Here is a 120,825-nt window from a genome sequence, read left to right on the forward strand (position 1 = left end):
TTTTCCTTAGGAGGGGTTGCACAGCCTCAGGAAAGCGAGAGTTAGGGAAGATAGGCATTCCACAGTTGGAACTAAATAGAAAGGAGGCATTTCACATGCTGTAACAGATCTACTGTTTTTAAAGTCTCTTCGGTGATTATCTGACACTAAGGCTACTTGTATACTACATTATAGATTGTCATTTCAGTGTCTGGGCCATGAAATCTGTTACTGGTGTGAAAATGAAAAAGGGGAGCCTGAGGCTCCTTCAGACAGTGAAACCACTTTGAGCGGGTTGAGTCAGATCTGCCTGTAGGGAACCCTGCTACCTAAAAGGGAGCTCTAGTGAGGGTCCCGGCTCACACTGCCCTATTTCTCCCAGAAAAGCAGTAAACCCAGGGGGCACTAGGGTCAATCTGCCACCTTTCCAACTTCCTCAGAATTACAACTCCACTCCTTGTGAACAACCAAACGTCTGGAGAGTTATTTCCCAAGTTAATTAAAGATACTAACGCGATTAAGGTTGAGAGAGCAGGTGATCATTTCTCAAACTCGGTAACTACACTTGGGCACACAGCGCAGAGACTTATTCCTTTCTCCACCGGGGACAGTGGCTTCTGCTCCCTCCTCCCTCCCAGATGCACCCGACTTCCAGTTCCTGACCAGCCTGCCCACTTTCCCTCTGCCGCCACCCCGGCCAGGGCACTGGTCCCACCTCGGGATGACTGGTCCCCCCGGGACGAGGACGGGACCTCTTTGAGGTGACCAGACCCCAGGGATTAGGGCTCCTCAGGGCACAGGGATGGAAAGGGGCTTCCTCTGACCGGTCCTTGGGGACGAGACAGGGCCTCCTCGGAATGACTGGACCCGGGGACTAAGATGGGGCTTCCTTAGGGTGACCAACGACGGGATGGGGCCTTCTCGGGGTGACCGGCTTCCGGGATGAGGCCTCTTCAGGGTGACCAGATCCCGAGGACCGAACGCGGACTCCTCGGGGTGACCGGCTCCGAGCGGGTACGGGGAGAGGGCTGCCTGACCGGCTTCCGGGGATAAGGCCGTCTCGGGGTGACCAGATCCTGGAGCCGGGGATGTGGCCTCCTCGGGTGACCAGCTCTGGGAGACCAGGAAGGGAATGAGATGAGGGCACCGCTCTGGGACCTCCCGGGAGCTCGCGCAGGCCCAGCGGCGCCGCTTGGGCTCGGCGCCCCCTTCCCTGGACTGGACCTCGCGGACTCTCCCCGGTCTGTCCTCCTCGGTCTGGGACTGGGGCTCAGGGTCGGAGTCCTGGCCCTCAGTGTACCGACCGCTCAGCCCGGAGTACCGGCAGCTCAGCCGCGGCACCGCCTCTTCCGCCCCTTCCGCCGGCCCACGTAAGTCAGCTGGCATCGCCCCGCCCCTCCGCCGCCGCCCGCCCGCCCGCGCGAGGCCGCCTCAGCCTGGCCTGGGCCTGGAGCGGCGCACGGCGCAGGTCCCTCCCCGCCATGGCCCTGGGAGGCGGCAGCACATGGCGGCAGCAGCGGCCATGAGCGCGCCCGCGGCCCGGCCCGGCCCCCCCTAGAGCCCGCCGCCCCGGCCCCGGCCAGCGCCACGGCCCCGCCGCCCCCGGCCCCGCCGCCCCGCCGCCCCGCGCCCGCCGCCGCCGCCGCCGCCATGGGCGTGCAGGGCTTCCAGGACTACATCGAGAAGCACTGCCCGAGCGCCGTGGTGCCGGTGGAGCTGCAGAAGCTGGCCCGGGGCAGCCTGGTGGGCGGCGGGCGGCAGCGGCCCCCGCACACGCCGCTGCGCCTGCTGGTGGACGCCGACAACTGCCTGCATCGCCTCTACGGCGGCTTCTACACCGACTGGGTGAGCGGCGGCCAGTGGAACCACATGCTCGGCTACCTGGCCGCGCTAGCCAAGGCCTGCTTCGGCGGCAACATCGAGCTCTTCGTCTTCTTCAACGGCGCGCTCGAGAAGGCGCGGCTGCACGAGTGGGTCAAGCGGCAGGGCAACGAGCGCCAGACGGCGCAGCAGATCGTCAGCCATGTCCAGAACAAGGGCACCCCGCCGCCCAAGGTCTGGTTCCTGCCACCCGTCTGCATGGCGCACTGCATCCGCCTGGCGCTCATCCGCTTCCACGTCAAGGTGCGGCCCGCCGGGCGGGCAGGCTGGCCGGGGTCCGCGTGGGCCTGGGGGACGGGGGCGGGGTTGGAGGCCGGGGCTGGGCTGGGGTCTGCGTGGGCGTGGGGGCCCGAGTCGTTCGAATTCAGAGTCAGGGTGGGTCGGGATCTGGAGTCCGTGGTCGGGGTTGGACTGGAGTTTGGGGTACCAGAGAAGGAGCGGGCCAGAGGTCTGGGCCTGAGTCGGGGTCTGGGGTCCGGGCTTGGGCCGGGGTTGGGGTCTGGGGTCCGAGCGGGTCGGGGTCTGGGCTCGGGGCGGGCCGGGGTCTGAAGTTGGAGCTGGGCCGGGTTCGGGGTCTGGGTCCGGGGGACCGCAGGCGCCTCTCCCCTCCCGGTCTGAACTGCTGCAAAATGGACGCGCGGCCTGGAGCCCGGCCGGCGGCTGCGAGTGCCCGGGGTCTGGGGACTTCGGCTGCTCCAGGCCGTCCGAGAACCTTAGGACCAGCGGATAGCTGCAGGCTTGGAGGGTGCAGTGCCACCATCGCTGAGACCCGGAGTATTCCTCCACTCTTTGAAGCAGGTAGATTACTTAACCTGAACTTTTGAGACGCTGGTTTTCCTTTAGCAGGGCTTGAACAGCAACAGGTTTTTGGGGGGAGCAAGTGGGCTAGATGGCGACAGAAAGGGGTCTCCAGCCACTGAAGGTGGATGGAAGGTCTGCCTACTGCTGTCACCCCGGCTCAGCTGGGGGCAGTGACCTGGGCAAGGCCTGTGGAGTTAGCTTCCTCTTGAGAACGCAGGGCTGGGTCCAGGTTCCCTGGAAGATGACAGTTTTTAGAGAAATTGTCAGATTTTCGTGTGTGTTAGATTTCAAAGAATCATAAAGTTTGACATGCTGAAATTTTGTCAGTTCTGTGCCTTAGAGTCTACGTGAAAAAGTCTTTGGTTCTGTGTATCTGAAGTGAAGAGAGTAGTTCAGAGTCAGGGCAAAGAGAATGTGAATCAGAGTTTCCAGGATTTATTTCTGTCTGCACAGTGAGGACTCCACCACTTTGGGCTGTGCACTCAGGTAATCAGAGCTTTGACTGTCCGGCATTCTGCTGTCCTTTTGGCAGAGGTCTCCTCCCTGAACCCAGGCCAAGGAGTGCTTGAGGACCTAGCAGCCACGGCAGAGATAACATGCAAATCAATGACCCTTGACTTGAGTTTTGATTGCTTCCTTCTTCATTGTTCTTTGTTTAAAATTTTTAGAGGGGCCGTTTTGGTTTGCTGACTTTTGCCACTCTGCCTTCCAACGTGTTTGTCATTCCTTTATTTCTGCTTGAAACTGTGCTTGTTCCCAAAGTTTGTGAAATTCAAACTTCCTGATTGCTCTTGCCTGTGCTGAGATGGTGGTGGTTAAGCCTAAAGTGATAGCGGAAGTCCCACCCCGATCCTGTTGCAATTGGTGACAGGGTTTCTAAGTCTGCGGGTCGAGGCTGCTGGAAGAGCGGCGATTGGTCTGTGAGTATGGCAGAGACCTAGCCTGCGTCCCTGGGGAAGTTCGGCTGAGAGCCAGGGACTGCTGCTGGCATTTTCTGCCCTGGAGCCTGGGCTCTCAGAGAAGTAAGACAGTGCCGACTCCCAGGTGTGATCCACCTCCAGAAGATGCCCTGAGTGTTAACAGTTTTATCTTGCTCAGAGATGGAAACTACTACTGGAAAGACAAGGAGCTTTCTAGTCAAGTGGCTTTCAAAGGAACCCCGTGAATTTTACTTAGGATTAGAGTCAGTGTTTGTACACAGTCGCTGTATCTTTTGAAAGAACTGCTAAATTCTTTTTTAATTGTAAAATTTCTTGGTATTTATCTTTGTGCCCCTGTAAATGTCTCACTTACCTGCTGGGTGCCCAGAATTTTGACCAATGTGTGAGTAAGTTAGAAAGAAACTAGATTTAAGATCATTTCTTCCACTTAGGTTTCTGCACTCAAGATATAATTGAGTCTATAATTATTTTGCTTTAGATAAGCTTTTAACTTCTGATATAGAACCACAGTATAGTGTTAATTGTACAGTTTAATATAGTAATGACTCTATTCCTTGGTGGACACTTAACTGGCAGCCTCACCTTTTGGAAAATGCCTAAGAAATCTAGCTACTAAAAATTTCTCAGCAGCCAAATGAGAGGTCAGGAAGCTTTGGTATAGTGACCCAAAAAGGAAAAAAAAAAAGCTTTCTGTTTCCTCCTTGAAGGATCAACTTCTCTCCCTTGTAGACTGCCCTCTCCTTTTCAGATGTAATTCTGATAAGCTTAGTTATCTATTTCTAAACTTAGCTTGAGAAAAGGGTGCAGAGGAAAGTCTGCCAGGCAGGCGCACCATTAATAGAAGGAAGTGACACTTCACAAGGGAGAAGACAGAAAAAGCTATAAAAAACACACATAATTCTGGGGCTTCCTTCGAAAAAAGAAAACAACCCTATGTACTTCAGTAGCCCCTGAGGGCAGTATGGTTTACTCTATGAGGATGATTTTGAGCCAGAAAAATTTATGTTCAGCATTCTCTAAGGGAGTGAAGGGAGTGTACTGTTTTTTAAAAATGCCCATTAAATGGTTAAGTGAATTAAAACCATGATGGCATATCACTACATACTTGTTAGAATGGCTAAAATAAATAATTCTGGCAATGCCAAGTGCTGGCAGGAATGCTGAGCAATTGGAATCGTCCCACATGGCTGGTGGGAATGCAAGATGGCACGCCACCCTGAAAAACAGCTCCCTTAGTTCCTTATAAAATGCATTTACCATGTGGCCCAGCAATTGTACTCCTAGGTATTTTCCTAATGAAACTATTATTCACACAAAAACTGAACTTGAATGTTCATAGCAGTTTTATTCATAATAGCCAAAACTGGAAACAACCAAAATATCCTTTAATAGGTGAAAAGTTAAGCTATGGTACCGTGCAATACTACTTAGCAATAAAAAGGGAGAAACTACTGATACATATAACTTGGATGAGTCTTTATAGCTTCATGTTGAGTGAAAGAAGCCAGGCTCAAAAGGTATGGTTCTATTTATATGACATTCTCTGGAAGATAAGGCTGTAGTGATGGGGACCCGATGAGTGGTTGCCTGAGGGTGTGAATCTAAAGGCACAGCAGGAGGGAGCTTTTTGGGGTGATGGAACTGCTCTGTAACCTGATGGTAGTGGTGGTAGCATGTTTTAAAATCATAGAACTATACATCAAAAGTAAATAAAAGTTGGGCTTCCCTGGTGGCGCAGTGGTTGAGAGTCCGCCTGCCGATGCAGGGGACACAGGTTCGTGCCCCGGTCCGGGAAGATCCCACATGCCGCGGAGCGGCTGGGCCCGTGAGCCATGGCCAGTGAGCCTGCGCGTCCAGAGCCTGTGCTCCGCAACGGGAGATGCCACAACAGTGGCGTACCGCAAAAAAAAAAAAAAAAAAAAAAGAAAAAAGTAAATAAAAGTTAATTTTACTGTATGATATTTGTATTTTTTTAAGGTTAAATAAAAATTGGCAAAGGAATTGATGCAAACATCTCACTATATATAATGTTGGGCATATGAGGCATTTTTCTTATAAAAATCTACCATCGTATTGGCCGTCTCCAGGGTTCTGTAAACTGGCAGAAAGTCTTAATTTCCTGTCAGCTTTGCTTAGAGAAATCTTTTTTGGCTTAGAAGAATATGTCTTTGCTAAAGTAATAATGGCATTTCTTTAACCATTAGAAGTTGGCCCACACATCAGCTAATTTTGTTCAGGTCATTAAACTGCCCGGCCTGAATTTGGCTTCTGTTAGTAACTAGGAGCATTTCCTCTTGTGTGCCTTGAGTCATCATAACCTTTGAAACGTGGTGAGGACTGATGTTGATTTAGAAATCTTGGTGGCATTACATGCCTGGAGCTTTACTAAATGTTTCTGCCTCAAGACTTGTGGTGTTGGTGTGCAGGTTTATAATGAAGTCCTTGAAATCTTATCCTGAATCGGTCCTCTGGGGTATTTACTCAGATCTTACATAAAGCAGAGCTCATGTTTTAAGTCACTGGAAGAATGTGAGGTTAGGCTGTGGCCTGAGATCTTGGGATGATGATCTCTTTCTTTGTATACTTTGTAGGGTGCCAGTCCCATGCCAGGTCATCTCTCACAGCGCTGTCTTGTTTAGCCCTCAGTGTTCTGTTAATGTGGGAAGAAACGGGATTGCTGATTGAGCAACGTCTGGGGACAAGTAACCAGTAACCTCTTCAAGAGGGAAGTGGTGTGCTGAAGTCAAAGTTCAGTTTCATTGTGTAAGAATGCTGTGGGGTGTGCCTACCTGCAGTTCACTCTCAGGTCAGATCTGATAGCAAAACACCTCTGCTGCTTTTTCCAGGCAGCACAGTTTCTGTCCAAGAGACACTGAAAACTAGCAATATACTGTTATTCTTGAAGATCTCTAATTGATCAGGGAATACTTACAATTCAGAATTGACCACATTATAACTCAAACCAGCCATACATTTAAAATACTTATTTAAAAATATTTATTTTCGTCAAGTGTACCAGTTTTGTGACTGGCTTATTTCACTTAGCCATAATGTCTTCAGGGTTCATCCATATTGTAATGTTGTGTCAGAATTTCCTTCCCTTATAAGGCTGAAAAATACTCTATCCTGTGGATGGACCACATTTAATTTATGGATTCTTGGGTTGCTTCCCCCTTTGGCTGTTGTGACTAATGAATAGTGCTGCTGTGAATATGGGTGTACAAAAATCTGTTGGGAGTCCCCGCTTTCAGTTCTTTGGGGTATGTACTCAGGAGTGGAATTGCTGGATCATTTGGTAATTCTATATTTAATTTCTCGAGGAATCACCATACTACTTTCCACAGCAGCTGCCTATGTATATTTTATATTATATATCATATGTTATCAAAATAGTTTTAGTTTTTAACATTAATGCGATCACTGCACATTATTCAGCAATTTGTTTTTTTGTAAGTATGTAAAAAATCTTTTCATGTCTATACTTACAGTTCTGATTCTTTTTAATGCCTGCATAGCGTATAATTTATCTATCCCCTACAAATGGTATGCACACACAAACTTGATAGATTGAAGAGTGTGCACATTTTAAAAGCCTTACAAGACTATAGAGCCAACATTGCCAGACCTTCAGATTTTTCAGGAAAGTCAGAAATCCAGATTTTTATTTGAAATTATCCCATTTAAAAAACACCTTTAAGCCAAGGAAAATGGACTCCGGGCTAGATTCAGATCTTGAGCCACCAGTTTGTGACTTCAGCACTGATACTTATCAACAATTATCGCCCATTTTTTAGGTTTAAAGTTAGACTTACCAAAGCCCATTGCCTCTTCCCTTCAACATTGCATTGTTGAAGCCTTTTTGATTATCAAAGCACTTCCATTTCCTGGAGTTACTGAAATATGACTTTCCATAAATGCCATAATTCTGTGGACCTTCTCTGTTATACACTCTTCTCATTATTCCCCATATTACCTCTTTTGAGGTTAATACTATGCACATATTCTTTCAACATCTGACAGTTTCCAGTGCACCCTTTTACTGTTCTCAGAGACTTGAGCAGCTGGTTTTATGTACTTAGAGATTACTTCTCCCATATCTCATTCAACACACAAACTGACTATTCTCCTCTCTAATCTGACCTCAGATTACTCACCTCTAGTGACTATTGTAATTTCACTTTAGCTACCCTAGGGTTTGTTCCCTATAATTAGCAGGAAGAATGATACCACCTTTAAGACTTCAAACTGCATGTCCCACCTAGAGCTTGACTTCTACTGATATACCCTTCATTCTCCTTTCACTTTCCACAATTGTCTCTTCTCCCAGTCTGTTCTGATTTCACTTTTAGCCTTAACTGGTTTGAGCCTGATGGTCACCGATTTCAAAGTTACACTTACCACCCTGGAGTCATCTTTGGCATTTTTATCATTCAGTCCCGCCACTCCCTGCAATATGACACCTCAGTTCTAGCCCAGCAGTCTCTTACTTACACTTCTGTTCCTTATTTCTAGTATTCCCAACATGTGAACTCACCAAGTTTACCGAAAAGGTCTGGTGGGTTGTGAAACCAAATTATTGGGTGTTTATCAGCATTTAGAAAAATTCACACAGAATAAAATAGAATGAAAAGTAGAATGCAAGACATGTATTAAGGGTAAATACCATTATGTTAAACTGTGTCTTACTGTGGATAGTAGTCAGAATTGCCTCTGGATCTGACCAGGCCCCCATGCCTAGTGTCAACAGTGGAACTCATCTTGCACACAATGTCAGAGCAGCCTGCAGGGTCCTCAGGTGAGTCATTCTCCTGGCAACGACTGTCAACAAAACCATTAATCCAAACTCCTTATTCAGGCTTTTAGACCCTCCTGCAATCTGAATCCATTCTACCTTCCTTCAGTTTCAGAATTCTTCCATTACACTTTTAAAATGCTCCCAACCAGACTGTTCACTGTTTCCCCAAGAAATGTCCATTTCCCAACTCTACTGATGTCTCCCTCTGTCTACCCCACTTTCGCTTGCCAGAATTTTGGTTCTACCTCAAAGCCCATCTCAAAAGCTTTATTGTAGCTACCTTCATATGTATCTCCCGCACTAACTCTAAGCTACTTGAGGCCAGGGACTAATTTTACTCCTCCTGTATTTCCTATGTTTAGTATAGGCATTCAACTTTTTAATCATATATTTACTTTGTTCTATTTATATAGGCAGTTTAATTATTTTCTTTCAACACCTGGATCAATGGCCATTAAGTAAGATTTATTTTCTTACTTTAAATTTCTTATTCTCTCTTCTCTGGTTTCCAGTGATGATTCATTCTCCCTTTAGCAAACATTGAGTGCCTGCTATTGGCCAGGTGTGGAGGAGTGAATATAACAGAAAAGAATGGAATCCTTTAAGGAGTTTACTCTAGTGGAAGCGAGGGGCTCGTTTACATCATTTTCCCATGTCAACGTTTGGAACTTTCTTTAATGCCATAGGACAATCTGTTTAGTCAGTGAAGAGCAGTAAGTGATTCTCAACAGGGGCTAGAGGGCTGGTGATTTTGGCAAGGCCTAGAGACATTTTTGATTGTCACAGATGAGGGCATACTGGCTGCAGGCATCTAGGGGCAGGGGGCAGGGATGCTGCTAAACATTCTACAATGCACAGGACAGCCCCACAGTAAAGAATTATCCATTCCCAAATATCACCAGTGCCAAGGCTAGGAAATCCTGGTGTGAACAAGTCAAAGAATTCTAAGCTTTGCGCCTTAGTAAAGCCATATAAATGTTTGAAATAGAGATTTCTAAGTATACCAGGGAGAGAAGTAAAAAAAAAGAATATAGCTTAGTTTTCTAAATAAGGTACGTACATACACACACCTTCTCTCATATATTTCTAGACCCACGTTGCTCTTCATTTTGTTTTATACAATTAGAATTTATACAATGGAAAGAAATTAATTAAAACATACTACACATTCCAGCCTTAGTAAGAAATTGACCATAGGAATAAATATCATGTAATATGAAGAGGAGTTCCTTTTTTTTTTAATTGGGATATAGTGGACACACAGCATTATATTAGCTTCAGCTGTACAGCATAATGATTCAATATATGTATATATTGTGAAATGATCACCACATTAAGTCTGGTTAACATCCATCACCATACATAGTTATATTTTTTTCCTTATGAGAATTTTTAAGCTCTCAGCAACTTTCAAATATACAATACAGTGTTAACTACACTCTCCATGCTGTACATTACATCCACATGACTTATTTATTTTATACAAATGACCCTTGAACAACACGTGTTTGAGCAGTGTGGGTCCACTTATATGTGGATTTTTTTTCAATAGTAAATATTACAGTCTGTGGTTGGTTGAGTCCATGGATGCAGAACCGTGGACGGAGGACTAACTATAAAGTTATACACAGATTTTTGACTGCGTGGAGGGTTGGTTTGCCTAAACACCTCCCTCCCCATTGTTCAGGGGTCAACTGTAACTGGAAGTTTGTACATTTAGACTTCCTTCACCCATTTTCTCCACCCCCACCCTAAAGAAGCAATACTTTAGAATTTGAAAAATCAGATTTATTTTCCAGTGGATTTATAGACAATGTTTTTTATAAATAGAACAATTAGATGTAAGTGAATCAGAGTTCAGATAGAGGTATTCTAAAATTCTCCAAATGTCTCTATATAGCTGGAATTGTTTATTTTTTACTTATGTTTATGTTTTCTCTAGCAAATAAGTCCTATGATGGATGACCACCTCTTAGAACATTATGTTATCCATCTCTTAGAACATTGGCATGTAGTAGGTGTTCAAAATATATTTGAGAAATGGACAAATAAATCAATTCCAGACTCTCCAGTTAGTCACCTTGTGCAAGGCAGTGACGGCAGAAAGATGGTAGAAAGTTTGTGTTCAAACCCAGAGTCTAGTCAATTCCACAGATAAGTAGTCTCTGCTTGGCCACCTGGCACAGAGGCTTTATCTTTGAGTAAGCCCTTTATGCTTCTTAATTTAGGAGCTGTGTTGAAGACATCAAAGGGGTGACTGCTTAGGGAAATTGGCTTCATTTAGCCATCTTTTTTTTTCTCCCTTGTTACACCTGGCTCTATCAAACATTGTTTCTAGGCATTTTAGGGCCAGTATAGAGTTGAACTCGGCACACTGATTTATCTGCAAAGGTGATGGTAAATCTACAGTAATTAAGGATCTGTGATCTAGAAATGTGATTCTTTTGTACCCCGGTTACTTGGTATTTCCTGCTTGTCTCTAGAATAAATTTATTTCTTTGGAAAAACTGAAACTACCCTGTTGGTATTTTGCCAATTAGTGTAGGAAAATATACTGGAAGGAGTATTACTGGAGGGTTGAGTTTTCATAGGTCTGGAGTGTATTGTTCATCTTCATGAGCAGGAGTGCCAGCCTGTCCAGACTGGGAGGGCCTCCCTGGACTGCTTGGATGAGCACAGGCACCATGGTTTTTCAATCTCTTGTACCTATGTGAGCCCTTAAGTATTTCAATAAAGAGTTTGCACGTGTCACCATTTTGAAATAAATTGCATCAATCTGAGATTCATTTTTCTAAATTCCAAAAGTTAAATTTTGATGTATTTTGGAATTGGATTTTTATTTATTTTATTTTTTTTAAATTTATTTTTATTTTTTGCCGTATGCGGACCTCTCACTGTTGTGGCCTCTCCCGTTGCGGAGCACAGGCTCCGGACATGCAGGCTCAGCGGCCTATGGCTCACGAGCCCAGCCGCTCCGCGGCATGTGGGATCTTCCCAGACCGGGGCGTGAACCCGCGTCCCCTGCATCGGCAGGCGGACTCCCAACCACTGCGCCACCAGGGAAGCCCGGAACTGGATTTTTAAAAAGAATACTATTGCTTGGAGTTAGCTGAATCATTAGGAGATTAATATAGTAGGGTGAATAGACACTGAATACAAATAATGTTGGTGTTTCAACACTCTTTTTTTAAAATTTTTATTGGCGTATGGTTGCTTTACAATGTTGTGTTAGCCTCCACTGCACAACAAAATGAATCAGCCAAACACATACAGATATCCCCTCCCTTTTGGACTTCCCTCCCATATAGGTTACCACTGTGCACTAGGTGAGTTCCCTGTGCTATATAGCATGTTCCTATCAGTTGTCCATTTTATCCATAGTATCAATAATGTATGTGTCAGTCCCAGTCTCCCAATTCCTCCCACCCCACCCCTTCCCCCCTTGGTTCAACATTCCTTTTTTTTTTTTTTTTTTTTTTGCGGTACGCGGGCCTCTCACTGTTGTGGCCTCTCCCGTTGCAGAGCACAGGCTCCGGACACGCAGGCTCAGCGGCCGTGGCTCACAGGCCGAGCCGCTCCACGGCATGTGGGATCTTCCCGGACCGGGGCACGAACCCGTGTCCCCTGCATTGGTAGGTGGACTCTCCACCACTGCGCCACCAGGGAAGCCCTCAACATTCCTTTTATTATTTTACTTTTTTTATTTTAAAAATGTATGAAGTTTAACTTGCATTTCTTTTAGGACATTCACTCTCTTATTTAATTTTTTAACAGAGAAAGAAAACAGTTTTATTATTGAATAAGCATTGAAACAGATTGCAGTTGCATCACAGGCAACCTGCTAAAGAGATTGCAAAGAAGAAATCTCACCCTTTTATGTAGGCTGGCAGATATAATACATTACGTATATGCTAATGTCATTATCCAAAGGAAAAATAAAACTTCTGTTTTGACAAGGAGGAAGTTATATCTTGGAGCTAAGTGCCTAGGATTTCTGAGAAAACAGGGAGACGGGGTGCCACCCTCTTATTATTATAATTTTTATCTTTATTTTTTTAATTGTAATAAACTATAACAAAAGTTTTACCATTTTAGCCATTTCTTTTTTTTTTTTATTAATTTATTTTATTTTTGGCTGCGTTGGGTCTTCATTGCTGCGTGTGGGCTTTCTCTAGTTGCGGCTAGCGGGGGCTGCTCTTCGTTGCATTGTGCAGGCTTCTCACTGTGGTGGCTTCTCTTGTTGCAGAGCATGGGCTCTAGGTGTGCAGGCTTCAGTAGTTGGGGTGGGCAGGCATAGCAGTTGTGGCTTGCGGGCTCTAGAGCACAAGCTTCGTAGTTGTGGTGCACGGGCTTAGTTGCTCCGCAGCTAAGCATGTGGGATCTTCCCAGACCAGGGCTCGAACCCGTGTCCCCTGCATTGGCAGGCAGATTCTTGACCACTGCGCCACCAGGGAAGCCCGCCCATTTTAACCATTTTTAAGTGGAATTAAGTTCAGTGGAATTAAGTACGATCTTCCCTCAGGTATATGCAGGGGACTGATCCCAGGAGCCCCCTCAGATACCAAAATCCAAGGATGCTCAAGTCCCTGATGTAAAATGGTGTAATACAGTGAGTACAGTCGACCCTCCATATCAGCGGATGCGAAACCACATTCACACTGCTATGCAGCCATCACTACCATCAATCTCCAGAAATTTCTCCTCTTCCCAAAGTGAAACTGTCCTCACTGAGCACTAACTCCCCATTCCTCTCTGCCAGCCTGTGGCAGCCACCATTTTACTTTCTTGTCTCTATGAATCTGACTACTTAAGGCACCTCATATGAATGGAAGCACACAGAATTTATCTTTTTGTAACTGGTTTATTTTACTGAGCATAATGTCCTCGAGGTTCATCCGTGTTGTAGCATGTATCAGAATTTCCTTCCTTTTCGAGGTTGCATAATAATTTCTTGTGTGGATAGACCACATTTTGCTTATCTGTTCTTCTGTCAGTGGACTCTTGGGTTGCTTCTACCTTTTGGCTATCGTGAATAATATTGCTATGAAAATGGGGGTGCAAATATCTGTTTGAATCCTTGCGTTCAGTTCTTTTGAGTATATGCCCAGAAATGGAATTGCAGGATCATATGGTGATTTTATATTTTGAGAACTGTTATACCATTTTCCACAGCAACTACACCATTTTACATTCCCACCAGCAATGTGTGACGGTTCCAGTTTTTCCACATCCTCGCCAACACTTGCTTATTTCTGTTTTTTTTTTAGTAGCCATCTTAATTGGTGTGAAATGGTATCTCGTGGTTTTGATTTACATTTCCCTATGATTAATGAAGTTGAGAATCTTTTCATGTGCCACTCCTTTATTTTAAAAGAAATTGTTTTTCCTTGCTTTTAAGACCACTGCAACCGATTCTTATAGAATAACCAAGAGCTATATAAGGTAAGACGTTTATTCAGCCATGATTACAGATTTCCTGAGGAGGAGAGATGTACTTTTAGAGACATTGCTAATGTATGTCATGACACTAAAATTGCTCTTTTAAAGTAAACAACAACAATAAAAATCTTCTACCAAGTTAACATTGACTTTCATGTTCTCACTCTTCAGCTCGACTTGAGTAGAGAGTAAGCAGCCTGAGTAAGTTTTACCCACCTCTTACATAGTGTCTAGAATTCTGCTGGATAAAGGTCAGAGCCTGATTTTTTTTTTTTTTAACAAAACAATTTAGGTTGACTTATCCTCTTACGTTCAGGTTAACTTATATCTTTTAAGGCTGGTAGCTGGTTGGAGGACGTGTCATGTTATTCCCTGAGCCTCTGTAAAATTATTCTAAAGAAAAACCACATATGATATTTTTTTCTGTGTGTCAGAAAATCTCTTTATGACAACTCATAGTGTTTCAGGTCCTGCATGAAAAGTATGAAGAAGGAGATCCTTTCTCACATAGCTTACTTAAAAATAAATAGTATCTGGCATTTATCAAGTGCTTATTATTTATGAATGATTCTGAGCTGTTTACATGTAGTAACTCATTTAATCATCACAGCTACCCTATGAGGTAGGAGAGTACTATTATTTTTGCAGATGAAGAAATGGAAGTACAGAAAGTATTAAAGTAGGCAGTGGAGTTCACCTGGTGCCAGAGACACAAAACCTCACTGTACAAGTGCTTCTTCACTGGAGATTAGGAGTAAGTAACGGTGTTACATTTTCATTCTGATAGGACTTTCCCCAGAGCTGCTTTTAGCATTAATAAATAATTACATTCACAAAGTAAGCTTGAGAATTTTTTAGTCATTATTCTTTGTAAAAAATACTGAATTTTGATGTATCTGCCTTTTTAATGATGAAACTTAAAACTATTGAGATAAAAAGATTTACCTAGGATTCTGTGGCAAATATATAGTTACATAAAATTATCCCTAGCTAAATACAAAATACTTCGTTGGGACCAAAAATGGGGCGTTTTGCCAGCTACTGAAGATCTTCAACACTGATTGCATACACCATGTTTCTTGGTGACGGATGGGTGGAGAGGTGAGGCGAGGTGTTTGGTGGTTCCCAGCCTGGTTGTGGCTACCAAAGCACGTATCAAGTGGGCTTCCCTGGTGGTGCAGTGGTTAAGAATCTGCCTGCGAATGCAAGGGGACACAGGTTCGAGCCCTGGCCCGGGAAGATCCCACATGCTGCGGAGCAACTAAGCCCGGGCACCACAACTACTGAGGCTGAGCTCTAGAGCCTGCAAACCACAACTACTGAGCCCACGAGCCACAACTACCGAAGCCTGCGCGCCTAGAGCCTGTGCTCCGCAAAAAGAGAAGCCACAGCAGTGAGAAGCCCGCGCACCGCAACAAAGAGTAACCCCTGCTCACCGCAACTAGAGAAAGCCCGCACACAGCAACGAAGACCCAACACAGCCAAACATAAAATAAATAAATAAATAAATGTATATATTAAAAAAAATAGTAAACATTGACTGCTTTGTGCACTGTCCAGAGGAGCTCTACGGTCTCACTCCCTTGATCTGAAGTCGCATTTTGATGCAGCGGTGATGGCAGCCATGGCAGAAATCCGTCAAGGCCTAGTGCCCTTAAGGTGGTCGGTGGTCTCTGGGTACTAGCCTGGGGTTCTCTGTGAGGAGGCTGTGCGTAATTCCAAGTCTGGCTCACTCTCACAGGAGGCCTCAACCCTTTCTTTATCACCTGTGAGTAGGTAGGTCTCGGCTTAATTTTTCAGCTGGCTTTATACTCTTTGGGAATTCAAATTGAAATAATCTTCCCAACATTGTATTTCATAGTTTTTACTCATTTTTAAAATAAGAATTAAGAACTAGACGTACCGTTTTCATTAAGCATAATGTGCCCCGTCTGAGCCAGGAGCCGGAAGGCCAGGGAATTGGGAGAGACAGAACACGGGGAATAGGGTGAGTAGAAGAGATGGGAAACAGGAGTGAAAGGCATTCAGACCAGAAGAAAGACACAGTGAAAGGAGAAAGAACAGCCATACCCTGTTAGACCCCGATTCCTAGAAGCTTAACCTCTGGAATTTAATTTTTTTTAAAAAATTAAATAACTACCTCTCAGGTTCTGTTGTGATGCAATCCAGGCGTTTCCCTGTCCCCACCCAAACCTTGCATCGAGTCTCCTCTGCACTGCATCCAATTCTCTGCCCCTGACTCTTTACCAGGCTCTTTGACATAAGTCTTGAGGAATTGTTCAGTGGGCCTCTTACAAGTATTCTTGGTTGTTGGACTTTATTCTTTCATTCATAGGTTTATGCTGCCTGTGGTGGGCTTTCCTACTTCCCTTAGTTGGACTGTCTGGGGAGAGTTGTGTTTTCACATGATAGACCCTCGGAGACTTTGCCTGTCAGGCCTTTCAGTGCTTTGGTCACATGATGAAACAGCTTCAAACAGTCTCTCAGTTAGTGTCTTGTAGACCAGGGCTCCCCCACCCCTGGGCTACGGACTGGTACTGGTCCATGGCCTGTTAGGAACCAGGCCGCACAGCAGGAGGTGAGCAGCGGATGAGTGAGAAGCTTCCTCTGTATTTACAACTGCTTTCCATGGCTCGCATCACTGCCTGAGCTCCGCCTCCTGTCAGATCACCTGCGGCATTAGATTCTTACAGGAGTGCGAACCCTACTGTGAACTGCACCTGTGAGGGATGTAGGTTGTGCACGCCTTATGAGAATCTAAAGCCTGACGATCTGAGGTGGAGCTGAGGCGGTGGTGCCAGCACTGGGGAGCAGCTGCAGATACAGATCATCATTAGCAGAGAGGTTTGACTGCACAGAGACCATAATAAATCAGTTGCTTGAAGACTCATCAAAACCCTTTATCAGTGAGTGGCAAGTGAAAGGAAGCCCAGGGCTCCCACTGATTCCGCATTATGGTGAGTTGTATAATTATTTCATTATATATTACAATGTAATAATAATAGAAATCAAGTGCACAATAAATGTAATGCACTTAAAGTCATCCCCAAACCATTCCTTCCCCGCCGCCGCCTCCAATCTGTCTTCCAAGAAACCGGTCCCTGGTGCCAAAAAGGTTGGGGACCGCTGTCGTAGACTATTGTGTTTTGGTTTTTTTTTTTTTTCTTTTTAAAATAAACTTCTTACTTGGGAATAATTTGGGGTTTATAGAAAAGTTGCAAAAATGGTACAGAGTTCCTGAATATCCTTCACTCAGCTTTCATGCGTCTTAGCATCCTATGAGCTAGTACAACTGTTACAACTAAGAAATTAGCATTGCTACAGTACCATTAACTGCATTATGTATTTCATTCAGATTTCTTCCATTTTCTACCTGTATCCTTTTTGGATTCCCTGTTGCCTTTAGGCGTCTTGTCTACTTACTGATCTGTGATCTGGGACAGCTTCTCAGCCTCTGCTTGTCTCTGTGGTGACCTTGACACTTTTGGAGAACTGATCAGGCATTTTGTAGGTTGGCCTCCAATTTGGGCTGTCTGATATTTTCTTGTGATTTGGGGAGAATGCTCCAGAGGTGCAGTGCCCTCCTTCCGTATATCTACTGGGCATCTGCTCAGTGTCATGCCTTTTAGTGGAGAATGGTATTTAGAAACCAGGTTGGGGTAGAGATGTTCTTTCTCCTGGGGTGTTGCTGCTTCTAGGTTCTCTGCTGACACCTGGGAGATGTATGTGTGCGTTTATAGACTAATCCACGTGCACACACTTACCTCTAATGATTTCTGTGCCTGTCTGTCTATGTTGTCATCTACTTGTGGGTTCTTACGGACATCTCCATGGCTAACCCAACACTACAGGGTCATGCTAGCCTCCTCCCTTTGCACATTTGTAAGCCCGTTCTCTGATAGGGAGACACTGAGGTCATCTACCATCCATTTACCCCAACCTTAACACATGTGAAAGTGATTTCAGAGTTGTTCATTGGCACCCCTGTGACAGACAGTTTATAATACAATTCGATACATTTGTCAGTTTGCATTCTGGCCTAGCATCCCTGACTGCTGGCTGATTTTTTTTTAAGTTGTGTATATTAAAGTTTATTCTTTGTATGATATGTACAATGATGTGAGCTTGTACAAATGCATAGAGTCATGTATCCATCACACAGACTCTTTCATTTAGGTGTTTTGTGGGGGTTTTATTTCCCTAATTGAGTAACTGCTACACCACACTTCCATTGTTCACTTGTTGGAAAGGACTGCATCTCTGTTACCTTGTGGTTTTTATTTATTTTTTATTTATTTATTTATTTTTTTGCGGTACGTGGGCCTCTCACCGCTGTGGCCTCTCCCGTTGCGGAGCACAGGCTCCGGACGCGCAGGCCCAGCGGCCATGGCTCACGGGCCCAGCCGCTCTGCGGCATGCAGGATCCTCCCAGACCGGGGCACAAAACCCGTGTCCCCTACATTGGCAGGCGGACTCCCAACCACTGCACCACCAGGGAAGCCCTACTTTGTGGTTTTTAATGCCATGTAGCCTTCCTCAGATAAAGGCAAAATGGATTTTAACCAGTGAGGCAGAATACTAGAATTTCAGAAGTTGAAAGAATCTTAAAGATTCATTAATTTTACATTCCTAGCTAGGCAGGTTGGACATCAAGCCAGAAGTGGAACCTGGACATTTTGGTTCTCCTCGCCATCCATGTCACTCAGGGTACCTGAGATAGGAAAGATGAGCACGACAAGGGGCACAGATTGCTCCACCTTGCTTTATTATTATTATTATTTTTTATTGAAGTATAGTTGATTGAACTAACACAATGTGTTAGTTTCTGGTGTACAGCAAAGTGATTCAGTTATACACCTTGCTTTAGATTTGAAGTCTGTGCTTACTTAAGGGCAGGGTTCCTTTATCTTTTGTTTTAGGAGATTAATTCTAGCAGACAACTATTTGTTTAATGTTAGGTGTGCTTTGGGGGAGGATTAAGATATCGTTAACATTTGCAAATTACTCTTGTAGTGAATTATTAATAGTTCATTCACTGTGCTTATTAATGCCAGGCTGAAACCAAGTGTTCTGAATGAACGAGGAATTGTGTTTGGGGAAGGGTCAGTGGAAGGAGGTGACTGTGGAAAGCGCTACATTCCACTCCCCAGAGATAGATGAAACTGCTCTGTAAGGCTCTACTGGCTGTTGGTTTCTACTGTTTAGAGTTTATAGTAATCTTTATAGATAATTTAAAGACTGTTTGGGGCCCCTGAACTGGGACCCCCAGAGTTTTTCATTTCATAGTCTTTACTGGGTGCCAGGCACCAAGCTAGACCCTTGATATGTAGATGAGCAAATTGCGTGCCTTTTCTGGCAGGAGATGGATGTGAAAGGAGGAGTATTTGCTCCCAGTGCGGTGGCATAGAGGTGGCCAGTGTGGGTGTGGCATATATGAGGGCTGTTTCAACTTTTTATTAGACTTTTTTCCTTTAAAAAAGTTTTTTTCTACCATAATTCAAAAAGTGTCATGTACCACAATGTTCATTGCAGCTCTATTTACAATAGCCAGGACATGGAAGCAACCTAAGTGTCCATCGACAGATGACTGGATAAAGAAGATGTGGCACATATATACAATGGAATATTACTCAGCCATAAAAAGAAATGAAATTGAGTTATTTGTAGTGAGGTGGATGGACCTAGAGACTGTCATACAGAGTGAAGTAAGTCAGAAAGAGAAAAGCAAATACCGTATGCTAACACATATATATGGAATCTAAATTAAAAAAATGGTTCTGAAGAACCTAATGACAGGACAGGAATAAAGATGCAGAAGTAGAGAATGGACTTGAGGACACGGGGAGGGGGAAGGGTAAGCTGGGACAAAGTGAGAGAGTGGCATGGACATATATACACTACTAAATGTAAAATAGATAGCTAGTGGGAAGCAGCCGCATAGCACAGGGAGATCAGCTCAGTGCTTTGTGACCGACTGGAGGGGTGGGATAGGGAGGGTGGGAGGGAGGGAGACGCAAGAGGGAGGGGATATGGGGATATATGTATATGTATAGCTGATTCACTTTGTTATAAAGCAGAAACTAACACACCATTGTAAAGCACTCCAGTAAAGATGTTAAAAAATAACAAAATAAAATAAAGTGTTTTTTTTCTTTCCTTTTTTTTTTAAGCATAATTGTGCCACACTGCACAACTGTGTTAATTTTTGCTTACTCCCTTTCAGTCTTTTTCCACAGGTGCAGTTTTATGTGGTTGTATGTAGCGGATATCGTATTCTGAAATGGTTTTGTTTAATATTTTGTTCTAAGCTTTTCTCAAGTTTCTCCACAGCATTGTGTAGTTGCTGTGTTTACCCAGCTCCTTAATGTTAACTTATTTTTCCCACAGAAGGCCACCCTCACCCTTTTTATGCTCCCAACGTTTTTTGTCAGATAACGTTGGTTTCTTAGGCTCTATTTCCTGGCATAAGATTGCTCCAGAGTCAAAGAGTATGAGTGTTTACAGCTCTGGAAATATATTGTCTGTTGTTCTACAATGCTAACAGCCTTCCTTGAAAACCTGCCAGATGACATCTGTCCCTGCCTGTTCCGACTCCATCACCTACTGCTTTCCCCTGGGTCTCTGGGATGAGGATGCAGACACCACACTCAGCTCTGAGTCAGTATACCTGCTGTTCCCCTGCTTGAACACCCCACTGAGTGACCACGCAGGGCTACCTCCTTCCTTCCCCTCCAAGGGTTATTGTGAGGGTAATGAGGTAATGTGTTGTGAGGCATGCAGAGAGTGGGTGCTCAGGGAGGAGGAGTCTCTGGACCGCTCTTGTCCTGGAGCCGGGCGGAACTAGGTTCTGAACTGCTGGCAGCCTCAGTTTCCTGGAAGAACAGGTTAACAGACTCTCTTGCAAAATATAGCTTGTACAGTACTCAGCTCATACATTTAATTTTGCCCCGTCTCCTCTACAGGCTATCTGGCTCTATGAAGCAAGCAGCCATGCTGCGTTTTCTAGAACTCCTCTGAGGGGACTGGAGCAAGGGGGTGGTAACTCACAATCTCCCTTCATTTCAGGGCCTCTTAGGAAGATTGTGCAGACTTAATATGAAAGATGTCTGGAAAACAGGAATTGCTGGTGATTTTTAAATGCCTTAAGACATTGCTGTAAATATTAAGTTTTATGTAATAAAGTGATTTGAGGTAGAGAGCATGGACTTGGAGATTATCATTTCTAGATGAAGCTGGGCTAATTAAAAAAAATTTTAACTGTAGTTTTCTATTTTAGTGAAAGTACTCTATTTTTAGATTGAGATAAAACAGCATCATCCTATTCTAAGACAGAACAGTAATTGATTAATTGTATGTTATTGTTTTTTTTGTAAAGCAAAATATTTTTATCAAAATACTTATTAAGCGAATGCAAAAAATCATTTTTCCTTTAAATATGCATCTTTAAAAGGACTGCTTTGCCGCTGAGATTTCATTATAACTAACTTTTTAACAAAATTTGGTGAAAGTCAGTGAGAAATGAGAGTAAGTCTACAATGATATCCATCTAGTAGGTGACCATTGAACACTTGAACTTAATTTTTAATGTATTTTAAATTTTAATTCAATATAGCCACAAATTGGGCAGTGTAGTTCTAGAAATTTATGTTTAAGGGCACTTGTTTTTTACCTTTAGGGCTCTATGGAGAGTTAATTTTCCACAGCTGAATCACCCAATTAAGTTTAAAATTCTGTTTTCTAAAATACCTTTATCCATTGTAGGGGGACAAAACAAACCTGCCAAATTTTAGTTGGTTAAATGAGTGTGGGTAACAGCAGGAGAGGAATTGTCTTTGACTTTATATATATAATTTTAGGAAAATGTTTTTCAATGCCCTTTGGTATGTTTTTTGGAATAGAGAAATTCTGGGGGGCTTTTTGCTTTTCTGTGGGCGTTGCTTCTCTGCCCTCTTTAGTATGTGACGGACACCTGAGATAGATGGGGTTGACCTGTCACAATGGGAGAGCCAGTAGAAGTAAAGAAGCTTCAGCTTGTAGTTTTCATCACTAAAAAGGCAGTACATTTAGACCTAGCCTTCACAGTTGTCCTGAACCTGGTGCCATACCACCAGGCCTGGTCCTTTGCACAGAATAAACACGTGACAATTATTTGGGGGTAAACATGTTCATTCTTATTATTACCCATATGCTGAATGCTTCAGGGTCTATAGTAACTAGTAGGTAGGTGATGGATAATCCTTGGCTTTTTTGTTTTCTTTTTAATCCTTCTGGTTATTTCACCTATTTGCTTTGATTTACTTTGAAGAAATTATTTTGTTTTCACTGAGAGTGGCTGGCTTCTCTCTGTCTCCGTCCTTTACACTTGTTTATTTTCCTCTTCCGTCTCTTTTTTTCCCATCTGTCTCTTTTTCTTCAAAATACTGTCACAGAGGCCACCTGGCATTGTGTATTTTTAAACGGGGTGATCTTTGAACTTGATAAGAAATTGAAAGTTAATTTGCAGTCCGGATGGGATCATAAGTTACTGACCAGGAGATTATTTCCCACTGAAATTTCTTATTTGAGCAATGTGCCGCATACTTTATTATTGTTAGTTTTGACTGTTTGGCTCTCTTGCACATCTTCCATATCTGGAATTTACAGATTCTGTACAGATATGTCTGTGTATTGAGCACGTGCTGAAGTGGTGCCTGGCCTCTGACGAAGTGGTCTTCTCACTTGCACAGGTTGCGCAGAGCATCGAGGATCATCATCAAGAAGTGATCGGTTTCTGCAGAGAAAACGGCTTCCACGGCTTAGTTGCATACGACTCTGATTATGCCCTGTGCAACATCCCCTACTATTTCAGTGCCCATGCCCTAAAACTGAGCCGGAATGGGAAAAGTCTCACCACAAGCCAATATCTGATGCACGAGGTTGCCAAGCAGCTGGACCTGAACCCAAACCGCTTCCCTATCTTTGCTGCTCTGTTAGGTAGGTGGGCAGTGTGAAAATTCATTTTATAAAGGAGTTCTATACTTGGGACATACTGTTGTTGTTTTTTTTTAAATTTCAATGCTACAACGTTTTGGATTGTATCTTACTTAAAAGAACCAGGGAATGGGCTGGGCTTCTCCTCAGTAACATTCTTTACTCATTATTTTTTGGTGTCGCTGAAAATGTGCTTCATTTGTTCTTAAGTGTTTGTTTATGTATTGTTCCATCTAGGCCGATAAACTAATTTTGTGAAAAAAATGCCCTTAAAGTTTGGGGAAAATAACATTTAAAAATCACAAATGTTAACACAGTCTCACTTATGAAAATTAAACATTTAAACCTTTGGCACAAATTATGTTTGTTATAGAAGAAAATATGCTGTGAAGTTAGCACTGTCATGTTTTCCCCTCATTTTCAGGATTCTCATTACTTTAAAAGGAAAACAAAAATAAACTACGTTACCTTGTTTCCAGTGCCTGCATCTTAAGTAAATATATAAATGTCTTTAAAAACTCCCTTGGAGGGGGCTTCCCTGGTGGCGCAGGGGGCTTCCCTGGTGGCGCAGTGGTTGAGAGTCCGTCTGCCGATGCAGGGGACGCAGGTTCGTGCCCCGGTCCGGGAAGATCCCACATGCCACGGAGCGGCTGGGCCCGTGAACCATGGCCGCTGAGCCTGCACGTCCGGAGCCTGTGCTCCGCAAAGGGAGAGGCCACAACAGTGAGAGGCCCGCGTACCGCAAAAAAAAAAACACACAAAAAACTCCCTTGGATGAATTCCTTATGCTGAATACCTAGAAAGGATGAAATCTGGTTTCAACTAAGATTTTATATATTAATTTCTTTCTCTTAAAAATAACTTGGCAATATGTAATACATTTATTTATCACTTTATGTCTGTAGTTTTTAGTTATTTCTTTCTTTTCTGTCCACTTCCCTTTTTTGTGCTTGGAATGTACATGTTTCTAGCTACTTGAATTCTGGCTCTAGTTTGCTCAGAGTTTGCAAAAATTATGTCCACAGTATAAGTAAATGTGTTCTGAGCAAAGCCCTCCTGTGAGTAAAATCCATGAATTTCAGTGATGGGATTGAGGGCTGTTTGTTTGGGACACACAGGCCCTTTTTGAAAGATATGTGGTCTCCAGAAAAGTGCGATCTTACTGTACTCTCTCAATTTCTATTCTGCAGTGCTTAGCAGCCTGATCTGGTCATGTTTAAGAGGGGGATTATATTGTGGGTTATTTTTAGAAATTCCTAATTATCAGATTTTTTATAAACAGTCCAAAAAAGTTTTATACAACTAGAAATTATAGTGAGACAGCCATAATTTTTCATATATTATTTGGTGTTAACATTTCAAATTGTATAACTACAAATCAATCAAAAAATTTCTGATTTTACAAGTTGTCTTTATTTGGATCTAATCTCAAATACATGTCTTTAAGTTAGTACTTGGCTATTTTCTGCCCATTTTCTTAGTGAACTCTTGTGACTTGGGATTTGGAGGATTAAAACCTAATTTCTAAATATATGTAGTACTTTCATATTTTCAGACATTAAAATATAAAACGATATTTCCTCAAATGTTACAAAGTGATGGAGTAGATGGACACATTATGAAAAGTTTCATATTTACTTAAATGTTACCACAATTGACTTTAAATGAATGGGAAAATTGTATGCTTTTAGAATATGGATGCCTTAACTAATTTGGCAAGGGTATTTGTTTATCTTATTTAGGGAAACATTGAATAAATTTCTTGGGAGATAATGCCAACTAATACTTTTCTAGCTAACTTATTTTGTGAAATAGTAAAAGAAATGGAAAACAAGAGTAACATTGTGAATAATTTAATAATAAATTAAGGCTTGGAATTTCTTCAGAAAATTTAGGCAAGTTATAGATAAACGCTTAATTGGGTGAACATTTTTAGTTTAGATTTTGTGTAAAAGTTTCAACGTCCTCAAATAAGAAAGATTATTTTTCCTTTTTTTTTAATAGAAAGTATAATTTCTCCTTTTTGTAGTAGAAAGTATAGCTATATAAGATGTTCTATTTTAGAAAAGTTGAGTGAAATACTCATTAAAGTATTTGACCCAAGTTTTAACAGACTATTCTTTTTTTTTTTTTACATCTTTATTGGAGTATAATCGCTTTACAATGTTGTGTTAGTTTCTGCTTTATAACAAAGTGAATCAGCTATACATATACATATATCCCCATATCCCCTCCCTCTTGCGTCTCCCTCCCTCCCACCCTCCCTATCCCACCCCTCTAGGTGGTCATAAAGCACCGAGCTGATCTCGCTGTGCTATGTGGCTGCTTCCCGCTAGCTATCTATTTTACATTTGGTAGTGTATATATGTCCATGCCACTCTCTCACTTCGTCCCAGCTTACCCTTCCCCCTCCCCATGTCCTCAAGTCTATTCTCTACATCTGTGTCTTTATTCCTGTCCTGCCCCTAGGTTCTTCATAACCTTTCTTTTTTTAGTTTCCATATATATGTGTTAGCATATGGTATTTAACAGACTATTCTTTTTTTTTTTTTTTTTTTTTTTTTGCGGTACGCGGTCCTCTCACTGCTGTGGCCTCTCCCGTTTGTGGAGCACAGGCTCCGGACGCGCAGGCCCAGCGGCCATGGCTCACGGGCCCAGCCGCTCCGCGGCATGTGGGATCCTCCCGGACCGGGGCACGAACCCGTGTCCCGTGCATCGGCAGGCGGACTCTCAACCACTGCGCCACCAGGGAAGCCCTAACAGACTATTCTTGATGTTGGAGTTGGCTTAATATCTTTTCAGATAGAAGCTTCAAAAAGAAATCTCAGATACTTAATACTTACTTCACAGTAAAGTTCTATACATTCCACGAGCCGAGGAAAGCAGTACAAAACTCGGTAACTGGACAATTAGGACTTAACTTTGCTCTTCTGGACATAATGAGTTTGGTGCATCTGTGTCATGTATTTGTGTGTTTAGAGTATTATGATTAGCAATATTGCAAATGAACTCACCTTGTTTTGTTTTCTGTTAGCAGCTGATTAATGAATCTGTGTAGTGTGGAGGTGACTAAATCATAATATAAAAATTACAGAATTATTTAGGAAATTACTGCTTTTAACTTGTATCAAGACCACTAACAAACCAAAGATGTTGGTATATCAGGCATCTAAGCACTACACTGAAGGGAGAATGTTCCCTGCAAAATGTAGTTTCTCAGCTGAATACAGTTCTTATTTGTGACACAGCCCTGGTGATAGTGCATAGAGCTGATTGGCACTTCTTGATGGCACTTGTTGTAGTCTGTGCTTTGTACATCTATTTGTGGGTGGTGCTGGAAATTATGGGAGGAGGGTGTTGATCCATGTCACAGGCAGCAAACATTGTCACTTAACCTTCCTTAGATTTTATAACTATAGATTCTGCCTCTGCTGTTGAACCTACTTCACAGAATGCAGTTTCACAGAACCATAGTCTCATAAACAAATGAAAAGTTGTTTCAAATTGACATTTGGCATCTGGCATTATCAGACTGACCTTAATACTGTGCTGGGGAATTACTTCGGTTTTTATGCAGTTTATTCAGTTTGAATGCTGTTGAGCCTCTACTGGAAATTCACGTTGTACTTGAGGCGGCTGCAAGAAGTCTGCCTGCTGTATGTTGCTTTGTATTAAAAGATGAAGAAATATTCTCAATTTCTGTGTGGAAGTTTTATGTGCTGTATCAAATGAGGTGGTCCTAAGAAGTCATATTGCAAAGTCTGAAACTAACAAAGATAACCTACAAATTATAACATGCAATGATATTGTTTCCCCTGTGTCACTCATGATGATGGCTTTTATGATATCCCTGTTTGTATTCCAGGAAATCACATTCTACCTGATGAAGATCTGGCTTCCTTTCATTGGAGTTTACTTGGTCCAGAACATCCACTAGCCTCACTTAAGGTACATATTCATTTCATTTCCAACATTTGTTGATTTTGCTATTACTTTCATAATATAAATAATGTTTCTTTATTGTAGAAGGAAATATAGCACAAAATTAGCAATATCCTGCTTCTCCCTAACTCCAGACTCTGTGTTGCCTTAAAAAACAAACAACCTGTCTTATCTTGTTCCCAGCACCTATATTTTAGGGAAATATATAAATGTCCTTAAAAATTCCCTTAGAGGAATTCTTCATGCCGTATACGTAGATAGGTGGAAATTTTTTAGCTAAAGTTTTTATGTATTAATTTTCTTACCTACAAATATTAATTTTTTTCAATAGATAATATCATCTTCTGTTACTCAGATCAACACCTTAGCATAGTTTGATAAATTTCATAATTTTCTTACTAATTTTTCAATATTATAAAAATCTATTTACAGTTTTAATGGTTTTTGAATGATGGAGGAGACCCAAGTTCATTAGAGAAGTGGTCTGTTTGTACTATTTTGTTAATATTTGTTTTCTTATTTTTCTCCCCTTCCTGTTTGTGAAAGTAATGAACATCCAAGAAGACTCTCTTAACTTTGATATTCTAGAGTGGGAAGGTTTACGGTTTGATGTGTACATAGTAGTGAAATTGGTATGAGCCACTAGGGAACTTGGAGTTGTACTTGTGAGTGGCTTCCTGTGATTTTCCATATTCCCTTTGCTGGGTAAAGTGGCTCTGGTGTTCTCTGCTATTTAGTGTTGTGATCATAGCTGCCACTTGTTAGGTAGGCAGCTGGGAAGTCGGGACCTACACTGGCTGGCAGCCTGGGCCTCAGTTCCTCATAGTAATAGGGAGGTTGCATGGACCGGTTTCTGAATGCACTTTTTCCTGTTGTCAGAATTGCCCTCCAAATTGGAGCTTTTGTGTTTTAGCTTACAGTGAGCTTTTGTGATACTTGCAAGTTCAAGCGGCATTCCTTTCCTGCCTCTTTCATCTTGTTTCTTGCTGCCTAGAATCTCCTTTCTTTTCCATTTCTTGTTGATGGGTCCTGATGTTTTCCTTTTTATCCTAACAGTTCTTTGTATGGGGCTTTTCAACTTCTGTTCAAAAGTCAGTTGTTCTCCTCTTGTTAGAAATTACTTGTTTTCTTTTGCTTTTTTGTCCTTGAAGGGGAACGGCTTTCTATTTGCTATTGGCCGGAGTGTTCTTCATGTGTGTTTTCATTTACAGAGTGCTACAATTTGTAATCTTGATTCCAAGCTCCTGGTGATACCATTATTGAATTGCAGAATGGGAAAAGTATAGTCTGAAATCAGAAGTATTGTGCTCATTAGGTTCATTAAGCAGTTTGCTTTTATAAGTTGAGACAGAATGAAGGCCTGTTTTTAAGAAGGTTTGTAGAGTTTTGAGTAGCAGGGGTGAGAGGCTCCCAGGATCCCAGACCATATACATATATCTAAATTGAGCTTGCCTTGTTTCATGTGTCAGAGGTTAGAAGTGAGGAGCTGTTTGAAGAATTACTGGAAAACCATCTCAAACTATCGATAGGTTACAAACATCATTATCATGTATTTTTCCTAATAGTTTGTTAAGAAAAATAGTAAGTATGTAAAAAGTTGAAATAGAAAATGTCTATCCGTATATCCACCATCTTGGTTAAACAGTTTTTAACAGTTTCTTCTGAAGTATATTTGTATCTGTGTGTTTTTTTTTTAACTCAGCTATTTGGAAGTAAGTTGCAGATATCATAACACTTCACCTGTGAAAACTGTGGTTTATATCACCACCACCTAAAAATAAGGATAATCTCTTAATTATATTATTATTATCACATTAACTAAATTAGCAGTAATTCCCTAATGTCATTTAATATTAAGTCCATGTTCACATTTTTCTATTGTTCTCTGAAAGTTGTTTATAGGATTGTTTGTTGGTTTTTATTTTAAAGCAAATCAGATTTTTTTTGCATTATCATCATGTGTATTTTAAATATTAGCTGGGTGTTTTTATGGCATATGAAGCAGTCCAAAATAATTTTTCAGTGACTTGATAAGTTGTAGGATTTTTAAAGTCACATTCTGAAAAGCAAAGCATGTCCAGCTTTGAGTTCAAAAATTGCATAACTTTTATGTTTTGACTTTTTATACATAGTTTTCTGTGTGTAGTATCATTTTAATCATTTTAACAAAGACTGTGGGATATTGAATGTGGTTTTTTTCTCATGAACATTACTACTGTATAGAATTATCTGTATCCCATCTGCTTTTTTAGTCTCTTCTTTTTCACAGTAGTAAAACTAACTACATCTTTAGAAAATTTGGTTAGTTGTTGCTTATGAAACTTTCTTATGATTTTTGTTTGTCCCTTTTTAACACAGTATGTTGTATACACCGCTTTGAAGGATATCTGATTTTGCATCCCCAAGTTCAAGCATTCCTTTTATCATCCTTTATTTTGCCAGTGTTTCACCCAAGTCATATCTACTAGTTTATTGTTCACAGAGAGTTGGTGTTATATGAACTTATTATCTAATAAGTTCAAATCACCCCTTAACATGTTATACCATAATCTTAGCCCTGTCAACATTTCAACCATTGTGTTCATTTTAATGGTTTTTGTGTTCCTAAACTGCATATTCAGTTTCATGTATTTCAAGTTTTTATCCCCGTCAGTCATTCATGACCCCCACAAGTACTTCCGGCCCCGGAGTCCCTTCACCATTTCCTTCATATTGGACAGGCTACTTTGCAAGTTTTATGCTCGCCTTTCCTCTCCCCAGACCTCCCACAAGTGTTGTTCTCCTGTATAGCTATTCAGGTTCTGTTTTGGTCTCTCTATACCACCACCCCAATTGTGGCAAGCAGGCAGTGTGCCCCTCCCCTGGCACACTGCCTCCCCCCCGCCACTCCCCCCAGGCCTAGCTCTGCCCATCAGCCCCGGGCCAGGCAGGTGCTGGTTTCTCTTGAACTCCTTCTCCCTCTGTGTGTCCAATTAAATTAAAATACGTCCTTGAAAGCTCCCTTGCTTGCTTCTGCCTGTTCTCAAAGATGTAAGTCCTAGCTCTCGTACATCTCTCTTTCTGATTTAAATAGTCTTCAGTGTTTATTTATATAACCCTACCTTTAGGTTCACTTATTTTTAGTCACCTTCCGTTTTTGTTTTGTTTTGTTTTGTTTTTATTTTTGGCTGCGTCGGGTCTTCGTTGCTGCGCACGGGCTTTCTCTAGTTGCGGTGAGTGGGGGCTACTCTTCCGTTGTAGTGCGTGGGCTTCTCATTGCAGTGGCTTCTCTTGTTGTGGAGCACGGGCTCTAGGCACGTGAGCTTCAGTAGTTGTGGCGCACGGGCTCAGTAGTTGTGGTGCATGGGCTTAGTTGCTCTGCGGCATGTGGGATCTTCCCGGACCAGGCATCGAACCCATGTGCCCTGCATTGGCAGGCAGATTCTTAACCACTGTGCCACCAGGGAAGTCCCAAGTCACCTTCCTTTACCAGCATTATCTTTTCCCTGAGGCAGCTGTCTACCAGGGCATTCTGTCAGGTCAGGTTAGGAACGTTTTGTTTTAAATTTACCTAGAGTTTTACCAAACGTTATGTCTAACTTTGTATTTTTTACACGCCACCAGAAGTCACTGAGTAATCCTTTGTACCAATATCTTTAGGGACAGGATGTGGCAGTTGACCCCGGGGAGGAGGGAGTCTGGTTCTGGGTGAGTAGCATGTTAGGTCCCTAGAAACGGGGAGGTGGACAGAAGAGCCTTCTGTGTCTCACCATGCAGTCCATGCAACCCCAGCATTCCCAGGGTCAGGGCACATGGCAAGGCTCGCAGTGGGCCCTCAGGATGAAGCCTGGACTCAAAGGATCTCCTCTCTCGGCTTCCCTGGAGGGGAAGCGGGTAGCAGCGGCACCTGCTGTGATCAGTGTCCAGCCAACCAGTGAGCTTCATCTCCACCATGTGTGTCCCCTGTCTGGGTTTAACACTGGAGCCAGCTGCCAGAGAGAAGAGCAGCATGATTTCAGGCATTTTGAGTTTTATGGTATATCTAATGTACCGTGCAACCTTACTAGAGTGAGATTGAGGATCAGACTTTCTGAGATCCTTTTTGAAAGGAAGTTGAGTATAAATTGTGCATGAATAGAAAGATGGGCTTCAGTTATTCTGAGTTCCACCTTTTAAGGCAGGGGTCCCCAATCCCCGGGCCACGGACCGGTCTGTGGCCTGTTAGGAGCCGGGCCACACAGCAGGAGATGAGTGGCGGGCGAGCGAGTGAAGCTTCAACTGTATTTACAGCCGCTCCCCATCACTCACATTACCACCTCAGCTCCTCGTCATATCAGGTCAGCTGCGGCATTAGATTCTCTTAGGAGCGTGAACCCTACTGTGAACTGCGCATGCTAGGGATCTAGGTTGTGTGCTCCTTATTTGCAGGAAAACAAGCTCAGGGCTCCCACCGATTCTGCATTATGGTGAGTTGTATAATTATTTCATTATATAAATGTAATAATAACAGAAATAAAGTGCACAATAACAGCAATGCACTTGAATCATCCTGAAACCATCCCCCTCCCCGTCCGTGGAGAAATTGTCTTCCAGGAAACCGGTCCCTGGTGCCGAAAAGGTTGGGGACTGCTGTTTCAAGGCATTGCAAGAGGTGGCACTTTGGGCACTTAAGACCTTCCAAAGAAGGAATTCCTGCTTGCACGTTGGTGTTAATTGAAGTTAACTCAATATATTCCTTTCTCAAAAAGTCATCCTGTAGTTTCATAAGAGCTAAGAAGTACTTCCTAAAATCTAAAGACGTTTCGGGCTCTAGAGAAAATAACGTTAGGGGCCTGGAAGGTTGAAAAATTCAACCATTATGCATTGTGGAAGTGAGAGCTATTTATAATTGCACTCCTGGAAGAGAACCACTTTTAACAGATGGATATTTGGTACTCCAGAATTGTTTTAAAATGTATATCCTACTAATATTATTATTATAATGTCATCATCATCATGCATTCAGTGAGCTGCACATTCTTAACAGTCTGGAATTTCAGTGCACAGATTCACGGTACTGGCCTTTAAGCTTTTAGGTCGTGGAGACTTGCTTTTAGTAAGAAGTCTTATTCTTTGCTCATTTAAAATTTATATATGGAATCCTTAAATGGAAAATAAAAGACTGAACTCAAAAGATTTTTGCTTGTTTATACCTTCCCATCAGAGCTTCCTTCCCTGTCCCCAGTTGGTTTTAAAGTGAAGGTGGGGGACTTCCCTGGCGGTCCAGTGGTTGAGACTTCGCCTTCCAATGCAGGGGGTGCGGGTTCAATCGCTGGTGGGAGAGCTAAGATCCCGCATGCCTCGGGGCCAAAACACCGAAACATAAAACAGAAGCAGTATTGTAACAAATTCAATAAAGACTTTAAAAAGGGTCCACATCAAAAATAAATAAATAAATAAATATTAAATAAATAAAGTGAAGATGGAAAGCTTGGCATTCTGAGGAATCTGCTGAAATCACTGGGACTCAAGAATAGCTTTTCTGTCTCTGTTTTACAGATGGTGGGTGGATCACAGGTCACTTTGCTGGAAAGGAGGGACAGAGTCATGGGAAGGGTTTGTGTTCCCTGGGTGTTACAGGATTGCTTTCAGTTTAGCTCCTTCCTCTTGAGGGACTGGGCCTGCGGGCAGAATTCTTCCGAGTGAGATGAAATGCATGACCTGGCCAGAGGAGGGGAGATTCGTGGTCCAAATGCAATCTGAAAGATAGAGTGTTTATAGTGCCCGACTTCTGATTCCTGGGGTGGTGAGTGATAGGGTCAATGAAGCAAAAAGAAGCTTACTAGGGTATTTTTGCTTTCTCTGTTTCTTCTCATGACCTGGAATCTTCTAGTTTTATGTTAAATAAGTGGCATATTCTCAGTTTTAAAAATGTGTGCAGACACTTTCAAGCATATTTCCTCCCCTTTGGGTCCAGAATCTCTGCCTTGTTCATAAGTAGGCCTTCTCCATCACTCTGACTGGAAGAGGTCACTTGTTTTGGAAATGTGGCTCTTTTGGCAGTTTCCCGACCCTGTGTCTTGGGTGCGCACGCATACGCCCCTCACCTTGCCAGTGGTCTCTCTGCTCTGAGCACTCCTAGGCGGCTCAACCGGAGAGGTCGCTTTTCTTGAGACTAGCCCAATCTGGGTCCAGGAGGACATGTGACAGAATTGGGGTTTGCTGGTAGTTTACTTCCAAATTGCCATTCTTGGTCAGAATGTTTTTTAAATTTTCTTTTTATAACAGTTTTATTGAGATATAATGACATACCATAAAATCTACTCCTTTAAAGGATACAATTCAGTTGTTTTTAGCTTTCACAGAGTTTGTGCAACCATCATCACTGTCTAATTTTAAAATATTTTCATCACCTCAAAAGGAAACCCAGTATCTTATCTGTTAACAGTCACTCCCCATTTCTCCCCCTCCGCCACCCTCTGGCAACCACTAAGCTACTTTTTCCTCTAAGGATTTGCCTCTTCTGGACATTTCATATAAGTGGAATTATATGACCTCTTGTGTCTGGCTTCTTTCATTGAGCATAATGTTTTTTCAAGGTTCATCCACACTGTAGCATGTATCAGCACTTCATTTTTTCTTTTTATGGCCAAATAGTAGTCTGTCGTGTGGGTCTACCTACCATGTTTAATCCATTCATCAGTCAGTGGACATTCAGGTTGTTCAGCCACATTTTGGCTTTGTAATGCTGCTGTGAATATTCAAGTACAAGTGTTTGTGTAGATATGTTTTCATTTCTCTCAGGTGTATACCTAGGACTGGAATTGCTGGTCATATGGTAATTCTGTGCCTAACATTTTGAGGAACTACCAGACTGTTTTCCACAGTAGCTATACTGTTTACACTCTTACCAGCTATGTGTGAGGTTTCTGACTTTTCCACAACCTCACCAACACTTGTTATTGTCGTTTTATTTTTAGCTGTTGCAGTGGGTGTGATGTGGTTTTGGTTTGCATTTCTCTGATGACTAATGATGTTGAGCACCTTTTCCTGTGCTCACTGGCCATTTGTTTACCTTTTTTGGATAAATGTCTATTCATATCTTTTGTCCATTTTTAAATTTTTTATTAATGAGTGGTAAGAGTTTTTTAAAAAATATACTCTGTATACAAGTCTCTTATCAGATACATAATTTGAAAACACTTTCTCCCATTCTGTGGGTTGTCGTTTTACTTTCATGATGGTGTTCTTGAATAACTCTTCTGAGACTCAGGCAAGGTCAGCGTACTGGAGATTACCCACAGACAACTTGGCTGCATATTGTCTCCAGTAAAATAGTGTCTACTATACTGCAGTCTTCTAGGCCCAGAGTCATACACTGGGTCTTCTCCCAGAAGAGCTCCATTTCCTGTCGTACACTTTAATATCCCTTCTCCCTTTTGTCTCCACTGCTTCTATCTTTAGTATTCTCATAAGCTGACACTTGGCTCTTTTGCCCGTCCTGGGGCCTTCTGCCCATTTATTTGTTCACTGTTTCTTTCTTCCCTAGCTGGCCTGGACCTCTTGGTGGGTATCTTGAACTGGTTGTACCATCACCATTCTCTTGCTCCTTCTTCCATCTCACCTGTCCAGCAGACCCCTCCACCCTAGATAGGTACTATCTAGAGAAGATTTGAGAACCACACAGCTAATGGATGCCACTGCAAACTTATGGTCTAAGTTAAAAAAGGATCTAAATAAATGAAGAAATATACGTGTTTATGGCTCAAAAGACTGTTGTTATATAGACTTACTGCATCCCAATCAAATCCAAGCAAGCTTTTTTTTTTTTTTTTTTTTTTTTTTGCTGTACACGGGCCTCTCCCGTTGCAGAGCACAGGCTCCGGACGCGCAGGCCCAGTGGCCATCGCTCACGGGCCCAGCTGCTCCGCGGCATGTGGGATCTTCCCGGACCGGGGCACGAACCCGTGTCCCCTGCATCAGCAGGCGGACTCTCAACCACTGCGCCACCAGGGAAGCCCCAAGCAAGCTTTTTTTTAAGTAGAAATTGAAAAACTGGTTTTAAAATTCATGTGTAATTGCAAAGGACCTAGAATAGCATCAGAGATGTTGAAAAGGAAGAACAAAGTGAAAGGACTTAGTATTAGACTCACTTTAAAGCTATAATAATCAACTCAGTGTGGTACTGACATAAGGGTAGTCGAACAGATCAGTGGAGCAGAACAGAGTCCAGAAATAGACCTATATATATATTTAATTATTTTCACCAGAAGTCCCTAAGTAACTAAATGGGGAAGGGTTAGTTTTTACAATAGCTGGATATCCATATGCAAAAATTAAAAGAATATAAAAATTATTCTAGAAGAAAATATGAGAGGATCTTTATGACCTTGAGTTAGTCAAAGATTTCTTAGTTAAGAAAATGAAAAGCAAGCAACAACAGAGGGAGAGGAGCTATTTGCAGAATATTATCTCTGGTAAAGGACTTGTATCCAGAATATGTAAAGAACAACACAATAAGAAGATACACAACGCAACAACCAAAAAAGATGGGTGAAATTTTGAACACACGTTTTACAGAATCTTCAGTAAGCACACAAAGAGATGCTCCATGGAATTAGGGAATGCAAATTAAAGCCATCATGAGCTGCACTACCTGACCACTGGAATGGGCCAGGTGAAGGAGACAGATGATGCCAAGTGTCAGTGCGTGTCAGCACCCATAGCTCTGAGATGTGGCTCTTGGGAAGCAGAATCCAGAATGGTCACTTTGAAAACAGTCTGGTAGTTTCTTACAAAGTTAAACATATACCTACCACATAACCCAGCAATCCCGCTGCTAGACATTTACTCGCGAGAAATGAAATCCTATGTTCACAAAAATAATTGAACCTGAGTGTCCTGGCAGCTTTATCCATTGTAGTCTCGAACACACCAAGCAGTAGTCAGCTGGTGAATGGATGAATACATTGTGGGACAGTCATACAATGACATGCTGATAGCAGTGAAAGGAACCAACTACTTTCTTATAATACGTATGAATCCTAAAAGCATTATCTTAAGTGAAAAGTCAAACACCAAAGAAATATATATGATTGCTTTTATGTAAAACCCTGGAAAAGGCAAAAGTATGGTGACAGAAAGCAGGTTAGTGGTTGCCTAGGGCTCTGATGGGAAGGGGCACAGGGAACTATTTGCGGTGATAGAAACATTATACTTCATAATTTTGGCGGTGGCTACACTAATGTATGCATTTTATCAGAGCTCAGTGAATTACGTGCTTAAAATTGATGAATTTTACTTTAAAATATCTCAGTAAAACTGATTTTTAAAATTATCGTCTCCAACTTCAACCAAACTATCAGCGTCAGCAGTTAATCCTTTTATTCTCCTTAATATTTATCTTAAACATTCATCATCTCTTCAGACCTCTCTTCTGTTTCACACTTTTCTCTTACAGAGAGGTCCTTTTTATCCGAGGATGGTGAGAGTCCTCAGCTTCGCGTTCCCCTGTTTTCATTCTTCTTCATCCAGGCCCATTTTACTTCCTGAGACGAGACTATCCTGACATTCTTGAGCTGTTGTCACTGAGCACATCCAGGGAGCCCTGCGTTACTTCGTCCAATCAACTCCTTGCTCCTGTGTAGACGTCCCCCCTCTTTTGGTCGTTGGCCCTCAGTTTGTAAATGTGGTCTAGTCTCCCATATTCTCCTAACTCTCCTTTTCATCCTCGAATCTCCCGAAGGCAGCCTTCCATAATGTCCCCAACAGCTTAATCCACCCTCGCCGCCCCCTGCGCCCCTCCCCACCGATTTCTGGTGGACACAGTTGGGTCTTTGTTCAAGGCTGTGGATTTGACAAATGCTTTGTCAAATGATTTTCGGCCTCTCTGGAGCACTTGACACTGTCAGTCATCCTGCTCTCCTCACCCCGCTGGGAAATTCCTGCCTTGATTCCCAGACCCCAGCTTTGTTCTGTAGTCCTTATTTCCACATCCTTTCCTTGTCTCTCGTGTGAGCTGGCTTCCTCTGGTTGCATGTGCATTCCCTAGGATCCGTCTCTGTACCTTGCTGTGATCCTCACACTTTTCTTTCTGGCACATCTCATCTGCCCTTAAGGTTTCAACTACTATGTTGATGACTCTCCAGTGTACTTCTCCCAAGAGACCCCTTCCCTGAACCGCAGGGTGTATCCCACTGTCCACCAAGTCATCTCCACTTGGGCACTGCACCTGTGCACCAGATTTGATGTTTCTAACTTAGACATGTCATCACCTTCTCTAAGTAGGTTTATCGTCCTGTATTTTGTTTCTCGCTAGTGATACCACTGTCCCTGCAGTCATCAGGTTAGAAATTGAGAATTATCTTTGATTCTTCTCCTCTCTGCATCTCACCTTTCCCAACCTGCTCATCCTATCCTTCTCGACCGCCTGTGTTATCGTTACTTAGGTTTACACAGGAGCTGCTAATGTTCCCTCCTTTGTTCCTCTGCCTTCATGCCCATCCTCCGTGTGTCTGGAACTCAGGCCTGATTTCGTACCTCTCCTGTTGAAAATCTTTCTGTAGCTCCTTTCATCGACAACAGGGGTTTGGGTTTCACGGATCTGTTGGGGAAAACAAAAGTTGGGAGGGCTACTGTTGTGTTGCCAACTTTTAATTATTCTAAATAAGAATGTTAGAGGAAAAAGGAACTCGCCATCTACCATCATTTCATAGAAAAGGACATTTAATGCTAAAGGAGGCATAATTTAGAGACGACTAGACCAGAGTGTGGTGGCCAGGTGTGTAGTCTGCAGGTCAGGCGGTGGCCCAGCTACTCACCTCGTTGGCTCATATGGGTGCCCGAATGAACTCCTCTGCCAAATGGGGAGTACATTTAAGAGTACCCCTCACAGCATTGTTTTGTGGATTAAATGAAGTGATGCATGCTGCGAGCAGCTTGTGGCATATAGTCTAGAAGAACTCAATCACAGGACAGTACAGCCCCAGCTGGATGCAGACACTGCTGCAGGAGGGAGCCCAGGCCTGCCCTGCTTTCCCTGTGAGCCTACTGGTGACCCTTGCTCATAAAACGTGATGGAATTTTTCTTTGTCGACACTTAATACTTTAAATACTTTAAATTCAAATCCATTAAATCCTTCGGTATATCTGCATAACAGTTTCCACCTGCAGAGCTCGCATTTAGCATTGTTTGTGATTAATTGCATCTTAGCATCCTTTTCACAGCTATATTTAGGCAAATGTATACAAGATATTGATACACGTCATAACTTCAAGAATCTCAAGGCATAGCCATAGCAGTTGTGGTGTTTAACTGTTTTCCTTACTCTTGACTCTTTTAGAAAATACTAGTTCTCAGGATGTGTTCAGTGATTTAGCGGTTGGAGGACTTACTACAACAAACTGCCAGAGCCCCCTCCCACAGCTCTTTTCGTTGGTCTGGGGGCTCCAAGACGGCACTGGGTGGGATCTCAGGGCCTGCACTTGGAGAACCACAGAGGATGCAGAAGCCTTTCTCCCTCCTCAGCTGGGCCATGATTCCTCCAGGGTGTCCTCTGAGGGCCCTGCTGGAGTCTGGTCAGCATTTTTTCTCCAATAAGAATGTGAGCCTCCTGAAGTCAAGACACTGGGGAGCAGCTCCATATTCTTATTTTCTAGAATAGTACCTTACCCACAAGTGAATGTTGATCAAATCAGGTTTCTAGTTTTCTTCCTGAAAATTGCCAAGATTTGTAATCCTTTCACTTTGCTCTTTTCCAAATGGCAGTGAAGTGGATCAGGTTCTTCTGCTTCAGCAATGATATTATGTGAAACTTGTTTTTATAATCACTTGCATTTAAAGAGCAGCCAAGATATAGCTTGGGAGCAGTAGCACCAACAGTCTCAGAGGAAGATGTGGGTGCTCACCCTGAGTTGGATTTGGAAGGCTGGATTAGGAATGAAGCTGGGGGAACGAGGGGTGGTGGGGCGTGAGGGAGGAGTCCGGGCCATGGGAAATTATAAAGGACGCAGTTTCAGGGTGGTGGTCATGAGCCTCTCGGAAGGATTTAGGGGCCCTCTAATTATAGGATCTGCTCACTTCAAGGACTTTATAGCCTTAGTGTTGTAGGGAGTGGGGGTAGTGAAGACGAGGATATCCACAGGAACCAAAGTGACGGACTCTGTCATTTTCACTTGAGGTGGGATGGGACAGTGTGCGGCTGCCCAGTCGTCTGTGGTGTCCCGGTGTCAGGGTGCACACTCTGGGAGAGGCTGCCTGCACTACCACATTAGCTCCCAACCGCTGGAGGAAAGCCCTTTTCATATTTTGGACATTAATGTACCCAGTAAATTCTGTTCTAACCATGTTAATTGTCATTTGTTCTCTATATAAATTCCTTCTACAGTGGCCAGCCTTTCCAGTACTGTGTGCAACATAATGAGGTAACCCTAGGCTTTCAGACTGCCAGGGGGCATTCTTTGGGCAACTAGTCTCAAACTGTAGTTAGAGACAGAAAGTCGAGGCCCAGAGAGGGGGTTGTCCAAGGGCCTGGAGCCCACTGGCCATTGCAGACTCTCTTCAGGCAAGGCTGTCCCCTTCCCTGTGGAATGTGCTCACCAAGGGGGAAATGCCGATGGTAGGACAGCTCAGGGTTTCTGTCCTGACTTCTCATTCCTGGGGCTGCCACCAGCTGGCCCCCCTCCCTGTCCTGACTGTGGGACTATTAAACACCCCAAAAGGCGGAGAGCGGACAGAACTTCCATTTCTCCCAGACTGGCTGGAACGCACTGTTCCAGGGACCTCTTCTTCATGGAGCGTGTGTGTGTCAGTAGTTTTTCATTCTGCAGAGGGGGAGTTGGGTTTCTAGGAATGTGCTTGTGGTCTGCAGCCTCTGACATTTCGCTAGTTCCCTGGAGTTCATTGTGATGGGATTTACCTTCACCAGACACTGACCAGAGCAAGGAGATAAATGCTTCCCTAGGAGACAGACCAGCTAACATTTTCAAACATAGAAAACATTATTTCAAAAGAAAACCATTGCTTGGGACTTCCTTGGTGGTCCAGTGGTTAAGAGTCTGCGCTTCCACTGCAGGGGGTGCGGGTTTGATCCCTGGTCGGGGAACTAAGATCCTGCGTGCCGTGCGGCACAGCCAAAAAAAAAAAAAAAAAAAAAAAAACATTGCATTTCTAAAGAGAAATTGAATATACTCATGTGCATCTGAAACTTTGCATGATGATACCCTAATAGTATAAATACCTATTTTTCCAGAAGTTCTTCCATTCTATTTGTTAATTTTTTGTGTTTTTTCTTTCCTTTTTTCCTTTTTTATTTATTTATGTTTGGTGTCTTAAAACAGCAAATAATATCTTACAGTTCTAGAGGTCACACCCAAAGTGGGTCTCACTGGGCTAAAATCAAGGTATCAGCAGGGCCAGGGAGAATGTTTCTTCTGGAGGCTCCAGGGAGAGTTTCCTGCCTTTTCCAGCTTCTGTAGGTGCTGCATTCCATGGCTCATGGCCCTTCCTCCATCATCAAAGCTGGCAATGGCCGATGGAGTCCTGCTCCACCTCATGTGTGAAACCTGCTCCTCTGCGTTCCTTTCTACATTAGAGGGTCCTGTGATGACATTGGGCCCATCTGAATAATCCAGGGTAACAGGCTTGGCCTGGGGTTAGCGGACAGCCAACCTACCCGCTCCTGCCATGTAACGTACCACATTCATAGGTGTGGTGGGCAGGAGTACACAGCTCTGGAAACACAAAGCCTGTAGATGTTTTTGCCATCTTTTTTGTCTTTATGATCTTTGTGACTAAATAGGAAATAAAATGTCATTTCATACTGTCATTCAATTTTTAAAAAATTTTTATAAACAGAGTTTAGTACCTAATTCATCTTTGTTTCTAAGAACATGGGCATACCTTAACTTTGTTAAATTAAGGTATCTTTTTTCTTTTAGTTTTCATGAAAAAGTCCAAAACAAACCTTTTTAAAAAAAATTTGCTTACTTACCTTTTCCTGGTATCAACTATTCTTGGATAGAAAATATTCCTACACTTTATTCCATGTGTCTTTCACCAGACATGTCCCTCAGCAGTCAGGGATACCATTGTCCTCCCCTTCAGAGCTTACCTTGGCTTTTTGCAGTGGTCTCAGGTGCTTGGGGCTGCATTCATCCAGCACAGCCTCCTGGTGCCTGGTGGTAAAAGAAAGGAAGCATCTGTGGCCCAGGGCTTCTCTGTGCTGTGCTCACATGAGCAGGTTGCAGACATCCCAGAAGGAATGGAAGGCTTTCAGATGCTCTTTTACCTTGCCAGGTTGAAGCAGCTGAGTTATATTTCAACAACTGAAAGGGAGATCCAGGGCTTGATTCTCAGACCACCAAGGTCTTGGGGCCAAGAAATCACAAATTGATAATAATCAGGCCCTTAGAAGGGAAACATCACCTGGAGTTTCTGGGCCTGTGTTTAGAATTAGTGTATTGACGTGTGTGCTTGTCTTCTTAGGTCCGGGCCCACCAGCTGGTCTTGCCACCGTGTGATGTGGTGATCAAGGCTGTGGCTGACTACGTTCGCAACATCCAGGATACCTCGGACTTGGATGCCATAGCTAAAGATGTTTTCCAGCATTCTCAGGTAGAAATACAAGCTCCTGGGTAGCGCTTTGTGCTGTGGTGTGTGCTGGGTTTGGAAGGGGTTTGAGAGGCACACACTAGCCATGTCCAGGAGTGCTTGCCCAGCTGTCAGGCCTCTGCCAGCCAGGAGAGCTGGCACCTCACCTAGCTCCTCCAGCCTCCCCCCCGGCCTGCATAGAGGAGGGATTGAGGTAGATGAATGGTAAGGTCTCTGCTGCTCCTAGATTTGCCATCATAATTTAATGGGATTTCTACTAAGAAGACAGGTGAATCAAATGGGTCAAATGGAATTGTGGATCTCTGATTTGTCCATCCCTTCAGGTGATGATCAGGGATTTCTTCTTCCTTTTTTGGAAAGTAAGGATGTGCGGGGGGTCAGGGTTAGTAGAAGAGGTGAAGTTTGTGTGACTTCCTGTTTGCTCTCTGAAGAACTAAAACTGCTCCCCCACTTGCTGGAGATGAAAAGTAAAACCTTTCTGGGTAGCACCAGAGACCTGGCCAAGGAAAAGTTGGAGGACTGCATCCCAGAACTCAGGTCTCCTGACTGCCGTGTCAGACTCTGATGAGTACATTGCTCTAAGAGAATGAATGTTTGATTTGTTTCTTTAATGATAATCCGTCGATTTTCCTTGAAGATTTTAGTGTCATTCTAAACTCTCATTTAGCTTGAAAGGCTGCAGATTATTATACACGTGCTGAATTATAAAAATATATTAATACACATGACCAGTGGCATACTGATTTACAAAGGTTTTCCTGCGTTTATTTCAGTCTAGAACAGATGACAAAGTCATTCGATTTAAGAGAGCAATTGGATATTATTCAGCGACTAGTAAGCCTATGGCATTTCACCCACCACATTACTTAGGTAAGTAACTCAAAGCCTCTGTGATGGATGCTGACCATGCAGTAACCAAAGAGATTTAAATATTCACCCAGTAATCTTGTTGGTTTATGCTTTTGAATTGAGATTTCTATAGTTATACAAATAAGTATAGCAGAACTGCCTGGGCAGACTCCGTGGTAATTCCTGAAAGTGTTGAAGAGCAAGAGAAAACTTAGGAGACGAGCAGGCAGCCATGAGGACCAAGGCTGGCAGGTGCCGGTGACGCTGAAATCTCCGGCTGTGAGGTGTCCTCTTGCAGAGAGCACCAAGACACAGAAGACGCTCTGGATCTATAAGTGCCTTCATAAGCGCAGTGGATTTGTGTCTCCTCTTGTTGCCTTTTTGGGCAAAATATCAAATTTTACTCATTTGAAAGTGGGGAATAAAAAACAATTATAAACTGTTTGCCTGAAGGCTGCTTGATAGTGAATATCTCATGGGAGGTTGTAAAGCACTAACCCTAAATACCAACCTCCTTCCTGAGTGAGATTGCCTTTCGTAGGCTCCAGAGCAGTAAAGCTATGAGAAATCATTAATTGCCAACCGTTGTTTCAGTTGTGCTAATTTCATGTAATGGAAGAAGTCATGTTCCCGAGATTGTCTGTAGTGACATTCTAGTCCTCATATGACAATTGTACTTTAAACATTCATTATAGTATACTTGGGACTAGAACATTTAAAGAGAAGGAAAATGTGGGGAGAGAAAAGATAGAGAAAGACACTTGACTTAACATTTGGCATTTATCTGAGCTGATAACAGTTTGGAAGATGTTCTGAAGAGGAAGGTGAGTTTTAAATGAGGTTTAAGTTTGAACTTCTTAAAAATATTAACTGTTCTATAAAGTGCTTTCATGTTCTTATTAAATCATCAAAGGACATTATGAGGTAAGTATTTTATAAATGAAGTCAATACTCTTAGGATTCACTTTCACTCAGTGGTTTATGGAGAACAGTGGTGTAATTGGTAAAGAAGTTGGGGTATTTAGAGTGATGTTTTCAAGCAGGTTAATGTAGGTGATAACTACCTACAAATCCTTCTATAAAGCATTTCCCATTGCTTCTGACTGTTGCAGTAATCTGAATTGTACAGCAAGGGACTTAACAAAGCACAGTCACAGAATTACAACAGGGCAGGAAGTTTGGGGCAGTGTAGAGTTCACTGTATGGCCTGGAATATTGGGATGAAATTGAGAGAGGTTGAGGCAAGATTGGGAAGGAAGGTTTATTTCAGGTTAGATACACATAATTTGGAGCCAGCAGAAACAGATTAATGTAAAAATCACTTTTATTGTTTTTTTTTCTGATAAGTATAAAGAAATAAAAGTATCTGGAGATAGTGCTCATTGATTTCATCTATATGTGCTGTTAGGGACCCACTAAATGGAGAGTGATGACTGAAACGGAAATCAAGAGCGTAGAAGAGGCAACACTGAGTTGAGGAAATACTTTCTTGGCATCCCAAGTGAGAACCTAAGACATATTTTCCACAAAAATATTCTTATAAGTAATAGGTAGGTCATAAGTGGTCTTTTCCAACCATAGTTCATTATATTATTCTACAGGAAAACACATTCAGAATTTTGAAGAACCAATATTGGAAAATAACTTTCTTGTTCATTAGACCCTGTGTGTATTAATCATTTTAGAAACTGGAATATGGGTAGAGTTTTGAAGAAATCTTACAGAAAAATGGGGAGAGTTGACTCTACCCAGAGGTTTCTAAATCTGGCTGGAATTCTACCGCAGAACAGTTTTCAGAAGCCTAATTGGCCTCAGGGTTCTGTATTTTCAAAAGAAAAACCTTCCTGGCCAGACCCCACGTGGACTGGCGTTGGGGGGTGACTGCTGTGTCTTCCATGCTTTTCCTTCGGAGTTTGTGGTTCTCTGCAGCATTGAGAAAAAACCTCAGATCTCCATACTGTTATTGGATGGTGTGGAATTTACAAAGGAAGTGCACATGCTCCCTGTCCCGTTGCTGGGAGGCCTGGTCTGCCTGGTGTGTGGTCTTTTTCAGGGTGGAAAAAGAATTTTTTCCAGCTCATGCTGTTTTTGTACTATGAACTCCCAGAAATTATCTATATTATATAACATAGATTATGGATATTTAATATATAATACCTATCTGTATATATGTATATTTCTGAATTATCTACTAGATAGATTTTTTAAATGTTACAGGTGAGATTATTATTATTTTTCAAGCATTTACTGTATCAGAAACACTGTTGGGAATGGGGGATCTAGATATGATTATAATTTTTTCCTTTCCATCATAGCACTTAATGTCCACCATCTCCAGAGAATCTGCAGTCTAAATGTAAGATACGTCAGAATTGAGTTGTCAGCAATATTTGGCTTCCTGGTTGAACAAGTAGTTCTTAAACCTTAGCTGTGCTCCAAAATCATTGGCAGAATTTTAAAACAACAAATAACAGAGACGTTAGAGGCCCGCCTCAGGTCTGTGAACGTGGACTCTGTAGGCGTGAACTAATCCCAGTGTATTTGTGAAAAGCTGCGCAAATAAAACAGAGGTCTTGTTAGTCTGAGGAAGCACGCACTGTGTCCTCTTGGCCTTCCTCAGTGAAAAATAGATGAGCTCTCACTGCACACCTACTAGAATAGCTTAAGATCCGGAACACTGTCACCACCAAATGCTGGTGAGGATGTGGAACACAGACATTCTCATTTCTTGCTGGTGGGAATACAAAATGTTACAGCCACTCTGAAGACAGTTCGGCAGTTTCTTACAAAACCAAACACACTCTTAGCACAAGATCCAGTAATCCTGCTCCTTGGTATTTACCCAAAGGAGTTGAATACTTATGTTCACACGGAAACCTGCACGTGGATGTTTATAGTAGCTTTAGTCATTATTGCCAAAACTATCCTTCACCAGGTGAATGAATAAATAAACTGCTACATCCAGACAATGGAATATTATTCAGTGCTGAAAAGAAATTGGCTATTAAGCCATGAAAACCCATGGAGAAACCTTTAATGTACATTACTAAGTGAAAGAAGCCAATCTGAAAATGCTGCATACTGTATGATTCCAACTATATGACATGCTGGAAAAGGCAAAACTATGGAGACAGTAAGATGATCAGGGGTTCCAGGGTTTGAGGGTGAGAGAGGAATAAATAGGCAAAGCATGGGATTTTTAGAGCAGTGAAAAGATTCCTTATGATACTATAATGCTGAATTTATGTCCTTGTAAGTTTGTCCAAACCTATAGAATATACAACACCAAGAGGGAATCCTACTGTAAACTGTAGACTTTAGTTAATAGTAATGCATCAATATTGGATCATCAGTTGTAACAAATGTAGCACACTAATGCAAGGTATATACTTTCTGCTTATGTTTTCTGTAAAGCAGAACTGCTCAAATAATAGTCTATTAATTTTTTGAAAAATGTAAATGAGCCTTTGATGTATTTACTTCCTGCCACGCACTATGCTGAGTGTTGGAGAGGGTGGTAGACAAGACAGATGTCATCCTTGCCCTTGTAGATGATGGAGACGAGGAATCGTACAGGAATGTGAACAGGAAGGTCACGGAAGACCAACCCGGTTAAAACAATACTTGATTAAACCAGTGTTTAGTTCTGCTCAATTAAATTAATGTTCAGGTGAGGTTTGAGTGTAGAGTAGGAATTTAGCAAGATGACGATAGAGAGGAAGTATATGTGCAGAGGAGACAGAATGTGTAAAGGTCCTGAGGTGAGAGGACAGGATGTAGAAGAAACAGAAGAATGTGGTTGGAGCACAGGAAAGCAAGGGAAGGAATGGTCAGGTGATGCTTGTCGGGCCATGCGTGGCCTTAGATTTTTAGGCTTACACTTTGGACCACGAAAGCTCATTGAAAGATATTTTTCATTGTAAAAACTTAAATTATTTTGAAACTATCATACACACAGTATATTTGTACAGTAAATTATTTTGAAACTATCATACACACAGTATATTTGTACAGTAAATAAAACAAACATCAGTGGAATATTACTAGTATCAGAGCCCTATCCCTGTCTCTTCCTGGTCATGTTCCCCTGTACTCCGGCACCCTGAATTTTGTATTAATGGTCCCCTTGCTTTTCTTTATTGTGTGTGTACCCTGAGTACTAATTGGAGCAGCGGAAGTAGGTCGGATGCCTTGGGGAGGTTTTCTGTGGAGGGCCCTCTGTATGGAGGTCTTGAGATGGTGTACCTCAGATCAGGGAAAGGAGGTGGAGTTGGGGGCACAGGGAGAGCAGTGCAGCAGCCAGAATAGGAGTCGTGGCAAGAACAGTTGTCAGCAGAGATGAGGAGGAGGCTTCTGTGAAACTCACAGCTCCCAGACCCTGTGCAGGTGCAGGTGCCTGCGTGATCCTCAACGAGGTGCAAGGGAGCCTAGGAAAAATAGTTCTTTAGCTTTGCAGCTTCTTCTGTGCTGTAAAATATGGAAGAGGGTGGGGTAGGTCAGCACCAGTCCTCCAAATCCACCTCCAATTGCTTCCATAAAGGGTGGGGCTTGAAATGGGAGGGAAGTTTGAACATGCTTAAACTTTTAGGTGGATGATGAAAGCTGAGAGGCGGCTATGAAGGGAGATGGAAGGTTGGAGGTAATAGTGACCCCTGGTCCCTCAGAGCATAGAGGAGTAGGGGTCTGATGGGGACCAAGGGAGCCCTCCAGGCAGCAGGCCAGCATGAACAAATAATAGAATTGTGCAAAGAGAACCATATTGAAATAGGAGCTGTCACCACTAAAGCAAAGAACAAATTCTACGTAGTGACCACAAAGAAAGGACCTCTGGCTATAGAAACTTCCTAGGTGCTGGCAGAGAGGCCCCATGGGTGTTTTATCTGGACGGGCTTGCCCAGGTCAGGGGCCTGCATCAGCCTGTGTCCTGACAGGCCCCCAAGGCTGGCCACATTCTACCTGACTGGGTCAGAGGATCCTGATTCACAAAATGCCAGATGGCAGACTTCAGTGCCAACCGCTGGTGACCCATCTGCAAGAGAACATAAATGCCTGCTGTCTTAACAGGAACAATTAGACTCCATAGTTGGTGCTCCTGGACCACAGCTCTTGGGACCAGGGCTCAGAAAGGTGCGTCTTCAAGTGTAAGGGGGAAGCAAGGACCAGTCAGTGGGCCCTCATTCTGAGCCATGGCTTTACTGGAAGGCATCACTTTCTGGTGTCTTGAGAAGGCGGGTTCCTGAGGCTACACAGTCTGCACAGTGCTCACCAAACTATTCTATTGATTGTTGCTGGGCTTCTAGGTTGTGTTGACAGTCTTTCTGAAAATATGTCTCTACCTCCCCAACAACACACACACTCCCAGCATGAAAGGGGATGGTCAGGAAATGACCCCCCTGAACATGAAGACACAGTCTGTGAAGAAGGATGTGGCACCTGCTGGGCTTCCTCAGCTGATGAGAAAGAGGCTGTTAGGTCTCCAGGACCCAAGGTCACTCATTCGGGCCCACTGTGGGACACGGAGGTCATGCAGAGTCCGTAGTGTGACCTGCCCAGAGTAGAGGGCGGTGGCATGTACACATGTGTCTGGGGAGAAGAAGTGAGAGAGATCAGAACACTGCCCGCGCTGCTCCCGTGGCCCGAACTATACTCAGCGTCACTGCTACCCTACGCCAGGTGACACGGCCCTCAGGACCTCGTCCACCTGCCATCGTCCGTGCGCCCAGGCTCACTATGCAGGGGTGGCACAGGCCTCCTGCTGCGAGTGCTGGCTGTAGCCAGGCCGCAGGACCCATAGTGGGACTGACCGCACATACTATAAGGCAACCTGCCCTGTTCCTACCCAACGGTGTGCCTTTGGAGCTTCCCTGTAACTTCACAAAGGTTTGCCTTAGTATTTTTTTTTTTTTTTTTTGCCTTAGTATTTTTAAAGCTTGTCTAATGTTCGACAGTGGGGATGTGCTGTAATCTACTTAACCATGTTCTGTGGTCATCACTAGAATATTTTCAGTTTTTCTCCTGTTATAATTATCACTTTAAAAATGTTTTGTCACCAAGTATATGATATTATACTGTTACTCTACTAATAAGTTATTGAAATTTGGCAAGTTACATCATAGTCATTCTTATAGTTTTGATTACTAAACCCACTCTTTCCAAAGTTTTTGCTTAAACTTTCTTATCATGGAAAGCTTTAAATGTAACTGAAAAAGACAAAGGATAGTATCATGAGCATTAGGGTACCCATTAAACAGGTTTAACAAATGTCTTTAAAGAAATACATTAGGCTTTTCTTTTCTTTCTTTTTTTTTTTTTTGCGGTACTCAGGTCTCTCGCTGTTGTGGCCTCTCCCGTTGTGGAGCACAGGCTCCAGACGCGCAGGCTCAGCGGCCATGGCTCACGGGCCCAGCCGCTCCGCGGCATGTGGGATCTTCCCTGACCGGGGCACGAACCCGTGTCCCCTGCATCGGCAGGCGGACTCTCAACCACTGCGCCACCAGGGAAGCCGTACATTAGGCTTTTCTAAAAATCATGTCTGTCCCCCTCTAATGGTTTTTATAGTTCCTTACCTCATATATAGAACAATAAATCATAGTGTTTTGATTTTTAATTAAATGCTGTATTGTACCTGTCATTCTGTACTTGCTGTTTTTGAGATGTGTGCATGTTCATCTTTTTCAATTTTTATCTTTTTAAAGCTAATGCATATGGCATTGATGTCAAGCCCCCAGGGGTCTGACAGAATAGATGCTGCCAGAGAGAAGCTAAGATGCTATCACGTTAAATAGGAAGTCCACTTATTCTTTCTCCTTGATTCCTATGTAGATCAGTGGATTCTCTCAGTCTGTTCCTGTGACCTTTCATTCAGTTTTTAGTCAGTTTATTTCAGTTGATGTGGTATGCAGTGCTATAGGTTGTCTGCTCTTAAGGGTTTTTGAAAGGTCAGTTTTTTAAAAAACCTGAAAATTGGTCATTTTAGAAGAACTGAAAATACATCTCCTTTCAGTTGCCATCTGCTTTAAAAGACTGCAAGGTGTGTCTTCCTGAGATGGGCACAGCTTGTCATCAGGTCTGTTGGTGGCTTCTCAGTATTCAGTGACAGAAGGGGACTGCTAGTTCAGTTTATCAGTGACTTCCAAATAAAGGCCTTTAAACTTTTCTTTTAGGTTGTGCTTTTTAGAATTCACAGATGGACAGAAACTGCTTTGTCTTGATTTATCATAGACTTATAAAACCATGTAGGTGGCTGAATGAGATTTAAGAGTTCTTTTCTTTTGCTATTTAACGCCTACGATTCAAACCTGATTAAGTGAACTCAGGAATTTAATAGATTTGGATAAAATTTGGGATAAGTTTCTCACTATTCAGACTCTTGCTCTTTAAGACTCAGGTATCACGTGGATTTGAATAATACTGTATCCTTTGAGGTCCACACATGTGCTATCTAAACTCAAGGACAGAAGAGGTTTGGATAACCAGGGATGCTGTGTAAGCACCAGGATACCTCCTGACCATGGTATATTCCTACACCAACCGTCAAGCAGTCAAAGCAGCCCTTGTCATTGTTGAACAGCTCTAGTTCTCAGAAAGGTCTTGTTTATTGATATATTCATCCGAAACGTGCTTCCCTAGGTTAAGTTTTTTCATTGCTCATAATTCTTTCAGGTGCCTACTTGCTTTATTCATGATCTTACTGTAATTTGCCCTACACTTAGCCTTCCATTGTGAGGGCTTCTCTCCTGGACAGTGGCCTCTGACTCTTCCTGTGGGGCCTTGCCAGCACTGTGGCTCCAGGTAGGCATCAGCTGCCCCAGCTCTGAGCTCTTGGGAGTTGGTACTCACTAGAAACTGACGAGGTTCAGTCCTCTAAGAGCTGGGATGATTTCTGTCTCCTCCTTCCCAAAAGCCCCATGCCTCCTTGGCTATGCCCGGCCTACCAGGCTTCATAGGCCACACCAGTGTCCTGTTGGTTCCCACTGTCCCCCACCCCAGCTTGCCTTCGGAAGCTATTCGTTTGGGAGAGGATGAAAACAAATTACGTAGAATTCTCCTTCATATAACTTTGTACCTTAAGTTCTGTAGACTATTGGTATTGAGTAAATATGTCAACATGGTTAACATAGTTTGAAAATTTTGCTTTGTTTTTTTTGCAAGCATTGAAAACTGGTGTTGGTGGTAGGGAGTATATTGGTTTATTTATTCTTTAAATGTTCAAAGCTATGTTTTTTGTGTAACACTTGAAAATCATGCATCAGCACCCATCTAAATTATAGAATTAAAAAAATATTACTTTGTTCCTATTGTTTGTTTAATGTAACATCTTCACAGTAACGTGCCCAGTAATAGATGAATATTTGTTAGGTTGGGGTAGGGGTGACTAGTTCTCAGTAGAGTTTTTGGTTAACACCATTCCTTCTTTTTTTTTTTTTTGCGGTATGCGGGCCTCTCACTGTTGTGGCCTCCCCCGTTGCGGAGCACAGGCTCCGGACGCGCAGGCTCCGGACGCGCAGGCCCAGCGGCCATGGCTCACGGGCCCAGCCGCTCCGCGGCATATGGGATCCTCCCAGACCGGGGCACGAACCCGTATCCCCTGCATCGGCAGGCGGACTCTCAACCACTTGCGCCACCAGGGAGGCCCACCATTCCTTCTTTTAATCTTATTTTAATTTAGAGAAAAGCTGGTTAGCTTCATACAGGCACAGTAAGTAATTCAAGGGAGTGGATACTGCACAGAGTGTCTTATCTATGAGAGTTCACAGCTAACTAAGCACAGCTGTAAGGGCTGCAATGCATGCTTTCTTTCTCTTATTCTCAAAGTCTTTAATATTTAAATATTTTTTAATTATGAAAATATTTTTCAAATACTAATTAAATACTTTTTTCCCTTTCGTCTGTCTTCATTCTGCATACTTTTCTAACAAAGGCCTACCTCTCTTAGTAAGTATTTGTGAAAGGAAGAGAATGAGAAACTGGTGGTGTTAATCTCCACTCTGTGAACTGGTGTCAATTCTGAGAAAGATGTCCTTGTCACACAGAAGACAGACAATGACTCTGCTTAGCTGCACGAGGGCATTGAGAACAAGAACTGATTTATAAGAAGGCATGCAGTATGCAGAGGCAGGCCCTCGCTTATTACGCATTTCTGCAGCCATCAGAGAAATGTAGACAAATTAATTCACTTAATAGACTAGGTTATGATAGAATAGTAACTAGTCCTGTGGGTTCTCAAAGGTTTATTTGAGGTCAGTGATTGAAATATGATTTTAGAAAATGTTCTTTCCTTGGAAATCTTTGCTTTTAAGTTATAGTTTTGTGTGTGTTTCTGTTTTGGGGGGTTTCTTTTTGTTTTTGTTTGGTGTTTTTTTTTCCTCCAATTCGTGCTGTCTCGGCACACGTACGTGTCACCGGCTTTTTTTTTTTTTTTTTTTTTTTTTTAAATTTATCGCTGTGTTGGGTCTTCGTTTCTGTGCGAGGGCTTTCTCTAGTTGTGGCACGTGGGGGCCACTCCTCATCGCGTTGCGCGGGCCTCTCACTATCGCAGCCTCTCTTGTTGCGGAGCACAGGCTCCAGACGCGCAGGCTCAGTAATTGTGGCTCACGGGGCCAGCTGCTCCGTGGCATGTGGGATCTTCCCAGATCAGGGCTCGAACCCGTGTGTCCTGCATTGGCAGGCGGACTCTCAACCACTGCGCCACCAGGGAAGCCCTGTTTGGTTTTTTTTTAAGGAAAGTTTGTGCTTTCAAGAATTTTGTAGCATATAATGGCCAAAAATAGAGTGAAACATAAATGTTCATCTTCACTTGAATGCTGCTGCATAATTGAAGAGTCCAGTCTCTCATTCTTATTACTCTGAAGTTAAGTATGGCAGATCAGCTACAAGGGATTGTATACTAGACTTTTTGCAGTGATTTAAGTTACAGCATTAGAGCTTGAGTGGATTTCATAATACTCTTTCACCCAAAATCTGGCTAAAATTCAGAATCACCCGAGAAGGGACTTTAACAGTTACGGCATCACGTATCTCACACTCAGAGGTTCATAACTCATGGACTTACTGTTTGATCAGGAATGTCTCCTTGTGTGTGTGAGTGCAGGCGAACGTGCATGTGTGTCTGTGTGGTGAACATTTGTGTGTATGTGAGTGTGTAGATGGGACACCAGCCCCACATGCACACGTGCCAGCATCACCATTCCCAGCTCTTTGTCCCGCAGCCATCTCTGTTCAGTGGAAAGTGGAAGCTGGGCCAAGCTTTCTGTTCGTGCGAGCTGAGATCAGAGGGCTATGGCATTTCCAACTTGAGCACCAGGCGCTTGAGATGGGATCTTCCAACAGATCATGGCTTCTGAGGCTCATGAGTCTTGTGGGGTAGTAAGAAGTGAGCAACGGCCCAAGCCTCAGTGCTCCCAGTGTCCTTGCGGCCCAGGACTGGATTGGCTCAGGGAGCCTCAGGTTAGGTATCAGTGGGAGTTTCCTTTCAGAGAATGAGAGGGAGGGTTTGGGGCACTTTATTATTTTTTTTAGTTAAATTAAATGTGGGTTTATTTTTCTTGACAAGTTGGTAGTGGTTTATGGGTTGTGTGTTTCTCACCTGATGTCCCTCAGGTTTTGAGGTTAGAAAAGCACTCTTCCTGATAAATGACGTTCGCGTTGAGGTAGCTCTAGGCTTGGTTTTGTTCTGTTTTTAAAAGAAACCTAAGGAAGAGACAGTGTGGCTGTGGGGGCACCAGTAGGGTCTGTTGTGTGTTCTCACTGGGTGTGTTTTCTCTGTGTCTCCTGCAGTCTGAGTCCTGATGACACCCCCGGGTCTTGTAGTAGCCCTGGGCTGGCCCTCGCAGCCTGTCCTCTCAGGCACGCCACACCTAACTGTTCAGCAGGTGAACAAAGCCCTGAAGAGTCTCCTCATTTTTATCACATTAGTAAATCATGATATTTTGAAGTGTCTTTGACATGAAGACCACACTCATCCCCCATCACCACATGCTGGGGGCCTTGCTTGTGCTGACCCCCACCTCTCCTCAGACCCGCAAGGAGACTGAGTGTTGTGGATATGGAGGTTTCTGAACCTTGGGCCGAGTTGATTGCTTTATGTCATGTCTTTAAGCTGACATGGGACCCACTCCTGCCTGACGTTGTGTTTGGGGCCACTTCTCTACGTGGCTTGCATTCTGTGCTTCACTGTTACAAGTTAGCACGAGGATAATGAAGGACAAATGCCAGCATACATCAGAACAGGTTTTATAAAGTCATTTTCTAAGGGAGCACAAAACCCCAAGTTTTACTGACCCCGCAGTGCATGTATAATGCATGTGTAAGCTGATCATGGTTTCCTTAACAATGAAAACAAACCAAAAGTATAGGCAGTGACTACCACACTTCACTTTTTGTATTTAAAAGCGTGCTAGTAGCTACGAACCTAATTTTAGTTTAAATAGAAAAATTCCATTGTTTCCCGTATGGAAGGGGAAGAAGTGCTGTGTCCTTCTTTTGTTCCTTTAGTGCTTAGAGTACCACAGGGCTTCCAGCTTTGTCAGCAGTGAGCAGAGAGAGAATAAGAACACCTGTTAAGTTAAAGACAGCGACAAGCCAGGCAGTCAAGGAAATGGACAAAAGCAAAAACACCATCAGACGTGAATTGAAAACTCTTGAAAGTTAGAATTCTAGCCCCAGTGTATAAAATTGGTCATCATAAGATTAAGTATTTTTAATGTTAAACATGAATTTCTAAAGGTTTCTGGGAAGTGGGGCCAGTGGTATGCTGGCACCTGAGGAGGTGCAAGACAGATGGAGATGTGTGCTAGCCACTGCTGTGCCCTGGGGAATGGCCTCCTGCTCACAGTTGTTTTATTGTTTTCTTTCCGTATTGATGAAACAGCCAGACCAAATCCGTTTGGAATGCCTGGGATAGTGCCACCGTATGTCCCCCCCCAGATGCTCAACATTCCACAGACCTCTCTGCAAGCAAAGCCTGTGGTAAGGCCTTTCCTTTCCTTCCTCAGCTGGTCTGCCCAGCCTTGGTGCGGGACAGCTGCCTTGAAAGCTGCATATGCATCCGATCTTAATGAATGCTAAAATAATTTCTTAAACTCAGGATATGTGAAGCACCTGCTTCACAGTGTGTGTTGAATTAAAACTTAGCCAAGGCCGGGTTATGCTAATGTGTTCCGGGCCATGCGAGCGGTGTGTATGCATGTGTGATCTATATACCCTCTGTTTCAGGCCCCCCAGGTGCCCAGCCCAGGTGCTCCGGGCCAGGGTCCACACCCATACAGCCTCGCTGAGCCGGCTCTCACCTTGGAAACCAGCGGAAAGAATCTGACGGAGCAGAACTACAGTAACATTCCTCATGAAGGAAAGCATACCCCACTGTATGAACGGTCCTCCCCGATCAACCCAGCTCCAAGCGGCAGTCCCAATCACGTGGACTCAGCATACTTTCCTGGTTCTTCTACGTCATCATCTTCAGACAATGATGAAGGCAGTGGAGGAGCTGCAAAGTGAGTGGTGTATGGAGTAGTTGGTGCTTCCCGGAAGTGTAGCAGCTTCTTAAGTAGCTTGCAGTCCCCAGGGAAGCCGCCTTCTGGCTGGCCAGCCCATAGCACCGATGGTTGTACTCAAACATGCTGTTTGTTATAGGTAGGTGACAGTCACTCTGTGCTTGGACCAAGACTCCTCAGACCGAAAGAAAAGGTTAGATGTTTCCTCGAGGCTTCCAGGTTGAAAATCTGTACTGTGCCAGCCCAGAGCCTTGGCGTCCCCCACCCGCCCCGGCTCTTTTGGGGTGGAATTTTAGGAAAATTAGTTTGTGTGACCACTAAACGTGGTTGTTATCTGGTCAAGTTCTGCCTGACCCTTACTCTCTTTTGGGCTGTGATTCCGCTAGTCCCACCCCAAGAAAGCATTTTAAGTTAGACTCCTGTGGCTTTCAGTCTCTTGGCTCCTGGATTGAGGGGGAATCAGAATTTCCTTTCCTCCTGAATTCAGCAACTTGAACCCCAACTCAGCAGCTCATAGGACTGTTCTTGAAATAACACTGTTCACCCAGCCAAAACCATGGAAAGCTGCCAGACCCAGGTTGGAATTCTCCCTGTAGAAGGAGTATTTTAAACAATGTGTGTCCCTGAATAAATGCATTTTCAAATACTTAAATTTGTTAGAATCTGATCGAGAAAGTCTTAAAATTCACAGTCCTCCTCCTCCCCTTACATAATCTTATGTTTCTAAGAAACCTGATTCAAAAAAAGAAAGAAGAAAGGAAAGGAAGAGTCTTTCTTTTCTTTACATCTGGTTCTCTTTTTCCTCGGTTTGAACTCTGATTCTCAGTAAATGCCCATGGCCAGTTATTGCTCTGTCAGTTTCTGCTGTATGAAAATCTGAGACACAGTTTCCAGTCCTCCTGCAAATTCTATGGGTGTGTCACCTGAAGCCAGAGGTTCTTCCTCTTTTGTCCTCTTTTTCTCCATCTGTAAAATGGGCACTAAGTCTGCTGACCTTGGGCGGCAGTTACTGAGGAGTTTGCTGCCAGCCGGGGATGTGTGCTATCGTGAAACAGAGAAACATAAAATGCATAAATATTTACTTGTTGTATGTGCAGTCCTACAATTCTAAAATGAAGGAAAACGTTGTAATTTAGCATTCAGACTTTTAAATTAACCTTCTAGAAAGATAATATATTTAAGACCTACTGAATGAGAATTGCTGTGTTGGGGCTTAGAAATCTGCAAGTGTAAATGAGACCATGTGACTCTTCAGCACAGAGAAGTTTGAGAACAGCTGATAGATGTCTCAGGAGCCCTTTCACTCACTAAGGAACTATGAGTTTTCTTTTAATAACTGACTCATGTCAGCAAGACCAAGATATCTATAGGCAGGTTCATTTTAGTAAGAAACATTCTTTCTAGACTCTGAAACACAAGTAGAAATAAGACACAAAGCCACTGTTTGTGGCTTGGAGTCCTGTGCAGGTGATGAACTTTGTGAGCCAGGACAGGCCCTGGTCTGGGGAGGTCCAGTGGTGATCCTGTTCCTTCCGGGTAGGGATGCGGAGCTAATGTGAGTTGCCTGCTTAATTTGGCAAGCTGCCCTGTTAGGATATGAGTTGAACTTGAGTGGATAAGATTGCATGAGAGCCCCTCCCTTCTCTTGTGCATACTCAACTCTGCCCTGTTCCCAGAGGTTCTGATCAGTGTTGCCTTCCCTGGAGCTTTTCCTCAATCTTAGTCATTTCTCCTACCTCTGAGCTCTGTAGCACTTAACTGTCTGTACCCCCCCAACTCGGGGCATTTTTACTGTTTTTCTGGAGGAGCCTCTGGAAGGTGAACTCCATATGTGGGGATGGCATGGGCACCTCACCCTCTCGTGGTGTGAAATGTGGTAAAAAAGGCAGAGCACATCCACAATCTGGAATTGAAAGATTGCTAAGCCTGGATCAAGTTACGTGGCTTAGCAATGTTTTCATTTCCTTGAATCTGTTTTTCCATTTGTTGTAACAAATAAGAGATAGGTGTGTTAAAATTGAGAGGGAGGAGGGAAGGAAAAGAGGATAGGGAGCTTGTACCAGCGGCTTCAGGCTCATAAGCCAGGCAGAGTACGATCTGATTATGGGCATCCCTTACTTGTGGCGGGATGCTAAGAAGGGTAGTGTTCATGATTTCAGGGTGAGGATTCCGTTTGAATAAGTTACGTGTGTACACTTTTGAGGCCACGCTTAGGACAGGGAATTGCCCTCCTAGTTCAGAAACTAAGTAGGGGCAGTAAGTCAGGATTTGGTTTACCTTTGGTGTGGACTGTAATTGGGACCCCTGGATCTGCACTGTGCTCTCAGGATGGTCTTAAGGGAAAGAAATCATCCATTCATTTAGCCAAGCAACACCTGAGCACTTGCCATCTACCGGTGAGCATAGCAGCCGGCAGCGCAGACATGGCGTGCTGATGGAGGCCTGCAAAGAAGTGAGTAGACAAACGAACAGATAACCCAAGTGGTGAGTATGCGAGGCAGACACCAGACAAGTTGGTCTGGAGGAGGGATTGCTTCCTGAGAGGCAGGATTCGAGCCGTGACGGAGCCGGGAGAGAGCTGGACGAGTGCGGGGTGGAGGAAGGGGAAGCCAATGCGACTGCGGTGTCGAGTGAGGTGGAGGCTGGGTGGTGTACACTCTGAATTCTGTTCTAAGAGTGATGGGAAACATCCACAGTATTTGCTTGGAATGGTCCTGGGGCTAGAAAGATCCCAGTGTTTCTTTGGAAATGAATTTGCTCCAATCTGGGTGCTCTTTGTCCTGGGAATGGGCAGGTGTCTGGGTGGCCAGGCCATTGGGCTGGGGAAATTACTGCACAGTTGAACTGAAATGCCTCTGGTCGTACCACCTTCTGCAGATTGACTGTAGAAACATTTTTAATTGCCCTACCCTAAGACACCGACTTGTACAATAGAGAGGAGGGAGGCCTGCACGGGCCCTGGCTGGGTGTGCCCTTTTCTTGTTCAGTTCCCTCAGGCATTTGCACTCCTTCCACCATATTCCCCGCAGTACTGGGAAAGAATCCTGAATATGGGAGATCACAAAATAAATGACCTCATTTCCCCAGTGGAAAAGCAGTAGCATTTTTTTTTAAAGGATGGTGCTGACGGGTAATGGGGCCTGTTACAGAATAACCCTCCCCAAAATACCCCCCCAAATAAGCCCCTCCCCCCAAAAACCACCCAGCTTCCTACAAATTAAAAAGATAACTGCTTTATATGGCAAAGAATATAAACTTGCAGTTCACAGAGGAAACACAGATGGTCAATAACACGAAAGAATGTTGTTCACTCTTACTAAAAAAAAAACCAAAGGCATGCAACTTAAAACATAACAAGGTACCTTTCTTTAACCTATAAAATTGGCAAACATTGGTTTTTAAAGATAAAGTTCAGTGGGGGACATCGGTGGAGTTGGTGGAACACGAGGTTTAGGCTCTCCTGGCAGGTCCTCGGTCTCTGTGGTCACCGTGACACACAGGTGTCTGAGGGCTGTGGATCTTCCTCCTGGGAGGGTTTGCGCCATCTGTGTGCAAAGGTGGGTGTGGGGGAGCATTTAAGAGCAAAAGATCTGTGTATGCCCCAAATGCAGACAATAGAGACATTCCTTATAGGGAATACCATGGAGCCACTCCAAAGAATGTTCCGATGTGAAAGGAAGTACATGCTAAGGTGTCCTATGGAGGAGTTGCCAGGTGTGAAAGTGCCTCTTGGCTGGTCTTCAGGTTCAGGTGGTGGCACCTTTGCTGTATGTGTGTATGTATGCACTCGGCAGGCCCTGTCCTTTATCTCCCTCCCTTTTTTTTAATACCTTACCTGGCATTTTAGTCTCTTCAGCTGGGAGTGTTCAGGTGTCTTTCCCATCGCACTGCTGGAATGGACTTCCTGGGTTGTTGTTCTCTTGAAGTCAGCACGTGTCCCTGCAGGGTTTGCAGGTCTGTGCCAGACAAGGAGTCTCAGGCTACAAGAGGCCCCCTGCACACAGCTTTAGTGAGTCGGGTGTCCCGGCCAGGGCTAAAGCTGTCCTGAGTCTCCTTGGTGGCTTCGCTTCTGTAGAAACGCAGCCTGCTGCTCTTGCTGTGGTTTTTTGTGTGTCAAAGGACATAGGCCGGTGCCTGGGCAGCTATTCCAGACCAGTTATTTTGAAGTAAAATAAGAAAGGAATGTGTTGCCTAACTAAATAACTTTTTTTTCCTATTCCTTTTCTTAGAGTATCATCAGCATATACTTCTTTCTCTATTATTGGTTAAAATGTAAAAAACAAAACAAAACCAAACCTCAGGCTATATTCTTGTTTTTCTTTTCTTCTTTCCTGGTCTTTGTCAAATCTTTGTTCTGTTTTGGTTGAATTAAGAATTACAGTTGAATTCTTGTAGAGGTGTTTATATTGTTTTCATAGATTTATTGGCTTTTAGAATTTGAGTCTGATCTGAGGTTGCTAATTTGCAGTTTTCAGTTATTTTGTATCTTCTTTCTAATTACCATTTCAATACACAGTTACAGAATTCAAACACTAGAAAATACAATATAGGAAATCCCCCATGATCTCACCTCTAGAGAGACAACTGTTTTCAAAAGATTGGTGAATATTCAAACACCTTATTTTTTACTGCATATACTAACATAGGGTTTTTACAATAATGAGATCTTAGGGACAGCAACTTGCCTTTTTTCCTTTTTATACTGACACACTTATGTAAGTATGTATTCTTATTTGTATATATAAGTGTAAATATGTATGTGTACACTGAATATTGCGTCAGTGTTTTTGCATGTCATTACTGACATTTTTTTTTTTTTTTTTTTTTTTTTTTTTTTTGCGGTATGCGGGCCTCTCACTGTTGTGGCCTCCCCCGTTGCGGAGCACAGGCTCCGGACGCGCAGGCTCCGGACGCGCAGGCTCAGCGGGCATGGCTCACGGGCCCAGCCGCTCCGCGGCATATGGGATCCTCCCAGACCGGGGCACGAACCCGTATCCCCTGCATCGGCAGGCGGACTCTCAACCACTTGCGCCACCAGGGAGGCCCCATTACTGACATTTTTAAATGGATATTTAAAAGTCCTATTAGGAGAGAAGACTAACTTGATTTTTCTCCACTTTGTGACTTCATTTGTATAGATTTGTTCTCTTTCCCTGTAGATTTACATACACATCGATTTTGAGGAATCGTGTCATGGCAGCATCTGTTGTATAAGCTTTGCATGCCCCCATGTGGCCCCTGTGGGACCAGATCTGGGCTATAGAAGGTCGCTGTCAGTGCCTGAGAGACTGTTAACCAGTGCAGAGACCCAATGCTGTCAGGACCCAGTACCCCAACCTCCCATGGCTTGTCTTGCTAGATACCAGTTGCCACCTTGGGGTTATGTGACCTAGAGCTCCCTGGGCCCAATGTGCCCAATGTGAATGGGAGGGCTCTGGGTTGTTTGTGATTTAAATCAGTTGATGAGTAACCACAGTAAGTGATAGCTGTCACTATTATTTAAAAACTAACTATGGGCCTCCCTGGTGGCGCAGTGGTTAAGAGTCCGCCTGCCGATGCAGGGGATACGGGTTCGTGCCCCGGTCTGGGAGGATCCCATATGCCGCGGAGCGGCTGGGCCCGTGAGCCATGGCCGCTGGGCCTGCGCATCCGGAGCCTGTGCTCCGCAACGGGAGAGGCCACAACAGTGAGAGGCCCACATACCGCAAAAAGAAAAAAAAAAAAAAAAAAAAAACTAACTATGGGTCCAATAAAATACCAAAACATATGACTTCATTCTTAATGTAAAATACCTAAAGAATTTCATTTAGTGCCCTTGATCTGGTGTCCTAGGAAACATGCTTCTTCTAATGCATCTTTTTTCCTTTAAGTGGTATTGGTGTTCTACTCTGAGTCCTGTCAGGCTTCCTCTTCAAAGAAACTGTGTGGTTTGCAAAGACAATTACATGTTACCCTGCCCTAGGGTACCCAGTCCCAGACAGGCTAAATACAGCTGCAGATTTTTCCTTTCAGATTATTACGCTGTGTGCCAGACAAAGGGCTACTTTACATTTATATATTGATTTTTTTAACATAAGGTAACATTTCTAGTATCTTCTCAGAAAAACTATTCTGAATTTTTATGTTTGGTAAAAATTAATAATTATCTGTGCTATCATAGGGAAAAGGTCTGTGTTTGTTCTAGCCACCTACTGACCCATGTAGGCATTTTATGTCGAGCTCATCTGACTCAGGTTTCTCTGAACCTTCACTTGGGTGGGAAAATTGTGAGAAGTCCTGACAAACACGAAAGAGTAGCATTCGGGACAAGAGGCCCATCTGACTGCTGCATAGGAACAAGACCAGTACTTCTCTGTTACCAGCTTTTTATGAAAGAATCTGAATGTGTGACGCTAGCTTAATTTGGGGCATAGGGAGACTGTACCTAGGGTGTTTGTATGTGATAATCTTGTGGCTTCCCTTATCAGGGAGCTCAAATCTTCACCCTCTGTAGTAGAAGCACCTGACTGCCAGGTCCCTTCCTCAGAATTCTTGGGCGTCTGTTGAATGAGAACAGGCTGTGGATCAAGTCTCCCTTCCATTCCCGAGTTGGGGAGCATATGGAAATGAAAATGTATGCACGCTTGTTGAAGCTTTACATGGTTTAACCATATCTGTGACCTTACACACATACACTAGATAGTGCTACTGAAGATTTGATCTTTCATGTTTTGCTTCTTCCCTTTAGTTTTATTTGACTTTTCTTTCTTTCCTATTGACAAGTAAGTCAGCTTGTGGTCAATGCTATCTTCCTTTTCTGTTCCATAAAAACAAACCACACCTATGGCACAGGGGCACGTGACCGGTCAGACACTTTTACACTTGGCGTAAATGGACACCAGTCTATTTCCAACCTAGCATCACCAACCTGCTGACTACAAAAATGTGTAGGAGAGAATTCAGTGGTTAGGACAATTGGCTACTTTCAACCAGCTTTAGTGCAGAAAAAGCCCCAGGTGTCCTGGAATGCAGTGAGACCTTGCATCGCCTCCTGAGAGTCCATAGAACCTAGTGGTGTGATGCTGGCCTTTCTCCTTGCCACCAATCTGGTATAAGGGTATCTGGTATCTGGTATGAGGGTAGTTCTTTTCTATTGATTGCCTGCTGCGTCATAAGTGCATCTTATGGCTCTTTGGTAATAGCATGTGGTAAATGTCTGGAATGGTGGGTCTGGGTTTGAATCCAGTCACTTTTGCTGTGGCTGTGAGTGGATGCCGTCTCTCTCAACCTGAATTTTACCAGCAGAGAGTTTTGCCTTGGGGTGAGCAGGAAAATTCAACTTGAGAACACATGCAGAATTCCCTGTGGCCTGCATGGGTCTCAGCAGGTCTCCCCAGGGCACAGCTGATGAAACTTCACGTTGACATTAGCAGTTCCAAATGTGATTAGGAGGTGGGAGGAGTTGTATAGAATGGAACCTAACTGAATATGCAAATAACTCTGAAATCTCTAATCTCTCTTGTTCTTCAAAGCGAGGCATTTGTTATATTCAAGTATTTTGTTTCCTTAAGTTGTAAAGTAATATAGTTATCCTATTGAAATATTCTGGACTTTAAAAAATTGGCCATTGTCAAGATTATTTTCAGGCAGAATTTTAGATTTTATAGTATAGTATTAAAAGGTCTTATGAAGGACTTCCCTGGTGGTGCAGTGATTAAGAATCCACCTGCCAATGCAGGGGATACGGGTTTGAGCCCTGGTCCGGGAAGATCCCACATGCCGTGGAGCAGCTAAGCCCGTGCACCACAACTACTGAGCCTGCGCTCTAGAGCCTGCGAGCCACAGCTACTGAAGCCCGCATGCCCTAGAGCCCGCACACCACAGCTACTGAGCCTGCATTGCTGCAACTACTGAAGCCCGCATGCCTAGAGCCCGTGCTCCGCAACAAGGGAGACCTGCGCACCACAACGAAGAGTAACCCCCACTCGCCACAACTAGAGAAAGACCTCGCGCAGCAGTGAAGACCCAACACAGTGGGAAAAAAAAAAATTAAAACAAATAAATAAAAGGTCTTATGAGCATTTAGATTATGACATTATTTTTAGTTTGATAATCTATATAAAACTAAGATTTATAAATAAAAATTCGATGTCATCTTAAGTGGGACAAGCTTTCCACTTGAGTAGTGTTGGTACGTTCTCCCCACCACACCCTACCCATATAAAACCCAGGTTTTATACCTTCTTTGCCATATACTTTTAGGCTACAGTTATGTGATTTATTCATTCAACTGTTGGACACCTGTTCAGTAGTGACTCTAAGGTCTTATTATCTTCATGGAGTTTATAATTGAATGATGAAAACAGACAGTAATTAGAAATAGTGCTGACTATGATGCGTGCCATGAAAGAAAAACAGAAATGAGAATAGCAAGGATGGGGTGGTCAGGGAAGGCTGCACCCAGTTGCAGCCAAGTCGTACAAGATGACGCACCACATGCATACAACAACATCCATCTGTTGTAAAGAGGGAGGGGTGGCAGTCCAGCAGGGCATGGAAGATGATCGCAGTCCATACATCTGACCAAGAACTTGTATCTAGAACATATAATTCCTTCCTATAAGTCCATAAGAACATTCTGTACATTCTCCACCTACTGTAGAATGTTTGAACAGGCACAACACAAAAGAAGATGTCACGCATGGAGAGATGCTTATCTTCATCATTATCAGAGAAGTGCAAATTAGACTATGCTGAGATTCACTGCATTCCCTCCCAAAAGGCTAACACAAGAACAACAAAATACTAAGTGCATCAAGAGCAGGGATCTCCTGCAGGGCTGGATTACAGATCCAACGGTGGCGTGCCCCCACAATGAGATGCATGCAGCACTGAGGCCAAACCAGCACTGTGTACAATAGTATTGTTGAGCCAAAACTGAACACGAAAAGTGTACAGTCGCATGATTCTCCTTATATCACGTTCAAAACCAGATAGAAGAAGTCTTTGCTGTTAGAAGTCAGAATAACCGTTGCCCTTGAGGAAGTGTCTGGAGCAGGTCAAGAAGGGGATCCTTCTGGGATGTCAGCCCTGAGTCGATTTGGTTCTTACATGGTGTGTTCAGTGTGTGGACATTCATGAAACTGTTCGTGTGTGCATTTTATTGATAGCTTATCCTTAAATGTTTAAAATTGTAGGTAACAAATGTTATGTTCCTTTATAAAACATGTAAGTATCCAAAGAATTTGTTCTAAAATTTCACAGAATAAAAGTCACCAACCTTTTAAGCAGCTCTATACCACATTCTAATGGAATACTCACTTTGGATGTATGACAAGATTGTCATGACAATGTATGTATGACAAGATTGTCCACTGTCTGTTTCCCTGTTTCACAGGCCTTGGCACAGTTATCACATAACATGTCCTGACGAGTAGACACTCAACAAATAATTGATTCACTAATCAATTTGTCCAGCTTCTTATCTACTCACTAATGTAGTAGCTGCTTTTCTCTCGGATTTTAAACAGGATGGATCACTATGCTCTTGGAATACTTATATTTATTTTTTTGCCTTCTCATCACTTGGGTTTCCTCTAGTTTTGCAAAGTTGTAGCCTGCGATTGCACACATGAGTAGCAAACTTAGAACAGTGGTTTCTCTGAGTCCTCACTGAAAAATAGGGAGCCTGGATGCTGGATAACTGGGCATCTGGGTGACCTTGTTTCATGCGGAGGTATTGGGGTATCCCATCCCGTGACTGGGATCAAGGAGCTAGAATTAGACTCCAAAATATCACAACATGGGACACGATTCTTGGTTTAAGATGGGACAGGCTTCTCATCTCTCCTCTTTTTTGCAACTGTTTTTTTTTTTTTTTTTAATAGAACTAAAATGAAGTCGCTTGGAAGATAGAATTACCAAGTCTTAAAATCTCTGTCATGCGAGTCAGAAAGGCAAACCAAGTAAAAGCTTTCTACGTTGGCTTGGCTTGCCTTGTGGCCAGCACTGGTTTTAGAAGATAATTTTGACGTGGAGCCCTGCAGGGGAAGGGACAAGCGGAGGGTGTATGCCTATAGTGGCCCAGGCCATCCCTACAGCTCGCCAGCATTGCATCCCTGCTCAAGCCCCTCTAGATTCCCTCCTCCTCCAGGATAGCGCTCTTCACAAAATTTGCCCAGGTACCGAAGTAAATTTTCTTTTACATTGTGGCCCATAATACACAAATGCACAAAGAGTTTTTGGAATAATAACATTCATACCACATTCACTGCATCTGGTCTATTCCGTTTCTTTTTTTTTTGGCTGCACTGTGCAGCATGTGGGACCTCAGTTCCCTGATCAGGGATCGAACCTGTGCCCCCTGCAGTGGAAGCACGGAGTCTTAACCACTGGACCGCCAGGGAAGTCCCCATTTCATTTTTTTTTAAACGCGTGTTAAATCTACTACATTGTTTTCTCAGGCTACTAATGGGTCACAACCCACAATTTTTTAAGAACACTGATTGAAATACCTCATTCTGGCATTTAAGATACTCTGTAATCTTCCCCATCTCTTTTTCCCACTTTTACTTTGCCAAATAAAGTTATTCCCCAAATAAGATTCAGTTAACTCCCTGTTCTCTGAGCTCACCAAATCCATTCCTTCTCCTTGGGCCTGGAAGGCGCCCTCCCTCCTCTGACTTGTTCCTGTGAGTTATCCCGAGCCTTAGCTCCCATGCCCCTTTCCATGAATAGGAATGCCCCCTTGAATTGTCACTTGACATGTAGTACCTTACATTTATTTATAAATTGAGTAACATGTGACCCAGATAACATTCACTCTTCTACTGCCTGATGATTATCAATTAAATATGATTTTTTTAATATTCTCCAAGATGTCTGAGCTCCCAAAGGCCAGATCTGCCTTTGTCTCCTCAGTACCCTGAGGCACTAGAACATCCTAGACCATCTTTAAGCCGAGCAGTGAGGCATCAGTTAGGCGCTTGATTTCTCTTCCACAGTGGGTGGTTACCACCTACTTGTTTGAAGTAGGTGGAAAGTGTCCCCGTGATAGGATTCTCTCTGGAGATAGGTGGTTGGGGGAGGTGAGATCAGGAAAGCATAAGGTATCACTGAGCCTGTAGGCTTAGTGCAGGCCCTTATTATCATGAGCATGTGTGGCAAGTGGTCGACACTAATCAGTATTCTTGTTCATTTTATGTTCAGCCATATCAGTGGGAACAAAATTGGCTGGGAGAAGACAGGAAGCCATTCAGAACCTCAAGCACGGGGAGACTCAGGAGACCAAACAAAGGTAGTAAGTCTATTCCTTTTATTCTTTCAAATTCTCCTTCTCTCGGCATGTAGTGCCAGGGATTGGTTTAAAGTAAAATGCTCTCTCTTTTTTTAAGCATGTTATTTATGAGTAATACATTGGCAGGGGTGAGAGAGGAAGGAGGAACCCCAGGGCTGTGCTGCCGCCAGCCTGCTTTCTTTCACAAGGCAGGGTGGTGACCTGGTAGAGATCCTTTTCTCTCTGCTTGCTGCATAGCCTTCCAGAGCCCTCATTTCTTGTAGGGTTTTTGTGGTGATTCAGTGAGAAAACCACCTGGGATGTATACCTTAAAAATGAAAAAGATAAACTACATTTTATTTTCCTTTTTTTTTTTTTCTATTTCTACCTGTTAATATTCATCTCTAGAAATATCTGTTTAACTTACAAAGCCACATCTGTCCCCACATGTGATCACTTAGGATGAGCTGGTCTCCGGCTGGAAGAGGGCTTGTTTTATACAAGGTGATGGAATATTAGAAATCTGTTTAAAACTCTGAAATATTCTCACTGTTGAATGATTATCCTGCAAATAGGTAACAGAAATGCTTTCTGGATACCTACTATTTGCAAAGTACCTCCCAAAGCATTTTCAGTTGTTCCTGTCTACATTCTATGGAATGGAAAGTGTACAAAACACTCGTGAGTTACCTATGAGTTATTCGTCTTAAGACTAATTTTGGCACTTTACATTTTAATGGATAAAATTAAGCACTTGTTGCATACCACTGTAAAGAATACATTTCGTTTCAAAACAGGAAAATGTATATTTTTTAAGGTGCCACAAAATCAGTGAGCAATTATTATTACTAGGACTTACTGTGAGAAAAAAAAGTTTACTGCAAAAATAATAATTGCTCTTGGTAAACAATTAGGAATTTGCTAAAATTTGTAAAGAGAAAACTAAGACTCTCCCTCTGCCCTTCCTCCCCTTGGTCCTGCTGCCTTGCAGCAATCCAGCAGCACTGAGGTAATCATTTGGTGTCCACAGTCTTTCCTATTCATGTACATATATTCTGTATTTTGGTGATTGGTTGTTATAGAATGGGCATTTTTCACCCGACAGTTTACCATGCACATATTTCTCTGTCAGTATATATAGATCTGACTCATCATTTTTAATGGTATTAGCTTGTTCTTTGGTTTTAATTTTTGGTAGATAGTTCTCTACATATACTTAATTTGGGGCTTTTAATGACCTAAGAGAATGCCTGAGGTTTGGTTTTTGTTTCTTCTTTAAATAACAACTGGTGGTGGTGGTGAAGAGCAGGCCTGACTCGAGCCTAGTTTTGAGTCCCAGGTCCATGAGTTACTGGTCTTGTTACCATGGGTGAAAGGCATACCCTCTCAGAGCATTAGTTTTTTTATCTGTAGAGAGGATGATGCCTATTTAGTTTAGGAAGGGTCTCCAAGGAAAGCAGAAACACAGGAGTTGGCCACATGCGGGGAGCCAGGTGGGACCAGGGTTAGCAACCACAGAAGGCCATTCACCCCACGGGGATCCCAAGGGAGGAGCCACGGGTGGGGGCCACCCAGCAGAAGCTGCAGCAGTCCTCCAGGCTCCCACCCCCAACACAGGCATAGTGGGTGTCCGATTACCACTTCCTCTGTCCAAGGAGGAGTGGGTCATAGCTCCCTTGTCCTCATTGGCGAAGTTGTTAATCACGTCTCTCTGGATAGGACTCTGTGTTGCAAGTGGACAGACAGGTTAAAGGAATGGAAATGTGACATGAAATCATTTTCCCCTCTCACCCATTGCTCTGTAGGCAGAAGGTTCGTCCACTGCCTCTTCGGGCAGCCAGCTTGCTGAGGGAAAGGGGAGCCAGATTGGCACCGTTCAGCCAATTCCGTGCCTCCTGTCCATGCCCACCAGGAACCACATGGACATCACCACCCCGCCCCTGCCCCCCGTCGCGCCTGAGGTGCTGAGAGTGGCCGAGCACCGGCACAAGAAGGGGCTGATGTACCCCTACATCTTCCACGTCCTGACAAAGGTATGCACAGGGGCTGTGGGTGTGGCCTTCATCTCACAGTGGTCACTCCTGTGGAGTGTGTCCTTGTTCCTTTTGGAACTGCTTTTTATCTTACCAGCTACTTGAAACAGAGTTCATTTTCCCTTTTCTAAACTTTGAGGAAAAAGATGAAAATTTATACTTACAAATATAATAAAAGAAGAACTTGGGAAAAGTCTTATTTTCCTCTTCAATTTAATATAAAATATCTTTGAAACTTCTAATTAACGGCACGTCCTGTTATTTTCTGATTTGTAATTCTTTTTATTTCTAATTTCAAAATTTCCTACGTCATGTTTATGCTGTAGTGTCAAGTTAAATTGTGATGTCACGTTCAATATCTGATTTATCATCTGTCCTAGAAATACCCAACTTCTGAGTGGCTGATAGCAGTTCATGTAATTCAACTTGTTCCTCTACCTCACTGAGCACTTATAGCAAAAAGTGGAATACAGGACCTCGTCGATTTATTATTATCTTACTAAATGTATGCTTAAATAGATACACAGTGTGGTATTAATTGTTTCTGAATCTTAGTGTCTTGAATAGATCTATGTGTACTTAAATCTCCTCAATGATTTGTAGTCTTTATGTTTATAATCACAGACCTACAGTTTAACAAGTTAATTTGGTGACCAGATTTCTCATGCAGAATTGGTGAATTACTGTATGTATATTTAACATGTTTTCATCAGTATCTATACCACCATATATGATCAAACTTTTTTTTTTTTTTTTTTTTTGCGGTACGTGGGCCTCTCACTGTTGTGGCCTCTCCCATTGCGGAGCACGGGCTCCGGACGCGCCAGCTTAGCGGCCATGGCTCACGGGCCCAGCCGCTCCGCGGCATGTGGGATCTTCCTGGACCGGGGCACGAACCCGTGTCCCCTGCATCGGCAGGCGGACTCTCAACCACTGCGCCACCAGGGAAGCCCTGATCAAACTTTTTTCTTCCTATTTTCTGTTGTCCATCTATGGTTTGTAGAATGGAGTCAGTAAATACAAAAGTCACTCCCATTCCACAGCACTCCTGAGCTGGACTTTAACCGTTAATTGACTAATTTGAACTGCTTACTTTTATATTTTATAAATTAAAGGACATGAAGAATATTATAGTTTATAAAATAAAGGAAAAGAAGACCAGTGCTACTTATTCAGGTCCTTTAATGTATTTTTAAATTGTAATTGCCTCCAAGTCTCATCTGTTATTTGACATGGGTATGCATGTGTGGTATCACTTCTCAGATTATGGTTATAAAGTAAACATTTTATTTTTCAGGTCCAACATAAATTATAAGGGTAAGTGAAAGTTACTGCTGCGGGAAAAGGATTTTGCTAAGTTTAAAGGGACCCGAGTTTGGGGAAGATTGTGCTCTTTCTCTTTGTGGTGGTTTGGAATATGAGGTCCCTGGACCCCCTGCTGTTTGTGCCCTGCCACGCTGGTGGATCTGACTTGGGGACTGTCGGTTAAATCAATCTGAGTGATGCAAACTGCCTGTCCTCCTCTTCGGTACTCACTGATTTCAAGGGCAAATATTGATAAAATCACTGTGGTTGAGAAAAGTGAACTCGACTATCTTCTGATTCTAAGGTGCCACCTAAAATTTTTCAATATATTTGGGAAAAGTTTAGACTAAAATGTGTACTGTTTCCTGGGAGCTGAGTAGCTCTGGTATTAAATTGTCCAGGCTGAGACATTTGCAGTGAAGTGAAGCTTCATAATAAGAATGTAGCGAATTAGCAAAGCCTCATAACATTGAGAGAGTAATACTCACTAGGTGAGTGTTCACTACATGTAGCTACTAGATTAATGAGTATGAAGGTTCTGATAAGGGAAAAGACCAATTTTGAAATAAAATTTATGTGAAAGAAAGAGCAAATGCAATGACATAATTAAAAGTATGTATCCATAGAGTCAATAGACACTGGAGGTCATAAATATATTTTTATGGTATGAATATACATAAATAAAATTCCTTGTGAAATCTCTTGAGATGTACCTTGATGGCATAAAATATTCAAGACAGGACCAGGGTCTCAGGTGCAGGTGGTCGTAGCAGTCATTTGTCTCCTGGAGCCACAACAGAGCCCCTGCTGTGTTGGCAGAGGGGGATGGGGGTGATGAACAGAACGGGGCTTCCTTCGTTTTCTGCCCCTAGTGACAATCATGCCCTCTCAGTCGGTGTGACGCGTCTGTTGAGTACTTGGTGCACTGGGGCAGAGGCCTGATGCATGCCGAACACTTTAAAAATGAATAAGGCTTAAAAGAGTTCTCTTAGATAGATCGTTTTTGTGTATGGTAATTTTTTATGGAAGAGCTGGGTAAAGAAAATTTGTGACCATTTTATTTTCAGGATGCTCATTTCTTGGATTTCGTATAGGTCATTGAAAATTATGAATTTCATTACATATGGCTATCTTGACTCATAAATAAAATTTGCCACTTCTCAGCATTTTCTATTCTATGTGTTGTCTGATGTTATCTATCTAGACTGTTTCAAAGACTTTGGGATCATCTACATGGTTTTCTTTAGTTCTTGGTTCCAGATTAAAAATAAAACAATGTAGATTTTATTTTGACTCTTTGAGCCTATGTTTTGACTACAACCTGCTAAATGAACTCTTCCTAAACATCTTGATGTAGGCAACGTATTAAGCAATTGATTTGGAATAGAATTGCAATTTCGTTAACTGGAGATAATACAGTATATTTCTGTGAGTTTATTGTAAATTCAACATGAAAAACGTGCAATATTATTCTGCTTTCTTCCATGCAAAGGGTGAAATCAAAATTGCTGTTTCTATTGAAGATGAAGCCAGCAAAGACCTGCCTCCCGCCGCCCTGCTCTATAGGCCAGTTCGTCAGTATGTTTACGGAGTCCTGTTTAGCTTGGCAGAAAGCAGAAAGAAAACTGAGAGACTTGCTTTTAGAAAGAACAGACTTCCACCAGAATGTATGTACTGTAAAATCCATTGTTTGTTTTCCTCGGTACCTCGTAATCTCTTGTGCATTTTTAAAGCATTAGAAGGATCGTAACTGAGTTCGCCCTGAGAGTCCCCACCTAAAGGAGGTGGGCTTCACTGGGGCTCTTAGTAAAGGAGGACAAGCCACGGGCTGTCTTCCTCAGTAACATCCCAGCAATGGTGTTCATTCAGTAAAATGATAAAGCAGCAGGTTTATGCTTTAAACTGAACGTTGATCTGGAAACAGTCCTGACGATTGCTGTCCTGCTGTGGTTAGCATGTCCCAGGCAGAGCAACAGCAGTGTCTGCTCTGCTGTCCACGAGATATGGTCCGCTCTTTGCAGAAGTCAGTGTTCCTGGGGAGGTCCCACCAGCTGTCCACAGGGCCACTTCTATGCAGTTGATGTATTGCTGCACACATCCCTGAAGCTGAGAGGGGACTTGTGATGATTTCCCTCCGAGACCTCTGGCTGATCAACTCTGGGGGTGGAGGGAGACGTGGAAAGACAGAAAATGTTGTTTGAAATTTTGGCAAAAGTTGAGGTCAGAGTGTTCCCTCTTCTAGTGAGCCAGTGTCATTTTGGGGGGAAAATCATGCCTTTCTGTTCTAGGTAACTTTATCTACTAACGTAGGGAATGTAAAAGTCACTGTATATTTAGTAGGAAATATAGAAAAGTTTCACAAAACATGCAGTCTAAAATAAGAATATTATGAAGTGTGGAAATTGTAGATTACTAGATCATCCTCTAAACTAAGGATATTTACTGACAAATCACCTTCTTGTATGGCAGGTCAGTGCAGGCCTGGTAACATGGGTGAAGCTGACCAGTTGAGGGACAAGTGTTGGAGTGAGTCTTACCTTTGGAACTCAAAACTAGAGAGATTCTCCAGTGCTAAAACCTCAGTACTATAGATTCCTAAGGTTTCTATTTCTAATTACTGTGACACAATTGTGATTCTGTAAGCCTTTAAAATGAAGCCGTCTGTCACTACTCTTACTTGAAGATAGTCGTACTGAGAGTGGCTTGTGACTGTAGCTGGAGAAGGTGATGCCGGCTCTGCAGGCCCACCTCTAGCTGATGCCTCTACTGCCTTGATCAGGGCTGTAGACACCATGTGAATACCGAGTGTTGTCAATGGACACTCTTTTCAAAGGCCCAGTACGTTCCGGATGTACAAATCCTCATTCTTTTCTCATGCTGTGTGATTCATTTGCTCAGAAGAGAAGGACCTTTCTAACTTTGCATGGGATTGGTCAGTTTTCTGTGCTGGCCCACCCAGGCCACCCTGGCTCCGCAGCTGTGACGTCCACTTCAGTTCACCTCCGTCTTCGTCCCTATAGCCCCTTGGGTCTCTGTTGGGCATAGAATGCTGAGTGCTCCAGGGTCCCGTGCAGCCCCACTTCCTGCCATATCCTCAGCTCCATAGCACCACATTGGCTTTCATGGTGAAAGGCTGTTTCTTTCATTTGCTTGCATGTTCCAGAAACATAGTTATCTTTATGCAGAAACTCCTCAGGAACTTTCAGTGATCACAACCTGGAGACCCTCGGGTAGATCCCAGGTCGGGCTCCCCTTTGCAGTATTCACAGCTTCATACAGCAGCCTGAATATGGCTGGTGTGCTCTGTTCATGCCCTCAGCAGTGGGCAGTGTGCATCCCTCATGTCTGGTTCAGGGAGTTCTGCGTCACAGGTGAGCTGCAGGTGCCAGGTGCTCTCAGGAGGTAAGAGTCTTGGTCTGTTCTGCCCTGCTGCCAGTCTGCGGCTTTAAAACACTGTGGAACACACAGCTGGCAGCACACAGCATGCTCCACTCCCTCATCAGTTAATTTGCACCTGGGTGGTACAGGTGTCTTACTGGCCTGGGAAAGCCTGGCCTGTTAGCAGACAATAGGGGAAGCAGAACCCAGGGGAGAGTCGTAACTAAATGGACCAGCATCCTCTGAACATAAGCGAGAGAGAGGCACAGTGTGGTGAAGGGCTGAGTGTGCAAACCACACCATAGGGCCTGATGCTGCTCTGCCAGAGAAATGACAGGGTCACTTTGCCAGTAGCAGGCTAGTTCTGGCCGGGGCTGGAGGGCATGGGGAATGGCATGATCCAGAGAAGAAGAGAAGAAGGGTGGTACAGTCTGGGTGACTCAGATGAGCTCTGTGAGGCTATGGATGGAGGTGCCTTGACCTCATTTGGAGGGGGGAGGCACAGGGGAATACAAAGCAAAGGACGAGAAAGCAGAGGACGGGGGAAGGGTGAGGTGAGTGGGAGAAGGCCGTAGCTTCAAAGAGAATCTGGCAGGCATGTCTTCTTCCTTTCCTCCTGCCTCCACTCCCCTCCCCACTCCTCTGACTTCTTTTTAAGGATGGGACAGACACAGTTGTTTGTCACTGCTGTGTTACTTTTGGCTAATGGGAAACACTGACTCTTATGATGCCACTGATTTAGGTTTCCAAGCCTGCAACGTCTACTAAGTGACTATGCATTTTACTATTCTTACCGAGAAAATGCTGTAGCTTCTTGATGGTCTGGATGAGATGGGAAAACAACAATGTCTGATCATGCCAAAAAGAGCATTTTCTCAGGAGTTCTTGGTTGACAGGATTTGAAAATATGTTGAAATCTTGTTTTACCTACACTTACTCTTAGACCATATGTAGATGAAACGAAATCAATGGCACTTTGCAGGAGATTCATAAACCACGTGAAAGTGCACCGTAAGGTCCTTGGGACAAGTTTGTTTTCCACATGCCCACTGGCTTTGCCTTCCACTTTGGTAGTCTGGTAACCAAAACCGAGCTATGTGGCTTCCAGGTAAACCCACCTACTCAAGTAGGTGATGCACCTGCTTCTGAATGTGAGGGTTTTGATCTAACGTGGCTTCAGAATGCTGTGCGTACAGATGCATCTTCCTGGTGTGGTCACTGTGACAATCAAGAGTTTTCCCAAGAGGGCTTTGTTGTCAGAACTAGTCAAAGGACATATTGAAGTCTATAGGGTTTTTCAAAAATACTTAACTCTCATTAGATATAAGACATGTATCCATTTGGACATTAGTCTCTTGCTTAAGGCATATGATAAAATGTTCATAATCTACAGTGAATTTTCGTGTGACTTACCAAAGTTTCATTTTTAAAGTCATTATATGGTTAAAGTAAGATATCTATAGTTGGATCCTTAAAAAATTCCAGCCTTTGAAAATCATATTGAATTTCATGCTGGCAGTTTATTTTTCTGTTCTTTGCTGTCCATTTCTAGGTTCTATCATTTTGCTTTTAGGAATTTAATAAGAATACTTGTTTTATTGTGGCAGCATGCTACTGAAGTCACTGTTGTGGAATTCGAAATCCTACCAGTCCAATCAGAAGACTGCTGACCCAACACAAACAGATTCACCCAGATGTGTTGGACGGTGATGGTGGCAGTTGCTTTGGGGAGAGATGGGAACAGGGACCTAGCTGTCTCCGTAGCTGCTGGAATAAAGGCTGGGCCTGGAGACAGGCGCCTGGGTCTGAGCCAGCCCTGGCCTCGAGGCCTTTGTGTGTGAAATCCAGATGGCGTGGCTGCTTCTCAGATGCACTTCTGCCCTGGAGTCAGCTCTGGCCTTTAGTGCCCTATTGACTCTTCTCCCTGGGGGCGCTCCTCAGCCACCTGGGCACTGGGGTTCCCCCAGGTTCTCCCCAATGGTGAAGGGGCCAGAAGAAAGGGGTCAGGTTCTAAAAAGACTACAGGATAATGAGTCGCCTCATCTATAGCTGAACTGTTAAAAATCCAGGAAGTGATTTGTGAATTTAAAAATTATTATCCACTTAATAAAACTGGCTTCTGTTTTCTGCAAGTCTCTTCAGTACCTCAAAATTAAGTAAAAAAAAAAAAGCAGGCTTGGGAATACCCTGGCGGTCCGGTGGTTAGGATTCCACTGCAGGGGGCACGGGTTCAGTCCCTAGTCAGGGAACTAAGACCCTGCAAGCCGTGCAGTGCAGCCAAAAAAACAAACAAACAAACAAACCAGGCTTGTAGAAAATAGATGGACATAAATTATAGACACGTGAGATGTAGTTATTGAAATAGAAAGCAAGTTTATATACTATGTTTATATTTACTATACTTATGCTATATTATTTCCCCATATTTATTCTCTACTTTTTAAACTATCAAGAAAAGCCAAAAGGAACATTGATTTCTTTTTCCTGGTCCACTTTGCTTTAGAAATTTTGTTAGTGCCAAATAATTGGGACTGCTAATTGAAAATAAATAAGTTAAATTTGTTCACTGTGAATTACATTATAAAACAGAATGCTATAACATGACCAATATTAATCAGTGTGCTGTTTCAATATGTGTGAAAATTGGTTATCATTATCATTTTTTTCTTACGATTTTATGAAGGCTGTTTATATATAAATCTGAATTTCTTTATTCTTCAAAGCTTTCCAGAAGTAGCATTAGCAAACTGCCTTTTCCTTACAGAACTTTGAGCAGCTGAGCTCAAGAGACAGCTGTTGGGGAAGGCACTGTTGTGTGACAGGCAGTGTTTGATGGTACTCTTTTGGATTAATGTTTATGTCATAGTTCCTTGAGCTCTGGAGTTTCTAATATAGTAGGAATGACATAAATGGGAAAAATGAAGACTAGGAATAGTGTTTACCGCATGTCTATAACACCATGTTCTATGTGCCCCATGGCCTACTGAGCATGTATTACGTTTGTGGACAGTAGGATACCCCCAGGCTCAGATATGAAAGGTTTAAGGAAAAAATTCATAGTCTTTTACTTTTGAGAGTCGTGGAGGGTGCTCACAGATGTGTCAGCATGAGGAAATGGGGGACTAGCTAGTTGGAACCCCATAGCCTGTACACAGTGCTGCTTGGTAGTTAACCAGCAGTTTTCCCGTTGGAAGAATTGACCAGCTCTCACTGCACCCATATTTCTGTTTCTGCCCTGATGCGAAGGAACTAGAGTTTTGTTTTTATTTATTTGTGTGGTTTTGTTCTTTTTCTGTAGCTCCAGAGCAGAGCTCAGGGAATAAAACAATGGCTCCTCCCCCAGATACACACACTTGCACAGACACAGACCAAAGGGTCCAGTTGGCCATAGTATTGGAAGTTGTCTCCATCTTTTTCCTTACCTGTAACCATATTATGTTTGTGCTACAACTCTCACTCCTAAGCCCTTATAGCAGGCACTGCTAGTTGCTTGTGGTGCTCTGGCACTGAGCTTAGAGACATACTTCATCATATGGCACTATAGGCAACCACTACCAGTCAGTTGGAATAGGCTTACAAAATGAAACATTCATTATTCCTGGTCTGGGATGGATCCCACATTCAGCATTATAACAGATTTCTAAGGTAGCTGGTTGTCGTATGTGTAAATGTGAAAATAGTAGATGATTAACGTCTGATGGAAAACATTGGGTTTTTACTGACAGCTTAAGTCTTAATAGTGTTTTATGTCTGGAAATTGTATTTGAAGAGGTACTTCCAGTAAAGAAGCTGCATTATAAATTTAGCTTCCAGTCATACAGAAAACTTGTGCCCGGGGGTTGTTTTTGCCAGTGTAAAAATTCAATTTAGTTCTCAGGTAAGGAAGACAATCTAATATTCAGTTTTTTTTGAAGCTGTCCACTTGAAATCATGAGTTTTCCTGTCAGTAGAAAAGACGAGATAAATATTTATTGATGGTGACACACAGAAAATTTATTCATGGACAGTAGCTGGATTAGCTCACCTCTGGGATTCTCTTATTCTTGTTTTAACAAGGCAGCATGAACATGTCTTTCCAAAATGGTGCCTTCACAGAGAGGCTTTTGTACCCCAGTGCTCTTGTCTGCATGCACTTGGAGTGTTCTCGTAATCCAGCCGCCCCGTACCATCTGGGTAATCCCCGTATGGCCAGTGGGTTTTGCAAAAATGATAAGAGCCCAGATTACTTGCTGTTAGCTGGCTACTTTGCACCTGCTTATTCCTGTGAGCTGCATCAGAGACCGAGCCTTCCCTCCTGGGCAGCAGCGACTTGGGGAGAAGCCTGGAGCCAGAGGGAGAGAAGGTACCGTGTGTGTACCAGCCACCCCCAAGGGCAGGCTTGTAACACAGAGGCTGCCTTATGTCAACCCGGAAATGGGATGTCCCTTGGAATTCATTAATCTATAAAACACTAACCTTTAATTAATCTCATGTAATGAACCTATACAACGTAAGTTGAACTCACACCGTTGAAAGCACATAACAGGGGTGCAAGATGCCTTTGTGTTTCCTCATCTGGATTGTGCAACAGAGTGAGTCATTGGCCCCTTTTTTTAGTGCCTAGTTCCAGGGCTGGGCCAGCGTGAGGCAAATGAGGGACCCAGGCCTCAGAATTTAAGGAGACCCTTGCTCTGTTCTCACACTGGCACGTGGGAGTTGGCACCTGAGCCCTGGCTGCCTTTCCTGCCTCACCCAGTGCATACTAGGTGCTCAATAAATATCTGTTAGGTGATTGGCCAAAGGTTCCACAGCTATTCAGTGGTGGTATACGCAAAAGATCTCCAAGTTTTCAGTTTAAAAACAGATACATGTTAAAAAAATAAAACAAATTGGAAGCGTCTTTGCTTTTGGAACAAAGCTTTTTGTTACTGCACATTTTTTTTCTCTGAGAAAGACACGTATTTCCTAAATTAGATATGAGCCATTCTTGTCATGACTAGTGCAGATAAGCAACAAAAATGCTTAGAATATGAGAGGAAGCTGCTATATCTGATGCCTCCTTTACAGCTGCAGTCTCCCCTGCCCTGTCCTGTGCTCCTGGTGGGTATGGACTGCATGTCCCTGCTAGTATTGGGGCAGTCCTTTCTCTAGGACACGGGAGTTCATGAACATCAGCTGGCGGTCCTCAGGCACAAGTGTGCTCTCATCTGTAGCCTATACAGGCTGAACGGGATCTGAGCGCACGGCGTCATGCCAGGTAAATTCAGGCATGCTTAGGTCCCTCAGAGCCCCAACTAGTGTGGACAGCTGTCTAGGGCAGCTTCAGGGGACACTCAAGTGAACAGACACACTTGTGAAGGGACTGCTGGCACCTCTGACCTCCACTTATCTTCGTTGTAGGACATGGAACGTAAAGTATGTATAGGTCTAAGCATTCTGAACTTGAGAATGAAAATCTTCCACCAAAAATTTATTTCTAGAATGAAAACAATGTAATAAAATGATTGCTAAAAATTATTAAAGAGAGACAAGAGCAGAGCTGACAAAGGGGAAAGAAAGAAATGGGTAAAGATGAAGACAGCTTTAATAAGAATGCCTCTTTTGAGAAAACTCAAGGGAGACTCCTGGCACTGTAATCTGAGTTTTTTAAGATGCAGTAAACTTATACTCTGTGTGCATGCATGTGTGGTGTGTGTGTTTGTATTTTGGGGGAAGAAAGTGAGAGACCTTAGATTAACTAGGTTATTAACCCAGGTTAACAACCAAAGATAAAATCTAATTAGTTCCATTAAATAAATCTTGGCCATCAAAATGAAGATGTTACATAGAAAAAATAGATTTATGCATTTTTGCTTGGGGGGCATGAAAATGAACCTAGTGAACCGACCTAATAGAAACGTAGCATACTGGTTGTCTTGTAACCTCCTTTCACCTGTTTTCTTGGGGCTGACAATGTGCCAGCCTCTCAGACTGTAGTTGGGACAAAGGTGGGTGGGGTGTACTGCACTTAGGAGGGCCCTGCGGTGGTGACGGCCACCCTCTGCATACGGGTGGGCGACATGTGAAGCTGTGCGCGCTGGAGGTCGGCAGGAATGGGGGTGAGTGCTAGATTGTGAGTCCGAGGACAGGGTCTGCTGGACAATGGGGACCTTATGAGTTTGTGTCTGGCACCTAAAATATAGATAAATTCAAAGACATGTATTTATATATACATGTATATCTCTGTTTTGACTTGATGGATTTTAAAACAAACATTTTAAGTTAAAAAAATTTTTTTTAACATTTAAACACTAAGATATACAAATGTAAATTAAAGGGATTTCCCAAGGACAAAACAGTTCCTTTTTTTAAGGAAATTTTCAGAAACTGTCTTGACTTGCACCCCTGCTCAAGCAGCCTGCTCCTGGGAGTTGGGGTCCATGCAGAATGGCTGGTCATGGCCCTCCTCTGAGGCACACTGTCACCTGACTTGACTGGGGTTGATTGTGCAAAAGCTTGCTTTTCCCGTTGCTAACAACTGTGTATATCCAGGTATCTGACTCCTGAAGTTCTTCGTGACATTGGAAGAGATGATTGTCTTGCCTGATTCTGTTCAGACTTGGGGTGGAGCTAGAGATATGCCAGTTAATCATTTAATTTTGTCAGGATTTGGGTTCTTCACAGTCTCGGTTTGCCTCAGGTGTTACTTTGGGGAAAATGAGCCCAGGAAGGGGGTATGGTTATTTGGATATAATTGATGTATCCAAGATCACATTAGAATCATAGCACCATCCTGGTTTCTGTATCAGCTGTCAGCCATGGGAGGGGAGGGTGGGGTAAGCTAGCATCTCTCTGGGCCAGGGGCTCCATGGGGCCCTGCTTCAGTTCTGATGCTTATTGACCAAAGTGAGCTGTTTGTTACAAAATTCACACCCAAATCTGATGAAATTGTTTACATCAGTGCACTCTGGTGAGAAATTTTAACATATTTCTCTGCAGTATGCTTTATCTCCATTTTTTTTCCTTCCCCCGTCACAGTTTCTCCCTTAAGTTACTTGGAAATTATGTGGGAAAATGTGCATGTTTGTGTGTTTTAAGAATTAATTGATGCTAATAGTGGTCAAACTCCGGTGGATCAAAGGTCATTTTTTGTATGAAATCAACTTAGAACTTCTTGATTTTTTGGGAAGTGAAATGGGGAACTTTACCGTTTGTCTTCAGTCTTGCTGAAGAGAAATCCTGTGTGCTGACTTCACTGGGGATTTCAGAACATGGACTGTCGCTTCCGCGTGCCACTTCACTGGGCTTTGGGGATCTCACTCCATGGTAGTTTGTCCCTGCCCGTCTTTAAAACAGACTTTAACAGTTACATCTGCTAAAGTAGGAGGTCCTTAAGTAAAGTGGCTACCAAATGCAAATTATGTCTCAGATCTAATTAGTATACCATGTAGACAAAGGTTCCATTAGGTTCAGTAGTTCAATCTAGCTATCTAAATTGGATTTTCCATGGACTTCTGTGATAATCACATACTTTCTGTAAGTTGTACCCATTGCTATTACTAAAACTATTAATGGATTTGTAATACTAAGACAAATTTTATCTGACATCCTGGATTTATACATATTAGTTATATGGGGAAATCTAGTTTGATTTGATTGAGAAGAAATTTATTGGTGGCCTGACTGAAAATCTGAATGAGTCACCGAAGTTCATAAGGAACGAAATGAGGATAAGAGGTGAGGACTGATGACCGATGACTTACTATTGAGAGAATCCACTGTTAATACCAGGATGACATCTTCATACTGTAATGATTAGAGCTGTTTGTTTTTGTTAGGCTTAAAGTAGCTGAGCTAGGGCATAAATAGTTCTCTGATTTTCCTTCCTGTAGTTTCACCAGTGATCATTAAAGAGTGGGCCGCTTACAAAGGGAAATCTCCGCAAACCCCAGAATTGGTGGAAGCTCTTGCCTTCAGGGAGTGGACCTGCCCCAATCTGAAGAGACTCTGGCTGGGGAAGGCAGTGGAGGACAAGAACCGCAGAATGAGGGCCTTCCTGGCCTGCATGAGGTCAGACACACCAGCCATGCTCAACCCAGCCAGCGTGCCCACTCATCTCACGGTGCTGTGCTGCGTCCTACGGTAGGTGCTGCCGGCCGCTGCCTCAGCCGCTGCGTGTCCTCTAGCAGGTGCTTGTACAAATGCCTCTCAGAGACGCCTTCTGTATGAAGTAGGTGGGGGTTATTCCAGATGCATCATGTTGTCGGTTGAAGTTGGTCCTCATCTCATATTTTCATATATTATAGAAATATAGGCCATGTAAATGCCATGTGGATTTGAATTGATGCTATATAGTATGTTTACAGAATAGGTATATTTGATGAACCTGTATTTTATGTAAATATCATAATGATTTTAAGCATAGTTTATCCTTTAAATGTTAAAGCTTTTGAAGGCTATTGGGGAACTATATTATGTATTATTTGTAATTATTCTTTAGGGAAAATGGGTCTTTTCTTCCTCCTTCATTTATTTAAGCATATGTAGATCAGTATGGACTCATGGTTATCTCTCTTCCTAGGGTTATAACCTGCTATAACCTTGTTATTTGGTGGTTCAGTTTGTTCCAGCTCAGACCTTGGGAGTTCGTTCAGTGGCTCCTAGGTCCCTTGTCCCCCCAGCATGTCCTTGCTTTCTGGCACCACAAGATGCCCAGGCTGTCCTGTATCTGCCCTGCCCTGGAACCTGCCATCTCTAAGGGGCTGGCTCCTGCCTTGGAGGGAGGGGTTTAAAAACCTAGATGTGGGCACTCTGTGCTTCCAGACCCTCTCAGCCAATGGGCCACAAATGCCTATGTGGACACTGTTGGCGTTTTGGAGTTAATTTGAATTGGCATGCATACTTGAATCAGGTGAATTCGTTTTTTGAGGGTTTTTTTTGGAACCAATTTCAAACTTAGGAAAAAGTTGCAAGTATAATACAAAGAGCTTTTTTTTTTTAAATACTTGATTGTTAAAAAAAATACTTGTGATTTTCTAACAACAAGGACACTGTCCTATGTAACCACAATACAGCCATCAGGATCAGTCAACATTAATACTTTATTTCTATCTTAACTTCAGGGTTTGTTTCAGAGCCTCCCTTTGTATTTGGAGGTGAAGTCCCATTGGTCTTCAGCAGATGCTGTAGAGGGCAGAGCTGTTCCTCCGCTCCTCCTTGTCTCATCCATGCTGTGCATCTGTGCTCTGACCCCTTGGCAAAGGGGGTGTCTGCCTGGCTTCTCCAGCGAGGCCATTCCGTCCCCCTTGTAACTGATACGATTTCATGGGAGGCACTTTGTGTAAACATGCCACTCCTCCTCAGACTTCAGTGTATTTATATCAGCATGGGCTCCTGGCTTCATCAATGCCTTGTGGTCCACTACTGCCGTCATGTAATTTGGTGCTCCACTGTCACCTGTTGGGCCAGTTGGGGGCCTTGTCAGTCTGGCCTCCATGTGAGCACTTCTGTGCAGAGATTCTGACCTTACCGTGGATGCCCCCTTTTCCCAGCAGCCCTGGTTTCTAGTGATGGGGTCAGTATCGGACACCAGGCTCTTGACAGCAACTTTGCTGCTCCCAGACCTTCCCCAGTATGCATACAGGCACACAAACAACTGCATGTTTGTAGACTTCCGCTTTTGATTTCTTCAACCTGCCCATCCTAGCTCTCCCTTCCCATGTGTATGGACTCTGGCCCTGACAAACAGTGAGAGCCTGGGGCCCAGCTGCCATACAGGTCGTCACCTGCCCCAGCCCTGTGTGTCCCATCCCCCTGGGCTGGCCCCTTCTCCATGGTCCCCTGACCCCCACTGGGTCTCACCTGCTTCCTGAGGACGGGGGCAGAGCTTTAGTCAGGTGTTTATTTCCTGAAGTTTCTTACATTCATAACAGACTTTAAGGCCAATAACTTATTTAGAAGCCTTTCCTTAATTAAATTGAGGTTGATTAAAATTAGCATACTGTATCAGTTTCTTATCTTTATCTCCATTGAGGATTAGCTAATGAGAAAGACTAGTTTTTTTGTTTTGGTTTTAGAATCCTCTTCTGGTTTCCTCTGATGGAGAGTTCATTTTATATTAGCCAGAACGTTAAGATTAAGACTTTGGGTGCTCTAAGATCAAATTAGCAGTAATAATTTTGGTTACTTTGTTTGTGTTTCTTCCAAGTTTAAAATGATGTGTGGCCTTTAATCTAGTGGGTGGACAGCTACCTGTCTACCATATACCTGACCTGAAGGTCCCACTGGGCACTGAGTGAGGACGATGTGTGCTGTGCCTAAGGCTTGTTTGGCTGCCTCTTGGCCAGAAGCAGCTGTACATTAGTGCAGGACAAGCCATTGCTGTGTTGATGTGAGCACAGTGCTCACATTATTTCATGCTCCTTGGGATGGCGGTGCCTTTACGTCTTGTCTCTCCATGCACTGGGCCTCTTGGGACACTGGGTTGCCTGGTGGGTGCAGACTGGACAGTGTGACCAGGCCCCACTCTTTTTTTTTTTTTTATATATACCTTTTGGTTTTTTTTTTTTTTTTTTTTTTTTTTACTTTTTATTTTATATTGGAGTATAGCCAATTAACAGTGTTGTGATAGTTTCAGGTGCACAGCAAAGCAACTCAGCCATGCACATACACGTATCCATTCTCCCCCATATGCCCCTCCCATCCAGGCTGCCACAACATTGAGCAGAGTTCCCTGTGCTATACAGTAGGTCTTTATTGGTTATCCTTTTTTTTTTTTTTTTTTCCTTTTTTTTTTTTTTATTAGTTTCTGCTTTATAACAAAGTGAATCAGTCATACATATACATCTGTTCCCACATCCCCTCCCTCATGCATCTCCCTCCCTCCCACCATCCCCATCCCTCCCCTCCAGGCAGTCACAAAGCACCGAGCTGATCTCCCTGTGCTCTGCGGCTGCTTCCCACTATCTATCTACCCTACGTTTGGTAGTGTATATATGTCCATGCCTCTCTTTCGCTTTGTGGTTATCCTTTTTAAATGTAGCAGTGTGTACATGTCAGTCGCAAACTCCCTAACAGTCCCTTCCCTCCACCCTTCCCCCACTGGTAACCATAAGTTCATTCTCTAAGTCTGTGAGTCCACTTCTGTATTGTAAATACATTCATTTGTATAATTTCTTTTTAGATTCCTCACATAAGCAGTATCATATAATATTTCTCTTTCTCTGTCTGACTTACTTCAGTCTGCATGACAGTCTCTTGGTCCATCCATGTGGCTGCAAATGGCATTATTTTATTCTTTTTTATGGCTGAGTAATATTCCATTGTATATATCTTCTTTATCCATTCCTCTGTCAATGGACATTTAGGTTGCTTCCATGTCTTGGTTATTGTAAACAATGCTGCAGTGAACATTGGGGTGCATGTATCCTTTCGGACCATGTTTTTCTCCAGATATATTACTGGGCCCCACTCTTTGTCTTTGTCCTTGTGGCCCTTCCTTGGCCATTACCCCAGAAACAGCTATGCTTCTTTTAGGCACTGTTCAGATGGCCTTTGGAGAGTCTTTCCAGATTTCAGGATTGTCCTGGTCCCTGTTTTTATTTTTTTGTGTTGTTTATAAAAAACGTGCTCATTTTAGAACTTGAAAAGGTTGATAAATGCAACTAGAAATCTCTCATTTCACCAAACCTCCTCCTGTGCTTATCTCTGTGGTGTCGAGAAGCTACAGTGAGTGCAGCTCAGGGTCCCTCGTATTTGCTACTCTGGTGGAAGCCAGAAGACATGCTTGGTTGTGCAGACTGTTGTGTGCATTGTGGGCTTGGAGCCATGGAGTTTCCCACTTGGAAAGACTCACAGTTTCAGATCCTGAGGAGGAGGGGCTTACTGAGGCGAGGTGGTTGGGGAGAGATGAGAGAGAATGACTTATGGGACCAGTCTCGGGGATTTGGGGCCAGGACACCAGTAAATGGGTTGGTCCACTTCTGCTAAGAGAATTTGTCCTACCTTCATGACTGTTTTGGGCCACAGGGACAAGCAGGTAAAGAAGGATTCCCTGCATGGCTTCTGTTTGATTGGTGGGTATGACCTGCTGAGAACGTGGGGTGAAGAGTGGGAAGGGCATGGAGCAGGGGTTTGGTGGGGGGCGGTGCAAATGAGTAAGAGGGCTGGTGTATGTCTCCAAGGGCCTGCCAAGGACAGGCTGTGGCCTGGGGCCGTGGCCCAGTGGTCTTTCTCTGGCGAAATTGCAGCTGTGTGACAAAGGTCTGCTGAGGATGGGGGAGGGGGCAACAAAGAGCAGAGCCTGTGTCCCAGATATGGTAAGGCCCTGTGGAGGCCACACAGCATGACCCTTGGCCTTGATGGCTGGGGCGGGGCAAATGTCCGCAGTCACAAGGTTGGGCTGTCATCCCAAAGGCACTTCCCCTTCCTTTAATTTTTTTTTTAACGTAATTTCAAACTTGAAGAAATTATAAGATTAGTACAAAAAGTTGGTGGCTATTCTTCACCCAGATTCCCCACATATTAACCTTTTACTGCAGTGGCTCTCTCCTCTTCTCTCCATGTGTCTGTGTGTTTGTCCTTAATCCCTTGAATGGAAGTTGTGAGTATGATACCCCTTTACCCCTAAACTCTTTATGTTTCCTAAAAAAACAAGGGCATTATCAAAATCAGAAAAATAATACTAATACATCTGATCTACAGATCTTACTCAGATTTCTCCTATTATCCCAATAGCATCCTTTGTTGGCAACAAAATGTTGCCTTGTGCTTGTGTTCAGGTGCCTTGTCTCCTCCCATCTCAGACAGCTTCTCGTGTTTCTTTGGGTTGATGCAGAGATGTTTCTGAAGAATAAACACTGGTTTGTTTGCAGAGCAGGGATCTGCAGACCATACGTCTTTTAGACAGCATGTGAACTGATGCGTGTGGCTGCTCCAGGAAATTGTGTTTAAAAACAGGCAGCCAGCCCCTGGGTGCAGTTTGTCAACCTCTGGGTAGACTATTTCTCCATCTAGATTTGCCTCTGTTCCGTCGCAATGAGATTCCGCCTCTGCCTTTGGGGCAGGCATACCCCAGCCGGGAGGTGGTGGTTTTCTCTATGCTCTCACTAGTGATATCAGCACCCATACAACAGCAATAAGGAGAATGGGGGAAGAGATGGCAGTCAAATCTCTAGAAATCCTTGTAGTGAAGATGAGGAGGGGCCAGCATCCGAGCAGAGGTTCAGTGTGAGGGTGAAGCAAGTGTCCAGAACAGAACGGAAAGCAGCCTTTCCTAGGGTACAGCTGAGACCAGACAGACGAGGTCCTTATCCAAGACAGCTTCTGAGAAGACAGACTGAGTTACGTTCTGGAGGAACTTAATAAATAAAATAAGGGAGATAGAGGGCTTGAGCCCCCAAACAAGTGCAGGCTTTTCCAACACCCTCAAGGAGCATACCAGGGTCCAGCTCCCCATCTGTGCCAATAGGAGGCAGACCACGTTGGTTCCCCAAGTGACGTGGAGACCTGCTTCTGTTCCAGCTTCCGTGCTTCTAAAGGGTAGTGAGAGGAGAGGTGACTAAGGGGGAACTGCAGATACCCTCAGACTTCCACGGTAGGAAACTTAAGGCCCGACCCAGGAAGAAGACATGGAAAAGAATGTCTAGAGAAAGCTGAGAAACACAAAGTGATTGAAAACACTGTCAGTGCACATAGGAAGAGCGTGAACACGTGAGATAACCAAGGGTCAGGTTTTTTTGTGTTTTTTTTTTTTTGCGGTACGCGGGCCTCTCACTGTTGTGGCCTCTCCCGTTGCGGAGCACAGGCTCCAGCCGCGCAGGCTCAGCGACCACGGCTCACGGGCCCAGCCACTCCGCGGCATGTGGGATCTTCCCGGACCGGGGCACGAACCCGTGTCCCCTGCATCGGCAGGCAGACTCCCAACCACTGCGCCACCAGGGAAGCCCCCCAAGGGTCAGTTTTTGCTGCTCTCACCTTTGCCCCTGGCTGCAGTACCATCGGTACCATCCATGTTCTACGGTATTTAAGCTGTCTGTCTCTGTACATGCATAGCTTTATGAACACACTTCATACTCTTCCTACATCCAGAAAGTCTTTCTGAGGACTTACATTGAAAAAGAGATAAAGGGTGACTTTGTTAAAATGTAAATCGAAAGCCAAATGGAGGAAATGGTAGGTGTTCTAACCCAAAAGACTTTCCATTGTTGCAGCTGAACTGACTGCTGAGAGTCTTTGCTGCCAGAAAAACCAGGAAAGATCTTAAGAAAACCAGCCTGTCCCCAAAACAATCTTTTTCTGATTCATAATTTTTAAAGAAACATCTAGCCTAGGGCTAGGGGATGAAGAGGGGAGTTAGTGTTTCATAGATCTGCAGGATGAAAAGAGTTGTAATGATGGATGATGGGAGGCTGTCTGTGCAACACCGTGAATGCACCTAATGCCCTTGCACTATCCACTTAAAAGTGGTTAAAGTGGTAAATTTTGTTACATGTATTTGACCACAATTTTTTAAAAATAAGAAATAAAAGGGTTGTATAACATGGATACTTAGGCAAAGAACATTGTATACTGAGCAAAATCTTTCCACAATAATTTTTTTCGGAGAAAAGTAGGGAGACTTTCTTCAGATTTGCTGTTTCTTGCATCAAGCCCCGGTAAAAACTCAGTATGACTGTTTTATTTAAGATATTTGGCACTCAAACAATTGCAAAGGGTGTTATTTTTGTCATTGTAAATGTTGACAGTTTAATGAAGTAAAACTTTTATATCACTCGAATCTAAATACCATACATCCGCTGTTTGTTTACCTTGAAATTGCATGCCCTTTCTGCTTCTACTACATGATTTTACCATGAAGTATATAAGCTCTGTGCCTCCACTTCCCCATCTCTAAAATGGGATAGTAATGGTTCCTGCCTCAGAGTTGCTGTGACCACTTGAGGAATCAGTGTGTGTAAATACCCAGACTAGTGCCTGGCACCAGCAAGCACTTTCATTTTTCTATTGGGATTTTTATTGAAAATACTTCTCTTAATCAGCTGGATGAAACTTCCTCCTTCACCTTTTAAGTTTATGTTCCTGTGGATGGATGTTAATTATTACAGAAATGAGAGCGGGCTCTGTACCAACTCTGATGCTGATTTTTGTTGACTTAAATTTTAAGCACTGAGAAAACTTTCTCAGTAGACAGTACTGGAAAGAGTTTTGTTAGGCATGTCACAGTTCCCCAGACTCCTTTTAAGCTATTTGCCAGAGATCACATAGGGATCTATGTATCTCCAGAAGTTATTTTTGGTGATCATCTGGCAACTTGGCTAGGTCATCCTTCAAGTTTGCTGAATGCAGAGACTTAGGAACCACTGGACATGCAATGAGACTAATGACGAAGTTCTTAGTGGTTATCCCTTTACTCTCTCACACCCAAATACTATTTGGGATTGTGCCTTTGCTTAATGTCCTGGAGGTTGTCACTGGGGCAGTGCCGTGCGGCAAGGTGAGTAAAGGGGAAATGATTGGCAGAGAAAAGGGACTGTGGACACCTGGCCGTTCTCAGGCAGACAGTACAAATGGAAGTTGAAGCTGTAGACATTGATTTCCCCTTAGCTGCTCACACCAGGGTGGCCCCAGTAAGTCTCTGTGTCCCCAGGGATTGCAGGTACCAGTTCTGAAGGCTGAAGCTTTAGCTCTTGTCCCCGCTGTCCCTTCCTATTGCACTGCAGGGCATTCACCTGCCACTGCCGGAGCCCCTTCTGTGCAGATGGTTCGCGCAACACTTACTCTTCATCAGGAGATAAATCTTGCTTATTTGGACCTAGGGCCGGCCTCCCAGGTATCCTGTCTTGAATTAAAATAGATAAATCATAAATTTGCGCCTAACATATATTTTCAGGGTTTCAGGGTAAAATTTGTGCTTAACTTTTACCTCACGAAAGTAAAGTTGTATCAAAAAATCACTTACCAGCTGGTTTGCAGTGTGGTTAAATTTAGTGTTATTTTTAATTACTCCAAACATTCTGATCAGCCCAGATGATGATTAGGTTTATCACTTGTAATTGGCATCATCCGGTGAAAATAGAAAAGCTGGGTAAGAAATCCTTATAGGCCTCCTTAGCTTGTGTCATCCTGAGTCTCCTTAGGACCTGAACACCAGGTTATGCATGTGACTGGTGACTGCTCCATCCTGACACCAGGCCTTCTCTGTCTACCCCGCTGTAGGTATATGGTGCAATGGCCTGGAGCACGGATCCTGCGTCGCCAGGAGCTGGATGCCTTCCTGGCACAGGCGTTGTCCCCCAAACTCTATGAGCCTGATCAGCTGCAGGAGCTCAAGGTAATTGACAAGCCTCATTCCTTGTTTTGGGAAGTCTTGTTTTGGAGTTCTGTGAGACACAGCTAACCTCACCGAGGAGTCACTCAGTGCACTAAACTAGTAATAATAATGACGTGAACTTAGAGCCTTCAGGGCAAAAGGAATTTCCTTCCCGGTTATGGAAACAGTCAAGTCTACTTTTGTTCGATAAAGATTTTCCCTTGTTTTACCAATGGGTGTTTATTCTTGTTTTCCACATCAGGAAATAAACTTGCCTTTTATTTCAGGTGGGGATCCCAAAACCCTGGGAGGGCTTGGTCCTAAGAATTTACTAACATCTGGCCAGGATTCTTTTTCTTGTTTCGTTCTGTTGTTCCTAAATACAACATTCGTTTTCTCTAAAAAATAGTCTTTGCCCTCCTAGTATTGTAAATCCCTTTTAAAAAAAACACTTGAAGAACAATGTTATGTCATCATCCCTGTGCCCTTTTAGTCAGCATTTAACATCGTATTCCTTTTAATTTTCCCTTCTAGTATTCCTTTTTTTCTTTGTTTTGACAGTATTAATTTTCTCCATGTTTTCACCTGATTTTTTGGTGTGCTTATCTTTTCAGTGCACTTTTATTAGTCACTGTGTCCACATGGCTGTACTCGCTTTCTAATTTCTACACTAAATTTTAGAAAATTCAAGACTTTTCAGAGTTAGCTAAATTAGTGGATCTGCCTTTTCTTTTTAATGTACAGGGTTTTGTTTTTTTTCTTTGCCATTGGTTTGGTTTTTTTTGTTGTTGTTGTTTGTGTTTTTTGTTTGCTTTTTTACAAAATTTGATTTGTAATCAAGTAATCTCTTTTGACAAAATCGCCTTCACTTTTAGATCTTTTTGCCATTCTTTATGAAGGCGTTCTTTCCCTGCAGAAGAGTTTTAGGCTCATTTGATGGGTTTTCAGTATTCTACCATTGGGGCTCAATAAGTCTCTGGTTTCCCCTAAATTACTGAGTTAAATTCAGTAATCCGGTGTTGACCCTGAACTGTGTGGAGCCCATGTCATTTGTGGTCACCTTAGGCTTCTGATGACTTTGAAACAAGCTAAACTAAAGACAACCAAACAGGAGAATCTACCTCAAATTGTATTCTTTGTAGTTTAAGCTTTTCTGTTTGTTAGGCAGAAATTATTATTTTTTAAACGGTTTTGAATTTAAGTTTTCATTCTAGAATATGTGGCCGGGTGTCCCCCCGAGAGGCTGGTACTAAGTGCAGGCTCTCCCTCCCTGTGTCCTAGCGTGTGGTGCCGTCACCACCATCTTCAGCAGCAGACTGTGCTCAGGGGTGTTGTAAATACTTTTACTAGAGTGTGGTGCCATCCCTCTACCTCTACTTCCTGTTTCTCTTATTTAGATTATTACATCAGTATTGACATCCCAGTTCTGAAAATCAGACCGCCAGGTATCAGGTATGCCCACCAAGCCTTATTCACCATCAACTTGCTTTTACTCAAAGTTCATCTTCTCCCATATCCTTTTCATTTTTGGATCAACACATAGGATATAACTTTTGAAAGACAGTCGCACTCTAAGCTTTCATTTTGGTTCTTTTGAGGTCTTAGTGCTTTCATAATTTTCTCCTGATTCTTCATCTAAAGCCAGGCGTTTCTAGAGCTGTGTTTAGAAAGACCCATTTTATGTGCAGTTACTTCAAGCCCACCACTATCCCTTTGGGTCTTGCTGGTCTGGAGGTCTGTGTTCCTTTCACCAAGGACAGCCTGCATCGTTAGTGCTTCATTCACGAGCACCATAAATTCTGAAAGAGCTGGAAGGGAAAATAACAGCATTCATTGGGGGAAAAGCTAGTTGGGTTTTTTTTTAAGATCAGAGATCCTCTCAGCTATCAGATTGAGAACTGATAGGAATAATCATTATTTAAATGAACAAAAATCCCTATGCAGAGACTGAGGGTCCCAAAATTCAGTGATAGAAAAGTAAATTTCAAAATTGCTTTTTCACTTAACCATTCAAGTTGTTTTGATATTTCAAAAGCAATGACGATGCTTTTCTATAAAATACCATTTTCCTGTTGAGGATATAGTCAACTCTTGATTTTTGTTGTTCTTTTTTAGGGGCCATGATCCAGTTTGTGGATTGCCCAGATCCTGTTTTTCTTCTCCCATTTTTGTCCATTATATGCTTGGAGAATAAATAGGAGAAGAGAAAGAAAAGACCTAATTTTGCACCGTTTGGCCTCTTGGTGGCTATTCCGATAGGAGGTTTGGTGGGAAAAGATGTTGAAACCGTTGGTTTAAATGAATTTGCAAGAGTTTCCTCTTGTCCAGTCTCTGTCCTCCCGCCATGACCCTGCATAGTTGAGTGTTCTGCGTGGCTCCTTGAGGATCCATGGCAATGATTGACTGACAGCCTTCACTTTTTCCCTGGTGTATTTTTGTGGCGCTTCTCCTAGGTTACCAGCACAAACATAATGACTAAGGTAAAATCAGCACTGACGCTGTGTTTGGAGGAGGGCGGGTGAAGGATGAGGAGAGAAGGACCTTTGCCCAGTTTTAATATTTATCCAGTTTCTTTCTCCCTTGCTTTTGACGTCCCTATAATTGCCTTAAATTCTTTTAACAGTTTCACATGCCCAGTGCAGAATTAAAAGATGGAAAATGAAGAGCTTTAAAGACAGTAGTAGGGACGTGCAGCATGTCTGTGATACCTGTAAGAATTGTTGTGCGTATAGGTAAATATGACAAATCAAAGTAAGAGTCTGTTGCCCAGTAATTAGAAGTTGGACCAAGTAACCTCACTGGAGTTTGGTTCTTGAACGAATTGGCCAGAGGTACATTCCATATTTGTATTTCCTGTAAGATCATAAAATTTTGTCACTCTTTTTCTAGTTGAGGAACTTTGAATAATGGTGAATATTTTATCTTATGTGGTATAAGAGAATGAGGTTGGAATGTGAATATTGCAACCATTTCTATGATCAAGGGTTCAGATTCTGGTGCCACCAGATCAGTTTTGTGACCTTGAGCTCTCTCTGACTCAGTTTCTCCATCTATGAAATGGAGTACTAACAGCAGTATCATACATGAGATTGTTGAGATGTTAATGAAATAATATATGGAAAAATACTTAGAGTGGTGTCTGACACATATTTATTAAGTGCCCTGTAAATATTAGATAGTATTATGTGTGTAATTAACATTTAGGGAATGAAATATAAAACACCACGTAAAGTAATTAAAAATTTTTTTGAATGAGGTGAAATCCACACAGCAATTGGGATTTTATTCACATTATTTAGGCAGTTTTTATTTTAAGAATTTTTCTCTATTGAATTAATGGTAGTTGTTATTTCTAAAACAAATTGACTTGAAAATCATTTTTTAAACCCGTAAAAACACAGTTCTTCAACTAATGATGAGGCCATTTAAAATAAGTATATATGTGCGTAGATAATGTAGATTTATCCATTCCTCCCATCTGCTCACTGGGAGGTTACTTGTTCTAACTAGGGTGCTTCTGTGTTCCATGCACCGGCTCCCATTTCTTAGCCTCAGCACTCAGATGGCCATCTGCCCAGAATGGTTTTGAGCTATATTCGTTAAATAAGGGCTAAGGGTGGATATGACCAACACCACCAGTGACTAAGAAATGACAGCAGTATCGGATTTCACCAGAAGGACCCTGCTGGCACTTTGTTATAAAGCAAACGTCTTTAGAGCAGCATCAGCCCGATCGTTCCCTTCCCCTCAGCCTTGACCTGGTCCTCCCTTCTCTGGCCTGGAAGGCTGTGGGCTGACAGGGAGAGAGCAGCTAGAGGCCTGGTTGCCATCATCCCTGCAGAGGGGCCAGGGGATGGCTTTCTGCCCAGGCAGCCTCCAAGCTTGGGCTGGCATCACCGCTGTGCCACTTTCCCGCAGCGTCAGTGTTTAGGGAGGAGAAACGCCCTCTTTCTGCCTCAGGACTCAGAAGAAGGGAGTTTCCACTTCCTTTCTGCAGTGCAGAGAAAGGCAAGGCCAGTGGGGATCTAAAGTAAGTTAGGTGACTTTTTTTTTTTTCCATTTTGACCCTCTTTCTCTCCCCTTTCTGCTCATAAATGTAAAAAGGCATCTAATTCTACCATCCTGACCCCACCTGCCCTCAACTGAACATGGTTATTAGTTCCCTTTTCTGACACTACATTAGAGAAGGAGGAGCCAGCAGAGGTGGGCTGGGAGGGGTGGATAGACTTCTCCAGGTTCAGGAAGTTCTTTACTGCATTGACTTCAAATTTAAAAAAAAGGTGGGGGGCTGGAAAACACCGTGTTAGCTGATAATGGGGAATGTTGACACTGACAGCACAAAACATCAGATAATCAGAAATTCATTAGTATTTGGCACAGGAGTCATCTTTTTTATCTTTAATGAAAAGCCAGTTTACCTGCCACAATTAGGCATTGCTTAGTTTGGTACCCATAAAGACGGCATTCTCAAGAGACCATCACCTTAGAAAATAAGCGTGGAAGGTGGGAAGACAGAAACCAGGACAGTTAAAGCTCAGTCCTGGATAATCCACAAACAAGGTCCTTCACAGATAATCAAGAGTTGACTGTATTTGTCAGTGTTTCTTATCCTACACATTAGATGCTAGAAGAAAGGGCTGTGTGTACAAAGGAAGGCTCACAGCACTAATGACTGAGTGAGAAGAACCCACAGATACAAGTCTTTAGATTCTGATAGTCTGCATGGTTCAAATACAGTGTTTTTGCTGTTGTGTTCTTTCATTTATAAGCTATCCATTTCTCCTAAAACATTTTGACAGTCTCATTAATAAGTTGCTATCTAAAACATTAACATATAAAATAATGTAAACATAAAGTACAAACTTAAGAATGAAATTATACCAAGTAATTTTTGAAGATAACTGCTTGAAAAATGCAGAATCTTAATAGAATATTCCTTTTTTACAACATTTCTGTTAACATATTACCAGTGTTTAGAATCTTCAGTGTAAAATTTTATTTCGTAAAAGAATTGTGGGCTTCTTAACTGCTAAGGAGACTATTAATAATTTGTTACTTTGTCATGTGTCCACCTTAAATACAGTATTACTTTATACTTGCGTAACTCTTTACAAATTCCAAATTGAAATGTTTCAGTATGTTTGTAAAACAGTCTCTTAAATTTAAATTTGTTCAATAACATAAGTCTTTCTGTTCAGACAAGTCAGTGTTAAGACACTGTAAGGTAGTGATAGGGCTGCTTAGGGGGCATTTGGTTGAGGGGTGTGCTCATTTCCTGTGGAGGGTTGTAGTCAGACATTGCAAGAATTGGATACTGTAGTACTCTTACTCCATAGAAATCACTCTTTTCCATTTAAAGATTGAGAACCTCGACCCCCGCGGCATTCAGCTGTCAGCTCTCTTCATGAGTGGCGTGGACATGGCCCTGTTTGCAAACGACGCGTGTGGCCAGCCAGTGCCCTGGGAACACTGCTGTCCTTGGATGTATTTTGATGGGAAGCTCTTCCAGTCCAAACTCCTCAAAGCAAGCCGGGAAAAGACCCCACTCATCGACCTCTGTGATGGTCAGGTCAGTTGCAAGAAAGCAGACTGGGTGGGGCAGGGAGGAGTGGGTGGCCACCTCCAACCAGCATGAAATAACGCTCACTGGCTAATCTTTCGTCTTCCCTACCGAATTTGTAATGAGCCTGCGCAACAGGAATTTGATTTAGATTGGGCCCAGCCCAGTGTGTAACTAAATGCCAGTTCAGTGCCCAGCTCAGCATACACACTTGGTTCTCATTATTCACGGTAATTATATTCTATATATTCGCCTTGAACACTGAATTAGCAAATACGGAACCTTTGCTGTTAGGGGAAATATACGGTTAGGTTCCTGCAAGCCTCCTGTCACATCACCTTCGTCAGCCAGTCCATACATAACCTTGCTTTACGTGTGTTTCTGTTTAAATACTTCTTAATGCATATATATTGTGAATTCACTCACACTGAACTTATGGCCGACAGCACTATAACTCAGCCTCACCAAAGCTCATTTAACTAACACGTGCATTTTCTCTGTAAGGTACATCACAGCCTAGCACTTGAGAACACTAGTCAGTACTCAGCACTGCTCTTGGGGCCGTTTGAAACAGCAAAATCATTCACAAAAACACGAAAAATGTGGCAGTAAGGAGACAGTGAACAGGACACATGTTTACAGTATAAAAGCTGAAACACGAAGGCCATGCTGTGTCTTCTTCAAGCTCAGGTGGCAACTCAGACTTTATCCCACTTAGCACATGTCTTCACATGACTATGAAAATGCCAGGAGTATTGATTTTGAGGTTACAGATAAATTTCAGCAAGTAGGTAAGTGTGCAGATGTGGAACTCGTGAATAATGAGGATTGACTGTACTTTTTTAAAATCCTGATTTAAAAATAAAGTGAAGTAGGTTATGAGGTTATCTTGTCCCTTTGTATTGAAAGAAGCTCACGTGTGCTGCAAGCTTTTTAACCTTAGACTACAAAACATGCATTCTCCCACGTGCTGCTTTAGTCAAGCTCAGTCTAAAGACAGATTTACAGAGTAAGCAGATTTTCCATTTCTCTGATTAAAGATTGGTTGCTGCTGTACATATTTATGTATTTATTAACAAAAGACACTCAAGTTGAATGTTTCTGATGTTTTTTCACAGTGGAATTTGACATACGCAAGCTGTATTGTCCACATGTGTGCAGGTTACTGAACAGTCATCTCACAGACAGCCCCACAGAGAGATCAGTTGGGCTGTTGTCCTGTCCGGTCTCAAAGAGGTCTAGGCTTCCCTTAAAAAGCATCTATCAAAAAAAAAAAAAAAAAAAAAAAAAAAGCATCTCACTCTGCGCCTCAGTTCCTTCTCTGTAAAATACAGTAAATACCTGACCTAAAATTAAATCGATAGGAAAGTAGATTTTAAAGATGTGAACTAGGCATCATCTACCCACTGGTCCACAAGTGGAAGGAAGGCTGTGAGCATGATCTGTCTGGACTTAGTCATTGATTTTGAGAACCAAATTCATTTTCAGTTAATAAACTTTATCGTAAATGGTTCTTACCTGAAGATACGCTGAGAAAGTAGAAATTTAAATTCTTGTTTTATAAGATTAAGATTATGAGATGAAGAGGTATCTGTTAATTTTTTTTTTTTTTTTTTTGCATTTTTGCCTTTGGGGTCTTGTTTGCATTCTGTAAACAAGTGTCACTGAGCAGATTGTGACTGTGTTATTTATGGGTAAATAAGTAGGCGTGGCACAGTGGTCAGCATGTCTCATTTCTTTCCTGTTCTTTCCAATTCAATTGAAACCTTGTGAATGAAGTTTTCACATGCCAGTCCTTGACTTCCAGGCCGAGCAAGCCGCCAAGGTAGAAAAGATGCGGCAGAGCATCCTGGAAGGGCTGAACTTCTCCCGGCAGAGCCACCCACTCCCCTTCCCACCGCCAGCGGCGCTGCCTTTCTACCCCACCTCCATGTACCCACGGCACTTCGGGCCCGTCCCACCAGCACAGGGCCGAGGGCGGGGCTTTGCAGGTGAGTGTGTCCACCACCACACGTAGGGACTTGCTAGAGTGGGGAGACAGACGCACGTACAGCGTGCAGGCCTTCTGAGTGGGCAATATCTTGCTGTGTTGAGACCTTGTAAATAATTGACAGGCTTAGTTATGAAGTTTGCAGCCACATCTCTTCACATTAGAAAGGAGCAAACTTGATCCCGGAAGAGATTATGTATGGAAAAGGGAGCGGGAACTACAAAAGCTATTAATAGCAGAGATAAGATGTTAAAGTTGGTCCGTGTAGCTGAAAACTCTGCTCACGTTTGTGATTTAAGATTTTCTCACGTGGGGGGTCCGTGGAGCTCTCCTCCACTAAGGCCACCTCCCAAGTCTGGGGCAGAGCCCACAGCAATAGTGTTCTGTCTCCAGAGGCTCCTCCAAAGGCAGGCAAGGCGACATTTCAGTGTTGTTGGTGACAGGAGGGGTCAGGAGTCTCCTCCCTGGCAGCTGATGGTGTAAGAACAACAGCTGAAGGACATGGGGGTTGCTCTGCCTGAAAACCCACTGGTGGCTCTGCCTGAACCCAGTTCCTCATGGCTTCTCCCATCTCTCTCCACCCGGGTCCCACAGGAGTCTGTGGCTTTGGAGGCCCCTATGGGGAAACTGTAGCGACAGGCGCGTACCGTGCCTTCCGCGTGGCGACGGCAGCAGGACACTGCGGAGCCTTCTCAGGCAGTGACAGCAGCAGGACTAGCAAGTCACAGGGCGGTAATTATGCCACACCTCCTCCTAGAGCTTCTGTCCGCCAGCAGCTTCCCGCTTCTTCTGGCTCTTCTTCCTCCTCGTCTGTCCTGACTCCAGCACCATATCCTTCCTGATAGGTCCCCACTCTGGCATTCACTGCTGCTCTTCTCCCAGCCTCTGCCTGCCCCCAGGTCTCTGCAGCAGCTTTGCTGTGGCCCATCTCTGCCTTCCAGAGGGGCCGGTGTGTGTCCACACGCAGCCCTTCTTCTGTGCACCTGGCCCCCTAACCATTGTCTCCTGTGATAGAACAGGCTGCCCAGTAATACCCAGTGATGTTTTTTTCCTGTCGTATTCCCTAACAGCCCCCTCTGGGTAAAGAGGATGATGCTTGTTTAGAAGATTCTAAGGGCATAAAAAACTTTACCACAGTTTGTTTCATAGAAACGTTTTTAAAGGAAGATCGACTATCAGATATATAAATAGTCTATTTTAAATTCCCATTGCTTCTCTTCTTATTTGTATTAGGCTTGTGAGGGAGAGAAAAAGTCCTAACGTTTAGTCTTGAAATACTATCTTGTGATTTTGCTGTACTTTGAAGCCCATGACTTGTGACTTTGTCATAAATCCCACATTTTGGGACTGCAGATCTAAACATGGCTATCAAGTCTACATTACAGGATTACTCAAATACAATTTTGAAGAACTTTTAGGATAGGCAAGCCTTTCTTGACCGGGAATATTTTTCCAGCTCAGTTACTTGCGTACTTACAGAAGCTACCTAGAGACGTCTTTTGTAGCAGTAAGACTCTTACAGATGAATGCTGCCCTCTCTCTGTAGCTGTAGAAGCCACTTCTCCTCTCCTACTGCATGCCCCTCTCCTGCCTCCCCTTAGTTCTCCCGGCTTTCCAGGGTGCTTTTCCTCCTGTTACTGAGCATCATGCAGTGCACAGCAACGTGTGTTCTCTGCTTCACAATCGGCTTCAGCTTCTTGCAACCCTTACCTGGAAACTTATGCTGGCCTGCAGTTGTGATAAAATACTGTGGTGGCAGGGAGGGCAGGAGGGGGGAGTTCTGACTATGAACATTGTTAGGTCAGAAGTGGTTTTTTAGTCTGAAATGACAAGAGGAACCTGCTTCTTAACTTCCACCAAATTGTGTCTGGAATCTGGATCTGTGCTGTCCAGTATAGTAGCCACTGGCCACATGTGGCTCTCGAGCACTTGAACTGTGGCTTATCCAAACTGAGCTGTGTCCTAACCACACATCTAACTTTACAGACTTAATACAGAAAAAAGAACGCAAAATGTCTCATTAGTAGTTGTTTTTTATATTGATTACATGTTGAAATTAATGTTAATTTGGGTATATTGGGTTAAATAAAATATACTTTTTTTTTTTTCTGGCCGCACCACGTGGCACGCGGCATCTCAGTTCCCCGACCAGGGATCGAACCCATGCCCCCTGCGTTGGGAGCGCAGAGTCTTAACCACTGGACTGCCAGGGAACTCCCTAAAATATACATTACTAATATTTATTTCATGTGTTTCTTTGTACTTTTTAAATGCGGCCACTAGAAAATGTAAGGCTTGTTGTAGATTTTGTTGAACAGCGCTACCTGGCTGTTAATCATCATGGCTAATACCAAGATGATGGAGAATTTATTATAATCCATTCCATGTGCCAGAAAAGAAGATGCTTGAGGTTCTGTTTTGTTTTGTTTTTATCAGAAATTTTGGTACCAGCTAATTGTTTGAGGATTTTCTTAGGTAAGTCAGAAAACCTTAGAATATGCAGGCTACCAGTAATTAATAGAAGTTAGTGAATACAATGAATATTTATAACCCTGCCTAAGGAAATTATCGTTTAATAATGCAATAAGAAGTAACAGGCTAGCTTTACTGATTAATTTCTGTAATGTTTAGTTAAGGTAGTAAACTTGTAAGTAATTACTCAAAGAGAAAAAGACATTCTGAGTTTGCAGATTTCCATCTTGGTAATATAGAAGGTGTGCCATATGCACCCAATACTTTATTGGATCTATTTCTACCTAACAGCCATGCTCATTTTGTAGTTGTAACCTATTTCAGTTGTCATGGGTTCTTTAAATAGCCAACACAGTTGTCTTACTTTCAGGTGTATTTTCAACAACAGCCTAAAAATAATACCATTAAAATCAAACTTGTGCACATAGATAGTTCACATAATAAACGAGTCTTCACAAAGCAAGAGAAAGGGGCTTCATATGAAATGGAAACCACATTTGAAAAGAAATTGCTTGCTTATTACTCTTTGTTAGTCCTGTGATTGTAAAGATTTTTTTTCATCTACTTTTGTGCAGGAATCCAACCTATACCTTCTCAGGGAGGGAAGCTAGAAATAGCTGGCACCGTGGTTGGCCACTGGGCTGGGAGCAGACGGGGCCGTGGAGGCCGTGGGCCTTTCCCCCTACAGGTAGTTTCTGTTGGAGGACCAGCAAGAGGGTAAGTTCTGAACAATGAAGATGTAGTTGTATAAGCTTAAAAAAACAGCCTCTTACTTGTTACTTTAATCACGAGTTTACTGGGAACATTTTTACATCATTAAATACATTCTTCTTTAACATCTTTCTTAGTGGTTGTATAGGATTCCAGTATATATAGCATTATGTAATTATTTAAACCATTATTAACTAATTATCCAAAAATTACTCAATTAACCATTTTTTAATGTTTTTTAAAAAAAGAATATTTTTGAAGTGCATTATTTTAAAAATTGAATACACTGGATATGTACCCAAAAAATAAGATAGATTACTTGGACTAAATCTTTGGTGTGACCATGATTTAATAAAGTTTGTGCTTCCTATAGCATAGACTAGACGCCTCTAAGTCCATTTGATATTATTTTAAATGTTTAAATGTTATCTGTAAGAGATTCAAGTCTGTTTGTTTTTGTCCTCTTTTATGTGTTTAGGCGTCCAAGAGGAGTTATTTCCACTCCAGTGATCAGAACATTTGGAAGAGGTGGAAGGTACTATGGCAGAGGCTATAAAAACCAGGGTGCGATTCAGGTAATAACACAACATAGTGCTAGTGCCAGTTCACTCCTGAGTGCCTGATCGTCCCAGGCCAGTGTTTCAGTGCCTGTGTCCAGACAGGAGGGGTGTCGGAATGTTTCTGTAGCTCTTGGGCTTCTAACACAATAGCGGCACATGGTGCTTACCAAATGTACATCCCCTCAGACCCAGATCGTTTTATCATCATTTGTGGTAAAGAGAGCACGATCTCGTGTTCACATGCTGGATATAGGAATTTAGCTGAGAATAATCCAGGAGCTGTTAATGCTGTTTATATTATAAAACATTATGTAGGTAAATCACATTTAGGATTTAAAAGAAAATTGTGACTTTAAATCCTGGAACAGTGCATATTTTTCTCCTCCTGGACCATCTTGACTAGCTCTTCCCTGAAAGGATCCACTCACGAGAAAATAAAGTCACGTCTGTCTTCATGAAAGAGCTAGAACTTCCGCTTTGGATATTCCATTTTAGGACCTGGACTCTGATGAACTTCCCTTGAGAACAATCTTTTAAAAAACACCAATCAGCCCTAACAGTGTATTATGTTCTCTCACTTACTGAATTATGGCGTTTAGTCAAAGTACACAGTGTTTTCCCGTAGTATCCTTGTAAACATGAAGAGGAGTCCACTCTTGTGACTCATTTATTAATAACCCATATTTGGAAACTTAACTTGGCCAAGAGAAAATAAAACTTCTGCCTTTGCCAGGTGATCTTAGCGTCTTGGTAGCTTCTGTTTTGACGAAATACATCAAGCAAGTCAAGTGCAGAGGCAGTCTCTTTCCTGAAAGCAGGCCCAGGCAGCCCCTCTTCGCAGCACAGCATCCAGCAAGGGGGAGGTACTCAGCTCGTTCTGGCTCTCCTGTAGCCCCCACCCTGACCATCCTCAGCCTTCACCAAAATGCCCTTTTGAGCTAGAGGCACTCTCGGCCTCTTGACAGGTTTACAAGAGGGAAGAGAACTTCATTCTTACTGGTTCTCCAGAGCTCATCCTATAAAAATGCCTCTGGTTGTACATTATGGTCATACATGGTGGATACAGGGGCCTTTCCTAAGCTGGTAGTGGGGAAAATGTGTCCCTATGTTGCTTAAGCACTTTTATTTTTATTTTAATATAAAACCGAGATACCAAAAACCACACAGACACACAAATGTAGCTTAATGAGTTATAAGTCAAATAGCCATGTAGCCATCACCTGTGTGATGAATAGCATTTTCCCAGCCATACCAAGAGCCCCTCACAGGCCCAGTCCCAACACTAACCTCCTGCCTCCCTCTGCACAAAATAACTACAACCCTGGAGTTTTACACTCAGTTATTTCTCCCTTGTCTCTTTCTGGTTTTATCACTCACATGTGCATTCCTAGACACTGATGTTGAATTGTGTTCATTTTCTTATAGTTTGCTATGTCTTCTAAGTCTCTCTGAATCAGCAGGCTTCCCTCCCTCCCTTTCTTTTCCTTCATTTATCTATTGAAGGACAACCCAGGTTATTTCACCTACAGACTTCTGGCTTTTGCCGAGTGCACACTTATACTCATGGTGCTGTTTCCCATGTGGCTCTGACCTTTCTTGCCCGCTGGTAGCTGCATCTGGATGCTGCATCGGACTTCGGTTTGTCCCTGTGGCAAGACTGTAGTGTGTGCTTTCATGTCTGCTTATCTGTTTTTATGTTAGGACCTGTTAATCCGTTCATATACTGCAGATTGCAAAATGAAAATATTCTCATTCAGTCATTTCTTTTTCTTTATTTATTGGGGTATTTTTATAAAAAGATGCTTCCTATTGCTTTCTGTTTTTGGTGCCTGAGTATTACAGCCCTTACAGGAACTAGGTCAACACATGGTTTTTTGTAGCTCACCTCACCCATCCTTGGCCACTGGGCCCTTTGCCGTGACCTCTGGTTTTCAGTAGCTTCCTGTCCGGTGTATCACCCAGCCCAGCAGACCAGTGACAGTCGTTTCTCTTAGTTTCTCAGTTTCTTTAGTGAGAAATGGCATTTCAAGTAGGAGCACCAGTGGACCCTGGCTGCCATAGGGTCAGTCATTGTTCCTAGTGTTCTGTGTACATAGACACACAGAGTCCTGTTTCTTTATATATGTAAACACACACACAACCGATATGCCTTTTTATTGTATTTTTTAAAGGTATGATTCTCATGAATTCACACTGATGTTTCCAGTTCAAACTGAGGACTATAGGCTTTTATTTAGTCTCATTTCTGTTACATCTCTATGTTCTTTCTTCTACACCAAATCACCATTTCTAGGCTTTTCCTATGAACAGAGCTAGAGGGAAAAGGTGTACACATGCACACTCACGTATACTATGCACACACAAACATACATACATGTAATCTGCTGTTTTCCTCCCTAATTAAACTGACTCTTCTAATTCAAATTTAGGATTTTAGGAATTTGACTTAACCTTTACTGTTTATATCAGTATGTCTTTTCTTCCCTTCTGAGAATCTTGGTTCCTAAGAACCCAGAGGATGATTAAATTAGAACATCCCACAACTCATTATTTACTTCATCCCATATTGCATACACAGTCTGCTAGGAACAGCTAATTCTTCCATCACCAGCACAGTCACTGGGAACAATTAAAAGAAAATGTTGGTATATGCTTCCCCCATTTTCCCCCGTCATCCTCACAGTTTTGAAAAATAGCTTCGGTACTATTGTCTACATTGTCCAAAGTATACTCCTTTCAGCCACATTTGTCCGGGTAGATAACTGTGTCCCATGCCCCACCAGCCTTGAGTCTGCTGGTCCATTTTGTCCCTCTAAGGCTTTTTCTTTAGTGGGTTCCTAGGGAAGACTTAGGAAAACAGTGTTTAATTTGAAAACAGTTTATTTTCCTAGCAATTGGAAATATTGGTTCACATCTTCTCAAGTGACTTACACATTATTTGATTTTCTTCTGTTATAAAGCTTTTCTGTTAAAGACTGATAATAATTGAATTGGGCTTCCCTGGTGGCGCAGTGGTTGAGAGTCTGCCTGCCGATGCAGGGGACACGGGTTCATGCCCTGGTCTGGGAAGATCCCACATGCCGCGGAGTGGCTGGGCCCGTGAGCCATGGCCGCTGAGCCTGCGCGTCCGGAGCCTGTGCTCCGCAACGGGAGAGACCACAACAGTGAGAGGCCTGCATACGGCCAAAAAAAAAAAAAAAAAAAAAATAATAATAATAATTGAATTGTCTTTCCCTTTGAAGTCATTTGCTGTTTTGGCCTAAATGCCTAAATTGTTTTCGTTTTTCCATCAAAGTTTAGTGACATGCCCTGCTGCTGGTCGTTCTTGGTCAGTGCACTCAGTATGCAATGCTTTCTTTCCAAAGGCAATTTCAAATTTGTTTTATGTCAGAAAATTTTCCTGAATTACTAGTTTTTCATTTCAGTTCTTTTGCTTTGCTTTGTTTTCATCGCTGGCGCTCCTGTTGTACCAGTCCTTCTGGGTCTGTCTTCAGTGTTTGGCATACTCTTGATTCCTTTTCATCTCCTCCTTTCTTTTTTGAGATGTAACTCATATACTATACAATTCACCTGTTCAAAGTGTACAATTCAGTCTCTTCCTAAGGTCATAGGCAATCACCGTTAATTCCAGAACATTCATCACCCCAAAAGAAACCCCTTATTCATGAGCAGTCGTACACCCCACCCCCATAGTCTCTGGTGGATCTGCTTTCTGTCTGGAGTTGCTCTCTCTACATTTCATGTAAATGCACATGTTGTGCCCCATACCAGGACTTCATTCTGTATTATTGCTGAGTGATGCTTCATTATATAGATGCACTACATTTTGTTTACTTGTTCATCAGTTGATGGACATTTAGATTGTTTCCACTTTTTGACTATTATGAATAATGCTGCTATGAACATATATGTACAAGTTTGGTTTTTTCCCCCCGGTTTTATTGAGATGTAATTGACACATAATATTATATTAGTTTCATGTGTATAGCATAATGATTCTATATTTGTGTTTATTGCAAAATGATCACCGCAATAAGTCTAGTTAACATCCATCACCACACATAATTACAAATTTCTTCTTCTTGTGATGAGAAATCTTTTAAGTGATGAGTATATCTTGTGATGATTATATCTTTGAAGATATACTCTTTTAGCAACTTTCAAATATACGAGTACTGTTAACTATAAGAGTGTTGTTACCTACTGTTAACAACTTTCAAATATAGTAGAGTACTGTTAACTACACATTTTCACTTCTCTTCGGTATGCATGTAGGAGTGAATTTCTGGGACATATGGTAACTCTGTGTTTAAGCATTTGAGGAACTGCAAAACTGTTTTCAAAATGGCTGCACCATTTTCCATTCCTATCAGCAATGTATGAGGATTCCAATTCTCTACATGCGTGTCAATACTTGCTACTATCTGTTGTTGAGTTTGGCCATCCTAGTGGGTATGAAATGGTGTCTCATTGTGGTTTTGATCTGCACTTCCCTTTCTTCATCTCTCTGATTTTAAAAATTCTGTTCTTTCACCTTCAGGCACTATGATGTTTATTTGGTGTTGTCTCTTCTAGTTTAGTGTTCCTTTCTGGAATTATTTTTTCTTTATTTTAAATTCTTCCCAAAGTTTTTCACCTCACTTTATGGCTTTTCCTGGTTTAATCTGTGCTCCTCTTCCTCATCCTGTCCTGTCACAGCCTGTTTTAGAATCAAAGGAAGCGGTCTTGGTCGTTTATTGACATGCCTTTCTGATGTATTTCATTGTCCTTAGGGATGTTGTTCCATCTTTTATTGCCGTAATGTGTGGATTCCTTGGAACTTCCTGTTGCTCGTTTTTAAGTGAAAGTCGTATTCTTGCACCTTGAGAAGGACAGATGATGAAGGGTAACTTGATTCCTAAGAGTCTCTGGCCTTCCTTTCTCTGTTGGGGCCGGTTCTGAGACGATGGGTCAGTGGGACAGAGGAGGCAGTGCTGCCCGTGCTTGTGGTGCATATAGTGGTGGGGGACTCCTTGCAGTGGCCTAGGCTTATGGGAAGAGTTAGCTGTCGAGAGAGGGAGTGTCTGTTTCCAAACAGGTACAGGCTGGCTTTCCTTCTTAGTCTTCCTGCATCCTTCATAACTAGAGGGAGGCGCCTCAACCCATTTCCTGTAGCAGGCACCCATGGGGGAACTGCTTAATCACCACCGACAATACTCTGCCACAAATGTGTGTTTAGTCTGGCAAGTGGACTTTTCCTCGAGAGAGTGAGGGTTTTGAGATTTGAAAGCATGTACTTGAAGTCTTCGGTATTATTTTTCTCCGCTTCTTGGCCCTCCTCTATTTTTATATTAATTGTGTTTCTCAAGGTTCCAAGAGAATGACAGTCGTATTGACTTCTAGAAAAGTTTACATGAGTGTTTCTGAACTATAGGATTGAAAACTAAAATGAGAAGACACTGTGTAAAACTGAGCCCAAATGGGGAACATGGTAACCTGGGGTGTACAAGAGGGTGTCTCTAAAGCAAGGGTGATAGGTACCTCCAGTTCCACTCTGTATATAGACTACAGAGTGGATAGAGTATACAATAGAATGTTTAGAGTATAGAAAATTTAGATGATAGAATGGATAGCGTATAAAATAGAATGTATAAAGTGGATAGATTATAGAGCGTATATAGACTGTAAAGTATAGAGAGTACAGTTGGCCCTTGGACAATGCTGACTCTCTGCGCAGTTGAAAATCCACATATAACTTTACAGTCAGCCCTCCTCCATATCCACAGTTCCACATCCGCAGATTCAACCAACTGTGGATCATGTAGTAAGGTAGTATGTGTTTATTGAAAAAAACCCGCATAATGGCGGACTTGGGCAGTTCAAATCCATGTTGTTCAAGGGTCAACTGTATAGAGAATGTATAGAGTATATAACAGAATATATAGAGAATAGAGTGCATAGAGTATATATAATAGAATATATAGAGAATAGAGTGCATAGAGTATATATAATAGAATATATAGAGAATAGAGTGCATAGAGTATATAGTAGAATGTAGAGTATATAGAGAGTATATAGAGTATACAATAGAACATGTAGAGTTTAGAGAATATAGATTATGGAGGATATAGAGTATGTACTAGAATGTATAGAGAGTATCCACAGTATAAAATGCATAGGGTAGAGAGTACATAACAATGAGAGATACAGCCATGCACTCGCTGTGTTCTGTTCTTAAATCTGCAGTGAGTGTCATCAGGCCTCAACTGGCGTCTCCTCTCTCCCGCTGTTTATCAAAAACTGCCTTATCGCTTGCTGTGCTTCATTTTAAATAGGGCAAGCCTCCTTATGCTGCTTCAGCAGAAGAAGTGGCCAAAGAACTGAAGTCGAGATCCGGGGAATCTAAATCCTCCGCTGTGTCTTCAGACGGGTCCCTGGCTGAAAACGGAGCGGTGGCTGAGGAGAAGCCGGCTCCCCAGATGAATGGGAGCACGGGCGACACCAGGGCCCCCAGCCACTCGGAAAGTGCCTTGAACAATGACTCTAAGACGTGCAATACAAATCCTCACTTAAATGCACTAAGTACAGACAGTGCTTGCCGTAGAGCTGATGCTCTGGAGGCAGCTGTCTTAAAGAAAGAAGAGTAAACTTATTTTTTATAGAGGGTGAAGGATGCTGGAAGGGTAAGGATTTAGGAATATCTGGAGAGAAAGAGAGCCTACAGTTATGTACATTTTTTCCTTTCCGTAAGAGAAAAATGAGGACTTTGGAAATTCGGATCCCTCTTTGATATCAGAGATTTAAACAACACATTTTTAGTTTTAACCAGTTGTAGTCAAAATGCTACAATAAAACAAAAAGAGAGAAAGAAAATGAAGAGCATTTGACTCCCACACTTAAAATGAAGTACACACAAAGTTTAAACTGGTTAATGACAAAAGCCTATAGCTGTGTTTCTTGAACTATAAAGAAAACAAATTTTGGCAGTCTAAGTATATATAGCTTAAAATATCATTTTTAGCATTTGGCACCATATGTATGCCATTATCTTTGATTTTGCATTACTGTTCACAAGAAAGCTTTGTCTAAGGCTTTGATTTTATGATTATGAAAGAAATTAGGCACAACCACAGTTTTTCTTTCTTACTTAAATTTCATCACTGTTGATGTGGTTCTTTTGTGTTAAAAAAAAGTGCAACTATCAAAACTAAAAAAACTATAGAGTAATATTGCCGTTCTGCTGATTTTAAATATACAGTACATCATACATACTTTACAAGCAAGTTAAATGGAGATAAAGTTGAAATCATAGAAGATGCAAATGACCTTTCAAAATCAACACACTGTGTTCTGAAACTTTTCGTGACTTAATACCATGCATCTGTGATCAATGAACTATGTGGTTTTGAATCGGACGTAGACCATTAGTGCTACTACTTGAGCTAAACTTCTGCATGGTTCATAATTTTTAAAGTGTGTAGTTAATATTATGCATGTTACTGTCCTTTCTTCCATTCTTACCAGTATGTGCCCATTTGCAAAACAAAAATGCTAATAATCAGTAATAGTCCTATAAAAGATGTTAACTCTGTTTAGTCATTGACTGATCTTGCTCTAACCTTAAAATTTTGTGATTATTGACCTCTGTTGCATTTATTCTAAAACCCCCCAAATTATCTAGCTGTTTCGAATATCAACATTACCCTGGTGTATTCACTGCTGTATGCATTATTGTTCTTTGTTGCTGTTTTATGCCTTCATATTAGCAAAATATGAAATTCTGTGAAAAACAAAAAAAGTCCCTTTGATCTTTAAAAAAAAAAAACAAAAAAAAACAACCCCCCCTTCTGTAGCAGGAAACAAATTGCTTGTTCTTGAGAACTTTCCCATCAAGAATTTAGTAGAAGCAGGTATACTTATATCATTTTGATGTTTTTGTTAATGTTTCCAAACAATGTACTTTGAAATCAGAATCACTTCTTATTCGTTTTCATATAATTCTCCTGATGCTCTTCATCACACATTAGTGATCAGAAATGAGATGTAATTCCCCAATCCCTGCCCGCAAGACCTGAGTAGGATCTTACTGTAAGTTGAAGGGAGTTTCGCCCTAACTCATGGATTGTGCAAGAATGAACTGCTGTTGGGTTTGACTGATTGTAGATGGGTTGTGGTGTGGTGTATCTGAAGGCTATTGAATGCAACTTACAATGCTTAATAAAAATCTTTATTCTTTTAGTATAAAGATGGTACGGCTTTTAAATTCCTTATAAAAACATACATTTTTACTGTGGTTTAATTCAAATTGAGACGGCTACTGAAGAGCTTAGGCAAATAACCAAAATTTAGAAATATTTTGCCCATTGCAGGTAATTCCGGGTTTCTAGCTCTAAAGAAACATATGTGGTCAAAATGCAAGTTATGCTGATGTCTGAATTTCATAGTTACAAAAAAGACATTCTCTGATAGAGCAGGCTTAGAAATAGAAATTTAACTTAAAAAAAAAAAAGCCCAAGGAAGAAATACATTTGATCTCGATTAAACCGCTTTTTTTTTTACAAGATCCATACAGTATTCAGATTTGTTTCGTTTTTACTTAATGTCCTTTTTTGTTCTAGTATCTACCACATTATATTTAGTTGGTATGTCTCCTTAGTCTCTTCATTCTGACAGTTTCTCAGGCTTTCCTTGTTTTTGGTGACCTTGTGACAGCCTTGAGTAGTCAGATATTTTGTTGAATGGCTTGTAACTGTGATTTGTCTGATTTTTTTTTAATGAGTGGACTGGGGTTAGGCTTCATAAAATTAACATGTCTTATCACCATTGATAGCGACCTTGATCATCTGGCTGAGTTAGTGTTGGTCAGGTCTCTTCACTGTAGGGTTGCCGGCCCCTACCTACTCCTTTCCATACTGTGCTCACGAGTGACTCAGAGTGGGGAGTCATGCTTGAGTTATCTAGTAAATTATTTGGAATTCTTGTGCATGGCAAATTTGTCTCTTCTCCGCCATTTCCCCATATGTTTTTACATCATTGAGTTCTGAGTGCTTAGCACAGGACAGGGGTGAACGGTAGGCATTTAATACACTTTGGTCCTTGTTTTGTGAACATCCACTGTAAATCTCTCACGTTCTAACACCTTCAATGATGATACTAAAACAGGACGTGCTTTTTTAGAAGCACTATTCTAGGTGTTTTAGCTCAATTAATGCTCACAGCGATGCTATCAGGATGACACTGTTATCACCACCGAAGGTTTTTAACTAATTGGAGGCCACACTGCTAGTGAGCGGTGGAGACAGGGTCTGAGTCCGTGCCCTTTGGAACCCAGGCTCAGAGCCTTTGAGGCGCCTTTTAGTCCATCATATTCCCCTACGCATGGCCCGCCCAGCTCCTCCGGAACCGCTTCTTCGGGAGGTGCGGGGAGGTGGGGCTGTGTCCCCGCCTCCGCGGGGTGGGCAGGAGGGGAGTGGCCACACGGGAGAGACGGGGGCGGAGGGGGCGGTGTCAGAAGACGTGGTATCAAAGATGCTGGGACTGCGGGCGCGCGCTCTCAGCCCGGGTCGGAGAGGGAAGGGCCGCCTCAAGGCCCCGCCCGCCCGGCCTCCTAGTCAGAGGAAGACGCGCCCGGGATGCGCGCTTCCGGCCTTGCGTGGAGCGGGGTGGGGCCATGCGTAGGGCGGGGCAGGGCGGGGCCTTGAGTAGGGCAGGCCTGTTCCTCCGTGCGCGCGCACCTCTTTCCTCCTATCCCTGAGTCCTGCGTTCCGCTGCGTCCCAGCGCTGCTACCCAGGCCAGGCTTGAGGCGACCGCTGGAGGTCGGCGGTGGCCGGTTCGGTGTCCGCACTGCCGACACCTGGGGCCGAATTCCGCGCGCAGAGAGCTGACCGGATCCTCGGGGACCGCGAGAGCTAGGCCGGGTTCCCTACACGGTCACCAAGATGCTGACATCGAAGATTTCAAAGCTAAAAAGAAGCTAGAAGAAATTGTTTAGCCAGTTATTAGCAAACTATGGAAATGCAGGCCCTCCCCAAACTGGGGATGAAGAACCAGCGGACAAGGATGAGTTGTAGACATTGCTCTGCTAGTGCTGTAATACTGTAAATAACTGGACTCAGGAACTTTCCTTAGGAGAAAATTGAGAGAAGAGTCTCGAATGTGATTGGAATCTTCATCTTGGAGTGGAGTTGAAAATACTATAGCCCAAGTAGCTGTTTACTGCTTTTCATTAGCAGTTGCTCACATGTCTTGGGGTGGGGGGCGAGGAGGAATTGGCTATCATCAAAAGTAGGTAAAAAATCTGGGTTAGGATGTGTGTTCACCTTGAAAATGTTCTATTTAACAATTGGGTCATGTGCATCTGGTGTAAAAACTCTTTTTCTACCATAAGTGATACCAATAAATGTTTGTTATTTACACTGGTCTTAGAAAAAGAAAAGAAAACCCTCCAGTTCTGCGGCTGGACACCGGCACCGCATGTCCCTATAGCCTGGGAGCCACCTACGCCTCTGTGGGACCCACCACGGTCCCCGGTGCCCGGGACTGACGAGGCACTGTCCTGAGCCAGTCTGTTCCCAGCAAGCCCTGAGTGTCCTCCTGGTTCTGACAGGTGTGCAGACTCCAAATGCTGTTAACCCTCTACTCCTACAGGCTGTGGCTCTGGGATTTGGAGGAAATAAAGGAAGCACCCACACCTCTCCTCCCTGACACTTGTCTGGTCAATGGTGTTGGCCCACCGTTCCTCAGGGACGTAGGTTCGAGCTCCTCTGCGTTCGTATCATGCTCTGGTCCACAGTACCAAGGGCCACGATGGCCCCCCAGTCCTTGCTTGCACTCATTTTGCGAGGCAGTGGGGAGCAGGCGGGGGGCTTCCGCTTTACAGAAACCTCAATTCCAGTGAGCACTCACCAGCACGTTTAATCTAGTGTCCATTGCAAACGCCTGTCACGGTTCCTCCGTTGGACCGTCTTTTCAGGGAGGGTTGTATTCTCAGTGCCACCGGCCCCTACCCCCAGATGCTAGCAGTGCCAACCCATCATGACAACTGCATGATGCTGTCCTTCCCCTTCCCCACCCCCGCCCCTCTCTGGAGCAGGTCCTCCCCGCTGAAGAAGAACCCTGTGTTTCGGAGAGGGGAGAGGGATGGAGGCACAGGCCTGGGCAGGAAGCAAAGGGAAGCCGAGGACACCACGCTTGCTTGGGGACAGGCTGGCCATCTCTCCCACATCACTAGGATCACGGGGGATGGCCTGAGTGGCATCCAGAAATAGGCAAGGGACCAGCAGCTGTGCGTGGCACTCTGGGGCTCGGGACTGAATTCTGACCCCAGCGTTGCTCGTAGGACAATTCACATACTCTCCTGGGCTGATGGTTTCTTTTCCCTTTTTTCCTTTTTGAAAAATAGCTTCTACTGATTTTTTTTTTTTCTGGTTTCAAAAGTACTATGTTTATTGTAGTAACTTTAAGAGATATAGGTAAACAAAAAGGAAAAGAAAAATCACTATGCTGTTAATATTGTTAATATTCTTAACATATTGTTAATATTTGGCCTCTATCTTTCATTTTTCTATGTAATATATAATTTTTTGCAGAAAATAAACCATTATACATGTTTTATAACATTTTTTTTTCTCCCCACCTACAAAATATTTTATGGCTCTTTCTCGCTACCATTTCATATTCTGCCGTAGCCCCACGATTCCACGGGTAGCTGCACCATGAAGTACCTGCTTGCCCAGTGTGGCTGGACATGGCTTTACTTTGGCATCCCCCAGTATTCATGGAGCATCTGTGTTGGGTACTGCCCTAGGTCCTGAGGTTCAGAGGGCAGCAAGGGCCCTCCCTTCATGGGCATTTACAGTTAGGGGCTGGGTGAAGTATACCTGTGTACAAATAAGACTATTTCAGACAAGAAGATGAGGAAAATAAAACAGGGTGATGGTTGAGAGGCAGGGAGGGCCTCTGGGATGGGGGATGAGAAGGATAGTGGTCTGTGGAGAATGGGGTCAGGCTTGGGCCCGGGGTAGGAAGCAGTGGATGGAGAGAATTCATGAGTGAGAAGGAAAGCCAATGATGTAGGGTGAGGGTTCTGGGCATGCTGGCGGCCCTTCAGAGGTTGTGACCAGTCTCCAGGTGGTCACAGCCTGGGAGGCATGCACACCCTACAGGTGGTTAGCATTTCACCAGAAGGGCTGCCTAAGGGTGGGATGTTAGGGTAGGTTGTCTTGGTCCTTGGTGCTGACCAGACCCTGACTCTTTGCTAGAATGACGCAGAAGATGGTTTTCTGGCTTTCATCTGCATTGCTTCAATTGCCAGCGAGGGTGATATATCCCTTCTTAGGTTTACTGTGCCCTCAGTTTACCATTTTCTAATTGACAGAGAACGTCTAATGCCCTGGCTCTTTCCTGATTCCAAAATCCCAGGCCAAGGCAAGAATGTTAAGAAATAATTCAGCAGTTGTACCCTCATCCATATGATTGCCTGCAAGGACAAAGAGTTTCCGACACCTCCCTCCTCGTCCCCGCTCTTGGCCTCAGAGGGAGCCTGTTGCCGCACTGGGTGCCAGTTCTTTCCTGATGTAGGTGTTCTCAGGAGTAGCTCTCTCTTCCAGGGAGCTTACTCTACCCTCACATTTCCTGAGAATGACTAATTTATTACCCCCTTTTACTCCTTAATCCCCACTTAGTCGAATGAACCTGGCAGAGGCCACTTTGCCTGGAGCCCTGTCTTTGCCCTGCCCACGTGGGCCTAGGCTGTTGAATGCTTGTCCTCCGCTCCTTGCTCTGTTAGCTTCCCTAGCACAGACTGGGCCACAGATGACCCGAGGACCTGTAGACAGGGCCGAAGTAGCTCTGCACTAGATGCTTCACGCTGTGCTATGGGCTGGACTGTGTCCCCTCCACTTTCATATTTTGGAGCCCTGACCCCAGTCCTTCAGAGTGGGACCTTATTTGGAAATAGGGTTATTGCAGACGTAATTAGGTAGGTTAGGATAAGGTCCTGCTGGAGTGGGGTGGGCCCTAACCCAACAAATCTGGCGTCTCTATGAAAAGGGGAAATTTCGACACAGAAACAGATACACACAAAGGAACAAAATGGCCATGTGAAGACTGGACGGATGCTACCACAAGCCAAGAAGCTACCAGAAGCTGGAGAGAAGCCTGGAGCAGACCCTTCCTGGGGCCTTCAGAGGGGGCATGGCCTTGCTGGCACCTTTATCTTAGACTTCTGGCCTCTGGAACCCTGAGATGACACATTTCTGCGGTCCTAAGTCACCCAGTGTGGTACCTTGACATGGCAGCCGCAGGAAGCTGATACGCTCTGCGTGCTACCGTCCTGTTAAGTGCAGACTGTACTCTGCCCAGGGGTCTCTGAAACCATGGGGTGGGCACCACCACCCCAGACCCTTAGCTGGGCGTGACTTAGCTCTGGCTGCATGTGTTTCTTTTTTTCTTGACACCCAGAACAGTGACTGGAAATGGCCCAGGAAGACCTGAATGTGAACGGTTCTACCTGGAATGAACCTGCCTGGTAGCAAGAACTACGGCCCTGCCTCTCAGACAGATGGAGGCTGATTTCAGGCTGAGGGTCTCGTCCTTACTTAGTATCAACCCAGCGACCAAGTTGGGTCCTATACAAGTGCTCCCAAACCCATGCATCTGGGAAGAAAGATCTTGGGTCTTCCCTGCTTAGAGAGATTCCTGGATCTCCATCGGTCCTTTCGTCCACCTGTTGGTCATCTGGGTCTACTGGGGCTGGCATTGTGCTTGTTGCTGAGGACTCAGCCATGAGCAGAATAGAGACCTCTCTGTGCTGCATCACGTCACCTGAGTGGACAGTCATGTGGAAATGCAACGAGGAAAAATAAACCCATGTGAAAATGCAACAGCAATGATAATATGCTGTATGAAGGAAAATGCAAAGGAAAGGAGGAACTTACTATGGTGGAGGAAGGTGTCAGGGAATCCTCTGATGAATGACCTGGAAGCCAGGTGGGAATTACCCAGGCAGAGTTTGAGCTGCATCAGGGTGGGTACCCTGGTTGGCCTTAGCCTGCTGTGTCTGGCAGGCACTGGCACCCATAGCAGACCTAGCCAGACCTCATCGCACCACATGCCCTCGTGGCATTTGTGCATGTCCATCCCTGCAGACCTGAGTGACCCCAGTGTGGGCTATAGGAGGGCCACCCTGGTCCCAGTTTGACCAGAATAGCCTTGTTTGCCCCTGTTCTGGTGTTTTATTAACAGCACCCTTTTGGATAATAAATTATATGGTCATCTAGCTGAGTGAGTTTGGTCTACAAACTCACTGCTTCCAAACATCACAGGGCCATCCTAGAGAGGGACAACAAGAAGGGCACACTTTCGTACCCATCAGAAAAACCCAGAAGGCTTTCAAAGTTCCTGTGGCTTACTGTTCACTTCAATTGGTTCTGGTTCTGATCACCATGGTCCAAGTAGCCCAAGAAGCTCTTAGAATTTTCTTTGCATTCATCAGATGGATTCATCTGATACAAAAGCACACATCCAACCTTGAATTGGTATGTCCTTTCTGACATCTCCCTGCAAGACAGTTATTAGTTTTCTGTCTCCTGCTCTGGCATATGAGCTCCTTGGAGGTAGGAATGGTGTATGCCTTGGTCACTGCTATAACATCTGCAGTAGTTGTGTGCCAACACATTGGATAACTAGATTAAATGAACAAATTCTTAGAAACATACAACCTACCAAAACTGAATCATGAAGTTATAGAACATCTCAGTAGATCTATAACTATTTAAGAGATTGAATCAATAATCAAAACCAAGAAAAGCCCAGGACCAGATAGCTGCACTGAATTCTACCACATATTTAAAGAAAAATTAACACCAATCCTTCTTAAACTCTTCCCAAAAACTGAAGAGGAGGGAATACTTCCTAATCCTTTCTATGAAGCCAGCATTACCCTGACAAAAGCCAGACAAAGATTCTACAAGAACAGAAAACTACAAAACAATATCCCTTATAAACATTGACACAAAATCCTCAACAAAATACTAGGAAACCAAATTCAACAGCATATTAAAAGGATCATACACCCTAACCAAATGGGATTTATTTCTGGGATGCAAGGATGGTTCAACATCCTTAAAATCAAGAAGAACCACCCCCCCCAAAAAAAAACAATCCATGTAATACAGACCACATTAACAGAATAAAGGGGAAAAATATAATCATCTCAACTGATGCAGAAAAAGCATTTGACAAAATTCAACACTCTTTCATGATAAACAAACAAACAAAAAACTCTACAAACTAGGATAGAAAGAAACTTCTTCAGTGTAGTAAAGGCCATATATGAAAAGCCCAAACCAAACATCTTATTCAATGGTGAAAGACTAAAAAAAGCTTTTCCCTTAAGATCAGGAACAAGAGAAAGATGCCCATTTCACCACTTCCATTCAGCGTGCTATTGGATGCTCTAGCCAGAATAATTGGGCAAGAAAAATAAATATAAAAAGCATTCAAATTAGAAAGGAAGAAGTAAAATTATTTCTGTTCATAGATAACATGATCTTATGTCATGTAAAATCATCAAGATTTGGGAACTCTAAAGATTCTACAAATAACTGTTAGAACTAAAAAACAAATTCAGCAAACGTGCAAGGTACTGAATCAACACACAAAAATCAGTTTTGTTTCCATACACTAAGAGTGAACAATCCAAAAAGGAAATTAGGAACATAATTCCACATACAATAGCATCAAACAAACAAAATACCTAGGAATAAACTTAGCCAAGGAGGCAAAATATTTGTACACTGAAAACTTATATAAAACATTGCTGAAAGCAATTAAAGAAGATACAAATAAATAGGAAGGCATGCCATGTTAATGGGTCAGAAGACTTACTGTTGTTAAGATATCAATATTACCCAAAGTGATCTACAGATTCAACACAATCCTTGTCAAAATTCCAATAGCTCTTTGTGCAGAAATGGAGAGGCCAATCCTCAAATTAATATGGAATTGTAAGGGGCCCAGAAGAGCAAAAACAATCTTGGAAAAGAAGAGCCAAGTTGGAGGTCTCACACTTCCTAATTTCAAAACTTACCACAAAGCTACAGTAATCATAATAGTGTGGTACTGGCATAAAGATACACAAACAAACCAATGAAATACAATAGAGACCCCAGAAATAAACCCTTGGCCCATATGGTCAAATGATTTCTGACAAGGGTGCAATGACAATTCAGTGGGGAAAGGAGTGTCCTTTCAACAAATGGTGCTGGGAAAACTAGATAACCATCTACAAAAGAATTAAGTTGGGGGCTTCCCTGGTAGCGCAGTGGTTGAGAGTCCGCCTGCCGATGCAGGGGACATGGGTTCGTGCCCCGGTCCGGGAAGATCCCACATGCCGCGGAGTGGCTGGGCCCGTGAGCCGTGGTCGCTGAGCCTGCGCGTCTGGAGCCTGTGCTCCACAACGGGAGAGGCCACAACAGTGAGAGGCCCGTGTACTGCAAAAAAAAAAAAAAAAAAAAAAAAAAAAAAGAATTAAGTAGGACCCTTACTTCACACCCTATACAAAAATTAATTGAAAATGGATCAAAGTCTTAAACTTAAGAACTAAAACTACAAAACTCTTAAATGAAAACATACAGTGGAAAGCTTCATGACACTGGATTTAGCAATGGTTTCTTAGATAGGACATCAAATACACAGGCAACAAAAGGAAAAAGCAGATGAATTGGGCTTCATCAAAATTAAAAAATTGTGTGCATCAAAGGACATTATCAATCAACAGAGTGAAAAGACAACCCATGGAATGGGAGAAGATACTTGCAAATCATATATGTGAGAGGGGATTAATATCCAGAGTACATAAAAAACTCCTACAACTCAACTAAAAGCAACCAACTCAAATAAAAAATGAGGAAAAGATGCAAACGGACATTTCTCCAAAGAAGCTATATAAATAGCCAATAAGCACATAGAAAGATGCTCAACATCACTAATCATTAGGGAAATGCAAATCAAGACCACAATGATCATGGAGTTTCAGTAGAACCAAATTGTTGCCGTTAAAAACTATTATATTGAACTATACATTGAGAAATCAATCAAAACAAAAATATTTACTTCAAAAAAAAAAACCCGACAATGAGATACCACTTCCCACACATTAGGATGGCTTTAAAAAAAATAAAAACAAACAAAAAACAAATCCCAAACCAGAAAATAATGTGTTGGTGAAGATGTGGAGAAATTAGGACTCTTGTGCACTGTTGTTGGAAATGTAAAATGCTGTAGCTACTGTGGAAGACAGTATGGTGGTTCCTCAAAAAGTTAAAAATAGGATTACCATATGATTCAGCAATTTCACTTCTGGGTACACACACAAAAGAAGTGAAAGCAGGGACTTGAACAGATATTTGTATACCCATACTCATGGCCAAATAGTGGGGACAACCCAAGTGTCCATCACCAGTAAGCAAATAAACCAAATGTGGCATAGCTATACAATGAAGTATCATTCATTCTTAAAAAGGAAGGAAATTCTGACACATACTATACCATGGATGAACCTTGAGGACATTCTGCTAAGTGAAATAGCATCACAAAAGGACAAATACTGTATGATGCCACTTATATGAGGTCCCTAGTGTAGTCAAATTCATAAAGACAGAAGTAGAATGGTGGTTACCAGGAGCTGGAGGTAAGGGGTAATAGGGAGTTAGCGTCAGAATTTCAGTTTGGAAAGATGAAAATAGTTGTAGAGATGGATGATGGTGATGGCTGCACAATATTGTAAATGTACTTAATGCTACAGAGCTGTACACCGAATAACGGTTAAAATGGTAAATTTTATGCTGTGTATGTTACCATAATTAAAAAAAAAAAAAAGCCCTGTACATGCAATTCAGTACACTTTGTTGAGTAGTAGGTGAGTGAATAAACACATACTGGAAGATGCTGCTTTCCCACTGGGTAATAAGGTGAATAAAACACGTCTTGTCCACAGATGCTCACTGCAGGGTATGCAGCACTGCAGTCGTACTTCACCAGAGTGCCAGGGTGGAGGGACGGCATATGGCCTTGTAGTTTGGAAGCCCACCCCCCTTACCCTTACAGCATGCCAGGCTTCTTGGGGTGGGTGGTGAGGTCTTGATGTTGGCACAGACACTTGGGTGCTGTGCCCTGGGGAATGGGGCAAACTTGGGGGACGGATGCTGAGGTAAGGGGCAGACCACATGGAGGGGCCACTGAGCTTAGCGTGGCAGAGTGCTAAGGCCACCCCTGTTCCTTTCTGGGTCCTTGCAAGTAATTTCCCTTTGCTCTCCTTCCTCGACTCACCCCTTCCAGGCCTCTGCTTCCAGGTCGCCTCAGGAGCTCTCCGCCTCTGCCCGGCCTCCACCCTGTGCCAGTTTCCCCAGGGCACTGTGGTACCCTGCCCACTGTATGTGTTGCTGTCCCCCTTTACTGCCATATGAGCTCCACAACACTTGGGGCTGCTGAGTGCTCCATGGCTACAACACTGCTCAGCACACAGCAGATGTTCAATATACGTTGACGTAAATGAAAGAGAGAGAGGGAGGACATAGAGATAAGGCAGGCTTTCTGATGGGGGATAAGAGGGAACTCATTGGAGAAACCAAAGAGAGGAAGAGTCTGCGACCCATACTGAGTCTTCTTTTAGTCTGTGGCTGGCAGGCAGCCTTGGAAGAGCTTTGAGTAACAGGAAGGTATTTCAGTGGACACTTCCGGAGGCAACTGGACACAGCTGTAGACAGGGGAGTCCTGGAGGGCAAGGAGTGGAGGTGGGTGGCGCAGAGTGGCCAGAGCCATCCCAGAGGTCAGCAGTGAAGGATTTGGGGGTTAAGGATGGGCTCCCACGCCTAGTGTATGTGCTCAGGGTGCCCTGGAAGGTGACAGAGGGGTGGCAGTGCAGGCTCAGGCCCTGGAGAAGTCTGGGTTCCTGGCTTGCTCCTTCCTCTCACTAGCCAGCTGACCTCCTCCATGAGGCACTCAACTGCTTTGGGCCTCAGTTTTCACTTCTGAAAAATGGCACCAGTACTATACCTCTCTCTGATACCTGTTTATATACCTATCTATCTAAAGCGGCGGCAGCAACACCTGAGGTGTCGATGTGAGTGCCGAGTATGTAATGATCACTACCCAGGGGGTATGCTGAGTGCTTTATAAGCAGCTGGGTGAGTTCTGGTCCACGTCTGAAGAACTAAGCACAGTGCACTGTACCTGGTAAGCATTTGACAGATGCTGGGTACCTACTATCATTATTTGTAAAATAGGAAATGGAAGTGTCAGAGATGAGGACTGCCCACAGTCAAGTTGGTGTCCAGAAGTTTCTGGCTTCGATGGGTAAGTGGGGGGATGTGGACACTGCTAGTTTAAGTGCTTCTGTACTGCCATGAGGGAAGGTAACTCAGCAGTGCCCAGGCCAGGCTCTTCTGGGCCTCCTTGCAGACTCTGATCTACAGGCTGGGTACTGTTTATCTGCACCAATTCACATTAGGGTGTTAATTGTGGACAACGCTTAATAGTCACTTCCTAAGACTCTGGAGGGGAGCGTGACAGCTAGAATTCAGGTTGGAAGACCTTGTGCTCCAGATCCTGGGCAGCTCACCAATGTGTGAGAGGGTGAGGGAGGGAGATAATCCCTTTCTCCCCATTTCCTCCTTCTCCATCTTCTTTTTCCCACTCTCACATTGTCCCTCCCAGCTAAGGCCCTGCCCTGGTCACTGCTGAAGCTGCGGTTGAGGGGTCACCTGTAGAGGGAAGGTGGCTGACAACGTGAAGGCAGATTTTGACTCAACAGGAGGGAGAGCTGCCTACAAGTGGAGCAAGTTGCCCTTAGCAGCTGTAGGCCTCGGCTGAGTACCTGTCAGGGACGCTTCTGTGAGGTGAGCTGGGCCAGGTTTCCTGCCCCAAGCCTGGAATTCTGTGCTTGTGGTGGCCAGCATCTCCTAGCACTATGCATATGTTGCTTAGGGAGGGTGGGGAAGACCGACAGAGTGAGGGAGCACAGACAGGTTCCTTACTCTGAATTAGGAGCCAGCTCTCTGTTCTAGCATCCTGAAATGATCACGGATGCCCAAAGGATGCAGCAGCTGGGTAGGGGGCAGGGGAGAGCCTGCTACAGAATGCCTTGGGAAAAGATGCCTCAGAGCCAGGCCCCCTCCCCCTCTCACACTCAACAAAGACCCTGACCACCACAGGTGAGGAGGGAGGACCACTTTAGGGCAAAGGATGCTGGGCCCAGAGCAACACTGCAGCACCTCTCGGTTCCCCCCTCCTCCTATATCGTTGTTGCCACCAGCAGAACTCAGCAATTTGGGACACAGACGGGAGGCCTGGGACCTGCTGTCCTCCCTGCACCTTAGGTCTCCAAGGTCTGGGGGCTCCCTCCAGGGCTCCTGGGCAGCTCAAATTCCAGGTAACTCCTTTCTCTTTACAGAGCTGACCCGTGCCAGCATGCTCCCGGGTCCCCTGAATTCTGTCCACCTCTGAGGGCTGAGCATAAAGGGAAGTCCACAGATCGTGCGAGGGAGGGTGGGCTGTCCCCAGCCAGGAGTAAGGGGGAAAGGGAAGTTGTATTCCAGCCAGAAATTCAGTCGGTACGGTAGGAGGGAGGACGGAACAGGAGGACCCCCCCACCCCTGG

The 120,825-nt window shown here is 43.3% G+C and overlaps 1 protein-coding gene across 1 annotated transcript; it reads left to right on the plus strand.

Moving 5' to 3' along the window:
• The first annotated feature begins 1,590 nt into the window (after positions 1-1,590).
• FAM120A (family with sequence similarity 120 member A) lies at positions 1,591-108,411 on the plus strand. The gene is made up of 18 exons (XM_060102441.1): positions 1,591-2,103; positions 22,563-22,809; positions 26,672-26,754; positions 41,192-41,320; positions 42,091-42,187; positions 54,036-54,133; positions 54,380-54,657; positions 65,845-65,932; positions 67,717-67,944; positions 70,742-70,916; positions 80,478-80,727; positions 88,801-88,915; positions 94,254-94,463; positions 96,262-96,445; positions 97,039-97,176; positions 99,492-99,633; positions 100,106-100,202; positions 106,502-108,411. The coding sequence occupies exons 1-18, from the start codon at positions 1,630-1,632 to the stop codon at positions 106,811-106,813; spliced, it is 3,345 nt and encodes a 1,114-aa protein (XP_059958424.1). The 5' UTR covers positions 1,591-1,629; the 3' UTR covers positions 106,814-108,411.
• Positions 108,412-120,825: the final 12,414 nt, after the last annotated feature.

Source organism: Mesoplodon densirostris, chromosome 6 (assembly GCF_025265405.1).
Source record: "Mesoplodon densirostris isolate mMesDen1 chromosome 6, mMesDen1 primary haplotype, whole genome shotgun sequence".
Classification (NCBI taxonomy): Eukaryota; Metazoa; Chordata; class Mammalia; order Artiodactyla; family Ziphiidae; genus Mesoplodon; species Mesoplodon densirostris.

Coding starts and splice junctions, on each gene's coding strand:
- FAM120A (XM_060102441.1), top strand. CDS start 1,630: ATGGGCGTGCAGGGCTTCCAGGACTACATCGAGAAGCACTGCCCGAGC. Junction 26,755..41,191: donor ATCCACTAGCCTCACTTAAG/GTACATATTCAT, acceptor TTGTCTTCTTAG/GTCCGGGCCCACCAGCTGGT. Junction 70,917..80,477: donor GAACAGACTTCCACCAGAAT/GTATGTACTGTA, acceptor TCCTTCCTGTAG/TTTCACCAGTGATCATTAAA.